Here is a 119,068-nt window from a genome sequence, read left to right as displayed (position 1 = left end):
CATTAAAGGTCGAGTCCGACTATTATATCATTTTTTTCCTTTTCCTCATACTAAATGCATCCAATAATTTTAAATTGGTATTTGATTCCCTTTTCAGGAAAAGCATTTTCACTTCTTCAACAAAAAATTAATACTTTAAAAACCACTGATTTCTGCGAACTTCTCAGTTTTGAAATTTTATATTAATAAAGGCATTTAAAATGACCAAAGCCTTTTCAACCAAAGTATTTTATTATTTGATTGATTTAACGAGAAAATAATCTTATTTTAATTCAAATAAGAATATATCATTATTATTCAACTACTATACTTAGTGTTACTTTTTAATTATACATTTGATTTTTTTTTACATTTCAGTCTTTTTTTTAAGAAAATCATATCAGAATTTCAATAATTCCAATAATTTTTCATTTTCCTTTTTTCTGAGTTTAAATACGTTTACAAAACAATTATTTGTCTACATTGTACAAAAGGAATGTAAAAAAAAACCATCATTTAAAATATAAATTTTAATTGGCCATTATAATGTGGCAACTGACATGAATTGAATAATTACAATTCGAGGTAGAATAAAGAGTAAAAAACTTGAATTTCGAGACAATGAAAAAATGGAGTGCGGAAAAAGGCGGGAAATTGCAATAATTAAACAATTTTATTTTAAATGTTATCTCAAATATAATAAAAATTTACAACGCTTTAAGAAAACATATACAAAAATTTTCTTAATTTGATAAAATTGAAAAATTTTGAAAAATTTCATAAAATATTAAAAAAATAATTTGAAATTATCGCTGTCATTCCAAGCTGCAATATTGTAAAAAAACTTTTGAACTTACAACGCGCGAAACATTTTGCTTTAAAATTAATTACAAAAAAATTTTGTCTACTGTTTTGGACAGTCTCTTATAATAATTTATTGATTTCTTCTAAAAACACTTTTGAAAAAAAAAACTTATACGAGTTAGGCGTAACTTTGCCAGTAATACAAAAATTTGATACTTGAAATCATAAAAACTATTCATAAATAAAAGGACAATTATTTTTCAACTTCTATAAGTTGTCGCAGTTATAATTTTTTAAACGATTTGGGTTATAATAATTATTACCAGGTAAAATGGAAGAATTTATTTTTAATATTTTTTATATTAGGACACCAGTAACTAACAAATATCAAATTTAAAAAAGGAAAACTCATAAAAATTATGTACAAGAAATTATTGTAAAACAAAAGGAAAAATTGTTTAAAACTTTGATATTCCAGTAACATTTGCCAGTCTGTATTGTAGAATGAAATGAATGCATTTAAACAATATGCAAATTTAAAGTACACTTTACCAAATACATAAATTATCAAATAAATACAATATATAGGAAAGCAAACAAGTAAATTTAAATAAACAAGTTTTAATTTTATGCACTTAATATTTATATTGGGTGCATATGAATAAAAGTTAAAATTTAAATTTGTATATACAAAAAAAAGGAATTAATGAATTATTTGTAAAACAAAAATTTAGAAAACAATTTAATGAATTGAATTTTATGCTACACACTCGTGCAGGAGAGTCGTTTAGAGAAATTGTGCAAGAGAGAAAATCAAATTACACCAATATTTTTTTATTTTTACAAATTGTATTACAAATAAACCGTTGCGAAAATAACAAAAATACAAAAGTATACAACATCGTCTAACAATATTTGAATACCAAAAAAATGCATAGTTATACATAAGAAAAATATTAAATATTTTTGAATAAAAAATTTCAATTTATCTTTTAGTAATTTTGATGGACAGTTAAAAAATACAGTTAACAGTGTTGAATGTTCTCTCATTTTGAAATAATTTCCAATTTTATCGAAAACAAAATGGGAACTGTCTGCTCTTGTATCAAAAAATTAACTTTGTTTTCATTTAAATCAACCTAAAGCACGATTAAAATTGATTTTCAGGATTACTTATTTAAATAAATAAACTTCATAAATAAAAACAAAAACAGAAAGTTTCTAAAAAAAAACGAAAAACAAAAATTTTGTCAGATTGAAACTCTAGCCAATTTAATTTTTCCACTGAAATTATAATAAAAAAATTTTCATTTTTAAATTTTAATAAATTTTTAGTTTTGTGCATCGATTTGTGCAATATGGCATACATAACTTTTTATTATATAGAAGTTAAAAGACATCTTAAATTTTTTCCAGTAATTTTATAAATAATCACTTATTTGAAAAAAAATTATCAATTTAATCAAATTTACTCTAGCATTAATTTAATTTTGTTTTTTTTCTGCATTATTTTTAATTAAGTTTAATATTACATAACATTAATAATTAGTTACTAAATCAATATTATATCGATGATAACAAATATTTAATGCATTCATCGATGAACTTAAACATTTTATATTTGCAAAGTAAATAACATTTTATGCAAACTCATTTAATTTGACGTACTAGGTCAGGTTATACATACGTAAAATATTTTGGTACAATAAAAATAACCCTGATTTTACCTAAAAATATTTACATACAATACTCCATAAGTCTATACGAAACTCTAATGTACCTATATCGTGACGGCTATTTGTAATGAAATATTTAAAAATAAAGATTAATTACATAAATGAAATAAAAAACACTGATTTAAATTTGTCGAAAATTACATTTCAGAGAAAAAAGTAAAATCATAAAAAAAATAGTTTATAATAAAAAAGAATATTTTTTTTCAAATTAAATAAATTTTTATTTAATTGTACATGTTATTCGAAAAAAAAAAAACAGAAAATAAACCAAAAATAAAGCCCTAATAATTAAATATAAAAATTAAAAATGAAATATATCTTATGTATAAATAAAAATAAAAAAAATATTTAAAATAAACAAACAACTGGAAAAAATTAAGCAAAAAAAATAAAAAAATAATGATTTAATTAGAATTATTAAATAAATTAAATACATTATAAATAAATAAAATTCCATACACACATACAAAAATAACCCAGAGTAGTTACATACATAAAAAAGAAAAAATAAAAATATGAAAAATATATAAGTATAAAAAAGAAGAATTTATTTTTTACTCATATATAAAAAAATATATAAAAATTCAAACAAAAAAAACAAAACATGCGAAAATTATTTAAAAAAAAAAATTATATGTAACATAATAAAATAATGTTATTTAAATTAATATTAAAGCAAAAAAATTATAAAAAATTGAAAAAAAAAATTAATAAATATTTATTGTATATAATGAAAAAAAATATGTATACAGGTACTAAAGCTGCTAATTATAATAAAAAATTAAAAAAAAATCAAAAGAATTGTATTTTAGTCAAAAATGCATTATTAAAAATTAATTAGATTTTAATCGTTTTATATTTTATTTAATTGCAATTTTTCATTATTATTCATTATAGTTTTTTAACAAGTTCCACTTTTTGCGACCCAATTAAAATATTATGTTTATTACTTTTAGTTTTTTTTGTTGGTATTATGCATTGAATAGAACTTATTGATAATCCGATCAATAGAAATTCTAAATTCCATTTGAAATATGTAGACATAAAAACAAGAGAAAAAAACTGATATGCAAATATATTCAAATTTTTAAAATCCTGCGTTTATATATTTTATTTTATTTTTTGAACTCATTCCTTTAGTTTTTATTCTAGTATTCCTTTAGAGCAGCCAAATAACATTTATTAATTTGAACAACACCTTTAGTTATTCTTTCATTTTTATCACATCTTCATGACTTCATAGCTATTATAAAGTTGTCTGGATAATTTCTACATTCCGCATATAGAAATTACAGTGACATCTACAGTGTAAATAGACAAAAATTCAAAATTTTATGATCCAAATTGTAAATTGAAAAATATGTTTACAATGTCAACTGATGCAAAACGTTCAGTAAACGCCAAATAAAAGCAAGAATAAAGCAAACCGTGCAACTAAAAATTTAAATCGAACAGTTGAACATTTTTATATGAAATTTAAAATTTTTTTTAAATATCTTTTTTTTTATTAAATAGTGACCCAAAATATGAAGGTAAACTCTGTATTTTTTTTACAATGCATTATTCAGGTAACATAATTTTGCAATAGTGCGGTATATAGCTAAACCACTGCCCAAAACTTTGTTTTGAGACGATTTGAATGTCACAGTTCCATACGGTTTTATTAGTTTGAGAATATTTATTTGACAAAATTTCAATATCAGAAATTAGGGTCATTTTCTTGAACCAAATGTTTTTTTTATTTTTGTGTTTCTCTATAAATTTAATATGTACAAAATATGATATGTTTGATATGTCTTAAATTTTTTTTTGTGAATATAGTTAGCCAGTAAATGAATAAAAAATGGCAAGCGAAATGAAGTAAAAACAATTTTTGTAAGGATTAATTTTTCATTTTCTGTAATGTTCAATTAAGTACTTACTTACATATGTTAAAAATGAAATAAAGACGTAAACAATCCAGAGGCATAAGATTTCGAATGTTAAATTGGATTTGCAATATTTTTCATTTTTAAAATTTTTTAAGAAAGCGAAGATTTTAAATTCTAGCTGAGAAATAATGATATGAAATTTAACCAACATTAACGTAAATTTTTGTATTTAAAATTATTTTATATTTTTATCTTTTTTTTACTACATTTGTTGTAATGAGAAAATTGTAATTATTTAATTAACAAAAATTGAACTTTTGACTCAAATCCAATTCAAAAATAATTGAAATAAGAATAAAAAGAAAAATAGTAAAATACATTAAAATTGTAAAAAAGATTATAATATTCTCTATATTATAATTCTCTAAATTTTATAAATCTTAAATTTAAAGAGAAAAAACAACAAACAAAACAAAAACCAAAAAAAAGTGAGAAAAATTGAAAAATTAACCAAAGAAAATTAAAAATTTAGATTAAAATCTGAACAGATTAAAAATCATATTTGTTAAATGCACTTGAAAAACAAATTATATAAATAAAAAAAAAATTACAAAATTAAAAAAATTAAATAAAAAACACAGTTTTTTAGTTTTAAGAATTTTTTTTTGTTTTAAATGAATATTTTTCACATTTTTTTACAACTTTTATGTAAATAAAAATTAAATTTGTATTCTTAATTAAAATGTTAATAAAAAAGAAATTATACTTTGTAGTTGCCTAGTGCACCTTAATATAAAATTGTATTTGACAAAGAAAAAAATAAAAAAAAATATTTTTAAGTTTTGTATAAAAACCAAAATAAAAAAAAGGAGAAAAAATAATAAAATTTAAAATATTAAAATTATATATTAAAAATAAATCTAAAAAAATATATATATATATATATATATATACATATAATTTAATATAGACAAAAAAAATCGAAAAAAAATTTATGAAATAATTTAGAAAAACTGATAAAAAAATTATTAAAAATTTGGAACATAATTTTAAAAAAAAAAATAGTGTTGATTATCTTTGGTACAGTAAATAATAAAATAATTAACTAAAATAAATGAATAAAAATAAAAAAGAAAATTAAAAAAATTAAAAAAAAAAAATCATCTTTTCTTTTTTGATCTCAAAGAAGGAAAAAAAGCTTTCATTTGGAGATTAGCCCCAATGGAGCTCTTAAAAAAAAATTTTATTTCATAATTATGGCAATGTAAACATTTAATTAATTCACTTATTGAAAATTTTTAGGTGTCTAATTTTTAGTTCACAAGTTATAGTCGGTACTATTGTACGGTAACTGTATGATACTATGCCGCGAAAGATTGGTTGTCTTGGTGAAGCACTCACCTTTGGTTGTCAGAGTGACAGCTTGCAATCGCTTTAATTTAAGAACCACAAAATTTTTGTGTTGTAGCAAAATTAAAAAAGAATTATGAAGGCAAAACAAAATTCATAAAGCAAACTACAAGTTGTACTTGAGACTTCTATCTTTCAATTATCTTTTTTAAATTTTACAACAAAAACTTAATCTACGCAAATATGCAAGTTTTAAATGCTAATTTATCTTATTTGTTTTATGATGCTATCTAAAACCAAAAACTGAAGAGTGAACTGGAGCAAATAAAAATACATAACACCTATTAATAAAATTATAAAGTCTATTTACTTTGAAAAAAAATTCCAGCCTCACGCACTCAAATTACTTAATCCTATAAAAATTAGAATTTCAAAATGAAAATTTTACATTTGGTGTACGTTTCAAAGCTGTTTACTTGAACGAATTGCGACTCTCCGCTGTAATTTGTAAAGATATTACGTTTTGATGTCACTTAAATAGTTCAAAGTTGGTAAAAGAAAATCGCTGCGGAAATGTGAAATAATTGTATAAGTGTTTGTATAGTACAAAAGCTTTTTAATAAATTTAAGTTTAATATAGTAGTAAACCTTGTCACAAAAAATATCACAATTATTTCTAGAACAAATCTAGGATAATTGAGACAAAAATCTTGAAAAAATTTAAACTTTGTAAAATTGAAAGAGATATTATGAAAAAAAAAATTTAGTTTAAATTATTTAAAAAGCACTTCAATTGTACCCATCAAACGATAATACTTCTTCCTCTTCACTGAATTTAAATTAACTTAAAAGAAAATCCCAGATTTTAAATCAATACGTAATCTTTTAGATTGCAAGATAACATCAATATACTCTAAAGCTATAATCCATTCGAAAAATATATTCATATTATACGTTATATATTATTTATATACATAAATATATTATGTAGCTGTACATTATTCACTTCTTATGCAGCTGCATAGCACACAAAAGCATAACTTTCATAATAAATTAAAGTCCTTTTCTATTTTTTTCCTCAGTTATTTTATATGTTGAGCTGGTGATGAGTTGTACTTCTATATACTTTCTACTTTTATTTTCATCCTTTTTAATGCTAAACTTGCAGAAACAAAAAATTAAATTTGAAAGAATTTTTATTTTTTTTAGATTTTCTCTTTACTATCTCTTGGAATAATATTAATGACCCCTTTAGAAATATTTGACTTTTAAATGATGACAGTTTATACAGTTTGAGTGAATTTGAAGGAGAATATATATAGTTTTTTATTATACTGATCCATTTAACCTTTGTATACATATTTGTGTGTATATACATAAATAAATAAATTATTATCTCCGATTTTCGTGATTTTAAGAAAAATGAAAGTTACCACAATTTCTTTATTTCAAAACCAAGGAGGTTATTAATATGATTTTTCAAAAATATTTTATTATTTTAAAATTTCAAGTTTTTAAAGAATTGGCATTATTAAAACTTGAATTGAGAAGACGCATATCGACATTATTGTATTAAACTTAAAATAAATAAAAAACTATTTTAAAAAGGAAAATTTCAATACAAAATGGAGAAGTTACCTTATGGGTATTTTATAAATTACTCTATGGGAAGATAAAGATTTTAACAATTAGATAATTTAGTTAAAACTATTCAGGCCTCGGAAACTGCACTTTTTACCAAGCCTCTTTTACGTTTTTGATCATTTCAACAGATTTACTTAAAATTTCATATATAAGTTTCGTTTCGTATATAATGAAAAACAACCGATTTCATTAACATTAAATATTTAAATTCTTCGTATTAAAACAATGGATCTATAAATGTTTTAGAAATATCAAGGCTCGGAAACTGGTCTGGAAGCCGATTTTACATTTTTTGCCGTATCTATGGAAAGAATTAATGGAATTTCTTGAAATTTGGTTTTTGAGTTCTGGTTGTTACTGAAACTAACTGGTGAGCCTTTCAGGGAATTTCCAAATTTACATTTTTCTAGGTATGTTATAACTATAAGCTTACTAGCGTCCTAAAAATTGGAAAGAAGTATTTAATAGACATTTTTATAATATTCTGAAACACTTTCACTTAACTAGACAATACACATTGCGGTCGGTTATGTGCTGACCACATCAGATTTTTTGTTTTGCTTTAACAGAATAATTTTGTGTATGTCACGGACATATTCACTTTGAAGACTCCGTAATACCAGAGACTTCGCAATACACAATTTACTAATACATACATACGGTGTATTGAAAATTGGTCATCGTACTTTTTGTTAAGAAATATATTCTTATTTTAGGTATTTTCGAATAAATTACGAGTAGAATATGTTCGTGGTGATTTAGGATGTTTGAAAAATAAAAACGATTAAATACAAAATTTATTTTATTTTATTTAAATAATAACAAAATTAAATTTCATGTTCTTACAAACTAGAATAATAAATTACAGGTAACAAAACATTTTTTAGGTAAAACAAAAATAGTAAACACATTAAACAATTGATTTAAAAAAAAAAATTTACATCACTTTTTTTATTACCTACATTACATATGTATTTACATAAAAAAATAAAATTTTTATTCCATTTTTCTTAAAACTATAGTAATATTTGATGAGAAAACCTATAAAATTTATCATATAAAATATACCTATGTATACATCTAAATTACACAAAATTATTTAATTTTTTTTATTAGAGGTTAAATTGCATATTTATTTAAATTGTTAAAATCTAAAAGATTGTAATTGTTTAAATTATATTTGCCACAGGCAACAGAATAAAATTTAAAGCTCTTACAAATTAAAAATATTTCGTTGGTGTGGGATCCCTTTTTCCTAATGCTCGTGTCCATTTATCCCTGATGACCTCGTTCTTTGGCAAAGTAAAAGTAAATATTTACGTTCTCATTTTCTCGTAGACTATTGCTTTTGCATTTATATTTATATGAAGGTAATCGAATGTACTATTATATTTTATTTAAATATGATTACAATAAAAACTGTAAAAAACTGTTCATATTAAATATTACGAAAAAATTATTTATATCAATTATAAATCTTCATTTTATTTAATAACAAAAAAAATTAATGCATAAAAAATTATTCAGTAAGTTTAAATTAAAATTACATTTTCAACAGCATAAAAATTATTTTGCCGGTACGGCCTTCCTTTGAGAAATTTATATATGGACTAAAGAAGTGTCATTTTTTGTAAAGCCTTATCCTATAAACACAAATACAAAAATATTAACATGTCTTGTACGTTGTAGCAGTTTATTAGGCATAATGAAATTTTTTTTTCTACTAGGTGAAAAAATCTCGAAAGTCGAAGAAGCACATCGCTATCTGCCTTTTTCTTCCTACAGTGGGGGAGCGTGACTCCTGCTCTAAAAAATCACCTAAACTAAACGGATAGAAGTGGTCCTAAAGACCAACTATTACCTCTGCGCTAACTTGGTTTCTCCGTACAGGAATTACGAAATTGGTATTTTGTGTTAAATCGAAAGATCTTGCTCGTTTAAGTCTTTCTGTCATAACGCCATTATCTAGCAGCCCAACTGCTTCTATATTTAGATGCTGTTCTAGACGACCCCTATGCTTTGTAGCACAACTCCTAATTTCATCTACAACCAAAGGAATTCCTAAGTCCATGTGGATGTTATTGTTACGTATATACCATGGCGCATCTACCATGCCCCGTAGAACTTTATTTTGGAAGATTTGAATTTTGTTAATGTAAGCCTTCTTGGCACAACCCCACAGTTGAATGCCATATAGCCATATTGGTTTAATGATTTGGCTATAAGTCAATACTTTATTATCAATTGCCAAATTGGACTTACGACTTAGGCGAGCCAATAATTTTCTCTATATTTATTTTCTAATTCTGTGTTTCTTCTTTATATGCTCTTTCCACCTTAATTTGGAATCTAAAGTCATTTCTTGGTATTTTGCGGAGTTATGGATGGCTACGTTCGTTCCATTTAAGTTAATTTGTGGTGGATTCACTATTTTCCGATTGGTGAAGTTTATGTGAACCGATTTTGCTTCATTCAACTTCATTTTCAAATTCCTAGTCCACTGGCTTATTTTGTTACTTTCCTCCTGTAATTTTTTTCTCGAATCGCCAATGTTCAATCCTACCAAAAATATTGCACTATCGTCAGCAAAAGTGGCTACCGTAGCATTTTCTATTTGTGGTAGATCACTCGTGTAAAGAAAGTACAACGCCTTAAAACAAACCTGCTCTTATTTCTCTTAGCGTGGAGTATTCAGCGTCTTGTTTAATTCTAAATAATCTATCACCTAAATAGGATTCCAAAATTGCTACACATGGCGATGGTATCATTTGTTCTAACTTAAATATAAGGTCTTTGTGCCATATCTTGTCGAATGCCTGTGCTACGTCTAGAAATATAGAAGAGCAGATTTCTTTATTTTCTAAGCTTTTTTCGACAATATTCTTATTCTATGGACCTGGTCTATTGTAGAAAGGTTTCTTCTAAAACCAAATTGATAGTTTTGTATGGGGCCCCTATTTTCTATTATTGGCTTCAATCTTCTTAATGGCAGCTTTTGAAAAAGCTTAGCCATAATTGGTAACAGTGAAATAGACCTAACAGTGAAATAATTCTTTTTGCATTTGCACTGTTTTTTTTATTTATTTTACATCTACGTGTGCATAATTTTTTTTTCTGGTTATATGTGGCCCTTGGTGGTAACTTGCTATGACCGATGGCGGATGACATGCCTCATCATCAGGTAACTAGTTCGCATAACAAATATAAGTTTAGTTCTCAAAAGCGGTACATCGTTTGTGACATTTTGGTTTTAGCTTTTATTGGCCCTATCCGAAAATGTTTATTTGAGGCTTCTATTTTTAATGAAATGAAAGTTATTATTAAAAAAGCTTACACATGCGAAAGTTTCGTGAAATATCTGTGTCTCAGAAACCGTTGAAATTAACAGTTCACGCAACAGCAAAAGTTTTACCCATTTTTGAATCTCTAACCAGTGGTATCCTTTTTGAACTACCTTGTATATTTTAAAAAATATAAATGTGACTTCTATTGAAAGTTGATTCCCAAGCTCTGCTATTTTCAAGATCTGTGTTGGTTCATTATTTTACTAAAAAACCAAAAAATCAATTTGAAAGGTTTAAATTCATAAATATCAATGATCCGCAGTGAGAGTTCAGTTGCAATTAATTTCACTGAAAAACTAGGTTCCTTCACGTCGGAAAGTTAAAATTCACTAGTCGTGGATTGACATACCGCAAAAGTTAAACAATTCGTCAAAGTAAACTTATCATCAAAATATCTTTAACCGAACTTGAGATAGAGCAGTACTTAAACAAACAACTTTTAAAAATAAAGCTGAAAAACAGCTTTCTAAAAATCTTTCATATAACTTACTGACTTATTTTTATATAGCTTAATATGCTTACTTTTATCTAATTTTTATATAACTTAATAAAATGCTATACTCGATGATATTACATCTCCATTATGCTGTCGGTGAAAATATTAATTATACAAATCATTAAAATGCTTTTACAAGTAGGATCTTCTCTTTTAACCGATTACTTACCGTTTTCCAACTTTATTTTAACTAAAGTACTTCTTTTTGCCTTTGTATTTATAAGAACGCTTCTCGCAATATGTAGGTAGTTTTCTGTAAATCATACATTTTTAAAAACTTGTGCCATATACATAGCTGGAACGGATTCCAAAACCTTTTAAATTGGATATGTACTGACTACACACGTGAAATGTTTGCAAAATATTTGTAAAAAATTACCCAAAAACTACAACAGCCACAAAGGTACACACATAATATTGAAATTATTTTGTTTCTTAACTTTTACAAACCAGCAATATTATTTACCTTTTTCATAAAGATCTTTCAAATTCTTGATATGTTTCCTTTAAGTGTCAAATAATTGTCATGGCAAGAAAATTTTTGAAAATTTTTTTACACCATTATTAGATAATTTACGAGTTCATAAGCACCTACATTACATTTAAAAAGAAATCTTTAAAAAAAAATAAAATGTAATTCTTGACTTACCTTTTAAATATAAAATTTAAAGAAAATGTGATTTTCTTATCTATTATACAGAAAACTGGAAAAGAAAAGAAAATCATTTTTACAAATAAGATAAAATTGAAAAATATTTTCAAAATATTAAAAGTGCCAACCAAAATTCGATCCAATTTTATATCCTTTTTGATTCTTCATTGTTAGTTTTGTAATTCTAATGTTTCTTGTTTGTTTGTTTTTTCGTTGCTTTTTTAGCCTTAATAAATTCTACACGGTTTTGTTATATTTTAAAAGATAATCCTTGGTGAAAAAACAGCAAAAAGGAAAACCGAAATAAGAAATAATAAAATTCTATAATATTTAAGTTATTTATGAAGATTCCTTTGGATTGGTCTATAGCCCAATATATACACAGCGATTTGCTGTTTTTCTTTTTGGACTACAAAAAACTATTTCATAAAAGGTATAACTACTATTGAATTTGAACAACAACATTGTCATCAAAGTCCTTAAATAAACTTTTGAAAATAGTATTCTTTATTACCAATAGGATCTTTGATAAGAAAAGAACCTCTTATCAAACCCTATTTATATTACAAAAAATATTAAGGTAATGTAATATAATGTGTATGATTATTAAATATACATAGGCACTGTGGAATATGTGTAATGTTTTAGAAAATATAAATTTTTGTAATATTTTGCTGATATAAGTTTCAACTTATATCTTAAAGGATTTTAAGGATTGATTTTTTTCTTTTATTGTATAAAAGTAAATGAATTTCTTACAATATAGCACGTGTTCATAACGAAAAGAAAATTTAGGTCGCATTAAAAATAGGTGTATATATTTATGTTTAAAATATGTATACACATCGATAATATATTTATTTATTTCATAAGAACTGGCATATGTACAAAAAACTCTTGTTACAACAATGATTTCGGAAAAGGAAAAATTTTATACAAAGAAATGTTTTTTGTCATATACATATGTATGTGAAAGTTCCTTTTTCAATTAAGGGAGGTTTTTTTTTCTAAATTAATTCTTAATCTTGAAAAGAAATTCCTATATGACTGTTTTATGAGTTTAATTTAAATATTCGTTCATTTCGGTAACAGAAATTATAAATTTGCACTGTAAATTGTATGTTGCGTTACAGAAATGTAACACAAACCCATTACTTTTTGGATTGAATCGTTTAATTTTGTATTTTGAGTTTGTTTGAACTTTAAGAAATAAAAGGTTTTACAATTTGTGTGTAATGTACTTGTGATTTCAGAATTTTATATTGAAAGAAACCTTTTTAAGAAAAGAACATTGGATTTTAGTGCAAACAGTTACAGAATTCTTTTATATAGCAGCTTCATATTATTACAAAAATATTAAAAATTTTGAAAGCAATAAAATATTAAATTTCTTAAATTAAAGTTCTCGAAAATTAAATTTTTAAATTTAGATACTCACAAATATTAATGATTGCCATTATATGATTGATTAAATAGTCTGGTACCGTTTAATATTTAGAAAGGAATAACAATCAATTTAATTTGACTTTTTAATCTTCTCATAATATTTATTTGAAATTTTCCCTGTTATTAACTCGTATTAAATTTGCGACATTCAGTTTGGTCATTTTGATTTTGTTTTCCAAAAGTGTTTATCGTCCCAATTACAATGTAGCTAAACATCTTTTAGAAATTTATCTTACACTTTTCCAAAAGATTTCTCTGGAACTAGTTTTACTTATGGAAATTATGATAAAAAATATGCATACGCTAAATGTTATTGTTGATATATGCGTGAAATATCGAAAATTTATGGTAGTAATTCGATAAAAAATAACTTTTATGGGGTGCGGGAAAACTTGAAACGTAGTTTGAGTATTTAAAATTTACCTAAAATCAAAAGAAAATTATAGTTTAACGGATAGAATTTGCATCTGTTGGAGAAAAATATCAAGAATAAGTTTATTTTGTTTCAATCAAGTAAAGTTTTCAATAAAATGTAATTCGAAGTGAAATTTTTGTGCAAATTTAGGAAAAAATCAATTAATAATTTGAGTTTTTTTTTTCAGTTAGTAATGCGAAACTTTCCAATTAAAATTATTTAAGGCATGTTATTTTTAAAGCAAATATTCTTAAACTAAATATTTACCTTTAGTTTCATAACCACTTATGTTTGTATATTTTAAAAATTTTAACCTTATTTGTTAATCTCATTCCATTTTGGTATAAAATTATAATAGTTTAAGTACGGCATATAAACATATACATTCACATATCTTTTTAATAAAATCTTAAATTTTTAAAAAGATAGTCTTACTATATAACTGGGCAATATCACTTTAATTTAATAATATTAGTTTACTTAAAGTTTTCTTATCTTATAAAAGAAACCAGCAATTCTTTAATAACAACACAAAAAAGAATATTAAAAAATATCTAACTAAAAAGGATACAATACTCGTACAACTATACAAAGCAACATAAAATAAAATATAAGTAAAAACTACATAGGTACTGTTCACTTACCTTTTTAATAAAAAATTGTGTAATGGTAGGTTCTTATTTTATGGTTATACATAGAACCCAAACACCTGAACCTTTTTGCTTTTATCGTTTGTTTGTTAACATTTTCTTCACCATTTAAAAAAACTTATACAGTATCATTTATTTTTGTATATATACGTATTATGTATACGTACTTATGTAAGTATGTACTGTTCTTAAAATTATTTTCATGATGAACTTTGACAAATTAAAAGAAAGAGAAGAGGAATAAAGTTGGGTCAAACCAATAGTTTGTATTGTAGCACTTTTCATTTCAACAAGTAAAAATACTGCTTTTAAATACAGTCTATGTATATATACAACACTATTAAAATTATTTTCATTCATATATTTAGGGTGAGCGATTTATGCAGTCTTTGAAATAAAGCAAAAATTAATTTAAACAAAGGTTAACATAATGCTCGATTTTAGGGGTTAATTGCATGAGTTAAAAAAAATAACTATATTTTTTAATGGCACGGAATTTACCGTTAGCTTTCTACATTTATAGAAATTCGAATAAGCTTTCGGTTTCGGAAATACAAGGCGTCAAAAATTAAAATTTTACAAATTTCAAGAGGCGATAACTTGAGAGGGGATTGAGATAAAAAAAAAGTTTCTTTTAACGAAATAAAGTATTTATTAGTGTTTAAAAGCTGCTAAAGTTTTAGGCTTCCACAACCTGTGGTCTAGAAGAAAAACGAGATCAAAAATTTGGGAAAACGTATTTTAGATAACGATAAATTTGAACGGCCATTTTGTTTTCTTAAATTTTAAAAATTGTATTCCGTTGTAGAAGAAGCCATCTACTACAGTTCAGTGTTTGAAAAATTTGAAAAATATTTATGGTTTCACTGTAAAAAATAGTTAAAAAATAGCATTTTTGGGGTTCGGGAGTATATAACTTTTAAAGGGGGGGGGAGCAAGACCGGTAAAACTTTTGTTCAACGGCAATAAATTTCTAGTAAAGATCTATATAAATTTCTAGTAAGTATATATAAAATTTCCGCTTTCTATCTTCGAATGTGTAGAAGCTTTGTAAACATGTCAACGGACGGACAGAGTGAAACTAAAAAAGCATTTTTTTTCAAAAAATTTTTGAAAAGTGCTTAAAAATACTATCCAGAAAGAATGAAAAAAATTAATCAAATATTTTTTACTTTTTAAAAATAAAAATGACTTTCTAATAGCAGGAGCCTGAACTTTACTGGTGTATAGGATAAGAAAGAACAGGGTTAGGATAAAAGCATAAATGAAAATAGCATTTTATTTAATTGTCGAGTAAATTAAATTGGAAAGTTGAATGTAATTTTATTGAAACACAAGATTTTGAAAATTTGAACTTTGTATTGCACTTAAGCCTCAAAGAGATTCTCACATTTTGGAGACGAGTGTTTGTTCGAAATATTTCTCCATACAATGGAATTGACTGAATGAAATAAAGGGACTGATATAAACTAAAAATTTTTGTTGTTAAGATTTCCTAATCAAAATTTCGTATATTTTGTCTTTCTTAAAAATAAGTTAATTCTAATCCGAAAAATAAAAGTTTATTAGTACCAAAAAGTACTCGAAATTACCGTGTGTTTCAAATAGAAGAATTATATATGTAGCATTGCATCTCGTTCAAACAATACTTATCTGCCTTGACTTATTCCTTTGATTACGTCATTCATCTGTTCTGCAGTTCTATGAAATAATTTTCATTAATTATATTCGAAACTACATAATCGTACATACATAATCTTTATATTTCAAATTACCTTGGTAAAATATAATTCCGAAATTTGATAAAATTAAAATCAATTAAAACCTTAACGTTATTCAAAATTGTTTTTCAAAATAACGTTGTTGTAATACTGTAAATCAAGGCATACTTCCAAAAGAAAAGAACAACTAATTTACTTAAAAAAAAGTACAGAAGAGCGTTTTTAAGTTTTGTGATTAGTTTTCATTTTCTACAGTTTCCACCAATAAATATTTTTATATATATTAATTAAACTATAAAAGTTTAATAGTCACAAATATTTTCATATTTTTTAACAACTTTCAGTTTTTCTGACAAGCTAAGCGCTTCCAGTTTAAGTGAAAAAGTTTTCAAATAGTTTTTACCGCAAAATAGTGAAAAAATTTTCGAATAATTGAGTATTAAATTTACGTGGTGTGATGAAAAACCGCGTCTTTAATTGCAATTAAACAATTTTCATTACAATATCTAAGTTTAACAAAATTTACAATGAATTTAAAAAATTATTTGAGTCGAAAATCAGAGTGCAGACAAAATTAATTTGAGCTTTCTACGAACAAAATTGATTTCTCTTCAATCAAACTGAATAAAACTAACATGTAGCTTACGAGTTGCCCATGGCAGCAAACTATACTATTTTCAATAAACGATAAAAGGATGCTTTAAACATTTTTTTTTATTTAATTTTTTTAAATTTATTAAAGTTGTTTGGTTGTTCATCTTCTTATTCAAAAAAAATAAAATAACTAAGAAATAAAAACAGTATTTTTATGGGTTAAGGGCGTTGTTTTTATTAGGTTTATTTCGAATAATAATAAAAAATAAAAATAAAAGCCCAAAAAATCAGATAAAAAAAGAGAAGATTGGAAACAATAAAAAGGATACAAGACTTTTTCTAACTTTTTCTTTTCTATTTTTACATTTTTTTTCATCTGAAACAAATAAAATTATTTTAAAGTATGTAATTTCCACTGTTATAAAGATTTCCAATCCGTTATAGCTATCAATTTTCTTTTCAAGTGTATTGTATGTGTTCTATTTATGTTATCACCAGGCCCAATTTCTTTAAATTTGTCGTTTTTTTGTGTTCTTTTAGTAATTTTTCTTATTTTAAAAATACAGGGTGAGCAGATGTTTTATTGTTTTTACTTAAAGAAGTTGATAAAGAAGGAACAATATAATTTATTTTTCTAAGAAATTGAACAAGGTTCTTTGTGCTAATAAAATTTTTATTTTTTATTTAATAAAAATTATGTGGTACTATAAAGTTTCTTATTTTGACTCGACAAAATTAAAAATTAGGACACAACGCTATAATGTTAAAATTTCAATTTGTTATTTTAGCTTTATACGATTAGAAAGAGCGGGCCACCATCAGATTTAGCGGTTCTTATACATGGCATCATAAATATTTCTGAAATATTGTTAAACAGAGATGCAATTGCTATTAGAATTTTATCATAGTCTATATCATACTCTCTTTAATGGATGGTAATGCATAATTTTAAGTTTATCGGAGTGGCCGATTTATGTAGATTTAAAGGGATTGTAAAACGTATAAGGTTTTATTATAAAGATTGTTATAATAATTAAACATAATATTAAAATCAAGACCCATTGTAAATTTGCAAAAGCAATAATATTTTTCGTAATATGATGTCAACTACTCCCAGTAATGAAATACTCTTATAATGTTTATGAAAATTTAAAAGTATACATTTAATAAGGAATTTTTAAATTTTCTTTTATGGCACACTGTAAAAAATTAAATTAAATAAACAAATATATTATACAAAACTTATATACGTAATATGAACCATAAATAAAAGATAAACAAGGATAACATATTTATAAGCTGTGTAAGAAATTTTGATTATATTTCTATATAATGTAAGTGCAAAGTAATGTATGTATGTATGTAATGTACACGACTATGTGCAGAAATAACTACAAGTAAAACAATCAGGTTCTTCTATTCCAATTTTTTTTTCTTTTATTATAAAACTATTTTCAATCGATGTTCTATTCATTTTAATATTTTAGAGAAACTGGGAATAAGGGAATTATAAACATATACAAATACATTTAGAGAATAGAAGAAAACTGTCTGATATATCCTTTAACTTTATACATATATCCTTTTATAATAATTCTGATTGGCTGTTTTATTCGAATTTAAATGGATTTGAGTGTTTTACGTGATCAATCTGTTATATTATATAGTGAGCACTTGAGTTTTTTTTACATCCTTATTGAAAATGAATAAAGAATACAATATATGTACATAAAATAATGAATTCATATTTAAAACGTTTTCGAAATTGATGTAATTTTAAGCGATATTATTTCAATTTTAAAGTGATTAGAATGAAAATAATATATAAATTGCTTTGGTTCATATTACATAAAATGAAAAAAAAATATAAAATATTCCTGAATATCGAAAATAATACGAATCGAATTGAAAAACGATAAAAGAATAAAAGCGTACATTGAATACAAATAGACTTATTCTTAAAACTGTGATAGAAAAATTCAGATTTAAAAAAAAAATAGAATGCTTTCTAGGGATTTTTAAAATTCTTGTTTGGGATATTCAAGTTTTTTTACGAGTATGTGATTAAAAGTTTCCTTTTGTTATCAAATACATATTTAGTTATTTAGTTAAATGTTTCAATTATATTCAAAAAAGTATGAAACTTGCACAACACTTGGTCTTTTTGTATAATGGTAGGTGTTAAATATTATTTTATGTTATGTCGCACTGAAATTAGGAATATGTACCTGATTCACTGAGCGAAAAAATGTATTTTGATACTCGTATTCATTAAGAACGTATTTGAAATAAAAATGTTGCAACTTTTCATGAAACATTTTTAAATAAAAAATGAACATTTTTATAATATAATTGAAAGAATTTCTTATAGTTCTTGGTAGCATTTGCAATTCAAAAATGAAAAGTTTGAAATGTATTTCTTTATTTTACATTGTTGCAATTAAAAGTGAACCTACTTGAACCGTAGGTTCTAAGTTGAATGTTTTTGGTTAAAATTTTAACATTTTGTTTTTACATTGTTTTCATTTCTAAATGAGACTTTGCAAAAAAATTGAGGTGTTTAGTTATTGGTATGTATTAAAATACAAAATACAAGCTTTAAGATAAAACAATTGTTCGTATTTTTATACTTCCATATGGAAAAACACATGGAAAAAAAGCAGGAGTTTTTGATTTGAAATATTTCGCATTTGATTTAAAAAAATGAATTGAAGTTATAGAAGCAGTATTTAATCATTTTCGAAATATTAATTATTACACTTAAAAATTTGTACGTACCATTTTTGATCCTATATGAAACTGCTTTGATTCAAAGTTGCTTTTTTTTTAATTTAGGTTGTTTTTTTGCTCAGTGTAGTTTTCTTATTTTATCGTATTATATATAAGTTTTCTAGGAGCTTGTAATTATATTGAATGATTTAAAAAAAATTTCTCTGAATTTTCAAGTAAATGGACTATATTCAAAGTATACAAAGCATCTTATCTGCTATTTGTCGTACAAAATTAACGTTTTTATTTGATAATTCAAAAAAATTTTGATTTTTTCATGCAATGATAGCATCCATAGTCGGAATTATCTGACTCTTTTACACGACATTTTTAAACGAAATTTTCTATAAATTTTGGAAAAGAGTTTACAGATCATGTATGTCAATATAGTATAATTTTCACTATATATGAAAATTCTTTACTTAAACGAATAATGGGCAAACAAACTAAATAACGTAGAGTTAAAAAGAATAGAATAAATATGTATTTAAAATGCCTATTTGCTCTATGGTTTATAAGTATGTGGCAAGTTCGTAACCAACGTTATAAGTGCATAAGAATATTTTGCATTTTTTTGTAGAGATATAAAGTTTAATTTGGTTCTTCCATAATAACGGGTGTATCTTAAAAGAAAAGTGGTTTAATATTTCGAAATTTTATTTTAGGTATCGCAAGTCTTTCCTCAAAAGTTAATTAAAAAAAAAAATCAATGAGATAAAATCTTAATATAAAGTCGATTTCAAGTTAATGTTTTCAAAAGTATAAAATTTAAAAAAAATACATAATAATAGCTTATGACCACTTCTAAAACTTTTGTTGCATAATTCTTTTAAACTCGCTAGTTTTTCTCTTTTTACCGATCGTATTGTGTATACAATAGGTACGTCATGTGATGGCAACAAATGTTGCATATCGAGTGTTCTTTTTAGCAACCTGTCGCTCTGTCGGTCTGTTCGTCTGCGTGTGTGGCGTGTATCTTAAGTTCGGCTGAACCGATTTTGATGAAATTTTATATGTAAGCTTATTTCGGCCATGGCACGGATTGATCAACTTTTGGGATACATCAGGCCTCGGGAACTGCTCTTTTAAGCGGGATTGTTTTACATTTTTGATAATTATGGAGAAAACATTCAACAGATTTATAAAACCACTTAACTTTTGGAAGAAATCAGGCGTCAACAACTGGACGTTCATTACGGGCCAAACACACATTTTTGCGTATGTATAATCAACCGATTTCATTGAAATTTATTTTTTAATTTCTTCAATTAAATATTTTAATTTCTGAGGGCCGACTTTACTTTTTTAACCATATCTACGGAACGAATTGATGGTAAAAAAAGCGAACCTCTACTAAGAGCCAAATTTTCATTTTTCTGGGCATGTTAACTATAAGCTTACTTATGTCCTAAAAATTGGAAAGAAGTATTTAACAGGCATTTTTATAATATTTTGTAACACTTTCACTTAACTAGACAATACACAATGCGGTCGGTTATGTGCTGACCACATCAGATTTTTGTATATGGTTGACATTGGGGGCTTAGATGCACTTACAGCTCTAGCACTCAAATACTTATCTATTTATCCAGGTTTAATTACATTCTACAACTTATTCTAAATTTCTATTATTGAAAAATTTGTCTTATAATACCAGACCCAAAGACAGATAAATAAAATTTCATATACTAAAATTAAGAAAAGCACAGTTATCCTGAATTTTCATCTTAAAAGTTACAACAATTGAAATCAATGAACAAACAAAGTAAAATGAAAATCTTTGCATCAAAAATTCGTAAAGCAAAATTTAGTTTGCTTAATTCTATTTGAAAATCTCAAGATACTAATATCTTTTAATATTATGCTTATGATTCAAACTTTAATCTTTAACCTCAATGGACTTAAAATGAGAGTATTATAATATAAGTTTATACTATACATTCATAAGTGTAAAGGTTCATAATACTAAAAGTAAAATGTATTTAAAAAAAATGCAGTGTTAAATTTACGAATTTGATGACAAAGAAATTTGAATTTTAATTTCGTAAATTGAATTGCCTGTATTATCCCAATCATCTTTTAATTGTATTTTTTTTGCATTTAAAAGATTTATTCTTTAAATATTATATACAAAGTTCAAGTTACTTGTTTTTATTGTATAGGGCTTATACTACATAATATAATATCGGAACAGGTTCTATTTCATTAAAACTCAAAATCTGAAAATTAATTTATAAATATTTGATAATTTTTCGCCTAAAGTTGCGAATTTAACTTGGTTAGAATTAAAAATTTTATTTTTAAATTTAACCAAGTCTTTAATATAAGACAATACAAAAAACCCAACATTTATTAATTAAAATTCACTCATAGTTTAACTTTTGTACTAAACTAAGGTTGTGACAAATACCTATTTGTTTGGCGAAAAAATTTTTGTAGGAAAATTATTATAAAAAATGAAATGAAAATTAAATTTTCTAAAGAACTATGTACCTACAGCTAAATGAAAATTTTCTCAACTTTCTTTCTTAAAAAGCACTTTTCTATTTCATCACTTTTCATGTTTAATTTTTTGTTTCCTTAGGTTTTTTTCATTTTGTTTTATTGCAGAATCTTCTGTATAAAAAGTTATTCCCCTTTGTGTGCACATAATATTTGTATACTTTAACTGTACCTTTATCTACACATATATAGATTTAGATGATAATATCTTCTTGTACATACATAAGAATAGAAGGATCAGCAAAATTGGATAACATTATGCTTTATGCTCCTGAAGATATTTTCCTTTTATTTTTTTTTGCAAAACACAAAAAAGGTTTTGTATGTTATATAAAAGAATTGAGAACTCCTGTAAGATGAGTGGTAATAAAACCAAAAATTAAAAATAAACTGTTTATATATGTATGTATATGTATAATATTTAGGTACACATAATTTAATACTTGATTTAAGTGATTCAAAGCTGACTCAGTAACATAAATTCTATAGGATTAAGTGCACATATGTATGTAGATCAATTCGATTTCAAAGAAGTAATCATTTTGTTATATTCGAATTTTACTATATAGTTAAGTTTTACGCAAATTACACGTTTTCATAATGTGCTGTCGAAGTGCCGTTTGATAAAACAGAGATTCACTTAAAACAACGAGGTTACACTTGACAATATTATTATCTTTATATAATTAGAAATAATTTTTGACAAATGTTGCAGTGGTTATAGCATCGGTCCTCCAATTGAACGGCCTCGGTATCTAGTATAATATTCAGTATTATGAAATTTGATATACAATACTATAAATTAGAAATTAATTGTAAAATAATTACAATATATCCATATAAAATAAGAATATTAGCACAAAGGAATAATGAAAAATATTGCAATAACTTTCAATATACATAAAAATATGAAATAAAAGAACTGCAGGTTAGTCACCCGCCCAGTTAACCCAGTGATTAAAAGATACAGAAGCATGTCTCTATTATGATGTTCTTCAAGAGCTCAATACACAACTTGGGAGTGATAAAGGAGAAAAAATTAGTGATAATATAAATATACCAAACATTCTAATTGTATTGTACAGTATGCACTTTTAATCAATGAAATCAGTTCCGATTATAAACTTATACTGCACTGATCGGCTGCAATACCTTTAATCTAATAAAAGTATAAATTTATTCTATATTGTACTAATTATCTTCCCACAACTTTGTACTCTAATTCTTTTTGCTTTACGACTTATTTTATGGACTTATTTACCAAATTCTTATTAGTGAAAATCTTGCTGATTATAATGTGTTGCGAATAATTTTACGCAAAACTACTATTAAAAACAAAAACACCAACAACAGCATAATTAAATTAAGCGAAAAAAAAGTTTATCTACAAAAAATTTTTTGCTAGAACATTTAAAAGTTTAATTCATAGTTTCTTTTACACCACATAGGGAAACTTTTACGCAATAATTTTGAATTGAAAACTTAAAAAACAGAAGTGGAACTTTACTATTAAATTTGAATTTATTGTTTAGGTGTTATTAAAATTATGCCAAATGTTTAAAAAGAGTATGAAAATAAAATTTTGTAAATTAGATTTAGTGAGGCAGAGCTCAAGATCAACCATAAGATAATTAGAAACCTAAGTTTGCGTAAATATATTTGCTTCTGTATTACAGATAATCAATTTGCAATATCGTATATACTGGCATCCATTATAATTTTCGTGTGCTATTACAGGGAAATATTTTGGCTCTATTCGTGTTGTGAACAAGTATACTAACTCTTGTACTTAGCCTAGTATGACAGTGACAGTAAAAATAGTGACAGTAAATTATTTTCTTTGTAAAATTATAAAAATTTCTAAAAGTAGAATTTCTATACACACAGCTCCACCGCATTTCAAACGTTATAATGTTATACTGGATTGATAAAAATAAAAATTCTGGTATAAAAAAAGAAAAGATAAATATTTCTTTAGAATTGAACTACGCTTTGTTCAATTAAAGTTGCATATTTTGTAAACTGCTGAAAAATAAAGATAAACTTTTGTCTCTTTCGAATTACGTATAAAAATTATTTATTAATGCCGTGGTACTTAAGAAGAAATAAATCAATCAAATACATGAAATACATTTCTTTTCCATTTAATAATAAATTTAACTCTCAAGTTGGTGGTTTGAGTCTACAATTTTAGCATTATTTATAAACAACGAAAACGTTCTGTAACGAAATAACTCTCTTAATGAAATCATAATTTAGCAATGTTAATAAAATAATTTAAAGTAATAATTTTTGAAACATTTTTTTTATACGTCCTAATCTCTTACACTCTCTGTAACAAAACTTCCTCGTAACAATAACGAATGATGAAATTGACAGAAAAAATTTTTCCAAAGGCTAGTAATAATTTATTTTTCATTAAGAGTCATTTTAATATACGAAAATAATCGCAGGTCTTTCTGCATTTATTGACTTAATAAACATTGCTTGTTGTTTGGATACATATTTTATTGAAAAACTTAAATTTCTATAACTTTAAAGAAATTTAGTTTGGATGCGAGAGAAACTTTTATTCTAGAAAAATATAAGCGTTTAATGTGTAGACAGATGTACAGATGAAAGTATGGACAGAAGGGCTGACAGGACGAAACTTATAGATAAATTTTTTCTCAAATTTTAATATAAAGTTGCGATTTCCGTAAAATAAAAAAATCTGATGTGGTCAACACATAACCGTCCGCAATGTGTATTGTCTAGTTAAATGAAAGTGTTACAAAATATTATAAAAATGTCTGTTAAATACTTCTTTCCAATTTTTAGGACATAAGTAAGTTTATTGATAACAAACCGAGAAAAACGTATATTTGGCTCTTTTTTTGGCAGAGTTTCGCTTTGTGCTACCCGAATTCCCTGAAAACCTCGCTAATTAGTTTGGGTAATAGCCAGAACTGAAATATAAAATTTCAAGAAATTCCATTAATTCTTTCCGTAGATATGGTAAAAAATGTATAATCGTCACTCAGATCACTTTCTTACCCCTGATCATTCGAAAAAATTTGTATGTTTATTGTTTTAATACGAAAAATTTAAATATTAAATTTCATTGAAGCCGGTTGATTATTTCTCTTTATATAGCAAAAATGTATATTTGGCCCGTAGTAAACATTTATTTTATTCAAAATGGTCAAAAATGTAAAACAGGCCCGCTAAAAAGTGCGGTTCCCGAGGCCTGACATATTCCAAAAGTTGATCAATCCGTGCCATGGCCGAGATAAATTTACATATAAAATTTCATCAAAATCGGTTCACACGAACTTAAGATAATTTGAAAAACCACTCTTAAATGAGTAGGTACTTTTAAAAAAGAAACTGAAAACCATGCGAATCACTTTCAGACCATTGGATAAGCATACTGTATGATGTAAAAGAATAATTCTCATATAACATGCAGCAACAATTGCACACGTCCTCCCCGAGTAACATAAATGAACGCTATCTAACACTTTCAGCACACCTTTAGCAATTAGAAAACTGAACTGAAACGCTGTTGCATTAAATAAAGGAACGAATGCTGGCGGTAATTTTTTCTAACAAAAATGCTTCAATCACTTCTATTTATTTCTTATTTAAATATGATATATATATATATGTAAGTGCAAAATTGATATCCTTTCCCTACGATGAGTTTGAATTTTTTATTTGAATAGGTAAAACATAAGATGATATACCACATAAATTAATTAGTTTTCAATTTTCTGAATTTCCAATAACTCTGGAAATTTTCAGGAATCATGTCTTCAGTTAATCACATAAAATGGAAAACCAAAAAAAGGTACAAAACTGTAAAATTTTCTTTAATCAAGCATTAAAAATTCGAAAAAAGTTGGAAAGGATGGAAAAAATTATAATAACAAATTTTCGTAAACATTCGCCATTTTTGCATTTCTCACCAAATTTTCAACAGTGTAATCCTAAATATTTCACTTTTTCAATCTCTACAGTCCTTTAATTATTTCCTTTTTCAATTTCAGCACTTATAAGTTTTTAAGGTTTGCCTTAAATATTCACGAGATAATCAGTTAAATACTCACTATCCTCTCGTGCATTTCATGGATAAAAATATTCCTGGATGTAGTAACATAATGATAATTATGAATACTTACTCGTAAATATCCACATTGCATTATAATAATAAAGACATGTAACTTTTATGTCGTAAATTTACATACAAAAAACAGTGTAACTACAAGCCATCAAGAAAAAAGGAAAAAGTTTTTCTTTAAATATTCCACTTTTTTGACATCAAATAATTTTCATGGAAATTTTTCCTTTTATAAAACTTTTCTTTGCCTTTTATTTACTCTATTTCATAGTCCTTCTTTTCTTCTTAGTACTAGCATGAAGATATACTTGTTTATGTGTATATCAAGTAAAAGAAAACATTATTACTCTTGTAGTCATTATCATGCGACGTGTTATTATAGTATAATGTCCTTTTTTCTCCTTGAAAATGTCATATGTGAATACGAATAACATTGAATCTTTAGGACATGAATAGTTTTCTTTGATACTGTAGAGCTTTGTCTTGTTTTGTGTAAAAATATTGCATTATATTCTTTGGAAGATAAAAGCTTTTATGATATAACTGTATATGTAAAATTACAGCTATGAAAGGGAAGTTATTTCAATTAAAGGAATTTCTTCTATAAAAATTTAATAGTGAAACACTGTACGTACATAATTCGAATTCCTGTAAGGAAAGTTTTGATTATATCTACTACATCTATAACATGTAATAGTCAACTTTGAGGTGAATAAACATAAAGTTTAAAACTAAATTTTTAAATCTTATTAGGTCAATATTGATAAACTGAAATTATTTAAGGTTTTGATCTGTTAACCATTAGATGTATTAGTTTTTGAGTGCCCAGTAGACTGCTTTTGAGCACTTTTACAATTCAAAGTTGTTTCAAATTCTATAGTAATAATTCTAACGAATTTCATATATATATTTTATATATACATATACATATATGATATCTTTTAAGTGTGATTATACCCTTTCAATAAATTATGAAGTGATAGTACCTTTAAAATTAGCAGCATGAAGTAGAATTAAATTTTCTTAATAATTATTACCTTCTGGATTTTTTTAGTGAAGGGTGCGACTGTAATTGGGGCGAATTCCAAGATTGGAATCATGGGTAATTTGTTGTAATTTTATTGTATATTTAAAAGAAACTAAATATCAAACACTACAATTTAAGCGAATGCTGAAACGTAAATTAGGTAAATGTATAGAACTATTAAAAATAATTTTACAACATTTATTTAATTGTTGCTAAATCAAAATCAAAACGATACATTAGGGCAACTTCACATTTCTTTCTTGGCTTCTGAAAATTTTTGAAATTTTCAACATGTTTTTCTTATCACTCAATTCAGGGAAATTATTTACATACGTCTACAAAAAAATATAATGATTTTATTTATGTTTCATATTTGCTCAAAAATAAATACAGAATATGTACACCATATTATTAGTAAATACTAAAATCTTTAAATTCGAAAATTTATATAATTTCTTTTATATACTTTAATCTATGTAACATTTTATATGTGTAATACTATGGAAAATTCTTTATACATATTACTCGTATAATGACTTTTAATTTTACTTATTGTGTGCTTCTTTAGAATTTTTACTAACAATTAATTTTGTAAAATACATAAGTTTCCGTAAAATAATACTTAGGTAAAATAATACTTCACTTTATAAAAAAAATTTTTTTCGAAATAACATGTGTATGCTATCGTTCTCTCAATTTATTTAAAAAAATATGCCAGTCATTTGGCATCTATTAAAACTCCAGGAAACGTATAATTAACAAAAAGTTAATTTAACTGCAATAAATATTCAAAATGAATTTTTTTTTTTTTAAAAAAGAATTTTTTTACAAGATTTTAAATTCTATTTTATTTTGTTCTACTTTCAAAATCAATTTATTCCTGTCAATGTAGAAAATTAATCAATATTTTTAATTGAATTTTATGGTTACTGATAAAATAAACATTATATTGAAGTTATAATAAACTTTTAAAAGAATTATAGAAACAAATTGAAAATGAGATAAAATTTACGTTTTAAATAAACTCTCATCACAAATTCAATAAATAAAAATAAGTTTTCCATAAATTTTCCTTAAATGTTCCTTAAGTATAGACTTAATGTTTTCGAATGTATTAATATTATAGGAACAAACTATTTTAATACATAATATAGACATTTTTAATGTACATACATACATATATGTATGTATGTCTAAATAAATTTTAAATTAAGCTATTCAATAAATCTCCTATGTTCCTTAAATAAATGAAAAGTGTCTTTAAAATGAAAATTTAAGAATAAAATTTGTTGAATGCAATAATTTATATGGCTTTGAAATCACCAATATTAGATTATTTGTTTTAATTTAGATATTCGGAAATTGAAATTTGGAACATTTCAAAAAAACATTTTAATAATTTATGTCGGATATAGACAAATATTACGAGCAGCCATGGTTTTCCATTTAAATGTAATGAATATAATACGATGCAAATTATGACCACATTGTTGAATTTTGAAATCAGGCCCTTATTATGATGGGCGAAGTGAATGAAATTTTTGGTATATTATTGATTAGCGAATTCGCCTAACTTTAAGGCGAATGAGCTGTCAAATCTGTCGAATGAAAATTCTGCATCAAAAGCTTTGCGAATGAAACCAAAAGGATATAGACAAATATTACGAGCAGCCATGGTTTTCCATTTAAATGTAATGAATATAATACGATGCAAATTATGACCACATTGTTGAATTTTGAAATCAGGCCCTTATTATGATGGGCGAAGTGAATGAAATTTTTGGTATATTATTGATTAGCGAATTCGCCTAACTTTTAGGCGAATGAGCTGTCAAATCTGTCGAATGAAAATTCTGCGTCAAAAGCTTTGCGAATGAAACCAAAAGTCAAAATAACGCATAAAGTGTTTTTTTTTTGTAGTGGTATACAAAAATGCTATATCAAATGGAAACTATCTGTAAAGTAAGTTCATAAGATTCTACAAATTATTGTAAAAATAATAATAATTATTTAATATTAATTTAAGCGTGAAAAAAATTAACCAAAAACAATTCGAGCATTTAATTGAATTAATAGAGCAGAACCTGACATTGCTAAAGGAATAGAAAAATTCAATTCTTATTAAAAAGCAATGAAAGGAAGAGTGCGATCAATTTGCAATTAAGTTAAATAGTCTTGGGCCTCCTACGAGACAAGTGTCGGAGTGGAATCAGGTATATTGAACAAAAAAAGCAAAAACAATGTATACAGGATTGGTTGAATTACAGAGATAAATTAAAAAAAAAACTTGCCGTAATAAAAAAGGAACTAAAACGTACTGAGGGAGGACTTATAGTAAAATAACTTTATCGCCATTAGAGAATGCCGTTAACTTGCTACATCAGCAGCAAGCCGTTCACCCAGAGAGTAATGTTTTTGGCAAGAAAGAAGCACCAAAGAAGCACCAACGATACAAATAAGAACTATATAGCGAAATTCAGGATAGTGAACAGATTTTTATTGACATACAAGAAAACCTTAATTTACCAACTGAATACACAGAAACTACATCTAGAAACTCCAATAGCACCAGTATCATTTAGAAATCAAAGTTCAAAACACATAGAGAAAGAAAGACTGAAATTTTTAGAAAAGTAGACAGACAACCAATTTTAAAATTCATTCAAAATATAGAACAACATATATGTGACATTGCAAGATATACAAGAAAGACTTTCGAAATTGAATACAAAAATTTGTAGCTGTTGCAAAAGAAAGCTGAAAGAAAATTTAAATATGAGGACACAAGAACTGAAACTTAAGAGCCTAAAATAAGGTTTTCCAAATTTTGATGATGAATCGAACTGAATTCTAAAATGTGATGACAAAAACAAAACTAAAAAGTGTAAATTTACATTTAAGCATTAATATTTCCCTTTTGTAGAATTAAGCATTAATACTATTTTTACGGTTATAGAATTAAGTATTTACACTTGAGTAAAACTTTAAGTGTAAAAGCATTTTACAATTAAAGCACAATATTTCTGGCTTTTGTATGGTTTTTATTAAACGTTTCCTCTTTACTTTTAGTTGTAGTTCTAAAAGGTGTTATTAAATATGGTTACAGAGGATATCCTGAATCATCTAAAAATATACAATTTTTAAGAATATTTTGTAAGATTTTTTGAATATGTGTATAACACATACCTATGTAAATACCATGAACTTCGTTTACCACTCTCGTAGCTTATTTGCAACATTTCATTTAGTTCACTGGCATTTCAAATGAAGGAATCGTGGTTTGTCCCCGGATGTCTTGCATCAACAAATCTTACATTCATATTATGATCACAAACCTTAAAAGCTTACTGCGTAAGTAATAGTAAATATTTAATAATAATAAATAGTAAGCTAAAATTAACCTAGTGAAGCTTACTATCATGACTAGTGATGCTGAAATAATGCCAATGTGTGTTCCATCAACACAACCAATTACGCCTGGCATTCAACTATTGATATAAAAGTAATATTTTTCGCCTGGATTTTTTCTGCTTTGCTTAGCAAATTTTTATCCAGATTGGACATTTTTCCTCTATTCCTTTTAGGATACACAAGAACGTTTTTTCATTTAATCGAAAATATGATTTTAATCTGCAGTGAAGGGTATCATCTCATAATATAAACAAATTTATATTATATAGGTTATACATTCTATAACTTTCTCTTCTTCCTTCATTTTCCTCCTCGTCTGGATAAACTAAATTAATAAAGAACTACTTGAAATTATTCAAAATATTTATTATGACAGTAATAAATAACAAAACAAAATAAGTTTATTAAAATCTTAAGCAATAAATTCCTTGGTAAATTGCAAACACTCTCTTAATTAGCCAAGTTTGAAAGTGGAAATACTTCTGCCTATCGTTATTATTATGACCACAATCTCTTTTAATGTTTTTAATGTTTGGTGTACACCTATATATTAAATGTTCTGAAATTAAAACTTAAGATTTCTCTATCACTTGTCAAATGTCTTTTGTCAAATTTGATTTTTCTATTGATTGTGTCACTAAAATCAAACTTGATGATATTTAATTTTCTTAAAAAAAATGTTTTCATTTAGACTAATAAATATTCAAGGATCTAAATTAGGTTAAATTAACAAAATTCAATAAGGTTGGTTTAAATTTTAATGTGCTTTACAAATCCACAATTTATTATATTTTAAAGTATGTCATTTTGTTATATGTATGTATATACATGTGTATACATACAACACTTTTAAGGACTATACCAATCAATTTATAGGTAATTATGCTGTAAATTATACAATGAAAAATTTGAAGCTATATGCACTTTTATTAAGATTTATAATATATGTTCGTATGCAAAGAGAATAAAAATGTATACATATGTACGTATAAAACATTATAGTTATGTGTTCAAATAAGAACTGTAATAAAAATTTAAGAACTTTTTGAGATTAAGTATGCATTATGTAATAAGGATGGGTAAAATATATGTGTGCATAAACTGCACTATTGATGGATATCAGGAAATAACAATAAGATATAGAAAACTAAAAAGCTTCGTATATCTTGTTATTAAAATGTACATAGGATTTTAATTGCTTGTCGTGATGAACAAAGTGTAATTTTCTTCGTATTTTTTTCAAATGTGAATATTGATACTGCTTTTATACCTGCCTAATAAAATCGAGTATGTATTACCCGAAAATCCCAATAAAATATAATTATGTATAATATGTTCTTGCTCAGGATGAAATGATACATCGAACTAGCAGTGTCCGTGCGCCCTGCCGCTCGGTCGTCGTGCTATCCGGCTATATGTCGGTTATTGAAGCGCTTATATGCAAATGAAAATATTGAAATATGCAGATAGCTATTGAAAATATGTAAGTCCAGAAGTGATAACCCCCGGTAAGGCCGCGGGAGGGATTTAAAATTCATCAAATATCATTAAGAAAGTGTCATTAAGAAAAGTAATCTAATATGAAGTTTATTATCAAAACGCACTTTTTTGCTTCTTCAATTATTGTGGCACAGATATTTTAAAATATTTGACTGAATTTAAATAAAATTTTGCTTCAAATATTCAATAAAAAATAAATATTATATTAACGTAGAAAACTAGATTTACCGGTGCAGTCAGAATTACTGGTTTTGCTTTTTTGTCACAAATATTGACTTTCTGTTTGTGTGCTGATCCAAAATGAGTTAGGTTTTTATTATTGATAAAATAACTAGGTTTTTAATAAAAAATAATTAGGTTTTTATTATTGATATATTGAATCAAAATTTTCAAAAGTGGACTGCTCACTACTTCTCTCAAGAAATTCATTCCTAATACCTTGTTTACTAGGTTTACAATGCGGTTAGTAAAAATGAAAGACGTATGTATGTATATTAAAAGAAAGTAATTGTAATAGTTTTTAATATATTGTGGCTATGTGTGATATAATTTGTGACATTTGGAATGTCTGGAATCGAAATGTGATTATATATATCATAATTTATTAAATTAATATTAAAAAATCGGTAATAGTCAAATCATATTTCTAGCTATGTAGATTAAGTTTCACCTTGAGTTTTTCCTTTGTAATGGCTTGTGTATTTCAAAAATTTACTAATTTTACATTTTTTTAAGCACAAAGTAATGATTCGATTTTTTTTCGTTAAATATTATGTTTTTATTAATAGCTTCAGAAACAGCTACAATGTAGTAAAAACATTTTGTGTTTTCGTTTAAAATGTATTTTCGATTCATCTCACTTCATCAGTTTTGTATTAAAAATTTTAATTTCTTATATTTATTTTCTTAAATTTTAGCAAGCGTTTCGAAACACAAAATTATATTGCAATTGCCTTGAAATTTTCTTGAAAGGAATTATAATTTTTTTTACCTTTTATTTTTATACCCTGCACTTCGTGAAGGGTATATTAACTTTGGTATGGAGTTTGTAACTACTTGAAGGAGTCATCTGCGGTATGGACATATATATATATTCTTGCTCAGCGTAAAATTCTGCGTCGATTTAGACATGTCCGTCCGTCCGTCCGTCCGTCCGATCGCACGATAACTCAAAAACGAATATTGCAATCGACACCAAACTTTCACAAGTTTTTTCTTTTGTGCCAAGGACGAACCCTATTGTTATTGGACTAAGTCGGACAACGGGTTCGGGTAGCTGCCATACAACTCCAAGAGTTTATTTTAAATATTTCAAAAACTAATAAAGCTATAAATATAAAATTTTGTATACATGTGTCCAATTATATTCTACACATGCTCTAAAAATTATAATGGGATAGCTGCACCGGTTCGGGTGGCTGCCATACAACTCCAACAGCAAATTTTTTATATTCGGCAAAATAATAAAGTCAGATTCATGGAACTTGGCAGTCATGTGTCCAATTATAGGTCAAATATATTTCCGAAGTTTTGGAGGAATTGCTTGACAGGTTCGGGTACCTGCCATACAACTCCATAAGCTAATTTTAAATATTTGGAAAAATAATAAAGTCAGATTCATGAAACTTGGCAGTTGTGTGTCCGATTATAGATCAGATATATTTGTGAAGTTTTAGTGGAATTGCTTGACAGGTTCGGGTACTTGCCATACAACCCCAAAAGCTTATTTTAAATATTTGGAAAAATAATAAAGTCAAATTCATGAGACTTGGCAGTCGTATGTCCAATTATGGGTCAGACATATTTCTAAAGTTTTGGTGCGATTGCTTGACAGGTTCGAGTAGCTTCCATACAAGTCTAAAAGCTTATTCTTAATATTTGGAAAAATAATAAAGTCAGATTCATGAAACTTGGCAATCATGTGTCAAATTATGGGTCAGACATATTTCTGAAGTTGTGGTGGAATTGCTTACCAGGTTCGAGTAGATACCATACAAGTCCAAAAGCTTATTCTTAATATTTGGAAAAATAATAAAGTCAGATTCATGAAACTTGGCAGTTGTGTGTCCGATTATAGATCAGATATATTTGTGAAGTTTTGATGGAATTGCTTGACAGGTTTAGGTACTTACCATACAACTCCAAAAGCTAATTTTAAATATTTTGAAAAATTATAAGGTCAGATTGATGAAACTTGGCAGTCGGATGTCCAATTATAGGTCAGACATGTTAGTGAAGTTTCTATAGAATGATCTCACAGGTTCGAGTAATTGCTACACAATAACGAAAGGTGCAGGGTATAATTCAATCGGTTTATACCGACTGAAACGTTTTTACTTGTTTATTTTTAATTTTTAAGCATTTTTAATAAGAATCCTAATAATAACTTTCAGTAATATTAGTTCCAGTTTCATCATGTACTCAAATAATAAAAAAATAAATATTGTCGCATAAATTTAAGATATTTAACCCTCAATACGTTTTGTTTTATTAACGTACCTGATATGTGGTCGTAATTAAAACCAGTAGAGAAATATGTTAATTTTTTATGAATAAAGTTTTTTACTATAGTGTTGTTTCTTTGATATTTCAAAAGATATTTTCTTCCAACTTCAGTTTTGATTATTTTGAAATTAAAGGTGAAACTTATAAAAAAAAACAAGTAAAAACGTTTCAGTCGGTTTATACCGAATAATACCCTGCACTTTGACAATTTGAGTTTAAAAATTGTTTTTAAAATTTTTAGAATTAACTTTGATTGTTAAATGGCAATTACTTGAACCTGTCAAACCACTTAATAGAAACTTCACGGATATTATGTCTGACGCATAAGTGGACACACGACTGCCGAGCTTCATGAATCTAGCCTTAATATTTTTCAAAATATTTAAAATTTTCTTTTGGACTTGTATTACCATACCTACTTGAACTACTCGAACCTGTCATGTCATTCCATAAAAATTCGGAAATATATCTGACCTGAAATTGGACACGCGACCGCCGAGTTTCATGAATCTAGCTTTATTATTTTTCCAAATATTTAAAATTAACTTTCAGAGTTATATGGCAGCTACCCGAACCTGTAAAGTTATTTCACCAAAACTTCAGTGCTATATCTGACGACCTAAAATTGGACACATGATTTTCAAGTTTTATGATTCTACCTCTATTATTTTTCCAAATATTCAAATTTAAGTTTCAGAGTTGTATAGCAGCTACCCGAATCAGTGCAGCCGTTTTATTAAAATTTTTAGAATATAATATGTAGAACATAATTGGGCATACCTTTACAAAATTTGATATTAATACCTCTATTAGTTTTCGAAATATTTAAAAGAATCTCTTTCAGTTGTATGGCAGCTACCCGAACCCGTTGTCCGAATTGGTTCAATTCCAATAGCAACCTTCGTTGGCACAAAAGAAAAAACTTGGAAAGTTTTGTCCCGATTGCATTATTTGTTTTTGAGGGCATGTCTAAATCAACGCAGAATTTTACGCTGAGCAAGAATATATAGACATGCCCACATCGGAGACGACTCCTTCAAGTGATTACAAACTCCATATTAAAGTGAATATACCTTTCACGAAGTGCAGGGTATAGAAATGGGTAAAATATAGGAAAAATTCAAATTACATATGAAAGAAAAAGCACAACCTTCGAATTGCAATATTGAGAACATACTGAGGAAGAATGCACAAAGTAAAAAGAAAACAATTGGGTTATTTTGTGAGTGGTAATAAAAAAATTGCGGGTTCATTTTTACCACCGTATGATAGTTAAAGGTTGTGAATCTCTTTAAAATAAAAGTGAATTAGAAAATGAAATTTGCATGAAACTAGCAGTTTTTATTCTTAGGGAAATGCAAAGATAATCAAAAACAATATTCCAACTTGTACCTAATAAGTTTCCAACCATGGAAATTTTAATATTTTTAAGTTATCTATACATTTGTTAACTATTTAGTCTTAAAATTTTATATGAAAAAAATAAGGAAAATGAATAAATAAATAAAAATAATAAAAATACTTAGTTTAATGGTTATAAAACTGATAACTTAAAGATTCATTTCAGAATAAAATAGACTGGCTTTCAATTCCTAAACACGGCTGATCAATAAATAACCGTATCATTTGAAAAATTAAAATAAATTTTGTGTTAAATGTTAATGCTTTAAAGATTTAATTTTTGGTTAATTGTCATACATTAAAGAATTTTATTTTTTTCCCTTAACAAACAGAAATCCTATTAAAAATTCTTCAATGAAAATCGTACGAAAAAAGTAAATTCATATAGAGTAGAGTAAGAAAGTAAAATCAGTTTGTCACTAAAAGATAAATTAGTTTTTCTTGCAAGGATATTTTTGTTCAAAAATTTCCCTATGTATAACTTTTGAAAAGGAATGAATAGTCATTTTTTTTAATGGACTATTATGTCCAATACTTACAAACACTATAAATCAAGTTTTGGAATAAAAGATTTGTATTTCATGAATATTAAAATTTAAGAGAAAGCAAAATCATGTTCGCGCTAGCTTAAAACTTAAGTATAAACTTAACGAATGCTGTTATGAAGAGATTATCTTTATTGTAAATATTTGAACCATGATTTATTGTGAAGATCTGATACCCGATGGAGGTTAGTATTTGGCTATATAAAGATCCTTAGTATTTCACTTATATTTTATCATAGTTAATAACTTTATTTCTGAAACATTGATATTATGTGGAACGAATAATATTTTATTGAAAAATTTCGTTTGAATTTGCATTACGATGAAACGCCTTACAAAATTATCCACGGTTATAATCTGGAGCACAATGCTATATTGTAAAAAACTAAATTAATACAAAAATACCGCAAAAATTTCTTAAAATCTAATTATACATATATTGACGAATTCTTGAGAAAAGTAAAATTTTTGAAATTATAAGATAAAAATAAAAGATTTCTAACACAGTTTTTTTTTTGCTTATTTTTCATTCCTATAATCTTAATTGACACCAATTTATATTCATATGAGGATTCCCAAAAAATCCAATTTCACTTTAGAATATTATAATTGTTTCTCCCAAAATAGGAACAAAAAATGAAAATCAACAAGACTTAAGACAATTAAATTAATAAAAATTAATTAAATTCCCTTGCAAAGAAGCAAAACTATGAGTACATATAAGAATAATAACAGCAATATAACAGGCCTTAATATGTACAATTATATTCAAGCGTATTCGCTTAGGAAAAACGTTTAAACTTTTCCATTTTCATAATTAATATTCAAAAGAAAAAAATGTTTTTCTTTCTTACAAGACGGATCAAAACTTATTTTTATATTTGAAGTTTTCTTTTTACTTTTGGGTGAGGAGGTTATGAGGGATGCTCTATTAAATAAGAAGAAAAAAAGAACGTAGCTTTACAAAAGAATATTTTCATAAAAAGTTTTGATTAAAAATAGACATGAAAAAAATAAAAGCAAAAATGTTTTAGTCTATTTTACTGACTGTCGGTTCGTTGTTGTTGATTACTAACACGCATGTTTAACATCTCTTATAAAAAATATTTTGTAATCAAACTTGCCCTCAAAATTCCAAAACTTATTCTACTCTTAACTATGATTTTCTTAAAACACTTAGTGATAGTTGAAGGTTGTTGTTTTGTCGGAGTTGTATAAAATAAATGCATTGAACACAGTACACCTCAACAGTAAATAACTTGGTAGGGAGTGTACTGTCCGCCAAACTTGTAACTTTAATTTTCTTTATAGCGAATTTCAAAATGTATTATGCGATCCTTATTTTGATAAAGAAACAGTATAGTATATAGGAGCATAGAATTTTGTGGAAATAAGCATAAAGTAAAAGATTTACCCAATCTATCAAAAGCATCTTGCAATATATCTTCATATAGTAGATTTAAATTTTCTATTATCTGACATTAATCAATGTGATTTCAATAATTTCCACTTCTTATTTTCAGGTGTGTAGTTCAGTTTTTCTCAATTTCCTTTTAAATTGTTTAACATTTCAATTAAACCACAATTGTATTTACATATTCTATAATTTTACATTTAATGTACACATGGGTATAAAAAATCATTAATTTGCGTATTTAAGAAAAAAAAAGAAAATAATAAAACGTTTTCATATCATTCGTTCCACTGTCACTTTGCTATTTACTTTTCTTTTATAAAAATGAGTAAAACATGAGAATAATTTAAGAAATGGGGAAATAAAATTCTTAGACTTAACAGTTGTTTCATCCTTAGTTTTCGTAAATTGCCTTTTATTTGGATTTGTACATTCACAAATGTTTGTGTGTGAATTTTCTTTGTCATTTGAAAGGAAAATTCAGTTTTATTATTTTTAATTTTTATTACGTTCCCTTATTTTTCTTTCTGTTAATTCTGTGTTTGAAATCAAGTACTATGAAATTTAATACACTCATTACATTTAACTAGCTTTTTTCCTTTTTAAATATTTGTGTTAAATAAAAACCTTATTATTTCGAAATCATAATAACCTACCTATTGTGTCTGCGTATATAGTACGTTTATTATAACCATTACAGCTTCAAAGTGGTAAAAACATTTTGTATTTTCGTTTAAAATGTATTTTCGATTCACTTTTGCATTAAAAATTTTAATTTCTTATATTTATTTTCTTAAATTTTAGGAAGCGTTTCGAAACACAAAATTATATTGCAATTGCCTTGAAATTTTCTCGAAAGAATTATAATTTTTTTTAACTTTTATTCTTTATTTTTTATTTTTAAGCATTTTTAATAAGAATCGTAATAATAACTTTCAGTAATATTAGTTCCAGTTTCATCATGTACTCAAATAATAAAAAAATAAATATTGTCGCAAAAATTTAAGATATTTAACCCTCAATACGTTTTGTTTTATTAATGTACCTGATATGTGGTCGTCTTTAACACCATCAGAGAAATATTTTAATTTTTTATGAATAAAGTTTTTTACTATAGTGTTGTTTCTGTGATATTTCAAATATTTTTTTATTAAATAAAACTAAAATTAAACAATACTATTTTCTTCCAACTTCAGTTTTAATCATTTTGAAATTAAAAGTTAAATTTATAAAAAAAATTAGTAAAAGATAGCAAAAATTCAAATTATATAGCACATTATATACTGAGAAAGATTGCACAAAGTGAAATGAAAACAATAATTGCGTTTTCTTGTGAGTGATAGAAAAAAAAATTGCGGGTTCATTTTTACCACCGTATGACAGTTAAAGGTTGAGAATCTCTTTAAAATAAAAGTTAATTAGAAGATAAAATTTGCATTAAACTCGCAGTTTTTATTCTTAATCAAAGGTAATCAGATACAATATTCCCACTTTTACCTAATAAAGTTCCGACAATGGAATTATGAAATATAATTTACTGCAAGCACTACATGAAGCCTTATGATTTCTTCATAAATTTAAAACTGACGATTAATTGAAGAAATTTTAGAATAAATTAAAAATGTTCACTGCGAATTGCATAGAAAAAATTTAATGTAATATAGCTGGCTTTTTAAACACTGCCGGAGTGTTTTAATGAAATTATTCTAAATCTTAAATATCGAACATTTCTGGGTTATCCAATATTTGTACGACATCATAATTTGGAAAGCATTATTATAATTTCATTTGTATGTGTATACTGCTTAAATTTAATTCAGACTTATTTTATTACTTTTCCGATTTTTGCATTACAAAAATCTATATTATATTGTACGCGTATGCAAACAATTTCATTCATTTTTACACATATGTAAATGGTATGTATGCCTACATACTTAAGTATCTGTTAAAATAAAATTTTATATTCAAACAAATGTTTTCCCTGATTTCAGTTCAGTTTCAATTTTCATCATATTTTTCTTAAGCGCTATTTGTTTTGTCTTTCACAAATTCAAATACATATATGAAAAATTTCTTCAACATCACCAAATTCTTTTTTTTCCTATTGCGAATATACTATGGAATACTATACAGATTAGAATGTGCGATTATTATTTTAGGAATTCTCCTAATGATAGGAGCGTTTTGAAACACAAAATAATATTATAATTATTTTATTTTCCCATACGTGTATTTTAATCCTTTGCATTTGTTTTGAAGAAAAATTTTAATTTTTTTATTATCAATTGTACATATAGATACATAATTATGTACAAACATAAATACATATGTCTTCTTAGCACTTTTCCAAAAATTTTTTGAAAAAAAGTGCTTATTAGTTTCACTCTGTCCGTCCGTCCGTCCGCCCGTCCGTCTGTCCGTGTGTCCGTATGTCTGTTTACGAAACTTCTATGCCCTTAAAGATAGAAAGCTGAAATTTAATACGTACATAGGTCTGTACTAGAAACTTATTTCCGTAGAACAAAATTTTTACTGATCTCCCCACCTCTAAAAGTTATATCCCCCCCAAAACCCTAAAAATGGCCTTTTTTATCTATTTGTTGCAATGAAACCATAAGAATTTTTTAAATTTTGCAAACGAAGAAAGGCAGTGGCTTGCTTCCCCTAGCGCGGTATACTATAAATTGCATGCCATTAAAAAATATAATTATTTTTCTTTACTCACACAATTAACCCTTAAAATCGAGCATTATGTTAACCCCACTTTATATTAATTTTTGCTTTATTTCAAAGACTGCATAAATCGTTCATCCCAAATATATGCAATCCTAGACATAGTTGTGTATATGAATGAAAATAATTTTAGTTGTGTGACAGGCATACATAGAATGTATTTGAAAGCAGAATTTTCACTTGTTGAAGGAAAAAGTGCTACAATACAAACCGTTGGTTTAACACAACTTTATTAACCTTCCTTCTTATAGTTGTCTTTACTGTTTTGTTTGCTCTATTTCTTTAAATGGAAATAAAAACTCAAATTATACAAGTATAAATGAGTGAATTAGTGAATGACAAAAAAAATACATAATATAAGTATCTGTATCTATGAGTGGTGTCAAAGCAAAACGTTTTATGTCGACTTAAAAGTTGATATTTTTGATTTACGTTTTCAATGTCTAATTAAAAATTGGAAAGAATAAATAAAAACACTTAAAAAAAATTTAACTATCGTTTTGCAAAATTGTAATTGTTCAACTTAAGAAATTTTGCCTTGTGGTAGCAAAAATTCAAGCCGGTATGATTGTTTTATTTTTTGCAGTTGGAAACGCACTTTCATTATTTAGATCTTAATTGAACACATTACACACAAAAGCCTCGAAAATTTTCACACGCATGAGAAGCACTAGAAATTAAGCATTTTGCACATACGAGTACATACATTAACAAATTTTATAGAATAAAAGTTTTTCGTTTCACTGATGACAAAAGGAATCATGTCAATTTGGTAAGTAATTCTGACAGAAAACAATTTAAAAATTCGTATAATGCTATAATATGAGAATATTCTTGTATTCTTACGTTATTATAAGGTCTGACAAACTTTAATTCATAAATTTTTTACACCTTTTTTATAAGACACGCAATAGTTATGACATGTTTATGACTTAAATGTGCTAACTTAAATCTCATAGCTTTGATTCGAGTTCATTACATAAAGCGTTTATCAGAATTAATCATTTATTTCGATGAGCTAAAGTGCTAAAGCTGTTTTTTCACTCCTGAAGGATCTAGCTAATGATTCTTCTTATTGTGCAACAATCATGATAATACATGTATTATTATGATCCTTGAGATGTTTGTAAGAACGGAGTATCAAATTTATCATCATTTTCCAAAACGGGTGTAAAAATTTGCTTATACTGTTATCATTATATATAAAAAAACGTTTACGTTTATCTTGTATACAACGACAGTAATAATAATAACAATAATAATAATTATAATAAGTATTTAGTGTAATGTGAATAATTCTCAAAAGTTTTTGTAAAAATTAGAAAAATAAGTAAGAAATCCTTTTTACTAATTTTTATTGCCGTTTTGAAATAAGTAACTTTTTGATATTGTACAAGTTTTTACAAGAATTAAGAAATTTAAGTTTTATCGTAAATTAAAATGTTTAATTGCAAAATACGAGGAGTCTGTGTGTTATAATTCTTTTCAAAAGAATATAAACTTCACTTACAAAGGGAGGAGCATTTAGTGAAATAATGTTATACACTGAAAAAAAAAATCAATAAAACATCCAAATGCGTTTATAGCGTTGTTTCATAGTTTTAAAACTAAAATTGCAAGATTCGCGCGAAAAGTTTTATATTTCATTAGGCTGCAATATAATGTATAGCAAAACGATAATAGCAGTGTATGACAAGAAAAATCATATTGTTTACAAAAAAAAATCTAAAATTGTAATAATTCTAAAAGAAAATTTGAAATTAATAATCAAACTTTACTTTGAAATTAATAATGATTTTTTTATATTAAATTTTCACTTTTTAGCTAAAATAGCAATCTTATAGCGCAACTTGTGTCATTTATACCATGTTGAACATATACTTTCATAAGTTTTGGTGAAAAAATTTCGTTTGCAACATTGCAAATTTTGCCATAGTAAAATATCAGGCATTGTTGTGGTTGTATAGTAGAACACCAATTAATCATATTCTAACATTTACGAATATAAAATAGCAAATTCGGTTTAGAAAAAATGGCAGTTTTAGCTATGTTTTGTAGCAAAAGGTTCTATATTTCTCATTACCGGGTGAACAAATCTAAATTTTACATTAATATACAAATATTTATTAAAAATGTTTTTAAAAATTTCAAGTAATTTCAAGTTGATCATAACCGATTTCTGGGATATGACCAAGTAGCTTTTAAATACTTTTAACATTAACCGTAACGATTTTTATAATTTGAACTACTTTTGACAAAATAATGGCATTGTTACAATATTGGTTTGTGCAAAATTTTGGTTCTGCCATGTTAATAGACTGCAAGATAAATAAAAACAAAATTTGAAATTGGATTGAAGTTAGTACAAGAATTTACTGAATAGCAAACTTTTTTGTTAAAAATAATAACTTTATTAACACGTTTGTAGAAATTTTGCCTTATGTAATGTAAACTATTTCTAATATATAATAAAGTTGGGTCAAACCAATGGTTTGTATTGTAGCACTTTTCCCTTCAACAAGTGAAAATACTGCTTTTAAATACAGTCTATTTATACCTACCATACTATTAAAATTATTTTCATTCATATACGTAACTATTTCTAGGATTGCATAAATTTAGGATTAACGATTTATGCAGTCCTTGAAATAAAGTGAAACTTAATTTAAAGAGGGTAATTAACATAATGCTCGATTTTAATGGTTAATTGCATGAGTTAAAAAAAATAATTATATTTTTTAATGTCATGGAATATATCGTTAGCTTTTAGCGTTTACAGAAATTTGAAAAAGCTTGCGGTTTCGGAAATATAAGGCGTCAAAAATTAAAATTTTACAAATTTCAAGAGGCGATAACTCGAGAGGGGGTGGAGATGGAAAAAAATTTTCTTCTAGCAAAATGAACTACTTATTAATATCTAAAAGCTCCAAGTCTAAAAATTTCAAGCTTCTGCAGGCAGAGGTCTAGAAGAAAAACGACATCAAAAACTTGGAAAAAAAGGACTTTAGATAGCGGTAAATTTGAACGGCCATTTTGTTTTTTTAAAGTTTGACTATAGTGTGCCACGATTGGAGAAGCAAGCCGCTGCCTTTCTGCGTTTGCAAAATTTGAAAAATGCTTATGGTTTCACTGCAACAAATAGTTAAAAAATAGCATTTTTAGGGTTTTGGGGGGTTATAACTTTTAGAGGGGGGGAGATAGGTAAAAATTTTGTTCTCCGGAAAGTGTCTAATAAAAATCTATGTACATATTAAATTTCAGTTGTAGAAGGGTGTAGAAGTTTTGTAAACAAAAAAAGTGTCCACAGACGGACAGAGTGAAACCAATAAGCACTTTTTTTCAAAAAATTTTTGGAAAAGTGCTAAAAAACAAGTTCTGAGGTAGTTATTTTTTAAATTTTAATTGAAAATTACAAGTGGAATTTTGTAATGACCGAGGCTTTTATAACAAAAATTTATATTTCGAAATTTATAATCATCTATAAGTACACAAAATTTTGGTCGTAATTTACAAATGAAATATTTTTAGAAGTACAAATAGAAATTCATAATTGATCCGAATATAATATGTAGACACATAATAAAATTTCTCAACCTAATTATTGTTAAAAAAAACAGTGTTGCTGAAATTTTTTTCTGGTTTAGTTCATAGTATTAATCATATTTCAGATTACAATTTTAGTTGATTAGATTGAATTTAATTACTTAATTTAAAAGAATCTGAAATTGATTACTAAGCTAAATTTTATTCAAAAAGTATTTTAAATAAAATATGTTTTTTGTACAAAAACCAAATTTGCAGATATAATGATGAATTTTCTCCAAAGTTATAGGTGCAGCAGCATTTTTGTGTCATAACTTATGTTATTTGTAGGTGTCATGAACACCAGTTAATTATGAGGCAATATTTACCTGTAATAGTAAAACTATTACAGGTAATAGTAAAATAGTTTTACTATTACAGGTAAATATTGTAATAAAATAGCAAAACTTGTCCACAAAAGTAGTGAATTTCACTATCTTTTGAAACAGAATTTTGTATTCATATCACTTTGCAAATTTATACGAGTAATAGAATTTTGTGATATTGCATGGCGAATTCTGCCATGCAAAAAAAGTCAGCTTGCAAATTTTTTGTGCAAAGTTTGACATATTGTATAGAAGTATGTATTGATATTAATTTCATTTTTAAATTAAAAATGTATATTTAATAAAATTTAAATATAATTATTAAATTAAATAAAAGATATTAAACGTCTTCCGATTTTTTGTAAGTCATTTTACGTATACTCGTATATGTTATATGGATTTTAAACGAAAATTTTCAAAATTGAAAATTATTTAAAATATTGGAATATGTAAAAATTTATCTAGTTGATTCAATAAAAAATTACAAATTCTCCCCAAAAATTAACAGAACATATGAAAAAGAATTAGAATGTGTTGTAGTAGATTCAGAACTGAAAAGTATCAAGAGCTCAAGAAAAACAAGAACTTTATTTTTGAAAAAAATTAGAGAAAACTTATTGGAATTAGAGAAGTTATTTCATGAATATTTTTTAGTTTTAAACTTGAATAAATATTTTAATATATGTACATATGTGTAAAATATTTTAATTACTCATCGGCTATAATTTTTTTTTGACATTTAATAGGAGTTTACTAAGTTTAGTATTTTACCTAACCAATATAATGAAACTTAGACTTTACGAATTAGCGTTTGAAGAGGACTCCTATCATCGAAAATTATCTCCTATCATAAAAAATGTGAAATATATTAAGTTTAACAAACATATTTTGTTTTTCAATTTTTTCAGTTTTAAGCTTTAAAAAGAATGAAACAGCATCTGCATTTTCTTCATATTTCTATATTCCGTTGGTTTACCTTTATATCTAAGAGCCGAATATTTGAACATAAAATCGATTAAAAAAAGTTAAATTTAATCTAATTGATTTAATAAAAATTTATTATTTGTAAAATACCAGCAATTTAAATATTTTCATTTGTTTTTTTTTACCATTAACAATTTCTTAACAATTAAGAATTTAGATGCCATTGTTTATATACATCTGTGGAAAAATAATTTGGACATTCTTCAAAAATGTATGTACCAGATACAAACGCCAAATGATATGAAAAGAATTATTGATCAGCTTAAACGCACTTTAGCGAATTGGAAAAGTATTAATTTTTTACAAATAAAATTTTTTACATTTTTTAAATACACTAAATTTAAATTTTATAATTTTTTTTAAATATCTTAGTGTTTATTATTTAATGAAACATATTAAGCTTATTGGTTCGATATTGTTAATAATGTATGTATATTTATATAATTAGATAAAATAAAATATTTCAATGAATTTAACAAAGATTTAATGCCTACTTTTATTTTAAAATTTTATTTTTTCAGTGTACTTGGGGTATATTGCAAATTTCGGTGAAATTTTTAGTATACCCCAAATTATTTTTCGGATATTAATTGAAAGCATGTTTGGAAATTTTACTTTCCATTTCCAATCAACCTTCAATTTCAATTTCTATTGAAATTTAAAATTTAAAATATAAATAGGCGCTATTGCGACATTGCAAATATGAATAGGCGCTATTTAGCATGAGACATTGCAAAAATTGCAATTGTTTTTAATAATTTTCTTTAACATATATCAAAGAAGACAATATTAAATTTTCTTATTATAAAATTTAATTGTTTTAGAAAATAAGAATATATTAAACCTTATACGTCAATATTTCCAATATAATTTATAGTAGAGTTTGACATGAGATATTTCAGAATTTGAAAGGGCAATTGGAAAATTCCTTATATCACAAGAGAATTCAGCACATTCTCTATTTAGAATTTTAGTATTTAACACCACTATACCGATATGAGCTATTTTTTTTGCAAATAGCATGGCAAAAATATGGCTGCTACCGCAAATTTTTTTTCAGTGTACAATTTCGATTTAAACGAACTATTACGAACACATAAATATAATAAGTTTAAGGAAATTAATAAATTATTGTTTCGTCGTATTATACGAGTACTCTGCATCTTAGTAAAGGATATATTAATTTAAAAAAAAGTTCTAAATATTAATATATTTTAGTTAATATTTGCGATAGTTGTATATGTTTTTTAATTCCGAAAAATTTAAAAACAACAAATCCCAAACCTATTTTGGTATAAAAATTTTTATGAGAATGTAAAGCTGTTACCGAAAAGATTAATATCTTCAGGAATTTGATGATTAAGAAGGGTCTTTCAGCCAAAACTCAAAATTGCAAGTACTTCAATTTTGACTAGTAGAATTTGCATGTTCCTGTAATCGATACCCTAGCAGCATAAAATATATAAAATAGCAATTGTTCTTTAATTTCCTCCGTCTGTTCGTTCGGGTATCTTTTTGAAAGACTTCTACACCATTGAAGATAGACGCTGAAATTTCACATACATAAATAGATCTTTGCTAGAAACTTATTTTCTTAAAAGAAAATTTTTACTTCTCCTCTCTAAAAACGTTATATAGCCTAAAAGTCATGACAATACCATTTTTTGACCATACATTGCATCGAAACCACAAAAATGTTTTAGAATCTGCAAACAGTTGTCATTGACTTTTTCTACCGCGAAAAGGTTAATAAAGAATTACATTGACAAAATAGTCCTTGAAATTAACAGGTTATCAAAAATTCATTTTTTTTTAAAGTGTTAATATCGCTTTTCTTATAGACGGTAAGAGTTTAACGAAAATGTTATTAAAGATTAAGAAAAATGTTAGTAAACTTAGCGTTAGAGAACTTTTAGTTAATACACCAAGAAAAGTGTAATTTTAAGTCTTAGAGCAGGTTCACTTTATTCAATCCTTAAAAACGTACTTAAGGTAGGAAAGAGAACTCAAATATGATTTTTCAAGGAATTTCGTCAAAAAAATGTAAAATCAGAATCTAGTTCGTATGGGCTCTGATAATGGCAATAAATTTGTAAGTTCATGGTTTTAACACCTGGAATTTAAATATTAAATTTCAAGGAAAATTGTTATATTATAAGTTAGTCACGTGTAATCTTCTCAGATTTTTCATAATTAAAATTTTTGTATACGAGTACTTATATAACGGCAGATTTATGAGTTAGATTCGACATTATTTTAACGGAAATAAATAAACGGTTTTTAAAAGCTTCTAAGATTTAAGTTTAATTTAATGACAGTAATAAGTTCTAAAAAATATGAATAATGTATAACAGAATTATATTAGAGAGAATAACGTATAAGAAAAAAATAAATAGCAAAAAATTTGAAAGTTAAAATTCCTACTTACAAAACTATATTCGTGTATATGAATTTATATCAAAAAATTCTGCTTATTCTCAAAAATGAGGCTTGTTATCAATTCACTAAGTGATATTGACATTATTCGTAAAAGTTTCAGATTTCAGTACGAATCACATGTATGAATTGGTTTGTGACTCGATACTCAGAATATGTAAGCCCCAATATTATGATAATTTAAGAACCTCATCTAAGCCAAAAATATACTGTAGTTATCGAGATATTTTCTAATAAGGCGTATGTTCTTATACTTGTGTTGCCATTTCATAATTACACAAATGCAAACATTTTTTTCTTATTATTTATATTGATCAGATGTTTAAAAGTGATTCACATCATTTAAATGTGAAAAGTTTCAAGCATATCATTTAAAATGAAATATTTTTTAATATCTTGCCTACATATTTCTTAATTAAGTTCGGTTATTAACATTACACTGGCTACTTTTTTGTTTCTCCATACAAAATAATAAAACGAAAATAACAAAAAATTTGAATATACACTTAAAATGAAGGTTTACAATTAAGAGCCAATGACTTTCAAAATTTCTTCTGTTCCTTTTCAATCCTTTTTATAATAATGAAACTTTTCCCCAAAGAATATTTAAAAGTGGTTTTTTTTTCGTTTATTTTTTGTCTGTTTTTTTATGTTTCTGTAATGAAATAAAGACAAAAGTTAGTAAGTAACACTTAAGTTAAAAAGAATTTCTTTTAACACACCATCTGTTAAATAACTACCTTTGCTAAGTTAAATGTCTTCGTAACTAGATTATCAAATGTTAAACAAAAATTTTACCTTCTTTTTTTAGTACTTTCTCTTTAAAAAAAAGTTTAAAAAAGTAAAGCATCTATTATGATTTCAAAACTTTAAACTTTTGGTGACTTTAAAATACAACAAACGTTTAAAAAAATGAAATGAGTAGGTAGATAATGGCACATTATAAAGTAAAGGAGGAGAACAAAGCATCTTGGGCAACTAAAGTTTTTTTTTAAAGGCTCGTTTAACATTTTGTTCTCTTTTTCTGTTTTTGTTTGAAGTTTTTAATTTTATTATTACCTTTTTCTTGTTTTCTTGAATTTTCTATCTCTTAAGAACGTTTCATTATATAATTTCAGATCACACATACCACTTTCATATTTTAAATGAAAATTGCGGGTATATCTGTCGTACTCATTTTCCATTTTGTAAAAAATATAATTTGCGTAATTTTACCGTTTATTTTATTTCTTCTAGCCAACTTATGTATCTTTTTCATAAATTTAATATAGCAAAGCATGAACAGCAATTACAATACAATTGGTTACACAATTTTTGAAGAAATTCTTAGCCGTTTGGATTTTCTTATTCTTAAACGATGTCAGCATTGTTAAACAGGTATTTAAAACAAACTCATAGATTTTAGTTTTTGAACGATTTTTTCCTTCTTAATATAAATAGATCCAACTAGAGAAGAACAAAATATTATTGCAACAAAATATCTATACATACAATAGTTGAATTGAATAATTGATTGCGTAACATTTTATATATGAATACATATTTTTTTCGAAAAAATTTAATATCACGACTTTTAAAAGAGGATAATATTTAGAAAGGGGTCTTGAAGAAAGTGTCGTTCTAATCAAATTAAACGAAAAGTGACGATGATTTTATTGCGAAAAAATTTCAAAATGCATAATCAACGATTTTACTACGACTACTATGAATTTGACTATGATGTTAGTTCAAAAGACCTCAAGAAACCAATTTTTCACGCTAAATTTATAAAACAAGATACCTAGACTAAACATTGCTGTAAAATGTGTGCCCAAGTTACGTTGCTTTAGCGGGGAATTTTAAAAAATAGGCAAAATTTGAACGTTCTATTAAAAACAAGTAATAGCTTTCTTTATCAATAACAATTAAATTATTTTAAAATCAAAAACTTATTGGATTGTTTTAAATTTATTGTATTGCTTTAAATAGATTAGACATATTGTACAAATACATACACATGTACATTTGCATTTAGAAGATGTAAAATTAATACAATAACTTATAAATATAATGTACAGGATACGCTTTAAAATGAGTCAATTAAAATTAATACTACCTATGGGAGGCCGTAAAATAAAATATTTATTCTTTTTTCAAAAGAAAGTTGCACTGACATACTAATAATTTTTATAAGTAGAAAAGCCTTTAAAAAATTATAAAGTTTTCGATTATAATACTTTTTGCTAAATCGAAAACAGACGTCTTACATTGTTTCTGAAATTTCAAAGCAATGTTGTTGTTTATAAAGTAAAAATTGATTTTTAATATTAAATTTGTAATTTTAATATTAAATTTATAAAATTTAATAAAATTGTTTAATTTTTAAATTAATTTATTTCTGTCAGAATCTGCTAAAAAAAGTATGAGCTTCCTGAGAATATTTTTGCAATAAAACTAAAATTATGAAAACTAATTTTTTAAATTAATTTTTCAAGTCGATGAATAAAGCTATGTACATACATAATAATATGGGTTCGAATTTCAAATAAGGTAAAGAAACTACCAACCTGTCAGGCATTTCAAAAACTAATAAGCCCCAGGTAATTGTTGCTCTCAGCTTTAACATATAAATAATTAATTGTAGTTGTAAATAATTTATTTTCAACACAGTTTTATTTTTGTGTTGCTTCAAGTTAATATTTACTCACAGCAAACTTAATTATTCCGCGTGTTTTCTCTTTTTAATGCGGTCGGCATTGCATATACAAAGGGAGGTTATGCGGTGGCAACAAATTTTTAATGTCGAGTTTTCGATGGAAGCGCACTTCTCAATATATAGGAAAGCGTAAATAAACTATCTTTAGAGAGATGTCGGTGAATCGGTCAATTATTTGAATGTCAATCAAATTAATATTTAAATTCGGCATATTATTTTTAAATTTTTTCGAAAGATCAGAAATCGGAAACGAAACTGGGGGTCGATTTTACATTTTTTACCATATCTACCGATTGAATTGACTTTACAAGAGCCAATTGTACTAAGAGACAAATTTACACTTTTCTAGGTAAGTTATATAAAAGATTGCTAACTTCCTTAAAATTGAAAGGAAGTGTTCAAAAGATATTTTCATTATCTTCTGGGCGATACTCTTTGCGGTCGGTTATATGCTGATCACATCAGATTTTTATTTTACTAATCGCATTGCATATAATATAGAAGGTTTTATGATAGCAGTAATTTTCGAACGTAGCGGGTAACCCTAAATAAACTATTTCCGGAAATTAGTCTGTCTGTGTGCCTGTCTATCTGTTCGTCTCTCCGCTTGTATGTCTGTGAGCTTCTGTACTATCAGATGACCGATTGATTAACTTTTTGGATATTTCAAGTTTCGGAACAAGGCCTTTGTTACAAACCAATTTATTCTTTTTGATTATTTCTGAGAAAATATCAACAAATTTTCCTGAAATTTTGTACTTGTATAAGTTTTCTCTGACAACACGACAATGAAACATATTTTTGATTAAACGATATTTCCATAATGTTATGCAACATTCTAAGAATGGGTTATGTGTTGACCACATCATTTCCTTTTTAAATACAAATATAATTCGTTTGAAATGAATGTTCTTTTCATTCTTCTAATATAAGAGTTTCTATTGATAATATTAAGAGCACCGATCCTTTTAACAAAAATCTTAATTATTACGCATTTAGTATACGGTCATTGTTTCCTTTTAAAATATTTAATAGAATTAACAACTAAAAAAAAGAGCAAAAAAAAAGTAACCTTGAATTCCTTTCTTTCACTCTCAATTTTTTTTGTTCCCCTTTTTCTTTGAAAAGTTTTCTTACAAAAAAAATTTAGGACTTTAACAAAAGTTTCTCAGTTTTTATATTGTATTTTTTTTATACAATATAATAATTATGTAGATATGTACATACATATGTATATATAAAAATAAACTTGATACCTTTCTCGATGATGATCGCTCCAATTATTTCTTTCTACTAAAGTAATGTTGGCTGTATAAATGGAACAAAAATTTTAAATTATTTTTCAATATAATTTTCAAATGTATAAGTACAATATGCATATACATATATTTGTATGTTGTACATATTATTTTAAAGAATTTATACTTACGATTTACCCTATGTACGCTTGTAGTTGTATTGTTGTTATTTACATTAAAGCAAAAGTATTATAAATGGAAGGATAGTGTAATTTTTAAAGTGTGAAATATAAAAGACGAATACTTCCGCTTGTGAAAACACAAGAAATTTTTCTAAAAATTATTTCTTTTTTAAAATATTGAAAAGAGCAAAATGATTTTATGTTATTATTTTCTCCTTGTTTATGAAAGCACTCTTAAGACCCAAGCATTAAAAACTGGAATTTTTTCGGGGAACAAAAATAAAAATGTTTTCTTTTACGAACAAAATAATTCAAAAAAAATAGCCGGAGAAAAATATTAAAAGAAGTGAATTTAATTTTACATTTAAAATTGAAATTAATTTAAAAACAAAAATTTTAACATCCCTATTACTTTGGTATATAGAAGTATTCGTATAGATACATACAAGTAAAAAAACATAAACGGTAAATAGAGACTTTTTATTGTTGCTGGTGTTTACAACGAACGGGTGTGTGCGGAGTGGTGGAATGGATTTAACCTTTAACTTTTTTTTTGTCTTATTTTTGTAACCATTTTTATTATTTTATTTTTAGTTTATTTTAGATTTTAATTTTCAGTTTTCAATTAAAAAAAATTTAATTAACTTCCCCAGAAGTGAAAATTTTGACTGTAAAATGTTGAAAAGTTATTTATTAGAAGTTAATATTTTTGGTGTTGGTTGTTTTTCAACTGTGTATAGAAAATATGAACGAAAACTTTAAAAATACCAAAAAGTTAAAGTTTAAATAAATTGTAATTTAAACGGTCTTGATGTTAATTTCTCGATCACTTCACAATATTTAACAAAATATTTCTTTGGTACTAGGAATTGTAATTTCGTATTTTTTTATATTTCAAAAAAGAAGAATATTCCAAAAAGGCGTTGCAAACATGTGATTGAAAAAAAAACTACTCTAGAAGATTGTCGATCGGTTAAAAAAAAATCTGATGTGGTCAGCACATAACCGACCGCATTGTATATTGTCTAGTTAAGTGAAAGTGTTACAGAATATTATAAAAATTTCTATTAAATACTTCTTTCCAATTTTTAGGACATTAGTAAGCTTATAGTTAACATACCTAAAAAAATGTAAATTTGGCTCTTAGTAGAGTTTCGCTTTGTGCTACCCGAATTCCCTGAAATGCTCACCAGTTAGTTTCGGTAACAACCAGAACTCAAACATCAAATTTCAAGAAATTCCATCAATTCGTTCCGTAGATATGGTGAAAAATGTAAAATCGGCCCGCAGATTAGTTTTCGTGCCCTGATCTTTCCAAAAAATTTACATGTTCATTGCTTTAATACGAGGAATTCAAATATTAAATTTCAATGAAATCGGTCAATTATTTCTCTTTATATACACAAAAATGTATATTTGGCCCGTAGTAAACGTCTAGTTGCCGATGCCTGATTTCTTCCAAAACATAGGAATTTTCGCGGACGGTCGAGCTGAGCTTATATATTAAATTTCAAGTAAATTGGTTAAATATTTTCTTCAAAATGTTCAAAAATGTAAAACAGGCCCGCTAAAAAGTGCAGTTCCCGATTCCTGATATATACCAAAAGTTGATCAATCCGTGCCATGGTGGAAATAAACTTACATATAAAATTTCATCAAAATCGGTTCAGCCGAACTTGAGATACACGCGTACACACACAGACTGACAGACCGACAGGTTGCTAAAAATAGTTTATTTACACTTCCCTACTATGGAGAAGTACGTACCCACCGAAAACTCGATATGCAAAATTTGTTGCCATCACATAACCTACCTATTGTTTACACAATACGGTCGGTAAAAATATTTAACAAGATAAGTGATCATTTTGATACTGAAAATCATAATTTCAGCCGTTTCTTAAATGGTGTTTATTTCTTGTTCGCTAAGTTTAGATCAAATACATGCCCATGAAAATTTTTACCTGAGTTTGTCAATTTTTTTCCAGTAATTGAACCTTAACAAAATTACCACCTTATGAGCAATATTTGAAATTAAGAGCAATACTCGTATTTGAATAAATATGTATCTCTTAGAAAGTATAATTCTGACGGAAATTCTTAAAAGGCTGAAAGTTACAATATGATTGCTGCCAAACTCAAATCTAATTTAATCTAAACAACTATTCATTTTTTTCAACACATTGAGAAATTTACAATAATTACATATTTCGAAATTTTCAAATTCAGTATAGAAATAAAGTCGTTAATTGCTTTTAGAAGTTTTAATTAAATAATATAGTATGTACCTATATTATACACATACATATATGTGCGCAGATATTATACTATTGTGTAGTTTTTTGGTATATGCAAGTAGAAAGTTTGGAAAATTTTGATTTGTAATTCGTGTGGGAAAGTTTGCATACATTTAAGTTTAATTTGTTATCCAACTAAAATAGGTTACTATTTTTTTTTTCTTTGTTGCTTCAGTTTCAGAAGTTATTTGCAATACTCAGTCAAAATTTATAAACAGCACTGAAAACTTTAATGTAACGGAGGTTAAAGTTAAACGTTTTAACAAAAGGGTGAATTTTTTTCTAAATTAATTTTAAATAAAGCGATAAGAAACCCCAGAATAAATAAAGGCTAAAAAACTGTGAATATTTTCTTCAAAATGATCAAAAATGTAAAACAGACCCGTTAAAAGGTCTAGTTTCCGAGGCCTGATATATCCCAAAAGTTGAAAACATAGTCGAAATATATATACATATAAAATTTCAGGAGCATTTGAGATACACGCGTGCACACACAGACCGACAGGTTGCTAAAAATAGTTTATTTACACTGCCCTATAGAGAACTGCGTTCCCACCGAAAACTTGACACCCCAAATTTATTGCCATCACATAATCTACATTGTATTCATAATGCGGTCGGAAAAAAGTAATGTGTTAAAAAAAGAAATTATTGAAAATATCATTAATTTAGAAAGCTGAAATGAAATCTAGTTGTAACAAAAAGTTTTTTTAAAGAATGGATTTGAATTGTTTCTAACGTTTTGCAAGTAACAAGCATGTGTTGAATTAATCCGAAGTTAATGTGTATAAAATTAAATTAGGGTAAATAAGGTTTAGAGAAGGATCGTGTCTGACTTTAATGTGGTTATAAATGAGGGCTAAAATTTATTGTGATGCAGCCAATGGTTTTTTAGAGTAGAAAAATATTCGTTTAAATGAGATTGATTCAAACCAATGGTTTGTAAAGAAGCACTTTTAGCTTGAATAGTTAAGTTAAGTCTTCATTAATTATTATAATAGAGAAAGAATTACTGTCAAATTAATTTAGGGTAAATAAAATTACGTTATTAAAACTGCTTACTACATTTTTGTTGTAACACTGTATTAGCGATTTTACAAGTATCCAACTTGTTATTTCTATAGTATTTTTTTTATTGAAAATATTGCTATAGATGGCAAAATATAAGTTGTGAAAATTGAATATCTGTCTAGACTGAATATGAGATTTGGCATTCAATTCTAGTTTGTATCTATTTTATCTTTGATATTAAAAAAATATGTGTGATTTCTCATCAGTATTTCTGTCAGTCGTGATTTTATCATTGAAAATTAAGAACAATGTAGTGTACCTAAATTTCAAAATTTTATAAAAAAGTATACAAAATTTTTTAGCTACATCTACGTTGGTGCTACTGAATACGAAAACTACTATCGCAATACTTTTGTAAAACGTTACCAAAAACTGTACATTGTAGAAATGTCAATTTATGCTATAATGAAGATAGTCTTACTGTCATTCACATAATGAGATATATCAAATATTTGCATACATTAGGATGAGCAAATGAAAAAAATTCAAAGAAGCGGTAAGATAATTGTGGAGGTAGACGCTTAAGTAGTGAGTTAAAAAAACTAATAATATGTGATAGTACCGCCCAGAATAAAAATCATATAAAAAATTTGAAAAAAAGGATTTCAGATAAAGGCTAATTTCAACGATCACTTTGTCAGTTTAATGCTTGTCTATACTAGATCACGGATTGACGGACGGACGTATAGAGTTAAACTAATAAACACTTTTTTTTCAATTTTTTTTTGGAAAAGTGCTAAAAATTTGAATCAGTATTTGCTTAAAAGTAATGTTGTGTATATGAAGTTTTCTTAGTGCAGCAATAACTAAATATGCAGAAAGGTCAACATAAAATTTAGATTATAGTTATTTACCTCTTTTGAAGTTATTTTTTGTTTTTAAAATGATCTGAAATTTTCGCTCGAAGACTCGAATTTTAAACTTCTATCTAAAAGTAATAATAATTTTTTCTATTCAATTCATTTGAGTTTTCCTGATCTCGTTTTAATAGCAACTAACATCACATAAGTATTTAAAACTAATTAAGTAAAATTTTTCATGCTTTAAATAAATAAAATATATGAAAAAGATGAAGGAAAAAAAAATATATCTCTCGTGTTGTTTAGTTCACAGACAAAAGTCATACTTTTTTATTCTCTGGAAAAAAAACAATAAAAATTATTATTTACTATCAATTTACTACACGAATTATGTTTAGACTTGCCTGTAAATTTCTTATCGCGTAAAACTTAGCAGAGTTTTATGTCATACGCAATATTGCACTTTGGTTTTATACTGAAATGCAATACTTTCAAATCCAATTCTTCGCGCTTAAATAACTTTTTGAATTATTCACAAGTTATTCGAGAAATTATTCTATTTTAGGGTTTGTAACATTTCCAATGGAATTAAAGGTTTTATTTATAAACTTATGTTTCAAAATAATATAAGTGATTCTATTTCATGTTTATAATATTTCCTTTTGCATCTTTGTGCCCACTTTAAAGCCAAAAAACTTTTGCCGTACGATTTTCGAATACTAGCGCCTTGATTATTATTATGGTGTACTAAGAAGCATATTTAACATACATCGTTGCCTTTCTAACAAAAAAAACTCTAATGACATTATAATGGCGTTTAATTTTTTGATATTGAGAACTTTTTAACGTTGGTGCGCGAAATAATTTCTTAAAAAAAAATTTTCAAGTTTTGTGCACATTATGGAAAAAATTGCGTTAAAAACATGTTATCAATACTAAAGAAGCATGCTTTTCTATGCTTAGAGTAATAAAATATTATAGGTCAACGAACTATGAAAAACACATTGCTTACCCGCCTTAAAAAAGAAATTATTGCATAAAAGTACACCTTCATATTATAACAAAATTTCCATACTTAAAATATATATATATGAAAATATCACAGTGTTTCGAATTAAACTTTTCTATTATTCCAAAAACTTGTTGTGTAATTGTACAACAATTTGTACATTAACCGTTGAAGACATTTCGTCGTCTGGATGCTATATCCCTACGCCACTTTCGTGACTTCTTACTTCAAAACACTTTCAGAGGTTTTTGAGGATGATTTTGACATGTCAAAATATGTAATCTTATTTAGTTTTGTAGATATTCAAATGTCACTTTAATTTTGAAAAAAAAAAATTTAGTGCAATAATAATCCATCTCATACAATTTTGATTTTTACACAGTGCGAGAATTTGGTACAGATTACATATTTTTAGGCACATATTTCATATATTTGACCAAACAGAAAATGTTTTACAAACTTTTTAAGAGAGTGGTTTTGTTACAATAACAGGTGTTTGTAAAATATCGTACAGAAATTTCACTTTTTTTTAAATTTAACAAATTTTAAACGAGTCTTTATTATCTTTTTTGTAAAACACAAGCTATTTCAAATATTTGAAAGTTTTTTCTTACAAAATGAAATAATAATAATTCTATATTCAATATAATAATAATTATATTCAAAAACTTAAAATTATAATTTCTAGATTTAAAAACCTTTTGTATGGATCAAACTAATAATCAGTTTATGATTTCTGTCACTAAGTTTTATTTGTTTTTATAATAGTTCCATTATTAAAGCTCGCTTTTTAAATGCAGGAATTAAAAGAGTTGTCTTCGCAAATACTGGTGGTACACAGATGACAGAGCACCAGTATTGGTTGTGTTTGGGACTTTTATATTCTTTATGTTTTTATGCAGGAAATTTAAATGGCTTTTGGGAAGGCGTTCTTCGTTGTCAATATACAACAAAGTTTTGATATACATATAATCAAATATTTAAATCTGTCTGGGCTTACCATGTTCTATTATGGGGCTGCGCTGCGCAAACTCATATTCAATCTATTCAAAGATTTCAAAATAAGGTATTACAAGATATTGTAAACGCCCACTGGTATGTCAGTAATGCCGATATACACAAGGATCTCACGATCCTAAGTGTCACAGACGAAATTAAAAAGCAAGCAGCCAATCGTAAAATGAGTTTATCCAATCATGTCAACATCAAGGCGGCTCGATTGGTTGACAATCTAAACTTTTTTAGGAGACTTGAACGTACGAAACCTCTGGAATTAGTTTAATGTTTTTTATCTGGAACAATGAGTACTTAGTACGCTATTGTGCCATATCGAAAACTGGTAAATAATCAAAAAAGTTAGACCCAAATTAATGGTTATTCGTTTCAGACTAGTTTTATAATTTATTTTGAGGAGGGTGTTTTTTAGTTTAATTCGCTTACAAAGTAAACTTTACAAAGTATCACATTCCAAAAAGTTTAGTAAAAGCTCTTGATATTGTATACTTTTCTAAAATGCGTTCTATTCGTATTGGATACGTAAAATAAAAATAAATTGGGCACCTTTCTTATACATATCATATATATGTTGCCAGAAATTACCAATTAAATAAGCTAGCAATTAAACAGCAATTTTCAGCAATTAAACGCTAGTTGTTAAGTTTTTCTTCCTAAAATGCAGCATAAAAATACTATATTTTTAATGATGTGATAACGTTCATTGAAAATTAATATTTACAACAAATTTAGAACTTTACATTGAAATTTTCAAACAAACGTCAAAGTTTGTATTAATATTGTAATAATTATATTCCAAAATGTATCAAAAACTGTAGCAGTTTTTTTTACAATGTAAAGGTATTGAAAGCTCTGAGATGGTACTACAACCGTATTGATACCGTACTTAAACTTTTTATAAGGCATTATTGAAGTCACGGGCACTATCTTTCACCCTTCGAGATTTTTCACCCTTTCTCCCGGTAAAAAAAAGAATATTCTTTCAAACATTTGAAAAAACAAGGAAAAACACATATAATATTTAGAATATCTTAAGAATTAAATTCGCATATCTGGAAAACTTACCATTGAAAATATGAAACTGTTTTTAAAATTGTCAAGATATTAGATTTTTATAAAATCGAATAAAGTGCAACTCTATATGTAATCGTTTTTTTATAAAGAAACAGCATCAACAATAACATTAACAATAAATCTTTACGACCAGATACTAACGTGTACGTGTTGTGTGAAATGTTCGTTAGTTTTCACTCAGCACTTTTTTGGTTTGGTTAAGGGCAAAACAACAAAAGTGCTGAGAAAATTTATCAAGGGAATTGCGAACAAAAAGAATAAAGAAAACAAATATTCATGACTCCAACAACTTCAGGTTTTCTCTCTTTTTATACCCGTACGAACGTATGTTGGAAGGGTACACTAAATTTCCTTAACCATTTGTAACGCTAAGAAATAATGGTCTGAGATATAGACCCAAGTCTATGTTTTCGATCAGCGTCGAGTTTTTAGTCGCTTAAGCTCTGTCTGTCCGTCCCAGAGGTAACTCAAACACTAATTGAGCTAAGTTCACCAAATTTTCATAAATGATTTATTATAGTAAATGCCAGAACCCGGTTTAAATTGGGTATGATTAGGGTATGGCTTCGGGTAGCTGCCATACAACTTCAAAATTTATTTGCCTATATCTCAAGAACTGTAACAGCTGTGATATTGAAATTTCACACAAGCGAATATATTAGTAATACCAATGGCTTGATAAAACTCGTTGAAATTGCTTGGCTCTTTCTGGTAGTACGCATATAACTTCGATAATAGTTTGGCCATATCTTAGAAAATATTGAAAACACAATACCAAGATCTTGCATAAATTAATATGGTAATATTAAGTATTTATTAATGGTAATAAATACTACAATTTAAGGTCATAGTCTGTTTCATAGTCAGCCATGGCATATTTATTCGCATATAGGATAACAAACTCGTACGAGTATCACAGAGTTGACACGGTCAATTCTATTTTTTCTCGTTTTCTACTCTTATTGTTTGTGTTTTAATAAGAAAAAGCAGTTGTAGCTGTTTTTCTAATAAGTTTTTCGTTCGTATGTCGAACGAAAAGAAAATTTATATTCTTCTAAGACACGAAAAAAAGACTAAAACTATTAAATGTTGTTGAAGAAAAACGAAGAATTCTAAACAAAGTGTTAAAAACGAAAGTTGCTCAAAAACGCACAAAAATCAAATAAATAGCAAAATAAGTGTATCGCCTCGGACATGTTTCACATAATCTTATAGTTATGGTTGTTTTGGGTAAGTGGGCCTTATAAAAACTAAAAAAAAACAACAATATGCGAAGTAAGATAAAAAGAGGCAATAACGTGTTTTTGCTTTTTGTTCCAAAAGCAACAACATCGTCGCAGTAGTACGTTTTTGCAATATTAACACGTACACAACACTAAACTAGATAAATATTTTCAGTTCAAAGTTATAGAAAACGAGCAAAAATAGAGTTGACCGTGTCAACTTTGTGATACTCGTATGAATTTGTTATTATGTAAAAATTCAGTACTGTATTTTATCATAAGCATAATTTAATCATAAGCAATTTAAATAGGGTTCTGGGATTCACTATAATTAATCATTTATAAAAATTTGGTGAACTTAGCTCAATTAGTTGCTGAGTTATCGTTGGGACAAACGGAAGGACGGACAGACAAAGTTAAATCGACTCTGAATTCGATGCTGATCAAAAACATATAACGTACTTAAGTCTATATCTCAGACTATTATTTGAACTAGTTTTTTTGAAAGTGCTATAAGTCCACTTGTTAACAAGATTAAGTTAATGGTGATTTTGATGAGCTATAGACACCTTATCTCCACAGTTACAATCATAATTTCAATAGAGTTCTGCTTTAACATAAAACAAACAATATATTTGTTATTATGGCAAATATTTTTTAATTAATTCAAATACAAAACCTTAAATATGTCAATATATGAAAAAAATGGACTTATATCACTTTCAAAAACCAGCTCATTTATTAGGTGGCAGATAACGCGTGATCCTACTGATAAAACCAGTTATAATCGTGAATCTCAGCAACTAAGACGCTGTATTAGAAAATACAAAGAGGATTCGGTTGCCAGTTATGTTCAAAATTTGACGGCGTGTGAGAAAACCAATTACTCACTGTGGAGGGCAACAAAGAAAATGAAGCAACCTATCAAACATGTTGCTCCTATTAAAAAGAAAGATGGAACGGGGACAAAAACTGACAAGGACAAGGCAAATGCGTTTGCGGATCATATGGCCGATATATTCTGCCAGCATGACAGCCAGGGCGTGTATGAAAATGAGGAATCTGCTTTTGTTGAGGACAGTGTGACTATTCCAATTGTCAAGGAAAGAGATGTTATCGAAGAAATCAGGACGGCCGATATTTTGAAAGAATTACCCAAAAGGGGTATAACGAAGCTTACGCGCCTAATAAATGCGTGTATAAGGTTCAATTACGTGCCTGAAATTTGGAAAGTTGCGAGATAGTCATGCTGCACAAATCTAGCAAACCTACAGACAGGCCGACTTCTTACAGACCAATCTCATTGTAGCCGATGATTTCAAAACTGCTAGAGAAACTTTTATTGAGAAGACTTCATCCCACAATTGAAAGTAAAAGGTTAATCCCGAATTATCAATTTGGTTTTCGCCGGAACCACTCAACCATAGATCAGATTCATAGAATAACTGACCTAATAGAAAATTCACTGGAAGAAGAAACAATATGTTTCATATTTTTGGACGTAGCCCAGGCCTTCGATAAGGTTTGGCATTGGGAATTAATAAAAAAACTTGGGCGATTACTACCGAGGCAGTATGTTGACCTGCTCGAATCTTACCGGACTAATAGGGTATTTTAAGTTAAACAGGAAGAGGAGTACTCTTCGATTAGGGATATCAGGTCGGGGGTGCCGCAGGGGAGTATATTGGGCCTGATAGTATACTTGCTATACACGTGTGATATTCCTGAATCGGAAGGAGTGACAACAGCTACATTTGCTGATGGACGAAATGAAAATGAATCTACACAAAAATTGCAAAGGGCCAGTGATGAGATCTCAAAATGGACTAGAAAGTGGAATATAAAACTTAACAAGGTGAAATCAGTACACGTAAATTTCAATAATAGGAAAATTGACAATTCATCTTCCGTTCGGATAAATGGCGTCTTGATTCCGTCCACAAAAAAGGGCGAAGTATTTAGGAATGACGTTGGACGCGAAGCTCAAATGGAAGGATCACATAAAGAAAAAGTGATCTCAACTAGAGGAGGAATACATAAAGTTTGAATGGCTTTTGGGGAGGCGTTCTAAATTGACAATATACAACAAAGTTTTGATACAATTAAATATTTAAGCCTGTCTGGGCTTACGGTGTTTAGTTATGGGGCTGCGCTGCGTAGACTCATATCCAATCTATACAAATACTTCAAAATAGAGTATTACGAGACATTGTAAACGCACCTTGGTATGTCCGTAATGCCGATATACACAGGGATCTCACGATCCTAAGTGTCACAGACGAAATTAAAAAGCAAGCAGAAAATTATAAAATGCGTTTATCAAATCATGTCAACATCGAAGCGGCTCGATTGGTTGACAATCGAAACTTTGTTAGGAGACTTAAACATACGAGACCTCTCGAGTTAGTTTAAAGTTTTTTATCTGGAACAATGAGTACTTAGTACGCTATTGTGCCAGATCAAGCTTGTAAATAAACAAAAAGTTAGAGCAAAATTAATGGTTAGTCGTTTCCGACTAGTTTTATAGTTTATTTTGAGGAGGGTGTTTTTTAGTGGATTAAAGTTTCACACTACTGCTCTCGGTAAAAAAAAAAAAAAATTTAGTAGCGTTGCAAACGCTAAACCAAATTTTGTATACCCTTCGAACAAACGTTTGTACGGGTATAAAAATTATCGGGGGGTTTTAGGTAGAAATGGACAATATCGAAACTTCGATTATAAAACATAAAAAAAATAGTGTAAACTATAGGTATACTTATTTAAGCAACAAAAAGGACATTGAAAAATGAAACAAATTTGCCAAAATAACAAATTTCATGAATTTGTATTTTTTGTGATTCTCCCGATACCAAAAAGGATACCTTTTCTCAACCATATATACGTTAAAATAAAAGAAACAAACTGAAGGAGGACAATCAAAAAAACAAGAAGAAAATAATCATACGGATTCAAAAATATATTTTGTGATGAAACCTTTTGCTATTTTTATTAGAAGCCAGAGAATTCTTTTAACGGAACATTAAGTTTGTTAAGTTCATAAATATTTTATAACATGATTTGAAAAATATTTTAATCTAAATGTGGCTTCATTAAGCAAACTTACTCACACGAAACTTTAAAACTGTTTAAACTTAGTTTAGCTCAATGCGATTTTGAGTTATCACTGATACACAAAAGCTAAATCATTTTAGAATTGATAGAACGATCAAGAATGTAAGTATGTTGATATCTCATACTTCTTATTTTTGGTCTGGGTCGTCTGATGCGGTCTATGCATAACCGACCGCAATGTATATTGTCTAGTGTTATAGATGAGAGTGTATAATGAGAGTGTTATAGAATATTATTAAAATGCACTTTGAACAAATCCTTGCAATTTTATTCTTCAATCAAAGAAATTCTTCAACTCGTTCGGTACATATGGCAAAAATAAAAAATCGGCCGCCAGTCTGGTTTCAGAGTCCGGATTGCTCCAAAAAATTTATAAGTTCACTATTTTAAAACCCCGAATTTAAATATTAAATTTGAAGGGAATCGGTTGATTATTTCTCTTTATCTACGCGAAACAGTAAAATCGGCACACAAAAAGTTCCAGTTCCCGAGTCACATAACCTCCCTAATTATATGCAACGCGATCGGTAAAAACCAAGATATTAAAAATTACAACAAGTGTTTAAAAGTTTAAGAGTATTTAGTAACAATAAACATTCTGACCACGAGTTACTCGCCATAGTTAAACATAATTGAATAATAATAATTAAAATTAATAAGCTCCAATAAAATCTATTTGACAATATTGTATAATTGATATATCAACTTCTACGAAAAATTTCATTAAGTAAACATTGTGTATATAAAATATTGAACAACAATCAAATTGTTCCGCCCGCAATATGTATGCGAAATCATTTAGAGAATGGCAAAATAATTTCAAGTTAAAACTGCATTTTTATAGTGGCGAAAAAATAATATTCGGTGAATACAGAAAAATAATCGTGAAATTATTGAAAAATTATAATGTAAAATTTTTCTTCGTTTTCTATTTTATATTTAGTTGTGTTTGTGTACATAAAACTCTTATGGCACATAATTGTTTCAGACAGCACGTGTTCACAAATTTGAAATTAATAATTTTTAAATTCTTATGGGATATTTTATTGAATTATAGCAAGTAAGCATGTTCCGATTTTTAAAACAAAATTACATTTAATAATCTACTTTAAATTATAAATTCAATTCGCTATATGGTTTAACAATTTGAATCTCAGTGTTTTTTGAGTATTAAATAGATTTCTATGAAAACTACTATAAAAACGTGTAATACGAGTATGTACATGGTTATACATATTTTAAGTGCGTTATAATAATGCGATAATAATAATTTCATTTTTCATTATAAACGAAAATTAAGGGTTTTATTTTACAATAATCACGTTTAATATACACATTCATTTGATCAAGTAATGTTGATGTACATACATATATGAATCATGCAGTGCTTTTTTGAAATTCAATGCTAATTTATTATTTTATTATTTAGTTTTTAAACTGTTCTTCAATTTATAAAATAAATAAGAGAACATTGGTAATAATTTCAATAGTTTGACGAGTAGACTGTTTTTTTTATTTTCAATAATCTCTAAAACGTGTGCTAAAGAATATCTTTCAATAACGAAATTGCTGCCCGTTCATTCATGTTGTGTGTAAGATAAAGTTCTATCTATTCCTCTAATTGATAACATTTTAAGAAACTCCTTTTCTTTTAGGGATTTTCACCATTTTCTAATTTTTCCAAATTATAACCCCAAATACTATATACTTAATTAAATTATAATTTAAATAAATACTTGTAAGGAGTCTTGAAAAACTAATTCAAATGATAAATAAAAAATTTTTAAACCATTTTTTTTAATATTATTGATATCAGATTAAAACGAGAAAAAATAGAGTTTACCGTGTCAACTCTGTGACACCCGTGCGAGTTTCTTATATCACGAATTTCTTTATTATAATTCCAATGACTCCTAAGATAATGCCAAATAACTTTTGGAGTTGTATGGCAGCTACAAAAAGGCGCCAAGAAATTTCAATGACTTTTATCAATCACATTTCCCCTACTAATATATTTGCCATTTCCTGTATAGTTTCTGAGATATAGTCAAATAAATTTGTACCTGCCATACATCAAGTTGTATGGCGGGTACCCGAAACAGTAGCATGATCACAACCAATTTAAATACAGTTCTGACGTTTGCTATAATAAATTATTGGTGAAAATTTCGTGAACTTAGCTCAATTACTTTTTGCGTTATCGTAATAAAACATTTGAAAAGCAAATATACATAAAACTAGTTATAATGAAATTGTAAAAGTAGTTTTGCAGCGATTGATTCTTATAATTTCATTTGATAAAAGTTGTGAAATTGTTATAAATCTTTTCATAGACACAATCTTTTACATGAGCTTTCATCAGTAATCAATTGAAAATACTACTTTTTTATCAAGTGAAAATACTACTTTTATAAAGTTGATTCAAACCAATTGGTTTGTAATGTAGCACTATTTTTTATTTTAAAAAGTACCTACTATTAACTACCAACAGGCATGTTAAACTTATCATAACGAGCCATTTTAGGGTTTCTGCACATTGTTAATACCTGTTAACACCTTCAATTTAAATATTAAATTTGAATTAAATCGGTTAATTATTTCTCTTTATATATGCAAAAATGTATATTTGACCAGTAGTAAACGTCCAGTTGCTGACATCTGATTTCTTCCAAAAGTTGGGTTTGAATGAAATCAAATATGAAATTTCAAGTAAATCTGTTTAATATTTTCTTCAAAATGATTAAAAATGTAAAACAGGTTGATCTCAAAAGTTGATCAATCCGTGATCATCAAAATCGATTCAGCCGAACTTGAGATACATGCGTCCACACGTAGACCGATAGACGGACTGACCGACAGACTGACAGAACGACAGGTTGTTAAAAAAAGTTTATTGACACTTCCCTACCATATGGAGAAAAGCGTTCCCACTGAAAAATCGATATGCAAAATTTGTTGTCATCACATAACCTCCCTTTTTGTATAACATGATTCTCGAATTTAATTTTCTGGGGTTATAATTTTAGAGGGAGGGAGATATGTAAAAATTTTACTCGAAAAAATTAAGTTTCCAGTAAAGATCTATGCATATATGAAATTTCAACTTTATATCTTCAGGGGTGCAGAAGTTTTGTAAGCATGTCCACAGACAGAGTGAAACTAGTAAGTGCTTTTTTTCAAAAATTTTTTCGAAAAGTGTTAAAATGTACATAATTATTATTAAATTACCTTCATTCGCGTACCAAAATATGTATAGCAAATCGTTGCATACATTTGGGATGAGCAAAAAAAAAAATAAAAGGAAAGGTTGAACTTGTCGGTTAAATAAGTGAGTTGAGAAAACAATTATATTTTTTCATGCCATGACATTTTCCGTAACCATTTTGCTGTTATAGAAATTTGCAAAAACTTGCGATTTTGGAAACATAAGGCGTTAAAATAATTAAAACTTTAATTTTTCAATTTTTGAAAGGCGAATAACTTGGGAGGGAGTTGCGAAAATTTCAGATTCTTACAACTTGCAAGAAAATAAAATTAAAAATTTGAAGAAACCGATAATTTTAGATAATGATTGATTTCAAGGCCGTTTTGTCATTGTAATTTTTGACTATTCTATATGTAGTGGTAAAAGAGGTCAGCCATTAGTTTTCCGGTTTGCACAATTTAAAAATTAAACATTGTTTCTGGTTTCGTTATAATATATAGTCAAAAAATTACGTTTTTACTACTTTTAAGGGTTGTAAATTGTAGAAGGCCGAGATTTTCCATCCATAGAACTAAATTTGTACGACATATATTTTGTATATAAAATTTCGGTCTTAGGATGGAAAAATTTTGTAAATAGACACATGGTCATACGAATGCAAGGACAGACTGAAGCTAATAAGCGCTTTTTCTTCAATTTATTTTTTGGAAAAATGCTAAAAACTCAAGTTTCAAATTTATATTCTTCAAAACAATTATTTATCGGTGGTGCTACCTGGATTCGGTTTTTGTTTCTTTTTTATTATTAACAATTAAAGGTTAATAAAATCTACGTTTTAATTTTTTGTCATTTAATCTTCATTTTTGTTGCAAACTATTTTTGCCTGATTACATATGTATATGTTTGTATATTCACATACAAACTTGTTGACATTTACTGTTTTGCTTATTATTTCTTAATTTCCCTTGTACCATATGATGTAGGAACTTTTGCTCATGAGATTATCTGATCCTTTTGATCTCTACTCAAAAGATTTTTATTGACTTGTCTTCTTGATGTTTTTTTCATGTGATTATATTTTAAAGTACAAAAAATTGTCATAAAAAACAGAAACATCGAAAAGAAGAAAATATAAAGCAAGTATAAATATGAAGGAAGAAAAAAAAGAAATCAGCATAACAAAAAAAAACAAAAATATATGTGGGTTGATAACTGAATGTGCTCTTAATAGAAGAAGAGATTTAATTTAAATGGTTTTTATCACAAAATTGGTTTTCATGAAAAATAAACTTTTCCTCGAATTTTACTCAACAAAAGGCGAAAAAAACAACATTTTGGTTCTCGTTCTCTTTAAAGTGATCAATTTGTTTTTCTTACTGACTATATTGAAATAGAAAGAAAAGTCTTTTTCAAGGATATTTTTTTTAGTAAAAAATAAAATTATTGGGTAGTGAATTTTTAGTATTATGCATATTTATATATATATATGTAATGTGTACGTACATGTTTTTTTAAAAAATTTAAAATATTTCCGTTTGCAAAAATTAATTTAATTTTCAGCTAGCCATGTGTATATAAAAAGAGCTACTCATATTATTTATGCTTCACTACGTCAAAGTCTAAAACATAATGTATTCTTCTCTTAGATATTTTAAGATTTTCAAAGAAAACAGTAATATTTTTCTCTATAAACGCAGTCTATATTCGCCTTACTACACCCTTACAAGTGCTCAAGGATATATTAACTTTGATATGTTTGTAAATACTTGAAGGAGCGGTCTGCAATATGCATATTCTTGGTCAGCACGAAATTCTTTATTTATTCAGACATGTCGGTCCGTTCGATCATCCGTTCACAAAATTTCTTTACTGCCCAGGATGGCTGTTATTGTTGTTGGACCAACGTTATTGTTGTTAGATAACGGATTCGAGTAGCTGCCATACAACTCAAAAAGTTTATTTGAATTATTTGAAAATCTAACAAAACTAGCTCCGTTTAAATTTGAAGTCATGTATCTAATTGTAGTTTAGATATCACAGAATAAGTTATAATATAATGGCTATTAGTGTAATTTTTGATATATCAAAAACTAAGTGATGTAGCTCTGTGAAATTTAGTAAGAAACTGCCGAATTATATAGTTTTAACATATAAAAGTCAAAAGACCTTTGTTCAGCTGGCTAAATTTAAAATTATAATCATATTGTTCTGGTTTAGTGTATACTTCAGTTGATAAAGTCAACCGAAACAGTTTTAATGGCTTTTAAATAAAGTTGATAAAATAAAGGTAACATGACCAAAAGAAAAAGTTTTAGATGTTTCAATTTATTTTTATTTATTCGTTTTCTTGGTATTTATTATAAAAATATATTTATATACATGCCTTTAAGTCGGGTTTGAATTTATTTTAAGAAATTAAGACAGTTACCCTTGAGCGGAGCTTTCGTTTTTATTTTGCACTCCAGAATTCAATTTCATAAATTATTGCTATTTTTAGGAGCATGTGGAAAATTTTAAGGGCATGTTAAATATAAAAAAAAACTTAATGTGTTTAAACTTAATATGTTTAGTTAAAAATTTTACTGCGTCTAAACATAATATTAAATAAAAATTCTGGCAGTAGTATTATAGTAAGAATGATTCGCACTGCAAAACCGAATGCAAATCTATTTGACCTTTTCTTAAGTCTGTAAGAAAAGATTAGAGTGTGCTATTTATTGTATTTTATGTTTTCGTAAAGGAGTCGTCTTCGGTATGGACATGTATGGACATTGTTCAGCGTAAAATTCTGCGTTGATTTAGCCATGTCCGTCTGTCCGTGCGTCCGATCGCAGGATAACTCAAAACGAATAATGCAATCGACAACAAACTCACAAGTTGTTCCTTTTGTTCCAAGGACGAATCTTATTGTAATTGAACTAATTCGGACAACGGGTTCGGGTAGCGGCCATACAACGCCAAAAGCAATTTTAAATATTTGGAAAAATAATAAAGTTAGATTCATGAAAATTGACAGTCGTGTGTCCAATTATAGGTCACATACAACCTTAAAGTTTTAATGGAATGTATTAACAGGTTTGAGTAGCAGCCACGGAACTTCCAAAGCTAATTTAAAATATTAAAAAAAATAGTAGAGTTAGATTTATGAAACTTAACAGTCGTGTGTCCGATTTCAGGTCAGATAATATTCCTGAAGTTTTGATGGAATGGCTTGACAGGTTCCGCTAGCTGCCGAACAACTCCAAAAGCATATTCAAAATATTCGAAAAAATATTAAAGTTAGGATCATGAAACTTGGCAGTTGTTTGTCCAATTATAGGATAGACATATCCGTGTAGTTTCTATAGGGTGGTTTGTCAGGTTCGAATACTTAGTATATACTAATGAAAGCTAGTTCTAGCTATTTCAAAAACAAATTTTAATATCAGATTGCCAACGTGCAGGGTATCATTTGGTCGGTTTGCATAGAATGAAACTTTTTACTTATTTTACTGTGCTGTTGTTTTTGGTACCTATTTATATAATTTGTAAATTTTATATAATACTTAATATGTAAAATAATAATTTGTAAATTTCGTCTTATTAGTTTTTTTAAGAGTTTTCCACAAGTATATAGTACTTCGTTCTTAACATCATACTAATTTTCAAATGCCGTACAACAGAGCTTGGGATCGTTTTGCAGTTTCCGTTTATTAAATAGGAAACAAAAATAGGAATATTACAGCTATAATTATGCTTTAATGAATCATACGTAGCATTAAATCAGGAATTTGAAAAAAAAACAAAGTCATAAAATTATTATCAAAAATATTTCTTGCACAAACTAAGATCAAGAAATTAGTCATAAAGTATGAATGTGACTATGCTTATATGCTTAGATCAGTTGAAACATGCTTTGATTTTTGCGTATAATTATTTTTTTGTATAAACTTGTTCCTGAATTATTAACGTTTCTACTTATATTTGATTACTGGTTGTTTATACCATAAATTTAATTTGTAATTATGGTTAAACTGAGCTCACTACTATTGATTTAATTTTTTACATAGATTTGGATTTAAAAATTCTTGTGATTTGCTGGAAATTATTTATTTTGAATTCTTAAACCGTAACTCTAATTATTAATCTGGGATAGGTTATACTTTATACTTCTTTTCTAAAAGCTGTTCAAAATTTAATACTTTTATGACTTTTCATTGTCATCTAATTACATCATAGCGTTTTTACTTTTCAAGCAAATTGAAAGCGTTCTATACCTTTAATATTAAAGTATTCTTTATTTAAATTACAAATTTTCTAGCTAAACTAATCAGACTCTTGAACATGAAAATATTTGATCTGATGGTAAAATTGCGATTCCTAAAAATTTTTTTAATAAAATACATTAAGCAACAGGAGCCTACACAATATTGAAAATATCATCTGCGAAAATCCAATTTTAATTTTTCTTTAAATTTCGCTTTATAAACATTTTGTTTAAAGGGCAGGTATTACCAATTTGCAAAATGATTTACAAAATTGAAAATTAGTAATGTAAAGCCGGCCTTCGAAAATTTCTCAAAGTTATCTTAAAAATAGTATGCAAAATGTATAACTTTCAAATACTCGTATAGACTTTGTAAGTTTGTTCTTACGCATAAAATTATCCCTGGTCGCAAATCCAAACTGTGAAGCTTTTTAGATTTGCTCATTGGCGATGCGTTGAGACTCACCGTGCTGAAATTCGACAACTTTTTTATAGCATTTGAAAGGAAAAATATATGAGTGTAGTACTAAAAACTTCAAAATTTAAGAAGCGTTCCTTGATTAGTCAGTAATTGAATTGGTGCACATTTAAAGGAAAGTTTAAGTTCTAAATTATACTGGTTCGAACTTACAGAACTAAGGAAAGCAATTTTTTCGTATTGCTAAGAAAAGATATTAAAAGTTAAGTCGAGCAAAAAATCAAAAACAAAAATATGTTTTAACGCATTTTAGACTAACTTAATCACTACTAACGCTACATACGCTACTAAATACACAGCACAGTTATTTGAATGTATAGTTTAACATTATCTTTTAATTTTCTTTCATGCAACCTTTTTTAAAACTTCTATTATATAGGCTTGCAGTGGTATTTTGTATTATCCAAAAGTTTTCAAAGGAAAATTTGACTATCCTTGTTGATATTGTAATAATAAAATCATCGGAAAAAATAAATTATTATTTAAATAAATATCCTTGAAAATGTTCCTTCACTTTTATCCCAAATTCTATATTTTACATAAACATACTTACATAATATTTATTTTTTGTTTCCTTAATTTTAGATCATATTTTTGGAAATGAAAAATATAAACTCGGATGTTTTTGACAACAATTTTAATATTATGTAAAAAGAATAATATAAGCAGGAGAGAATTAAAAAAAATATTTTGGAAAAAGAAATAGCTGAAACCTACATGAACGGGTATATTAGGGGTAAAAGTGCTGTTTGCAAATACAACAAATGTAAAAAAAGTGAGGAAAATAAAATAGGAGAAAAAGGAAATGAAAAAAGAATTCATGCGAATTTACAATGGAAATATGAATGAAATGAAATGAGGGTCGAAAGTAATAGCATCTAAAATTAGTTCTTTGAAAATCTGTTTTTAACAAATTTTTTGGCATGGAAAACACGCAAAGTGTGTCATTTATATCGCTTATAATCGCTTATAGAAAGTTCTTGAACAAGTGGCTGTTATTTAAAAATAACCCAAAAATTTGTACTTACATTATTCTCGAATTTATTTTATGTATGTCAAAATATTTGAATATAATAAATTAACTTTTTCTCTTTTTACTTTAATTCTTTAAAATCCTTTTTACATTCACTTAACCAATTTTTTATTTTACCTGTTCATGTTTTTTATAAGAGTTGTGTGTTTTCCACATGTCAACCTAAAGGTTAGACATGTGTGCAAAAGTATAAAGTTAACAAAATATGCGGTTACCTAATATTTATTGCACGTGTCCTCTTTTCTTCGAAAATCGATAGAAATAATATAATTACAAAATTTTATCTTTAATAAAATTTAATTGTTTGTTTAAAATATATTTAATATGGATATAATGAAAATTAATGTCTTTAGTTCAACTCATAAAATTATGCAAAATTGTTGCCATACAAAACCAAAAGTTATTTTAGTTATTACAATTTATTAAATTTTATACTTCATCAGCATCTGGGGCTTCCATGTCAATACAAATCCGTAAAATAAAAGCTTGAATTTTGTATGTCTTAACCAGTCGCCTTTAGATTAAGTTGTCTTTTTTAAGTTATATTGCGCTGTAAGAAAATTAATCAATGGATTGGCAAAATTAAAAATTTGATTTATGTTTTCCTATTTTCTCATTTCTAGTTGATATTAAAACTTTTGGATTCATGCATCGTTACCATTTCTACCGTATTAGTATACTGTTTCAGAATTAGATGTTTTTTTAGAGAAAACTTGTTTATCATATTTATAAGAGATCTATGAGTGTTCATGCCACATACGAACAGTTTTTATTTATATGGAATTTATAAAAAAAAAGAATTTATAAAATAAAATATACTTTAAGTTGTTTCCTTTTACCTTGCATCAAAATACAGGAATATCTTTAAGTAAACCAAAAAAAAAGTTCTTGGGAAATGAAACTAGCAAAATAGATAGAAAGTTGTTGAAACAATTTTTTTGAGAATTTTTTATTTTAGATAGTGTGATTTATTTTACGATCCATCTGTTATTTAACAAATTTGGATTCTCTTTTTTTATAAAAATTTTCTACTTTGGAAAATGAAATGGCGCATTTTAAATATCTCTTTTCTTCAGGCCCAAGATATAAAATTAACCAACAAAATTCATTTTACGTCTTATACATGGAAGACCAAAATTAACTTACTCTTTTAAATAACGGCCTTTTTACTAAAAGCATTTTAATTTCCCCAAAACAAGTTTAGTAAGCTTTTATTATAGAGAAACATTCATATGATTATCTAATAGTAGTCTCGGTAAATATTATACATGTTTTACTATTATAATTACTCATTATTTAAAGTGATGCACGTTTAAGACAATATGGGTGAAAATATTAAAAAAATTTGTTTTATTTAATTGTGAATAAATAAATGCCACAGAAGTTTATCTGAAATATGTTTGATTGTTCAAATTGCATCGGTTCAGTGCTGGTAGTATCGGTACAGTACTATTTAAAGGTAAGAATTTAAGAATATAATAACAAGAGTATTGCACGAATACTCTCGGACGGATACTGCACGAATCGATTTATTAGCTGGAAAATTTTTGATTTCGAATTTTCAAAATTTAATTCTATATTAGAACCTTTGATGCTGTGATTTGTGAAGTATTATTTTTTATCACTGCACTTTTTATACCAGAAAAAACACAAAAATATACTTTTACAATTTCATTAGATAAATATAGGCGTAAAAAATATTAAACCGGTACTAAAAACTTTTTAAAAAGTTAGCCTCAGAGACTCATTTTTATAAATCTTTGTATTTTTCATAATTGTTAATTTTTTATAGTTGTTCGGACAAATGGTCGATGTCGGCAGTTTCAAATTTAGCACTGTATTTGTAGTGGGAAGAAATAGACGTCCGGGCTATAGATATATTATAATTATATATATTTATATTCTTGACCAGTTGATTTTTAACATAATTTTCTGATTTCAGTTCTTATGCCTTTTCGGCTCAGCGATAATTTAAAACGCTTTAAGTTAGGCTAACTAAACAAAGAAGTAACTAATTACTAAATTTAGTACAGTAATAAAAAGCCTTATTTCTATACAGTAATAAAAAGCCTTATATAAATTCTAACAACTAAATTTTAGTGCCAACATTCTTAACTTTATTGGATATAACTTTGTTGGATATAATTTGCCCGGATATCATTGACTTGACATGGTTTCTTTACCATCACAAAGAGACAGATGCTTTAGTTGCAAATGCTGTAAATTGTTTAATTTTTTTAAAAATATTTTAACAATTGTTTCAAAATGTTACTTCTAGTCACAGTTTTCACATACGTTTCATTACTGTTTATCCTCAATTTCACGTTTCTATAATCCATCACTAAATTTACTATACGGCTTAAAAATTTACGCTCACACTTATATTCAAAATTTATTATATTGCAGTCTGAGTTACACTCATGAATTCTTATCATTAATTTAATATTCTCTAAGTGAATATTGTAAACAATATATTAGGCGTAACGAAATATAATTTACACTTCCATTATTATAAATAATAAATAATAGAGACTAAGTCATATTATAATATTCTATATAGTATAAAAATACATACTCACTACAAGCATAATATACAAAATTCTCTTGCGGGTACTTATCATGTTAATACGTATTACATTTACTCAAACATTAAGAAACGCAGAAATAGAAACACTTTATTTTAATTTTTTAATAGGGGAAATGTACAATAAACTTCAACATTATTAATTCTCTGTCACTTTTAATAGGATAAGAATTCAAATTTCAAAGTTTTGTTTTTCTTAATATTTATTTCAACCGGAAATTCAAGTCTGGATAAGCAATTCTATAAATTAATTCCATTAACCTGTAGATTAAAGTAAATAGTGTAATAGTGTACAAAAACCAATTTATATAGTTTTCAACATATTTCACTTTACAACAATAGCAATCAGCAAGCAATACAGTAGCAAAAAAGAAAAACAAAATACGTACAAAAATTGTTAAAGTATTGAAAATTTTACCCCAGTGTGTTTAGACAATAAATTTTCCCAACGGAAAAAACAAATCACAACAAAAACGCTGTTTGTTTCTATTTTTCCTTTTTTTTCTCCTTATTTTTGTATACCTCATAAATAACGCAAAACGTTATAAAATTGTGTTGTAACAAAAAAAAAAGATTTTTTACATTTTCTATTCGTAGACTTTATGGAAAATCTCCTTATAAAGAAAATCCTTTATAAAATTTTCTTGTTATGAACTACTAGACTATGGTCATAAACAAACGAAACGACGATTCACAAAGTATCAGAAAATAAAATATACATTTTCCGTTTTTGTTTCTTATTTTTTTTTCCTAAGTTTTTATTTTTGAAGAGCACGAATGTGTAAAATGTGTATGTAAGTCTGAGATTTTCTTCAACTTTTCTTTCGGTTCCATATAAGAATGTAATATGCATTAGAAAAATGTATAAATTACACATACAAGACAAAAAGAATAAACAATGAGTAAAATGGTTAAAACTAACTTTAATTAACCATAGGATACCTATTTTTTTCAAATTCTTAACAGGCTTAAACTGATTTGAGAAACGATCCGAAAAAATACTTAAACTGAAAAACTGTTTTGTAAAATACCACATTTCCGTTAAACAAAAACGATTTTCAATCCAAATGACTTGTGTTCCAAATAAAAAGCGGCAACATTGCTAATATAGAAATTAAATTAGAAAGCTAAGTATAGAATATAATTTAATATTTCTTAGAAGAAGAAGTAACTCTCTTCTCATTTTTTCAAATATGTATATCTATACGATCACGTTGGTTGAGCGTTAAAGAAATAAGGAACCAAAATATATTTTGTACAAAATGAATTTTTTTTTCTAGTAAAATTATTTTTCCAAATGTTCTTTTGACATTAATCCCAGTTGCCTAAACATTATTTATTTGTGACTTATCCCAGTTGCCTTGTAGAAGAAAAATCACTGAAAATTAATGATGAACTCGTTTGATATAAGCTACTAATTCAAAATGTATTTGTCAACCTTAAACTTTATAGTCTTTTTAAATGAAGAAAAATTATTTTTACGGAATTAACAAAGCATAGGAAGTTTTGTCGCATAGGATTGAGAAAAACTTGGGATTCTCACAAGTTCGAAAACCTTCAACTTGAAGGGATTGAGAATATGTAAAAATTGTGCTGTAAAGAAATAATGTTTTTAACCAAGATCTATACTTGTATAAAAAAATTAATTTTTTTATCTTGAATGGTGTAGAAGTTTTCTAAGAGGATGAACAGTTAATCGGACAGACATATACATCTACAGACAGCGTAAAACTTTTTACGAAATATTTTTTCTAATAACCTAAAAATTTTATATGTTACACGAGACGTACGTATTAAAAATTTCTGTCAAAAGCAATTGATTTTTGCTTTGATATGATATTTTTGTTAAAACTAATATCGAAAATGGTCATAAGTGAAATTTACAAAATTTATGTCTTCACTTATCGAAAATTCCTATTAAAAATTAATTTTGAATAAAAAAAATTTAAAAAATTAGTGCGGTTTTATAAAATATTTTATAAAATTCCTTATCAAAATCACCACGGTTCAAATTTTATTTTTCAACAGTGGTATTTAACACAATACCCTTCGGAACTTTTAAAGATTCCAAAAGGTATGCTCAAAAAATATAAAACGTTTTCCCTCAGGAACTTACTAAATATTGTGAAAGTAAACAGACGTTCAAAATAAACCCCAAAAATTATGGTAAGCAAATTAAGAAATATTAAGTAAAAAAAAACAAAAATGTAAAACGAAACATAATAAAAACGAATATTTAACGGAAATGAAAATTCGTTCAACTGTTTTTGAATTATTGTTAGAAAAATACATTGCAAATGGATATAAAATAATAGTTGAAGAATCGCGTGTCCTTATATCATTAGTTTTTTTAGTAGAAAAATTCCTTTCTATTATATTTATAAGATATTTAATGATTTAATGTATATAGTATATTATGCTCCTTATATAAATAAATTTATTGCAATTTCCTTACTTTGTATCGCAATGTAGGAGTATACAAATAAATAATAGACCATTAAATTTTGTCTCATACCATTTTGTTATTGCTTTGTTCTTGATATTGTCTAGATAATTAATTATAATTTATTTATCGGTTAACGGTTTATAAATTTGATTAGATAACATCAAGGTTATAAAGTATTATTACATATTAATAGTTTGGCTGTAGTTATTATTATTTGTTTAAAAAAAATAATAATTTCTTAAAGTAAAAAGTTGCATACTTTTAGGAAATAGAAAATTGTCATTTTGGAAGAAAAAGACGTTAAATTTGATAATTTACAACCACTAAATAAAAAAATATCGTAATATGTCATAAAATTCTAATATGAAATTATAAAATGGTCTACTTAGATGTTTCCAAATGGTCTAAATATTTTATAAATACAATATACAATATATTAGTTTCACTCTGTCCGTCCGTCGTCGTCTATTCACAATCGTCGTCTATCTGCTACACTCTTAAAGATTGAATCCTGAAATTTAATATGTGCAGAAATTTTTACTAGAAACTTATTTCGGTAGAAAAACTTTTTTGTCTATCTCCTTCCCCCTATAAGAGTTATACCCCCACAATCACAAAAATGTAATTTTTCAACTATTTATTGCAACGAAAGGATAAGTATTTTTGAAATTTTACAAACGCAGAAAAATAGTGGCTGGAGTCTGCTGCCCCGGCATACCATTGATGAACTTTAAAAAAGCGAAATGTTCGTTAAAATTTACCGTTATGTATCAGTTTTTTCAAAATTTTTGATGTTGTTTTTCTTTCAGATTTAAGGTTTTAGAAGTCTGAAATTTGGGCAGCTTTTAGACACTAACAAATAATTTATTTCGTTAGAAAAAAATTTTTTCCATCTACACCACCTTTCAGGTTATCGCCTGTCGAAATTTGTAAAATTAAAATTTTTGGCATCTTATATTTTCGAAATTTCTATAAATGCAGAATACCAGCAATAAATTCCATGGTAATAAAATTAAAATTATTTTTCTTAACTCACGCACTTAAATTTTAACTTCGAGCATTAAGTTAACATCTCTTTCAATTTTTTCTTCTTTCCATTTCAAGGATTAAATACATTGCTTATCCTAAATGTTGAATAAATTTTTGAAATACTTAACATGCTTTGAAACATATTCGTATATGATACGAGTAAAAGTAATTTTAATAATGTAATACATATTGCTTGATTGTTTTTTAAAGGAGTACGTTCCTTGTTAAAGGAAAAAGTGCTACACTACAAACCATTGGTTTGACCCAACTTTATTAAGTAAAATATGTACAATTGCTCTGAATCTTAAAATGTATTGAATCTTATTAAAGGATGTAGGAATTTAAGAACGAAAAGTTGAGAAACTCGTGCATTTTCTAAAACTATACAAAATATGTGGACAAATTGTAAGCACTTAATTTTCCCTATAAAAATGATTTGTAAGACAGGAAATTGTAAAAAGTTAATCAAATTCTACAACAAGATATTAAAAATAATTACACTTCTTACGTATTTATTAAATAAATTTTTAATTTCTAATAATTTAATTAAAACTTTTCATTGGAAATAGTTTGGATATTCTGATATTAATTTTTTTTTCCTGCATTTATATAAACAAACACACACACTTCAATACAAACATACCAAATTTTATATTCATTTTGTACTTAAAATCTTATTTCTTTTCCCATTAAAAATGGTGCTTTATTTTCCATTTTTAACATTACAACCAATTTTTTTCATTTTATTTTTAATTTCCTTCAAGTTTTCGCCTTGTTATTAACTTTTTTTTTCAACATTGTATACAAAAATTAATTTAATATTTTTAAAAAAAAATTTGAAGAAGCGTCCATTTGAACTGAATGAATGAATAGAAATTGAAATGAAAATAAAAGCAAAGTTATTTTACAAAATTGGATGAAATCGAAACAGAAAAAAAAAAACAGAAATACGAAAAACAAACAAAAAATTAAAATTTCAAATATTTTATATTTTTTTCTTCCACTTATTCGTTTACAACGTATACACAAGTCTTTTTTCTTGTACTTGCTTTTTTTTTGGAAGACGTAAAAAAATTAAATAAAAACACTAATAACAGAAAAGAACTTGATGAAATTTTTTTCTGAAATGAAATGAAAACTTTATTATATTAGTCCTTGCTATGCTCAATTTTACGTTACCTACAATAATTTCACTTGAATATTCTAAATTCCTCAAAAATAAAAAAAACATTCATTTTTCTTCCCACTTTTTTATTTTTTCTGGTCCATGTCCTTTATATATTTTTGTTTTATAATTTTGTTATTGAATCGTATATGAAGATTTAAAAAAAATTACCTTCATCCTGAGTTTTTTCTTCAAAAATTCTTTGAAACTTTCATGTTTTTTTTTTGTTATTTAACAAGGTATCCCAATTTTTGTGTAAGTTCTAGTTTAAGTTAAATAAGAAAGTTTTGTCGTTGCAATGAAATTATACTGCGTACTACTTGCTTGAATTTGCTGCAATTATTAAACGAAAAATGTTAGGACAAAGTTAATTCATTTTTAATATAGCCAAACTTTTTAATTTCAAAAACACAATTTTTTTAATAGTAACGACATTGCGGAGGAATAGTGGCATATCATGCACAGCGTGCTAGACTATATATTATGGATGTATTCGATTTGTATAATATACAAAATGGAATACTGTTCGTTCTTCAGTAATAATATTGATATACAATTCTTTTCAAACTTGCGACTCAAACACTCTATGAACTAATACTCCTTTGAAATTCCAGAGTAAGTAATTGCAGATGACTAGATGAGTAATATTGTTATATTGACAGAGTAAAAAAAATATACTCATAAAGTCAAGAGGTTTTTTAAATCTCGTCGGTGAGAAAAATACAATGGAAATACCTATCCATTTCAGCCCTATCATGAATTTCGTTCGTAGTAAAAATAATCCTCAAAAGTCTACAAAAGAAAATAATAACACGTAACAATCAATTCATAGAAAGCTGAAATTTTATGCGTACACAAATCTTTACTAGAAACGTATTTTCGTGAACTTATTTTTTTTCAAATTTTTGATGTCATTTGCCATCTCAGGTTGCAAATGTCAGATTCAAACCTCAGGTTGCAAATGTCTGAAATTTAAACAACTTTTAAACACTAATAAATAGCTCAATTCATTAGAAGAAACTTTTTTCCATCTCCACCCCCTCTCAAGTTAGCATCTCTCAAACTTTGTAAAATTTGAGGTTTTGGCACCTTATATTTGCGAAACTGCAAGCTTTTTCAAATTTCTATGAATGCAGAAAGCTAACCGTAAATACCATGCAATCAAATAATTTATATTGAGCATTATATTGACACCTACCTTCAAAATTTTTGGCTTTATTTCAAAGATGGCATCCTAAATGTATGCAATTGTTGAAATAGTTTCGTACATGAATGAAAATACTTTTTATAGTGCCGTAGGTATAAATATATTTAAAAGAAGTATTTTCACTTGTTGAAGGAAAACCAATGAAACCGTTGGTTTGACCCAACTTTATTACTTATAAAATTCAATTCAATAGAAACTTATCACATTTTTACTTTTTCAAATCTGCTGTTTGATGCGTGAGGCACTCTATCATATTACGATAAGACGCAATATATTCATGTGTATGTACTAATATAAATATACTATTTTGAAGATGAGATAAATTCAAATTCATCAGTGAAGTTTACTTGAAAATAAGCAAACTTATTACATATACAACAAAAAAAACATTTCACAAACTATGCAGATAAGTACAGTGAGAACCTATGAGTAACACAAAATTGACATACTTTACAATATGTATATAGGCACCGAGTTATACCGAAATGTTTTACATTTTTTATACATAGTATACGGGTTTTGCTATTTTTTTATTTTTCTACAATAAAAAACAACAAAAAGGAAAAAACAAAATAATGAAAAACAAATGGGTAGACGAGAATCCAAAAGCAAAAATGTTTCAAGCGAATTTCTTATCGGATTTTATGATTTCTCAATGGATGATTCGAATATTTTATAGATAAAAGTATGTATGCATGTATATCTTTATATTATCATAGAAAACATTTGTATATACTGATGTATCTACCTACATAATGTTATAGTAAAGTATTAAAAATGAAAAAGAAATGCTTGATTAAATTTTAAATTGAGCAATCGAATTCGACACTCTGATGAAAATTTCTACATCCGTTTGAAAAACACCTTCCTCCACATTTATAGAAGAATATTTTTTTCCCTTCTTTGGCTTTTGATATTTTGCTTTTATTTATGATTTTTCTTAATGCTTTTTCTTTTTTCATTTTCCTATACTACTTTTTCAACTCATTTTTCTTATTATCTTTCTTTAGATAATTTTTGATTAATTTTCTATATTATTAAAATTTTATTGTTACTAAAGAAAATTTGAGTTTTAAATATAAGTTTGACTTTAAAGTTTCAAAAAATTTGTTGACGCCGACAAGGTTTCTAATTTTTTCAGTTACTTATATCTTTTTAGCCTACAAATCGTGATATTCAGTTAAATAAAATGTACAAGAATAATTTAGTTATAGTAATAACTTATTGATTTTCGTAAAGCAAGCTTTCATGAATTGTTTTTGAGAATTTAAATTACAGTAAATTCCCGTACAAAAAGGAGAACGATTTTTTAATACATTTATTATTTTAGTATGCACATTTAAAAGTAAAAACTATTCGTTTCTGAAGAAATTTCTGAAGAAAGAAGTGATTTAGAAATTAGCATTAAGATGTTGTGTTGAATTATAAAAGTAGTTCTTACAATTCCAAAGAAATTATAAATTTTAATTTAGATCAGACTATTCTTTAACCTATAAACCGTTAAAAAATAGCCTTCGAATCAATTATCAATTATATTCCACGTGAATTTTTTTTTTGCGCTGAAGGTTTTTAAATATTTCATTGTAAATTACGTTAAGTTTTGATTTGAATTACCTATAGAATGGCATTATTTGCTTCAAGACTTTTACCTATTTATAAGTTATCCATAGATGTCTTCCAAAATATGCTGTTTCCCTTTTAGTAAATAAATTTTCCGAATTTCAAGTTATCTATAGTTTGCTCTCGCAGTCACAAAATAATAATATGTTTCAAGAATCTTCGGGCTTTCTCTTCGCAATAAGTGAGAAATCTCTTTTTCTTTCAAATTTTGTTTGAAAAACAATTTCATTGCAAAGTTTAAATTTTTGAATAAATTTTTGATTAATAAGTTCAGTAACACAATTTATTCGTTTTCTTTAATAACTAGTAAAGAACATAAAAAGAAATTTTAACAAATTAGTTATAAAACTCAACATCAGACAGTTCATGCTAACTTTAACACTTGGCATTGCATGTGAATGAATCATTTTCAAGGATGATTTTTTCTTGAAATTTTTAAATTTATGGCTACATATTGTGTATTTTTTACATGGAATCTTTATATGTTTCCGTTTTTTTTTTAACAATCACAAGAGGTAAGTATTTTAAATAAAACATAGGTGCGGCCAACAAAATATTTCTTTTATTTTTGTAATTTTCTCAAGACACCGCAACAAATGTATATAATTTTTAAATGACTCTGTTTTACTTTTTCTGCAAACTTGTATTTCATTGTCTATTTTGTTTGTTTAAAGTTTATTTTACAAGGTAACTATTATACTTACCGCACACATGTACTAACCCATCACACTCTCTAAAGCGACCACACTCTAATTTTAATTTCCAAAATATTTTGTTAAAACCGAATTGCTTCATTCCATGATAAATGGAATTTTCCTCGTTTTCTCTTTTCTGTAGAAATGATTTTTTTGCGAGCATGTGATTGAGTTATTAAAGTATTAGACTAACATCAGTTGTATAATCATTAAAGCTGGTTTCTAGTTTTTGCATATAATCAGTTCGATGAGTGAAATGCAAAACGATCACATATTTAAAGCAAATCCATTTAGAAAAATCCAGCATTTCTTCATTCTTTAGTTCTATTAGTTTTCATTGTTTTTATTTTTATATTATCCACAATTATTTATAACTTTCTCAAGTGCAGCAAGAAGTGTTGGTATAAGTTTGAACACTATTTATAAAAATTTTCATTTTCATTTGAAAATTTCTTAAAAACTTTACAAGGATTTGTTTAATCTGTGAAGGTCTGCTAAAAAGTTCTACATTGTACAGCTTTCCAATTCAATAAAATGGTCACAAGTTTTGCATCACATGTTCATAATATGGAATCGGGCAAAAAGTGAAAAACTTTTATTCTGCATACTCTTAAATGCAATTTATAATACTTATTTTGAAAAACAAAACAATATATTTTAGTTGTAATAAAGAAATATAATAACTGCAGAAAAACTTGGCATTAAAACTGATAGAAAGGGTACACAGAAAGAAAATGAAAATTTATTTAAACATTACATATCATCAAGACTTTCCTTTATCTTCTCACCTTAGTCATTTCTCGATTTTTATGCCATAAATATTGCAATATTTTGCACCTTTAAATATTATTTTTCTGCTTTTGTTTAGTTCGGTCAGGTTAGTACATTTAGAACAATTTTTTTATGAAAAAATATTATTTATTATAATAGCATCATGTAGGTTATTATAATAATGTATGTAAGTGTATCTTGTTTCAGATATACTTAGACTATTTTTTTCATTATGGAATAGCGTGCTACTTTTATACTTTAATACAATAATTTTATTTTCATGAAAATAGTACGAAAATAGAATAACAATAGTTCTAATATGAAATCATATATATGTATGTAATAGTGAAGTAAATTTAAGAAAATATTGTACAATTCAAGTGAGTATTTCATAGTGGAAATGTTATTTACGAATGCAAAAAACATTCCATTCTGTAACAATTTAAGTCAAATTTTAAACGAACCACATTTCATTGTTAACCGCTGTTAAAAATGTATAGCTGTAAATATTCTAAATGGCTTTTATTTTTTGAGAATAAAAGTTGCAGATTTATTATCAAAAATTATGACGGTAAGATTCTGAAAGAAAATAACTAAGCTACCTGTTGCGCTAAATTGTGGTTGGCGTTATAAAGTCTATTTCATATGCAAGCGATTTTAATTGCAAATGAATTATTCTTAAAGTTTGCGCAAATTTAAATAATTATTAAATTTAATATGACTTTTAAAATGTGGTTCTTTTTTATCTAGAATAGAACATGTAAGTTGTAAGCTAAATTGCTTTTTTTAATTTTTTTGACAAAATCTTGTAAAGTAACAACAATGTCAAACATAACTTAATCTAAGCCTTAATTATTATAATAATAAAATTCAACATTAAAAATTTGAAAAAAAAAAAAAATTGGTATGGTATGATATAGACCAAATAAAAAATATAGCTAAATTTATTTTTGAGTAATTAATTGCATGCGATTCTAGAAATAAAAAGTTGATCATGTCAACTCTGTGATACCCGTACAAAGTTGTAGGATAAGTGGTTAAATTACAAATTCGATCAAGTCCGTAATAATAAGCATTTGCTATTTACTACATTAAATACTTTTGTTAAAATTTAGTATAGATCTTAGTTCTATTTCTATCTAGACTTTCAAGTTATGGCTAGGACAGACCGATATGTCTAAATCTCTTCAGAATTCGATGCTATCTAAGGATATATGTGAATTTATATAACACAAACTATATTATTTGTTTAGTTTTACAAGCAGAATAGCGAACTTATTGTTATTTTACTTCCTGTTGCACAAAAATAATAGTTTGGCTTAGAAATTTATTAAATAAAGTTTTTTGCATTAAACCATAAAAATTTTATGTAGCCAGCATATAATCGGCGTATATTACGAAAATATCGTTTTCAAATATTAAGAAAACTATAGTAACGTTTAAATAATATGTCTAGATAAATTAAAATTTGATAAGCAGTTCACTTCATGCGATCCGATTTTGCCGAAAAACTTCGTTACCTCTTTTCGTTGGCAAACACAATCCAAATGTCCATAGTCTCTTATCTTAGATATGGTAATAATTACTACTTTGGCCCCTAGTTTAGTTTCCGAGTTTTGTTATTTCTAAAAAAATTTACTAAAGAAAATATTTATATTGGTTATTTCTTTGTATATTGGTGAAAATATTACACATTGCGGTCGATTATGTACTGACAATATCAGTTTTCGGACTTGACATTTTTACTTAAAACGTTTTTTTACAAACTCCTAACTTTGAGAGCCAAAAACAATGCTGTAGAAAGGTCACGGTCTCCAACACGTGATAATGTTTGAGAGAAATATAGAGAATGAAATATAGAACGTTTTTCTATCAAATCATAACATTCGAAATTTGGTAATTTAGAATATTATTCGCGCCACACTTTTAATTTTCGCTAGAAAAATCTGCAAACTTAATGAATTGTAAATGAAAAGGAATGATAAACAAAGTTTGAAAATTTTTTTAACATATTTCGAATCTCTCAAGAATAACTTGATTTTCTTCTAATATTTCAACTTCATTTATAAGATTTCATATTTAAGATTTTTAGATTTTAGAATTTCAGTCATTGTTTCAAAGAACCTTAAAAAATTATTTCAACATCATATAGTTTACCACGATTTATAGAACTATATAAAGCTAAAATCACTTAATTTTCTTTTAATTTTTGATTTAACGTTAAACATACACTTGTGCAGCTTTGACGATTAAATGTGAAAAGTATAAGTGCTATATGAATAAGAAACACGTAAAAACGTTTCAATCGGTGAAAACCGTTGGAATTATACCCTGCACCTTGACAATCTGAGTATAAAAATTTATTTGCGAAATAGTTAGAATTAGTTTTCATTGTTGTATGGCAGTTATTCGGAACTGTTAAACCATGCTATAGAAATTCCATGGGTACGACGTCTGATCTATAATTGGACACACGACCGCCAAGTTTCATGAATTTGACTTTATTATTTTTCCGAATGTATAAAATTTGCTTTTGAAGTTGTATGTAAAGTGTAATTCGACATATCTTTGCAAAATTTGATATTAATATCTTTATTAATTTTTGAATTATTTAATAATATTTGAACCTCTTGAGTTGTATTGCAGCTACTCGAACCCATTGAAAAGAAACAACTTGTGAAAATTTGGTTTCGATTGAATTATTATTCGTTTTTCAGTTATCGTGCTGTCGGACAGATGGACGGATATGTCTATAAATCAGTGCAGAATTTTACGATGAGCAAGAATAAATACACATGTCTGTACCGCAGACGACTCCTTTAAGTGGTTACAAACTCCATACCAAAGTTATATATATCCTTCTTAAAGCTGCAGGGTATAAAAAAGCTAAATAAGAAAGGAAACATTTATAAAAAAACAATTATGCATAGTGAAACACTCTGCAAGGATAAGGATTTTAAAAAATTTCCTAATACATAAAGAAAAATAATAATGTGCATAATGTTTGAATGTACCTAACCGGTCAAATGTCTTGTTTTCTTAAGGAAAAAAGTATAGAATTTTGTAGAATTTTTTAAAATTTTTATAAATCGTCGGCTGAGTGCTATTTTGATCCATACGCCATGACTTTTGAATCGAGACAATCGCGTTTGAAGTTTAACAACACTTTGCTTCAAAACTAAACGATGGGATTTCTTAAATTTTTGTTATTAGCTTTATTTTAGTTTTAAGAGTTTGACTATAAAGTTTTGTGCAATTTCGACAAAGGAATCAAGAGTTATAGCAAATTAATTAGAGAAGGTCCAGTGCGATTTTGATGCATATCCACTTTTTCCAGTTTACTATCTTAAAAATTCTGTTGATCAAACCTTCGATGTTAAAATAGCAAATTCCTTTATACTATTTTAAATCAATAACTTATATGTAATCAGTTTAAGGGATAATGTGGATCAATCCAAATTTAAAAAAATTTACTAGAGAAGAGTTTGAAATAATAATCTGAAAGAAGACTACATAGATGAATTTGATTGTCAAAACTAACTCAATTAAGGCAAAAGAATCTATTTTGTGACGGGACACGGATTATTTTCATTTTCTTATTTTGTAGGTGTTTGATAAAATTTATATTTTCAAAAAGAAAGCATATTTTGGGAGATGAAAATAAAATGGAGGAATAACTCGGGAGATGGCTAATTACAAGGAAATAGTTTGGAAAAAAATTATCATTATGTGTTTTATTATTAATGTTTTTTTATAATGGTTAATTTTATTATTATTACAATTATTATTGTTTTAAAGCTTTTCTTGAACATGTGACGCAGTATATTGCCAAGGAAATCGCTTAATCCTATAAAACCATATAATTTAATGAGTTCTAAACTTAAATTATGAAAAATTCCAAATTTTCATTAAACAATAATGTGTTTTCTTTAAACTATGCGTTAATCTGAAATAGTTGCTCGTCAATAAATTCACATTTGAATGTATAGAAATTTTTTTCTTAAGCACTAGTGGGTTTCCTATATTCGAAAGCAAAACATTCACTTAAATAATAATATTACATATAAATATTTTATTCGATTAAAATTTATATGCTGCATAATAATTGTCTTAATCATTGGCATAAACTTTTTTCATTATAAATGTTATAATTCTTTTTTGATTTAGAAATATTTTTCGTTATGATGATATTGAAAATTAAATTCTATTTTACTGGTTTCTAAATGAACTTGGAACATTTCATATGCTTTGCTATAGATTTTTAACTCTAATTATAGAATTTTAAATTTCTTAATTTTTCTTGCACCAAAATTATTTAAAATTAATTTTTTACTCCAATTTCTATACACGTACAATGCTTTTTCTTTTGAAAAAATTTATTCTTAATAAATAAAAATTATTTTACTCTTTTTATGTATAGTAAAATATTATGTAAAAATTAAAATTATTATTTTATATGGAGAAAGTTTTATTACTTTATATGAACTTTTTAATCATTAAATACTCCAAAAAAAATAAAAATAAATAAATAAACCTATAAGGATTAAATTGTTGTGTAAACTTATTTCAATTTTCTTCACATACAATTTATATTCCATAGTCGAATATTCAAATGTTCTCTTATAAATTTTGTACCCATATTTGTACATTAGATTGCATTTTAAAACTAAAGTCAATAGCTTGGGGTTAGGAAACTTTTTTTTCTTACATATTTTTTTTATTTTTTCATTTTTACTTATTTTATTTATTTATTTTTTTTTTTTTTCAAAACAAAAACTTTTTTCCAAATTTTAATATATTTTTAAAGTTTTCACATCAAAACATGTAGAAAAATAAATTCATAGAAGAAAACATTTGGAAAAATAAAAAAAAATATTTTTCCCTAACTTTATTCAATATATTTTTTTTTATTTTGGTATGTAATTTATTTTTATTGATATATTTTTAATTTAGTTTTGGAAAAAAAAATGGAAAAATCTATTTAAATCATAAATTCATATTTTTATTTTGAATTTTATTAACAGTTCTTAAACGAAACCTTATGTTCTCAATTTACATGCACAAATGTATAAATATACAATAGACGAAATTTTAATTTCATTTGGAACGAATAATATTCTCGTAATTAAAATTTTGTCTGGTCGACCTTGCATTCTGTACACGAGCAATCATGCACGAGAGCTTTTTATTGTCTAACTTTAAGTAATTTACTTTAAAGTTGCTAAAATTTTTTACACTATTTGTGCACATCTTTAATGTTTAAAATAGCTTCTGAATCTATTTTTGTAAATTTGGAAGAAATATTTATAGATACACAAAAAAATCTTATAAGAAAATATGAGGAGCGAAAACAGCGAAATATCAAAAAAAATTCACTATACTTTTAAATTTCCGTTAGAGCGATTTCTCTTTTAAAAATTCATTTGAACAAAATATTTTAGGTGATTTTTCAGACTTTTTCCCGAAGTTTCATTTTTTTTTAACCATCGTATCTTCGGCTTGAGCTTAAATTTTTTCAAAATTCTATAAAGCTAAAATTTCGTATGTAAGATAATAATATTAACATATTTCTCGTGTTCAAGGTAAAATCCTAAAGCCACATAAAAATATAGGTTTATTGTATAATTTATGTTGTCAACATTGTATCATCCTTGAATTTATTGAGAAATGCTTTCCAATCGGAATTCAACATCCAAAATTTGATGCCATCCCTATTGTACATGACATTTCTTATTTTACATATTGCGGTAAGTAAAAAGAATGACATCTAGTCAAAAATATTTTCATGTAAAATGTTTCAAAGACTAGGTAATATGACTTGCGCTATCAAAAATTTATCTGATCTCTATTTGGAAACTTTAAATTGAAGTGGATTGCTATATTCAATACAGAAACAAAAATAGACTGCGACTGCAATTTTAACTTAGAACTGCAAATATGTACTCAACATTTCTTATTCTTTTGAAAAATTTAAAACTAAAAATTAAACTGTTAATTTAAAAAAGCGTTAAGACTTTTTTTTCCAATAATAGAACAGTTTATTCTAAAACCACTTTAGATAGAGTTATTTTAAAATTTTCATTCCAATATTATGCATTTCTTCATGATACAAGAGTTCTGTAAGTATAAAATATTGTAAAGTACCCCTTCTTATTAGAAAATATCTTCATATACCAATGTTCGATTCTTAACAACATTTACATTAAGCCTTACGTGCTTATATAAAGAAAATAAACATTTTATGTGGTGATTGTGGTTGTAGTGGTAAATGTTATTAAAAAAGTAGCATGTACTTATAATTATATAAAATTTACACGCAAATGAATTTTTTATTCGTAAGCACATATAATATACTTTAGACTCGTGTTGATCGATATACATAAGTATTTGCATATGTGTACATGAATGTGGAATTTTCTCGCAAAAAAATTTTATTTTTATTATACCCTGCACCTTCATCAAAGATATTATCCTTATCTATCCCTCTTCGTGAGTTTGTAACCACCTGAAAGAGCCGACTCCGGTATGGATATATATATAATATTTTTGATCATCTTATAATTCTTTGTTGATTTGGACAAGTTCGTCTGTCCGTCCGTTTGTCCGATCGCACGATAGCTCAAAAACGAATAGTGCAATCGACATCAAACGTTCACAAGTTGTTTCTTTTCTGCCAAGGACGGCTACTATTGTAATTGGACCAATTCGGGCAATGGGTTCGGGTAGCTGCCATACAACTCAAAAAGATTTTCTTTTAAATTTTTCAAAAGTTCAATGTACTGATCATATTATATTGTAAGGGTGGATCCAATTATATTTTGCATATGTTCTGAAAATTTTAATGGGCCGCCATACAGTCAGATTCATAAAACTTGGCAGTTGTGTATCCAATTATAGGTCAGATATTTTCTTGAAAATTTGTTGGAATTGCTTGACAAGTTCGGTTGTCATACAACTCCAAAAGCTAATTTTAATATTTGGAAAAATGATAACGCCAGATTCGTGAAACTTAGAAGTAGTGTGCCTAACATACGGGAGAAGTTTGTATAGAATGGTTTTACTGGTTCAAACAATTGCTATACAACAGTGAAAGGTGCAGGGTATAATTCAATCGGGTTTACTGAAACATTTTTACTTGTTTTATTATATTTTGTATATCACAAAATTATTTTATTTTTTCTGTTTTTTGTCTATTAAATATAATCGAAATAAATTAGAAATGATTACAAATCAATAGTTTTGCATCTTCTAATTTATATTTAAATCCTTTTACTTTTATCTAAATTTGGTACACAAGAAGGTAAAGTTTTAAAAATTAAAATCGGCCTTATTGATTCTTACAACGATTTTTATAATATATTTAGATAATATGTATATCAAAATGATATCAACATCACATTGTATATTCTTATCGTGAGAACATTTGTTGTTCATGTAGATATGTAAATAAATATTTGAAAAATAGATACTAAAGTGAATCAAAATCGATTCAAACCTGCGGTGAATAAATGAATCAAAATACATTTCAATTTAAATCTTTATAATTTTTATTTCTTTAGAGAAGGAAGGTTGCAGTTCCTGAGAAATAAGTTGTCGAAAATGTAAATTATTCCTTCTCATGAGAGTTATGGACTCAAAAGGTAATATAACATTTTACTGTAATAAAATAAACTTCTTATTATAACAGAAGGATAATTCAGAATAATTCAGATCACTTTCATAATCATCACATTTTGTCTTTTCTTTTCATTTGTGTAGAACTCAAAAAGTATTGCCGTTTTAGCACACGATTTTTCAAAAATTGCATTGAGTTTTGAGTGTATTAAATTAAAAGAAATACGGGAAAAATTTTTGTCAAATTTGTAGAAAAATAATTTTCCCGGTGAAAACATTGGAGTAGGTTTTTCCACTTTAAATAGAAATTCGAAGGCGCGATAAGAATTTTTGAATAATTCAACGAAATTTTTGTGAAAACAATTAACTTTAATAATAATAATGTTCAAAATTAATTTGAAAAATTAGATAAATTTAACACAAATTGAAAAATTTCGAAGTATTGCAAATATTTGTCGAAATTTTTTATTTTATGTCGATGTAATGAATATTACAAAAACAAAAATCAAGAATATAAAGATATCAAAAAATAGAAGTGAAATTCGTTTTATTAATCGTCTAATTCTGTGTATTCATTTTCGATTTTTTGTTATCTCTTATTCAATTTATTAGAAAATTTGCTACAAAACTATAATAAACTATGAAAATAACTATAAATAACAACATTGTTTTGAACGTAGTTCAAAATCAGTAAAAAGGTCCAATACGTCGCCAATTTTTAGTTTTAGTTAGATCTGAAACATGATTTGCAAAGCTTATTATATGCTATGATTTTGAATTCAGTCCTAACAGATTTTCCGTATTCAAAATAAAGATAAACTTCAAATCAATTACTGATTCCTTTATTTCTCATATTTTAAATTATTTATCCTTTTTAAGAACATAATAATTTTCTCAATAGTTTTTTGTACTTAATCTAATAGAAATTTGCTTTAAAAAATTGTTAGAAAATCTGACAATTTTCTAACAATTTCTGTTGTGTTTTCAAAGCTTTGCAACTCATATTTTTATAAATCTTTTCGAAAAGTGTAAGACTATTGTAAGAATTTGGGTGGGTCCCAAATATAAATAATTATTACCTTTTACTATAATTTATTTTTTTAAAAGATTTCTGTTTTTCTTGCTTTTGGAAATTTTAGACTCTCGTTTGTTAGTGCCGCGTTATTGAATATATTTTGAAAACCTCTAAATGGAGCCTTTCTCATGAATATCTACATTAGTTAAAATCTGTTCAGATTCCGGAACAACATGTCTTTAAATTTCGAAAAATAAAAAATTTTAACCTTTCAACATTGCGACTTTCTCTAATTTTAGCACAGCTAGCAACTTTACCAATGGTGCTTTAATATGGTGTGTGAGTCATCATTATAGCTGCTCTGTTTTAGGATATATTGAGATAAATATAGTACTGCAAATGTTAAAACGTACAACAACCGTTCAAAATAGTGTCTCCCTTCTCTTATGCAAATGTTGAACTTAACAATCAAGTTTCCGTTTCATTTGCAAAAATTTATGACCTAGAGAAATAATAACGATTTCAAATAATAAAACCTGAAAAATTCTAAAGTTTTATGTAATTTTAGCCAGAGTGGCTTTAAAATTTCACATTTATTTTCCGTAGGATTTGAAATAATCTGAAATTTTATAAAAAGTGTTTGTTATTCCCAGAAAATGTGTAAAATAAATTAAAATTAACTAAAACTTTGCTGTGGTAAAAAATGAAAAAATATCAAAATAAATGAAGAAAACGCAAATATGTAAATGTTCATATTGCTTTGAATTTCAATTCTATTTTAATTCACTTATACAATATGCTTTTATTTTCATATCATGTTGAATTTTACAGTAGATTGTCCACAATTGAAAAGGGCAAGATTGTCCACAATTTTGTTAATCCAACATACATTTATATTGTATCGTACAAAAACAATACCCCGTAAGCTTTTTGTTTTGTAACAACTTTCTTCCACATTATATTTCAAGAATTTTAGTAGCGCTCAAAAGTTTTTGTACCTTATAATTCTAAATCAATATTAAGCCGAAACGGAATTCCCCATCATTCCGGTTCAAATTCATATTATTATAACTTAAAATAAAAACTTGACTTAAAAGATTTCTTATAGCCTAATTTGTTTTTCAACTTCGAATTTGTTCGACATTCTGATTCCTATTGTATTTTTCTTAAGTAATTGTAATTTATACTTAATACTCTTATTTTCCTTCTTTTCATAATAACGTTTTTTGTGCTTACAAGATAAGCGTGTGAATATTCATTTGTACACCCTGGACTTAGTAATTATCATAATTTATATTAATATAGCCAACATATACAAAAATTTTATATCTGCACAATTTTTAACAATTTTTTAAGTAAAATAATTTCAAAAACGTAGCACTATTTGCTTTGAAGTTATTTCATTGATCTATTAGAAAACTATTTAGGAACAACATAAAAAAAATTTCTATATGGGTATATGCATATAAATTCGAAATAAAGTATTTTTGTTATATACTACATGCTTAAATGTTCTGAATACTGTAAACTTTTAACCAGAAGCAAAAAGAAATTTGTTTTTTGATTATCTATGCATATGAAACGAAGAAGCAACAAAAAATTTTAAAGTGAATGGAAAATGAAAACGAAAAAAATCTTAATGAACGAGTAACGAACTATAAAAAATCTTCTCTTCCAATTCTTTTGAGACATACATATCAAATCAGGGATAGTGTTTGTATAGATACTTATACATCATGTGAATTAACATGAATGAGCACACATGCATAGAAAAAGGTGCTTTTATATTATGAACGTACATCCTTCATACACACAAACATACGTCGTACCAGTCCTTATGTAATATCGTACAAATAGAATATTTAAGTTCTGAAAATAAGAAGAGGAAAAATTGATTTAATAAATTTGATAAAATGCTTTTTCTATTAATGGAAAGATAAGAAACGTACAATATACAGTCCCTTTTTTACGGATAAATAATTTGAAAATAAAAAAATTAAATAATTTTGTATATTGAATTTGTTTTAACGAATTTCGTAAAATCAATAAAATTGAAAACAAATCAGGTTTCTATTAAATTCAGTCGGATGTTAATAATCGAATATTAACAACTCATATTCCTAATTACAAATTATTGTTATCTAGACAATTTTTTGTAATATTCACTCAGTTTTCTGTAATTGAATCTAAATCTAAACTTGAATAATAAATTATGTTCATAACGCATTACTTATATTATATACATAACAATTTAACAGCTTTATTGAGTGAATTTATCGAAGTACTTTTTGTAGGTTAAAAATTTTTTTCTACGGAAATAAGTTTCTAGTAAAGATCTATGTACATATAAAATTTTAGCTTTCTATTTTCAAAGGTGTAGAAGTTTTGTAAACAGACGCACGGACGGACGGGCAGAGACAAACTATTGAGCACTTTTTTTCAAAAATTCTTTGGAAACAATTTAACAATTTAAAAACAATTTTTTTCATATTTTTGTTGGTTTTGGCATAGAAATATCCGAGAAAATTCTATTTTGTTTTATTTCATTCCATGGTAAAAAATATTTCGAAACGCTATCCATTTATATAAATCCCACTATAAATGTAGTAATTTACTTTTCAATTTATATTCACCTCAGTTAATTTATTGTTCTCTTAAGCATTTTATTTAATAATTATTTTTTCCTCCTGCTGCACCCATTATATTTGTCTCCTTCTCAGAATATTTTATTTCAGTTACGAAATGCAAAGAAATAAATTATAAAAAATAATAACGACTGGAGTATTCACTTAAATTTTTGTGGGAAAAAAAGCGTAAGAGAAACGGAATGTTCTACATTATTGCATAATTTTCTCGGCCTTTTCAAGAGTGCAACTTCATTTATAATATTTTGTAAAAAATATACTCTTCGATTTGGTATTACATTGAATATAACATAAAAGTCATTAAGATGAATATTGCCTTAACAGGGGGAAGAAACTGTACTAAAAGTGAGTAAAGTATTTCGCAGGAAAATTTATTCACTAATTTTTTAAAATATAATTGTTATTTGTACGTTAAAACATTCGGTAAATTTTCTGTGAATACCATGAGTTATATATTAAAATAGATAGTTTGAACAGCTTTTAACAATTGCGGCGTTATCAACAAAACATATAGCACGACTTTAAAAATATAGTAATACTGTGAGTTATGTGTTAATATCATATTATTTTGAAGTCAGAGTTACTAATATATAACATTGTTACCAAACAATACCTACTACACAATACCGCAAGAATTGAAACAAAGTTAAGCAGGAATGTATTCTAAATATATTTAAGAAAGTTAAACGCGACCATATACACAACTGAAATAGGTAACTAAAAGTTTCCTTATGAATAAAAAACGAATACTCATCTTTTTTTGATCAGCCAACCACAAAACCTCTAATTGTTTGCAAATAGTCGAAAACTTTTCTTCTTCTAAATACTTGAAAAATTTGTATTTTGCTTGAAATTTCTTGTTTTGCGATTTCTTCTTTTTTTATCCCCTCATAAGAATTTTAACAATTACACCAACAATACTATAACTTAAAAACACAATTAGCAATTTTAGTATAACAATATGCAGCACATAAGTTGAATGGAAAAGTTTCAAATTAAAATTGTGGACTATAATTTCGAAATGAATAACATAATAAGCATCCATTTGAAAACGAAAAAGAAACCTAGTAATACAACAATGTTGATATAACAAGGTGGGTAGTTACCCAGCCATATTTAAAGAATCTGCTTTTTTTCTTCCTAATTAACAATAATATTTTGAATAAAAATGGCATGTTGCTAGTGAAAATTCTGTGAAGTATTTTAATATAAACTTTTTATTATTCAAGCGAATAAATTCTGCACATATACAATATATGTGCACAAAGTGTAAACGTAATTAAGAGCCTACAAATGCAAATCGCATAGTTGTCGATTTTTTTATATTATATTAAAACAAGACTTGTTCTCTACACTTAGCGTACACTAGTTTACTTGTCCAAAAGCTGCTCTTCGAATATTTATGAAATACAAAAGTATTCTAGAAAAATATTAACGTAATTAATTTTCAGTTAAATGTTTTTCTTCCATAATAATAATTAAGCACCTAATCTAATTGGTAAAACGTTATTAAGAGAATAAAAAAAAAGAGAATAAAATGCAACTTTTTAGTAGATGAATTTTGCAGAACTCAAGAGAAATGCCAACATAAAATTACTATTAAATTTTTACAATTATTATAAATATTTAATTAAAACAAGCTTTAGGTGCTTTTAAAGACGCAACTGTACATAAACTTTGAATTTATATGTGTAATTTAAAATTATTGAAAATTCCGATAACATACAAATAAGGATTTCAGAAAATTTTGCGATCGGTAATTGACCGTAAATTTTTAAAAATTATATAAAATTTTATTTCTAAGGTTTTTATCTTTTTTAGCACTTTTCCAAAAAATTTTTTGAAAAAAGTGCTTATTAGTTTCACTCTGTCCGTCCGTCCGTCCGTCCGTCCGTCCGTCCGTCCGTGGACACTTTTTTTGTTTACAAAACTTCTACACCCTTGAAGATAGAAAGCTGAAATTTTATATGTACATAGATCTTTACTAGAAACTCACTTCCGTAGAACAAAATTCTTACCTATCTCCCCCCCTCTAGAAGTTATACCCCCCAAAACCTTAAAAATGGCCTTTTTTAACTATTTGTTGCAATGAAACCATAAGCATTTTGGAAATTTTGCAAACGCAGAAAGGCAGCGGCTTGCTTTCCCTAGCGCGGTATACTACAGTTGAACTTTAGAAAAACAAAATGGCCGTTCAAATTTACCGTTATCTAAAGTCCTTTTTTTCCAAATTTTTGATGTCGTTTTTCTTCTAGACCCCAGCTTGTAGAACCTTGAAACTTAACAAATAGTTCATTTCGTTAGAAGAAAATTTTTTTCCATCTCCACCCCCTCTCAAGTTATCGCCCCTTGAAATTTGTAAAATTAGAATTTTTGACACCTTATATTTCCGAAATCGCACGTTTTTTCAAATTTCTATAAACGCAAAAAGCTAACGGTAAATTCCATGACATTAAAAAATATAATTATTTTCCTTAACTCACACAATTAACCCTTAAAATCGAGCATTATGTTAACCCCTTTTTATATTAATTTTTGCTTTATTTCAAAGACTGCATATATGCATCATCCTAAATATATGCAATCCTTGGAATAGTTTTGTATATGAATGAAAATAATTTTAATAGTGTGATATGTATACATAGACTGTATTTAAAAGCAGAATTTTCACTTGTTGAAGGGAAAAGTGCTACCATACAAACAATTGGTTTGACCCAACTTTATTTGAAGTATAGACTAATTAATGTGCTAATCATAGATTATAACGTCACAAAGTCAAAAAAAAATTGCTATTCTAATTTTTTCCTTATTTTTTTTTTTTAAATGATATGTATCAAAAGAGTACCCAAAAGTAAACACCTACATAGTATTTATTTTCAAGAACTCTTGCTCTTTTACAATGATGTTTTCCAACTCTTGTAATAACTTCATTTATTTTTAGAGTTTAGATTAGCTAGCATATTGTTCTCACTAATTAATTTAAACACCAAAAGGTTATGAATATGTACACAGCATGTTGAATTAAAAAAAACCACGCTCTAAAACTATTTCTAAATTTCACTCATGGTTCGGTGGGATTTAGAAAAGAAGATTTTGAAGTTTTAAAAGTGCATCCAAAAATTGTTGGAGGAAAAAATTAAAGTTAAACTAGCAGTACAAATATCTTGCGCTATTTAAAATCAATCAAATATGAAAATCGAAAGGTTTCTTTGGATGGATAGTCAATTTGATTAAAATAGTTGTGAATTACATAAAGATTATACTCCAATATTATATAAAATTTTTAACAATGCACAAACTTTTGTCCGATGCACTTTAATATTAGGATAAAACATGCAGATATTATGATATTAAAATACTTATACTTAATTTAAATTTAAAAAATAATTAATTTATTCAAGAAACGAATAAAAATAAAGTTACCCGTGTCAACTCTGTGATATCCGTACGAATTTGTTATCCTATGTGGGAATAAATATGCCATAGCTCTTTATGGGACAGACTATGACTTTAAGTTGTCGTATTACCATATTAATTTATGCAGAATTTCAGTACTTTCAATATTTTCTAAAACATGGCCAAACTACTATTGAAGTTGTATGGCTGCTACCAGAAAGAACGAAGCGATTTCAACGACTTTTATCAAACACACTGGCCCTACTAATATATTTATTAGTACGAAATTTCAATATTACGGCTTTTATAGTTTCTTAGATATAGTCAAATAAATTTTGAAGTTGTATGGTAACTACCCGAACCAGTACCCCGACCATATCCAATTTAAATAGGGTTCTGGCATTTTTATAAAAAATCAAACCAGAAAATTTGGTGAACTTAGCTCAATTAGTTTTTGAATTACATAGTTGGGACGGGCGAACGAACAAACAGACTGTTAAATAATTTAATTTCCTAAAACTTTATATAAAAACATTGGTTAAATTTTTGTTATTATTATAAATAATGAAATATTCACTTGCACATGCTTTTTTTATATTTTATTTTAAAATCCTTATCAATCTCTTTAAATTTTAACATTCTCCCCAACTCGTTCTTAGAATGAATCATACAAGTTACAATATATGCTTTTAAATAATACACCGCATTTTTTTTCAGTTTTATCGCAATGTAAAAGGACTAATAACAAAATTCGGATATCCTGTAATACGCCATTTAATTAAGAATTATGAAAAAAATGGTAGGCATCTGTAGCGTACTTATCTCTCTCAAAATAATTGTTATACATAAAAAATTTAGAAAAAGAAATATAATTTTTTGGTTTTTTTTTATTGCTACTGTTATTTTTATTGCTAACAGGGAGAAACATTGGGCTGGTGCACGATATTGTGTTTACCAGGTAGGTGACGAGCCTACAGTAGTTTTATATTAAATATTTAAGGTTCTTGATATTTACTATTTTATTATTTTGTTGGTATTTTTAATATTGGATATTATTGAAATATGGCAATTATTTAATATTAATTTTTTTTATATGTAATGTGTATAAAGCTGTAAAATATTGAATATAATATTTTCCAGGTTAAAGGACCAGTGCAATAAACATTGCACAATTGTTCAGGTTTCTTTGATTATTTTAACTACATGGATTTTTGTATGATTTTTAAAAACCTGCTTTAGGGTTCTGCTAGTAGAGAGCGCAATTATATGTTAGTATAGATAGACTTTTTTTAGTGTCTATTCTATTTTAAGAAAAGCTATATCAAAATAATTCTATTCTCTCGAGAACGAACGAGGTTATTCCTTTCAATGGAAACCGTATACAAAAAAAGATACACTACGTACAGGTAAATCAATGATATTGAAATTTAGCATCCCATACTATTTATGCGTGTTGAATTAAAACGCAAATAGTAAAACTACCAATTAAAAACTTACTAATTGCCTTACTAAAACTAATTTTTATTGTTTTAAAATTAAATTTTAAAATTTATTTTTTGAAAAGCTATTGCAAATTCATATTCTCTGTTCGTTTAATATAACAAATGGTATTCAGCGTTTGTAAATTACTCTCAAAACTTAAAGCATACATTATAAAATAATTTTGAAACAAATTTAGGATTAAAATGCAATTATACTTTTGTGTGGAATACGCCTTTTACACAGCAATTTTACAATATAAGATAGACGACAAAATTTGTTCCTTTTATTATTTATTCTTTCGAAACAATTAATTATGGTATATAAATAATGTACACAAAATAAACTTTACAGGGATTGGAAAACTCCGTACGGTCCAGTGAAAAACATGTGCCGAAATTATTGTTTGCTTTTTTTAAATCCATATCAAGATAATTATACGATGTAGATATCTGTAATTTATAAAATTCTTTTGTAATTCTATACAAACATATTATATGCAAACTCACCGAATGAGTCATTAACAAAATCCGCAACCACTATCATGTTCCTGATATCCTGCGGCTTAATTATGAGGTTCATAAAATAAATTAAATCCTCTATAGAGGAAGTTCCTACATGATTTTTTTTTTACTGTTACAATTTTGCTAGTTTCTTTTTCCTTGTGGGAAGATCGTGTAGTTTATTTCCCATTTTCTTTATTATTTATGCATTTTGCAAAAGTAATACCACATTGCATATTAAAATAATTCAAGTGCAATCCATTTGAAATAAAAATATTTTACTTATGTATATATGTTCGTAGAATTTGTAACAGTTATGTTACAAAAAATTTATTACATAACGTATTATTATCCATTTATTATATAATAATTTATTATAGGTACATGCAAACAAAAATATTCATTTCATATTCCTAGCTACAATTTTGTAATGCAGATACAAGAATACAATTATAAAAGATATAAATCAGAAAACTCAAAATATAAGTCCTTTGTAATAAAATCATATGACACATGAGTGGATTTTTGTGTATTTAAAATAACACACAATGAGTATCTACGTAAATATTTTAAAATGTGAATAAAAGAAATAAAAGAAATTCTTTATGTTTCTTTAAATAACTTAGAAAGCACCATATTTGTATATTGAAAAAATGTAAATTTATTTTAAAATAATTTAACATGAGAATTAGTGCAGCGACTATTTAAATAATGTATTAATAACTTTAATTCCCTTTAGGAGGTCGTGGTTATTTATTTTGTTTACTTATCAGACAAACTATTTACTTTTTTTAGTATAAAGAAAATGCGGATCGCAACTCCATTTTCAGCTTAGCATCAAATCTTTTTCAGCCTTTTTTGGCAATCGTGATAAGGTAATTTAGTATTAATATTTTAAGTTTTAGAATTTGTTTTTTGTGTTGCAAGCATACCCGAAACCTTTTTCGGAATATTTAAATTTAAGCGAATAAATATCATAAAAATTATAAAGTTTTATATTTTTAATGGACTGGATGCCAAATCTCAAAGGTTTCCGATTTCCATGGATTTTAACGAACTTTCACGAAATTTTTACTTATCCAAGTTCTTTTTGATTATAACTTTCGTTCTAAAATAAACATGTTGCTTACTTCTGTATTTTATGCATTTTCGGAATACCAAGCATTCGAACTTTAGGGAAAATTAAATTTTTCCCATATTTTACTTTTTCATTTTTTTCTAACTAGAATAATTTCGTAAGAAATTTATTAAATCCTTGAGTTTTTTATAGATTTTTTCCCAGCTTCTTAAATTATAATTTAAGTCCTCAAATATTAAAAAATTTTTTATGGTATGGAAGTTCTTTATCCCGCTTCTGATTTGTAAGAGGAGAATAAAATAAAAAACATCTGATGTAGCCAGCACATAACCGACCTCAATGTAACTTCTCCATTTAAGTGAAAGAGTTACAAAATATTATAAAAATGTCTGTCAAATACTTCTTTCCAATTTTTAGGGCTCTTAGTAGAGTTTCGATTTGTGCTATCCGAATTGCCCAAAATGCTCACCAGTAAGTTTCGGTAATAACCAGAACTCAAATATCAAATTTCAAGAGATTCCATCAATTTGTTCCGTAGATATGACAAAAAATGTAAAATCGGCCTTCAGATGACTTTCCGAGCGCTGATCTTTCCAAAAACTTTATAGACTCATTGTTTTAAAACCTAGAATTTAAATATTAAATTTCATTGAAATCGGTTGATTATTTTTCTTTATATACGCAAAAATGTATATTTTGCTGACCAGTTGCTGACACCTTGAGATTTCGCGGACATAAGCATGAAGCTTATATATGAAATTTCAAGTAAATCTGTTGAATATTTTCTTCTAACTGATCAAAAATGTAAAACAGGCCCGCTAAAAAGTGTAGTTCCCGAGGCCTGAATCCCAAAATATATCCCAAAAGCTGATCAATCCGTGCCACAGTCGAAATAAACTTACATATAAAATTTCATCAAAGTCGGTTTAGACATATTTTTAGGCAAAAAAAAATTTAAATTTTAAAAATTTTTTTATGTATAAATGTTTGGGAAGAATTATTTTAGCTTGTTTATCACTTGAAGTAGTCGTCTCCGGTATGGGCATGTACATATATATATTCTTGGTCAGCGTAAAATTCTGCGTTGATTCAAACATGTCCGTCCGTCCGTCCGATCGCACAATAAGTCAAAAACGAATAATGAAATCAACACAAAACTTTTACAAGTTGTTGGTTTTGTGCAGACGACGGATGCTATTGTATTTGGATCAATTCAGACAAAAGGTTTGGACAGTTGCTATATACAACTCAAACGCGTTTTTTTAAATATTCCAAAACTAACAAAGATATTAATATACATTAATATTAATAAACTGTAAAGGTGTCTCGAATTATGTTATTATGTTATGCTATTTATTGCAATAAAACTATAAGCATTTATTATTTATAAGCATAAAATGACCGTTAGAATTTACTCTTATCTAAAATCCGATTTTTCCAAATTTTTGATGTCGTTTTCTTCTAGACTCTAGGTTGTAAAAGTTTGAAATTTTAACAGCTTTTAGACAATAATAAATAGTTTATTTCGTTAGAAGAAATATTTTTTTCCACCTCCACCACCTCTCAAGTTATCACCAGTCGAAATTTGTAAAATTGAAATTTTTGGCATCTTATATGTTCGAAATTTCAATAAATGCATGCTAAAGGTAAACTCCATGGTAATAAAATTATAATTATTTTTCTTAACTAACGCAATAACCTTTAAAATCGAGCATTATGTTAAAGCCTCTTTAAATTTTTTTTTACTTTATTTCAAAGAATACATAAATCGTTCACCTTAAATGTATGCAATTCTTGAAATAGTTTTGTGTATGAATGAAAATAATTTCAACAGTGTAGTAGGAATACATAGATTGTTTTTAAAACCAGTATTTTCACATGTTGAAGGGAAAAATGCTACGATACAAGTGATTGGTTTGACCCAACTTTGTTTTAATTTACTTCTATATTCCGAGGACATATATTTCCGTTTTTGTACTAATCGTTTTGCAAATATTCTACATGGATTAGTTAGGTACTTCATTTTTTTTCTATTTTTGTTTGCAAGCCTCATGGTTTCTTGAATTTTATTAATTTCATTGCATCTATAAACTTAAATACTGAATATTTTATGTAAAGTTTTTTAATTTTGTTTGCTTTACAATCGACTGTGTTACAATTTTACTCATATTATCTATGTTCTATATTTTTACGTTGTAAAAATAAAGAATTACGGTGTAGCTCAACTTATTTCTTTTTTGAGTATGCTTCGCGATATGTCTCCGCTGTTCAGACAATTTATAAACTAAATTTTTCGTCGTTCTGGATGCTCATTCGTATTCCTTGATTGCTATATTGCTTTAAGAGTTTCACTTTTCCTTCGACTTCAATACTAAACTGCATGACTCGGTCGTTCGACATTTTTCAGTTTTAAATTGCATTAAATCAACATTGTTCAGTTTCTTCGCTTAAATTAATTTAGTTTGCCACATTATCTTTTGCAATTACAGTGCCAATTAAAGATACTTGTAATTTAATACAACCGCATTAAACGTTTCATGAACCTTTTGCTAAAATCCTAATATAATTTAATATTTTCTAAATTAGCAAAAAACTAATCTGCGGGCCGATATTATATTTTTCACCATATCAACGGAACGAATTGATAGAATTTCTTAAAACTTGATATTTGAGTTCTGGTTGTTACCCAAAATAACTGGCGAGCATATCAAGTAATTCGGGATGCACAAAGCGAAACTCTACTAAGAGCCAAATTTACATTTTTCTAGGTATGTTAACTTAAGGCTTACTAATTTTCAAAAAATTGGAAAAAAGTATTTAACAGACATTTTTATAATATTCTTTAACATTTTTACTTAACTAGACAATAAACATTGCGGTCGGTTATGTGCTGACTACATCAGATTTTTTTAATTACAAATTCGAAAATTTTAGAAAAGACATTCATTAGAAATTGGGCGATAGTTAGCCTAATAATAAATAAAGGCTTTACTACTGCGGTAAATTTCGCAAAATGTGACCTTTGAAACATTAATAAATTTGTCTAACAGAGATGATAGAGACTCCAAAAATTTGGATATTTGCATGCATATACTGATCAGCATCTCTCTAAAAATAGTTTATTTATGCTTGCCTATTTTGTACTTGAAGTGGGTTCCTACGGAATCGATAAGAAAAATTGGGTGCTATAAATATGTTTGCACTGCGATCGATAAAATAAAGTTCTAAGTTAGTTATTTCAAATTCCATGAAATATAAATTTAGGTAGGAAAACATGCAAGAAAAAAGGCATTGCAAGTTAATATGTTCTAAGGCTAGTGAAATATTTACAAATACATACATATGTGCATATAATCTGTGGATTATTATCTTAATAACAGTTTTTGAGATTTATCAGACAATGCGTTGATCAAAATTGCTATATATGATATAGCAATTTTGAATGAATCAAATATAAATTTGTACATTTTAAATTTGCTTTGATTCGAAAAAATAAAATCTGAATTTGAGATTAAAAGAAAATAACTCTGATATAATATAATAATAATTTATCTAATAAAAATTAAAATCACAAAATTAACCAAATTAGTATTAAAAAATTTTAAACGAAATCAAAAATAAAAAATTTAAATAAATATAAAAATTTAAATAAACAATAAATTAAATAATATGAAAATAATCAATTATAAGATATTTAATGTAAGTGTATATAAATATATGTATACACAAAAATCATTTTAAACTTCGTTTGACGTTAAATGTTTAATTAACTCATTTTTAAATTTCGTTTTTGAAATTTTATTTCTTATGAAAATTGGTAAGTTGTTGAACAGTTGAAGTCCTTTATAAAATAAATTATTTTGTGTATTTTGTCGACGAAACAATGGCAATCTAAACATATTCGATGACCTCAGATTGTAACTCGTTGATTCACTAACATAATTAAGACAATGACACAAATAATGCGGCAATAAATTATATTTCATCTTAAACACAAACACCAATACATTGAAGTTTAGACGCTGACTAACTGACATTCACTTAATTTCATTTAGCATACTTTGAATCTTTGTCCTTCTTTCTATTCTTGAAATAATACGCATTGCTTTATTTTGTAAAATTTGTGACGTTCTTTTAAGCACTTTTGCAAAAAAATTTTGAAAAAAAGTGCTTATTAGTTTCACTCTGTCCGTCCGTCCGTCCGTCTGTCCGTGTGTCTGTTTACAAAACTTCTACACCCTTGAAGATAGAAATCTGAAATTTTACATGTATCATACATCTTTACTAGAAACTTATTTTCGTAGAACAAAATTTTTACCTATCTCTCCCCCTCTAGAAGTTACACTACCCCCAAACCCTAAAAATGGCCTTTTTTAAATATTTGTTGCAATGAAACCATGGGCCTTTTTGAAATTTTTCAAGCGCAGAAAAATTAGGCTTGCTTCCCCTAGCGCGGTATACAATAGTTAAACTTTAGAAAAACAAAATGGCCGTTCAAATTTACCGTTATCTAAAGTCCTTTTTTTCCAAATTTTTGATTTCGTTTTTCTTCTAAACCCCAGCCTGTAGAAGCTTGAAATTTAAGTTTTAGGAAATAAAAAAAGAACAATTATATAGAGGCTTTAAGACAATAACAAATACTTTACTTCGTTAGAAGAAAACTTTTTTCCATCTCCACCTCACCTCATGTTATCTTCTCTTGAAATTTGAAAAATTTGAATTTTTCACACCTTATATTTTCGAAACCGCAAGCTTTTTCAAATTTCTATAAACGCAAAAAGCTAACGATAAATTCGATGACATTAAAAAATATGATTATTTTTCTTAACTCACACAATTAAACTTTAAAATCGATCATTATTTTAACCCCACTTTATATTAATTTTGGTTTTATTTCAAAGATTGCATATATGCATAATCCTAAATATATGCAATCCTAGAAATAATTTTGCATATAAATGAAAATAATTTTATTAGTGTGTTAAGTATACAAAGACTGTATTTAAAAGCAGTATTAATTAATTTAATATATAAAAAAGCAGTATACAATACAAACCATTGGTTTGACCCAACTTTACTTACATACTTTCACCACAAAGAAACAATATAGAAGAATAGTGATCCAAATGAGGCAAAATTGTTGAAATATATATATGGTTTTCCCACATTTTTCAGTTATCTGGTTCCTCAATCTTCCCAAATAACCAACCTTTTTTGCAATTTTCAACGCTATGTAATCAGCATGCTTGTCCAAATTCAATTTGTCGTCAATTATTACTCCTAAATACTTAATCGAGCTTACTCTTTCTATTTGACAACCAACATGAATATTAACTATATCACCAGTTCTATCATTTATTACCATACATTTGGTATTCTCAAAATTTAATTTAAGTTTAAAACATTTAAGTCCGCCATTTAAATACATTATTCAGATCGTCATTTATTTTAACACCACATACATCCAAACTGCGGTCAACAACATAAATAAGCGCATCATCTGCGAACAGGACTTTATGCACAATTACGTCATTAATACGAGTATTTACGTCATTAATATTTTATAAAAAACTTAATACTCGTAATATTGCACCTTGTGGAACCCCATTGTCAATTAATTTTGATTCTGAGAATCTATCGTCAATTATGGTTTTTTGCTTTCTACACAAAAAGTAACTTTCAAACCAAATAAGCTCATTATCTTGAATTCCATATTTTTCGAACTGCGTCAGCAGAATTTGTCGATCAACCGTCTCAAATGCTCTCTTAAAATCTAAAAATATTGCACAAATTACTAAATTATTCTCTTTGGCTCTCTTCCAGTCATATAGGACTAAATTTAAAGCTGTTCCACATGAATGTTTTCCTCTAAGGCCACTTTGTTCATCACATAAAATATTATTCTCTTCTAGATATATCTCAAGTTGTGAACTTGTAACTTTCTCTAATATTTTTTCATATAATGGCATCATATCAATTGGCATTTAAGTCAGTTGGTTCCTTTGGACGTTGCTTTTTTAGAATTGGCCTCGTAACATATGATCTTTTGGAAAAGATTTCGTCACATATTTTTTAATATTCGTCCACATATCTTTAGAATTACCACCGCAGTTTTCTAATTTATGTTCAATAAATTGTTTTTTTGTTGTTTTAATTTTAAAGTTATACTCATTCCTAAAGTTATACTCATTCCTAATATTTTTATAAATTTTCCATAATGTTTCATCATTAGATATTGCCGCACGATTGTAAGCTTCAATTTTATTTTCGTTAAGTTCTTTTAATTCGTTATTGAACCATTCCTGTTTATTTGGTTCAACCAAAAATTTTTTTATACCCGTACGAACGTATGTTCGAAGGGTATACTAAATTTGCCTTACCGTTTGTAACGCTAAGAAATAACGGTCTTAGATATAGACTCAAGTGTATGTTTTTGATCAGCGTCAAATTCTGAGTTGATTTAGCTTTGTCTGTCCGTCCGTCCGTCCGTCCGTCCGTCCCAACGATAACTCAAAAACTAATTGAGCTAAGTTCACCAAATTTTCATAAATGATTTATTGTAGTAAGTGCCAGAACCCTATTTAAATTGGACATGATCGGGGTACCGGTTCGAGTAGCTGCCATACAACTTCAAAATTTATTTGACTATATCTCAGAAACTATAAAAGTTGTGGTATTGAAATTTCACACAAACGAATATATTAGTAGGGCCAATGTGTATGATAAAAGTCGTTGAAATTACTTGGCTCCTTCTGGTACCTGCCATACAACTTCAAAAGTTATTTGGCTATATCTCAAAAACTATATAAGCTATGGTATTGAAATTTCACACAAATGAATATATTAATAGGGCCAATGTGTTTCATAAAAGTCGTTGAAATTACTTGGCTCCTTCTGGTACCTGCCATACAACTTCAAAAGTTATTTGGCTATATCTCAGAAACTATAAAAGCTATGGTATTGAAATTTCACACAAGCGAATATATTACTAGGGCCAATGTGTTTGATAAAATTTGTTAAAATTTCTTACATACAACTTAAATAGTAGTTTGGCACACACAGTATTTTGAAAAACATATAGTACTGAAATTTTTCATAAATTAATATGGTAATACGGCAACTTAAAGTCATAGTCTGCCCCATAGTTAGTTATGGCACATTAGTTATTCGCACATAGGATAACAAATTCGTACGGGTATCACAGAGTTGACAAGGTCAACTCTATTTTTTTTCTCGTTTTAAATAAATTTCCACACAAACTAACATCATCAATACAACAAATATTCTGAAAAAAAATTTTCAGTTGTCAAGAAACTATCCAATGCTTCTTTACATATTTTAATTGACTTGATTTCTTTTTTCTTGAAATTATATCTTTCATTACCACCAATTTTTATTCCAATAGCTAGAAGATCTGCTAACGAACAATCGGCTCTACCTTCAACGCAAATTTGATTACTTCCAGGTAAAGAGTAAATAACATAATCAATAAGTGTAGACGAAGAACTCAATGATTCTTTTGATATGCTGTTTACTCATATCATCGCTTAACCAATCAATATTAAAGTCGCCACAAATTACATTTTTATTACTGATTAAGACATTCTCCTCCAGCCAATTATCAAATATTTCAGTAAACTCAACAACATTGAAACGAGTTGGGGTATTATATATAACACTGAAAAACCAAAATTCAGTATTTAATTTGATTTTTAGTTGGATAATCCACATTTTTTCATTATACACAAAACATTTATCAGACAAAACTTTAATCGAATTTTTAACGTATTCCATTACTCCACCAGTATGCCATGAACACGAATAATATGCATAGATATTATAGCCATCTAAATTTACTTCATTAATATTAATATTCTCTGTCAGATGCATTTCACTCAATAAAATTAAATCAAAGTAATTATTATTATTTATAATAATTCTAAAGCAGCTAAATGAAATGTGATGCCATCGATATTTAAGTATATGTATATAATTTAAGTTTTTCTTAGCTGATTCGAAGTTGAACGAAAATTTTTACCATTGAATACCTGCATTCTTCTTATAAAAGATGGGCAAAATTTATCGTTTAAACTTAATTAACATTTAAGCTTAACTGAAATTTACTATTAGCCCTGATACAAGAGATGCATTTTAATGTGTCTGCATTACAATCTTTTGACAGATGATCATTACTAGCACATTTGTAGTAAACAAAACTTTTTTCAGCACAATCTTTAATTTTATGATTAAAAGCTAAACATTTGTGACATCTTCTAAGCTTTCGTATATTTTGAAAACATCCCAACCAATCTTAATTTTCCCTAATTTTAATAAATTTTTGTAGTCTTCAATGATTAGCTGGATAATAGTACTAAATTTCTCATATTTAGTTTTATATAGCTTAACAAATTTTATATCATTTATATTCAATTAATAACAATATTATTTCGTGCTTTAATTTTATTAATTAGTTCGACTTCAGTGTGTTCATCTGTTATACCCGTAATCAAAATTTTGGGTTTACTTCCTTTTGGTATGACAACAACATATTCATTTTCCATTTTTTTTTCAATACGTATTATATACATATATATAATATATGTATATATATGTATATGTAATATAATATATGTATATATTATATGTATTATATACATATACAAATATTATATTTAAATATAATATATTTCATTATATATTATATATATTGCATATTTATATATGTTTATATTATAAATTATATTTACACGTCAAAAGGTATAACTTTTATATAGATTTTTGTTGTCCACTTTCATATAAATATGAAAAAAAACGGGCCTATTTTACATTTCTGATCATTTTGAAGAAAATATTCAAAATTCTATCAATCCGTTTCGGAAAATATGGATATCGTAAAAAATTTAAATTCGGCCTCTAAATCGGTTTCCGTACTCCATTCGTTCCAAAAAATTTATATGTTGATTGTTTTAACACCCCGAATTTAAATATTAAATTTCAGACAAATTGGTTAATAATTTCTCTTTATATACGCAAAAATGTAAATGAAAAAATAAGGAAAGTCATGTACGAGTAATAGCAGCAAATTTTGGATGTCGAGTTTTCGATCAGGGCTCTTTAACCAAAATGGGGGTCGATTGTATATTTTTTACCATATCTGCGGAACGGAATTTTGATATTTGAGTTCTGGTTGTTACCGAAACTAACTGGCGAGCTTTCCAGGAAATTTGGATGCAACAAAGCGAAACTCTACTAAGAGCCAAATTTACATTTTTCTAGGTATGTTAACTATAAGCTTGCTAATGTCTCAAAAATTGGAAAGAAGTATTTAACAGACAATTTTTATAATATTCTGTAACATTTTCATTTAACTAGACAATACACAATGGTCGGTTATGTGCTGACCACATCAGATTTTTTTGCTTTAAAATGCATGAGACGCGTAAATTTTATATGTATTTTTTAACGTATTTTTACACACACAAATTATATTTTAGAATGCATTTTTTCCGATATATGTACCAGAATCAACCTCGTCTGAATTATGTACAATTGTAAATAGTTTTTGAAATATATGGAATTTGTCAGACTACATATGGTAAACACTCAATCGATGGTAAACACAATAATAAAGTTAGGTCAAACCAATGTCGCACTTTTCCCTTCAACAAGAGCTTTTAAAACAATCTATGTACTTCATTGTTAACACTTTTCCAAAAAAAAATAAAAATGTGGCAAAAGAGTTTTCCGTCTGCCCGTCCGTGGACCAGTTTACAAAACTTCTACACCCTTTGGAGATAGGATGATTCATATGAACATTGATTTATACTAGAAACTCATTTTGGTAGAAGAAAATTTGTATCTCTCTCCCTTCTCCTATCTCTCTAAAAGTTTTAGGACCCAAAACCCAAAAAATGCCATTTTTTATTTATTGTAATAAAAAAACAAACATTTTTAAATTCTACTAACGCAGAAAAGTAGCGGCTAGTTTCTTCTACAGCGGCATACCATATTTGAAGTTTGAAAAACAAAGTCGTTGTTACAATCAACCGTTATCTAAATTACGTCATCAGGCTGCAGAAGTCCCAAATTTTAGCAGCTTTTGAACACTATTGTTAAAAGTTAATTCCGATAGAAAAAATATTTTTTCCGCTTTCTCTCTCAAGTTGTCTCTCTCTTATGATAATATCTCCGAAACTACAACTTTTTCAAATTTCTATGAATTCAAGAAGGTCAATGCTATGCCATTACAAAATATAATTATTTTTATTAACTTACACAACTAATTCTTAAATTCGAGTATTACAATTTTTTACCACAATTTTTTCTGCCTTATGCTAAATGTACGCAATCTTTGACACATTTTTGTAAATAGATGAAATTAATTTTAATTTAGGTTGTTTTTAAAAGCAGTATTTTCTCGTGTTGAAGCGGGTTTTAACTTCAGCCGACTATAGAAAAGAGGTCAGCTTAAATTTTCAAGTCCGATGGCTAGTATTCTATTGTTCAAGGAACTAAATACAACATTACCTTTTTACGTTACAAAAGAGTTAACTACACTGGCTTTTTTAATTTTACGCCATTTTATGTAACTGTTATAAGGAATAAAAATAAACTGGTGAGAATGCAAATTGACTTAAAATTAAGTATGGCTTAAATGAATGTTTTGTAAAATTTTTAAATAAAAGATTTAAACTTTTGAGTTTAGTTCTCATGGACATTTCAGTGGCTTCAAGCACAAACGACTTAAGTCTGTTTTAGTGATTTCGAGATAAATGCATTTTAAACTTTAAATTTAATTTTGAAAAAAGTTATGAAGTTTTTTGAACCAATTTTTTTTTTTGATCGAAAGATAATTAAAAAAGGAAGCGATTAATTCATAATCTGAAGTAAAACAATTAATAGTATTCTCATAATTATGAAAAAAGTGAGATAGGCGGTTATACAAAATTTATAAAAAGCACTTTGCAAAGCATAACTCGACTTAGGCGATTTGTGAAAAATTACTTTTGCATTTTCGTCAAACTTAAGTCGACTTAAGCTGTTGTTGCAAAACTGAAAATATGGTTTTAGGTGACTTAAGTTATACTAAAAAGGGAAGAAATATATATATTATTTTTACGTTATGTGATTTTTCACTCTTTTTTCAAATCATTGTCATAAAAAACATAAATTGAGGTAAGAAATGAATAAACTTCAAGGAAAAATTATTTCTAAAAGTTAAAAATAATTTTTTCATTAAGTTTAAAAAAGGTAACAGTATCTTTTATTCTCTCTCGGATTCTCCAACTAAATATGGATGAGTATCTGCTAAATCTCCAGTCTTTATCGTTTTGTGAAATTTGTAAATCAACAGATAAAAAAATTGCATCAAGTACTCTAAGTTTTTCTTTTTTGGTACTAATTTTCTCTTCTTCTTCAATTTGGAGCATGTGTTGAAAATCTAATTAGTTAACACCTCGTCTTAAAATATAAAAAATCTTTGTATAAACTGTTCTTGTAAAATATTTTTGGAAGTGAATTTTTTGAAATCTGTGGTGCGACTCTTTCCACTTAAGAGAATTTCAAAAAGTAATTTAATTACAAAAAGGCTTCATTGTGCAACGGATCTGACAAAGTTGTTACATTATTGTAAAAATGAGCACATAAAGTAATCTCTAAAATGAGTTTATGAGTTTTGTGTTTGTTATTTTATTTATGTACTATAGTCCATATGACTTTCTTACTTGTTCATAATGATACTAAATGCGAATTAATTAAAATTTTGAAATCAAAAACAAAATGAAATCGAGTGTGAGTCAATACAACTACTGTAATGAAAAGTCAAATTTGATAGTGAACTCGAGCTCGTATAGAAAATAATAATTCGATACTTGTGAAAATTAAATCTTGGAGACGTATTATTAATTACGTATAGAAAATGGTTTGTTCGTCAGTTTTTCTCCAAGTTTTGCCGTAAAAAGTATATAGATCTCCGTAAAAAGTTGTGGCACAGTAAATTGTTTCGGAATTTGCTCTCCTATCATAAAGTATATAAGTATTTGATTTTCAAATAATTAAAGAATATTGTAAGTTTGCACGACATTTTTATTTTAGCTGTCAGCATTTACTTTTCAATTAAGACTCCGTACAAATTGACCACGATTCAGTTTCGAGCGTTCATGTACTTGAGTGCATTCAGGAAGCCGGGTCGCGAAAGATTAAGCGAATTTTTCTAACCGTTCGGCAAATTGTAAAAGGATTTTTCTTAAAAGAATAAAAGTAGAAAGCCTTTCATATTTTTTTATCTCTACAGATATGTTCACATGCCCAATAAAAGACGAAAACTTGCTTTTGAATGTTGTCAATTTTAAAATCTGGATCCACGACCACGACCAAAGTCAAATGCGATTTTCAAAACTGTATTTACTTCGGTTTGCAAAGTAAGATCTGTTAATACTTGTTTATTTATTATAGGACAAATTTCTATGCTTAAAAACACTTTGAATCCGTTATGTTAATTTCAAATATATTGCAATACCTCTAACATCCGCAACAATCATTTCAGCTCTCCTAGCAAGTTCCAAAATTTTTAACGTACATTAAGCGTGGATAAAATTTATGTTGGATAATTTTTGCATTATTTAAAAATTTCCAACATAAGCACATTTAAAAACAATAATAAATAACTGTCTTTGTAAAAAAAACTTCCTTCGAAATAACAAAAATATAATAAATATTTGAAAATCGAAGAAATTTGATCTCACGGAAATGAGTAATAAAAAGTATAACAAAATATTGTTATTCCCAGATGTACCAATTTTATTTATTGAAAACCCTTGCAAATTACAAAAATTTGAATTTCCTAACAAAATGTGTTTTACTAGTGTATAATAAAAGTGTTGCTTTGTAATACAATAATTAGAATGAAAACTCTTGTTAAACACAAAAATTTAATCTTCCTAATAACATGTGTTTTACAAGGGCGTAATAAAACAAAGTGTTGTTTATCTACAATTAGACAACAAAGGCAAAACAATCTACCATTAGGTAGCTAGCCACGTGTCATTTTAACGTGGGAACTCCGTCAATTGAAAAAACCATTTGTCGCAGGTAAATCACGAAATGACCTACAAGATTATTTGTTAAATAAAAAAATTCAAATCTTAAACATGAAATATTTGGCTAATTAGAGCATTAAAAATGCAGGTAACTTGTGCACATGTTTTATATTTTGGGTTAAAAAATACAACTATCTTACTTGTCGCTGAATGTAAGACTTAATTTTAACTACAGTGAACAAGTTTTAAACCATGGACATAAAATACCTAGACTATATATCACATAAAATAATATGTTAAGCGATATAAAATATTTTTTATGATAAAAAAACTAAAAAATATTCTATACTAAATATGTATTATTTCAGACACTAAACGCTTATTTTTGATGTTTTGTTCTTATTTGCACGCGTTATAAAAACCTAACTCAACATAAGAAGCCTTTTGGACTATAATTGTATTTGCAATAATCGCCCAACTCGAGATGAGTTTAAACAACCAACAATTATTATTTTACACAAATCGCTTATGTCGAGTTAGTATTTAAAAAAACTCAAAATTAATTTTGCAACAAAAGCTTAACTCGAGATAAGCGGTTATAAAAATTCATACATGGAAAAAAAAATGTCACTAATTTTGATTTGCAACAATAGCCTATCTCGAAATATGGTTTGTCGAAAACATAAAAAAGATGTTTTCTGTTCTTAACTCGATTTAGACGATTAGTGCAAGTGCATATAGCTACCATTTCGAGTTAGGTCATGTGTGAATTCGACAATAACTTCGGCTACAACAGTCGTAGAACCACCAAATTTTGTGAGCATATGAAACTCAAAACGGAGAATTCGCTGGTAAACATATCTCATTTTTGTCTTAACTCGAGTTAGGCGGTTTGTGTTTGAGGCCACTGATTTAGTTAAAAAATCCTAAAAATTGTAGTAGCATATCTTTTGAGATCTCTTAAACGCAGTGACAAATAATTTATGTATGCATTTTTCTATGTAATTATGTTAATGAAAAAAATTAAGGAAAATTCAATATAAAAATTCACGGTAGAATGTAAATGATATCACAAAGTTTCGAACTCAATTATTTTCGTAGGGTGAATTAGTGTTAAATTGCCTGATTGTATATTGCAAAATTGCTTAAGGTCATCTTCGATTTCACTACATTATGCACATGCTCATTATATTATGTACATGCGAGTGAAACTTAAATATAATTTTAATTACAAAAGAGCTATAAATTTTTGATTTTAATTTTTATCTGTCCGTTACACGTTGTGTTTTTTCCGTATCGAAGAGGAAGAAATTTGAGTTTGAAAATCGCAGATGAAAATTTTTTTTTGTTGTAAATAAGAATATTAACACTACTGTGCACTAAGTGCAATATAAATTAATAATCACGCAGGCAAACTCTAAGAGCACACCTGGACTATAAAATATTTGTGTAAGTATATGATTTCCTGTTTTTTTAAAACATTTGCAAAGGAAAAATTTAAATTCTAATGAAAAGCATTAGGATCCGAAGTTTTACAAATACAAAAGATCAAAAATCAACAACACAAAAACTCTAAAAATGTTTTATACTTACAACAATACAAAATCTTTTTATGGCTTTCAAAATTTCTAAATTACAGTTTCCTCAACTCTTCCCATATTTAATGCGGGTTACTCTATACACATTCAAAAATATAAGCGTTTGCATCTGCTGCATTGCCTTATTTAAAAAAATATTAAATTAAAAACAGTAAAAAAGCTAATTGAATAATTTTAAGAACTTTTACTCTTTTTTATTCTATATTACAAGAATGACACAACAACTTGGGTCTTATAATGTTTGCATAAAAGAAAACAAAAATGTTTTTCAATTCTAGAAATGGTTTATTTGTTGAAGCCGTAAGAGAAACTTTTTAAAAGTTTTCATTAAGATTTTTCATTTAATTTTTTAAGACAAAGACTTTTTATTTTTATATTGCATTTTCTCGGAATATGAAAGGGGGAGAATCTTACAAAAAACATACGAAATCGAAATAACTGAAAATGGTTTAAAAAATTTATTTTTTCTTCTTATGGATGAAAATGCAATGTAAAGTCCATTATTATTAATTCACAAAAAGGTTTTTTGATATTTAAATGTTTTTGACCCTAGGCTTACATTGTCTAATAAAATGCAAAGATATAACACATTATCATTACTTTACTTTAAAATAATGCACTTCATCAAAAATAATAATTTTTTATAGCAGGTGCACAAAATGTAATTTATCGTGAGCGACTAGGAGCTACGCTAGCTTCAAAAACCTTTACCTAATATAATCTTCTATATCCTGGAGCTCTGAAATTTGCTTTAAATGAATAATTTCCTCACCATTTACTTAGTAGACGTAACTAATTAAATTTTTTGTGATTAAATATTTTTAACATACAAAAAATTTTCTAACAACTTTTTATACCGGGAAAGTTTTGCAACACAGCATTTTTACTAATTTTGTTTTCTAGTTAACATGAAAAACTCTTAACTTTAATTTAATTTTTGAAAACAATAAAAATTTTTGATGGAAAAATCATATTGTATTTTTTTTTTTTTTTGGAAAAATGTTTAATTAATTTTGGATTCTTTAATCTTTGCATACATTTTTTCTTCATTTTGGTCCTGTTGTCTTCAAATCTCTATTCATTTAAATAAAGTAGTTATAATATAAAAACTGAATGAGAAAGTTTTTTAGATTCTTTCGTACTTGAGAATTTTCAAATTTTATTTTAACCAAAACAGAGAGTTATTAAGAAAGCACATGCTAAAAGAATGTTTTTGAGAAATTTCTTGCAAAATTTTAAAAATTTATGTTTCAAATATTATTTCTTAACTCTTGTATTGTACTTTGAATTCACTATTTCAAGTCAGGACGTACTTGGCATAAGGTGCGAAATAATGTGGAAAAGTAAAGCCCATCAAAGTTAGAAAAATAATTTTTTTACATGATTTTCATTTTAACAAACTTCACTTTTCACTCGCATTCAAACTATAGCTTTTAAAACTTTGACTTTCATCTTGTCACATAAGATCGAAGCAAAGTGTCAAACATTCAAACCTTCTGTACTTATCTAATTACTCCTAATATATATTTTTATGCTCATTTATCTCCATAGAATAATTTTTATTTTATATAATTTTCAAATTGATAGAAGTAAAAAATTTGAATGAAAAATACCATTACTGTCCTTAAAATTTTACCTTTTTTCCTATGATTTGAAAAAAAAATCACAAATTACGTATAAATTTTTTTTATTGTGGAATGTTGAGATTTAGAAAATGTTTCAGACAGGTCAACCATTCAAAATCCTTTAAATAAAAACACATTTACGTATTTAGAATAAGTTTATTTGCATGTGTAAAAATAAAATTTACGTGATTTATTTTTTAACATAAGGTTTTTGTTTTTCATTTTTCCTACTCGTTTTTTATCCTTTTTTGTTTTGTTTATAAAAACAAAAAAAAAATTAAAACGCTAACCAAAGACCGTTCTTTTATTGCGGGTATAATACGTCTGTTTTTCTTTCATTTTTTTCTCTTGATGTATTCTATTCATTTAGCTATTATGCTCTGAACAAATTACAAGTGTTCCCGAGGGTGATTTCACCTGCAAATGAAAATTTTAATGAAAGAAAGAGACAAAGAGTATAACAGATTTTTTAATGTTTTTAAATATACTTTTTATTTTTGGTTTTTGTTTTTTCTATTGCCACTAGTAAAATAGAAAGGATACACGCATATCATGATTATGTTTTTCTTTTTTTTTACCTTCTATAAATCGGCTGCTCTCTAGTTGCTCTCAATATCCTGTATTGAAAAAGATTTGAAATTCATTTTGGTTTTTTTTTGTTTTGTTTTCTTATTTTTTTAGCTTTCGCAGATAATTTCAACGTTAAAGATAATATAAAAAAACACATTTTTTAACAGGATATCGCTTTAGGATATTTTCTTTTTCTCTGTTAGTACACTTATTTTTATAGATTTGTATGTACATACCAATACGTACAAATTTTAACATAAATGATATGAGAGGTTATTCCAAAAGTATAAAGTAAATATACAAAATATAAAAAATTATGAGATGGGTGGGAGTTCTTTGTATAAACGTTAAATTCTGAATAAACTGACAAGAA

At 26.6% G+C, this 119,068-nt stretch overlaps 1 protein-coding gene across 1 annotated transcript; it reads right to left on the bottom strand.

The window, feature by feature from the left end:
- Nucleotides 1-41,720: 41,720 nt before the first annotated feature.
- Nucleotides 41,721-107,849, bottom strand: LOC129615115 (uncharacterized). The gene is made up of 2 exons (XM_055530191.1): nucleotides 107,445-107,849; nucleotides 41,721-41,801 (listed from the first exon to the last, which is right to left on the bottom strand). The coding sequence occupies exons 1-2, from the start codon at nucleotides 107,847-107,849 to the stop codon at nucleotides 41,721-41,723; spliced, it is 486 nt and encodes a 161-aa protein (XP_055386166.1).
- Between the last annotated feature and the right edge of the window lie 11,219 nt (nucleotides 107,850-119,068).

The sequence above is a fragment of the Condylostylus longicornis genome, unplaced genomic scaffold (assembly GCF_029603195.1).
Source record: "Condylostylus longicornis isolate FDR11 unplaced genomic scaffold, ASM2960319v2 ptg000135l, whole genome shotgun sequence".
Taxonomy (NCBI): domain Eukaryota; kingdom Metazoa; phylum Arthropoda; class Insecta; order Diptera; family Dolichopodidae; genus Condylostylus; species Condylostylus longicornis.
The sequence above is the reverse complement of the archived record's forward strand: the minus strand, read 5'-3'. Positions and strand labels throughout refer to the sequence as shown.

Bases quoted from the DNA above. Each gene is read 5' to 3' on its own strand.
- LOC129615115 (XM_055530191.1), bottom strand. From the start codon at position 107,849: ATGCCAATTGATATGATGCCATTATATGAAAAAATATTAGAGAAAGTT. The intron at 41,802-107,444 runs GTATTAAGTTTT...TAATGATAACAG, and splicing joins CACAAGGTGCAATATTACGA to TATAAGCAAATTTTTACACC.